The sequence below is a fragment of the Daucus carota genome, chromosome 5, assembly GCF_001625215.2.
Source record: "Daucus carota subsp. sativus chromosome 5, DH1 v3.0, whole genome shotgun sequence".
Taxonomy (NCBI): domain Eukaryota; kingdom Viridiplantae; phylum Streptophyta; class Magnoliopsida; order Apiales; family Apiaceae; genus Daucus; species Daucus carota.
This window is the reverse complement of record NC_030385.2, coordinates 7,857,477-7,997,169: the sequence shown is the minus strand read 5'-3', so window position 1 is coordinate 7,997,169 and position 139,693 is coordinate 7,857,477. Positions and strand designations below refer to the sequence as shown.

The 139,693-nt window shown below is 33.7% G+C and overlaps 9 protein-coding genes and 3 long non-coding RNA genes across 14 annotated transcripts; 7 read left to right on the top strand and 5 right to left on the bottom strand.

Moving 5' to 3' along the window:
• Positions 1-5,019: 5,019 nt before the first annotated feature.
• On the bottom strand, positions 5,020-8,408 carry LOC108220760 (LOB domain-containing protein 4). The gene is made up of 2 exons (XM_017394616.2): positions 7,971-8,408; positions 5,020-5,677 (listed from the first exon to the last, which is right to left on the bottom strand). Exons 1-2 carry the CDS (start codon positions 8,145-8,147, stop codon positions 5,327-5,329), a joined length of 528 nt encoding a protein of 175 aa, XP_017250105.1. The 5' UTR covers positions 8,148-8,408; the 3' UTR covers positions 5,020-5,326.
• Positions 8,409-30,462: 22,054 nt separating this feature from the next.
• On the top strand, positions 30,463-33,663 carry LOC135152962 (uncharacterized). The gene is made up of 3 exons (XR_010292332.1): positions 30,463-31,515; positions 32,341-32,403; positions 33,275-33,663. It is a non-coding gene; the product is annotated as an uncharacterized LOC135152962 (long non-coding RNA).
• A 22,461-nt stretch (positions 33,664-56,124) lies between these two features.
• LOC108222334 (transcription factor JUNGBRUNNEN 1) lies at positions 56,125-58,150 on the top strand. The gene is made up of 3 exons (XM_017396253.2): positions 56,125-56,514; positions 56,999-57,318; positions 57,647-58,150. Exons 1-3 carry the CDS (start codon positions 56,274-56,276, stop codon positions 57,989-57,991), a joined length of 906 nt encoding a protein of 301 aa, XP_017251742.2. The 5' UTR covers positions 56,125-56,273; the 3' UTR covers positions 57,992-58,150.
• A 5,950-nt stretch (positions 58,151-64,100) lies between these two features.
• On the top strand, positions 64,101-68,638 carry LOC108222839 (elongation factor 2). Its single transcript, XM_017396764.2, has 4 exons — positions 64,101-64,303; positions 64,781-64,848; positions 64,966-65,053; positions 65,971-68,638. The coding sequence occupies exons 2-4, from the start codon at positions 64,846-64,848 to the stop codon at positions 68,409-68,411; spliced, it is 2,532 nt and encodes an 843-aa protein (XP_017252253.1). The 5' UTR covers positions 64,101-64,303; positions 64,781-64,845; the 3' UTR covers positions 68,412-68,638.
• A 1,380-nt stretch (positions 68,639-70,018) lies between these two features.
• Positions 70,019-75,136, bottom strand: LOC108220010 (KRR1 small subunit processome component). The gene is made up of 12 exons (XM_017393642.2): positions 74,864-75,136; positions 74,706-74,782; positions 74,387-74,500; positions 74,164-74,232; positions 73,132-73,188; positions 73,022-73,060; positions 72,783-72,887; positions 72,614-72,696; positions 72,448-72,529; positions 70,754-70,897; positions 70,587-70,661; positions 70,019-70,432 (listed from the first exon to the last, which is right to left on the bottom strand). The coding sequence occupies exons 1-12, from the start codon at positions 75,069-75,071 to the stop codon at positions 70,316-70,318; spliced, it is 1,170 nt and encodes a 389-aa protein (XP_017249131.1). The 5' UTR covers positions 75,072-75,136; the 3' UTR covers positions 70,019-70,315.
• An 811-nt stretch (positions 75,137-75,947) lies between these two features.
• On the top strand, positions 75,948-86,689 carry LOC108220329 (uncharacterized). 3 transcript variants are annotated; one of them, XR_010292353.1, is made up of 6 exons: positions 75,948-76,189; positions 82,760-82,977; positions 84,034-84,116; positions 84,974-85,077; positions 85,463-85,674; positions 85,804-86,686. It is a non-coding gene; the product is annotated as an uncharacterized LOC108220329 (long non-coding RNA). The 3 variants fall into 3 exon arrangements; XR_010292354.1 differs by having other exon boundaries at positions 75,951-76,189; positions 85,476-86,689; XR_010292352.1 differs by having other exon boundaries at positions 75,951-76,189; positions 85,463-86,686.
• A 10,863-nt stretch (positions 86,690-97,552) lies between these two features.
• LOC108220644 (probable BOI-related E3 ubiquitin-protein ligase 3) lies at positions 97,553-98,959 on the bottom strand. The gene is made up of 3 exons (XM_017394456.2): positions 98,771-98,959; positions 98,320-98,665; positions 97,553-98,217 (listed from the first exon to the last, which is right to left on the bottom strand). The coding sequence occupies exons 1-3, from the start codon at positions 98,824-98,826 to the stop codon at positions 97,675-97,677; spliced, it is 945 nt and encodes a 314-aa protein (XP_017249945.1). The 5' UTR covers positions 98,827-98,959; the 3' UTR covers positions 97,553-97,674.
• Positions 98,960-107,832: 8,873 nt separating this feature from the next.
• Positions 107,833-114,200, top strand: LOC108219903 (protein Iojap, chloroplastic). The gene is made up of 5 exons (XM_017393487.2): positions 107,833-108,072; positions 109,756-109,882; positions 110,118-110,256; positions 110,359-110,447; positions 113,668-114,200. Exons 1-5 carry the CDS (start codon positions 107,869-107,871, stop codon positions 113,787-113,789), a joined length of 681 nt encoding a protein of 226 aa, XP_017248976.1. The 5' UTR covers positions 107,833-107,868; the 3' UTR covers positions 113,790-114,200.
• A 647-nt stretch (positions 114,201-114,847) lies between these two features.
• Positions 114,848-120,869, bottom strand: LOC108219682 (serine/arginine-rich splicing factor SR45). Its single transcript, XM_064094306.1, has 12 exons — positions 120,560-120,869; positions 119,632-119,712; positions 118,769-118,857; positions 118,089-118,135; positions 117,899-117,979; positions 117,682-117,811; positions 117,393-117,588; positions 117,237-117,296; positions 116,125-116,238; positions 115,830-115,896; positions 115,722-115,759; positions 114,848-115,236 (listed from the first exon to the last, which is right to left on the bottom strand). Exons 1-12 carry the CDS (start codon positions 120,742-120,744, stop codon positions 115,167-115,169), a joined length of 1,158 nt encoding a protein of 385 aa, XP_063950376.1. The 5' UTR covers positions 120,745-120,869; the 3' UTR covers positions 114,848-115,166.
• A 2,146-nt stretch (positions 120,870-123,015) lies between these two features.
• LOC108219678 (pentatricopeptide repeat-containing protein At1g79080, chloroplastic) lies at positions 123,016-125,670 on the top strand. The gene has a single exon (XM_017393174.2). It carries the CDS (start codon positions 123,521-123,523, stop codon positions 125,222-125,224), a length of 1,704 nt encoding a protein of 567 aa, XP_017248663.1. The 5' UTR covers positions 123,016-123,520; the 3' UTR covers positions 125,225-125,670.
• Positions 125,671-126,759: 1,089 nt separating this feature from the next.
• Positions 126,760-128,108, bottom strand: LOC108220790 (uncharacterized). The gene is made up of 2 exons (XR_001806795.2): positions 127,922-128,108; positions 126,760-127,093 (listed from the first exon to the last, which is right to left on the bottom strand). It is a non-coding gene; the product is annotated as an uncharacterized LOC108220790 (long non-coding RNA).
• A 1,952-nt stretch (positions 128,109-130,060) lies between these two features.
• On the top strand, positions 130,061-131,215 carry LOC108222247 (uncharacterized). Its single transcript, XM_017396169.2, has one exon. It carries the CDS (start codon positions 130,061-130,063, stop codon positions 131,213-131,215), a length of 1,155 nt encoding a protein of 384 aa, XP_017251658.2.
• The last annotated feature ends 8,478 nt before the right edge of the window (positions 131,216-139,693 follow it).

Genomic DNA, 139,693 nt, shown 5'->3' with positions numbered 1-139,693 from the left:
ATCCCCGTGAGTGTTAAATGTCATGATTGTCCATCCGTAATATACCCTTTTTTGGTACGAGGCTCGCTATTCGGTGCATATCAAATACTTGAAGGGTTGAATCGGCCAAGTTAAAACATTAAAATTGTATCGATGTACACACTCAAATATTGAGGGCTAAAAGGGAGTTTAACCATTTATTTATATAAAAGTAAATTCTTCTGCTGATATTTATTAGAAGTCGGTCTTTAACACGGTTTTCAATTCTCTAACCGTATTTTAGCCGTTCAATAATTATTTTCCTGTTTAAGCTTTTCTGCCTAGAGGTTTGAAAATTGACGCGATTGCTAAAATCAGCAAAAAGAGATCTCGCATAGCTTCTGTGGTTTGGTTCATGGCGATGTCATCAGCTTCAACAATTAGGATCATGTGTACTAATCATCTGTCACTGTATTGCGGATATGGGATCTGCATTCGGGTCCTAATTTCAATCAATAATTGAATTTTACTAGCAAACAAAGAATTAAAGATAATAGTAGAATACTCATGTCTGGTGCATGTATCGATGAACCTATTTATCTATCTATTTATATAATAATTCCTCAACGATGCCACGTCATAATGTCCATGTAATTCATCGATACCACGTCATAATGTCCATGCAATTCATCCTTGCCAAGTCATTAAAGCCACGTAATTAAAAAAGCCACATCAGCAGCATCATATCATCACATAAATTAAAAAAAAAAAAGCCACATCAGCAGCATCATATCATCACATAAATTATTTATGCCAAGTATTATGCACAATCCCATAAATTAAATAATCATTCCAGCTTTTGTTTTTAATTGTCTTAACAAATATGTACAGCATTGATTGTTTTTCAAAATTAAATCAATTCTTATCATCTATTTTAAAAATTCAAATTCATCAGTATTCCTCTCATCTTTTTTATTTTTTCCTCCTCTCTAAGTATGGTTTCAAGATCTATGTTAATTGAATAATTAGTATAACTTGCACGGGAAGTTTACTATTGTAACATACTTTACTTTACTTATTTCGATTCTTTTAATTGATTTCATATCTATGTGTATATATTCATATATTTACGTATTTATAATTATAATTAATTACTTTCTAAGCACTCTGAAGACTTTATTGTACGATGTTGGATGAAAAATTAAAAATTCAAAAATTGAATTATCTCTTAAATTGCTAATCGCCTTTTCTTAAAATATTTAAAATTAAAATATATTTTAAAAAAAATTCAAACAATAATTTTCTTATATTTATACATTCAATTTATTTCACATCTACGTGTATATTTTTATATATTTACCTATTTTTAATTGTAATCGTGAGCTTCTGATCTCTTTCGAATTAAATTTGTAAAGACTTCCTAAGCACTTAGAAGATTTTTTTAATGATTATCTCTTAAACTGCTAATTGTCTTTTCTTAAAATATTTAAAAATAAAGTATAGTTAAAATATTTTCATAAGATTATATAAAAAAGATTCATTAGTATTAAAATTTATTAGTATGTCAAAATATTATAATTTTTATTATTTTTTGCCAGACAAAATATTATAATTTAGTTAAATAAGTTTTTTAAAAAATATTAAAATTTAGTTATATTTGTCAATAATTTAGCTAAATTACATCTGTTATTAACATAAACTACATATTGAAATATTGTAGTTTCCCTTTAATTGAAATATTGTTTTTGTATATATTGTAAATCTCTATTCTCACCAAAACAACTGCACTTCTACTATCATAACCTACGTCAATTCCAACTATAATATTACATCTGCTATAGTTACAACATATATATGAAATTCTTGCCGCTATGTTGAAGATATTACTTTTTAAGATTTGTATGATTTACATGACTACTTTATACATTTAACCTTCGATTTGTTTCTAACCTTAAATTTTTTTTGTTCAACTTATATCTAACAAATATAATTAGAGTATTGAAAAATATGTAATCACTTTCTTTTGACAATTAAATCAGTGGACCAAAGCCGATGATAAATTTTTGGCTTGGTGATGGGAGGTAAAATGATAAAATAGATATACTATAAAATATTAATTGACAAATATTTTATACTTTAACTTATTACATGCACAATGCATCATACATGCATGATGCATGTATGGGTGTGTAGTGAGCCATTCATTGTTAACTTGAGTGGAGAACTCGCAGAATCTGTGATTCATATTTATCAAGACGATTTGGAAACGCCGGTGATCTTGGTTCTAGCAAGTATGAAGGTTCAAATGTGTGAATACTGGATCATAATTTTCATTTGTCACAATCATATAAACATCTAAATACATTTAATTTTCAAACCTGTTTGGTGACAATTTATACAACTATAGAAAATATCAGCTTGATCAACACATCGACATCGAAAGTCGATCTTAATCCAAGTTTGAGTGCGGTATATTGCATGAGACATAGTTATTTTTTTAATTTGCTCATTCATTCACACATAATCGTATACTTGTATATTTCATATCAAAATAATATGAGAATAATTTATAATGTTTTTATTTTGTTCCAGGCTTGATCATGATAGATATGTATCACTGCTAGATTTCTAATTATAACATCTCCAAAAATGCTGAATAATCGTAGTCCAATATTCAGATTTTTATAATGTAATAAGTATTTGAGATTATGCTCAAATTCTTTATACACTATGAGGTTATTATCCGGACTATGTTTATTTTGGATGACATTTTATTTTATTTAATTTTATTCTTCATTTGGGATTATTTGATAGTTTGATTTTCTATTCTTAATCACAAAAATTATTTTACTACGCCACAAAAAAATAACTATAATATTAGGACACCCGTACGCGGAGCGTGGGCAAAAAAAAAAGCTAGTTTTATTAATTTATCAACATTACAAATAACAATTATTTTGGTTACTGTCAAATTATCAAAAAACTGGATATAAAAGTTCACATGTTTTTGAAGTTTTGTGAACTTGCTAATATTTTCAGCTGGTAAGACTAAAGAGATGTTATTAAAACTAATATTTGTTATCAATCTAGTAGCCATTTACTGATCTATCAATTATGTTCATGGTCATGAAATGATACTTCTCTCATGTGGGACATGAATTTTTGTAATATGTATTGCGCTCTGATTGTCACAATGCAAGATAAATGGTTTCCTTTTAAATAATATGCTTTGCTTTTTGGATTTTCAGCTCGCATGTGATTTCCCAAGTAACATGATTAGCTTGTGAATTATACTATTATGATATCTTGATGAGCTTCCAAGTCTGAGTCTGTAAATGTTTGTAGAACAAATTGATCATCACTAGTCAGTAAGTCCAACATAATGGAAAACGTGTATCAATGCTTAAATGTGTCACTTTTAGGCACCATGAGAATTAACTTCGATGGTGGTAAATGTCAAATCTGCCCCAGAATGAGTCTGAAAATTTAATTATCCCAGAGGAAATTATATCAAGTGCCCGTAATTCTCATAAAAAACTATCAAGTAGTTCAATCTCTGCTATAACTTGATAATTCTTATATTTTGTTGTTACCTTTTTAGGCTGAATAAAACAATAACTTCCCACAAGAATGATTCAAGTATAGGAATGATTCAACTCAAAAATCCGGGACGAACCAAAACTTACTCATGCAATACAAACAATTAAGATTTTATAGCTGTCCTCCTTCAAGGTTTCATATCTTCAGCTTGTCTCTTCCAAATCTTATTGAAAGACTTGAGGTACAACTTAAGGAAGAAAAACAAAAGATAAAGAGTCAGAAAGCCTACAAGCGATATATGGGTTCACAGTGTTGGGCTAATGGCATATTGATTTACTGGGTTCAAGAAATCTTAACACCTCAGCCCTGCTTTCATTCCCGGCCTTCTTAGATCCCTGACTCTTGAGATGAACGGGATGGCAATGAGTCAAATTTGGATCAATATATCCGGGTCTTAAAACTAAATCTAAATCCAAATCCATCAAGATCCCCGTGGCCAAGCCCGCCTAACGACTCTGATATCATACCACTCCTATGGCTGTAGCCAAACCCACACGGATTTTTTTTTGGAATCCTCTCAAAAGACCTTGTACTAATGAAGTTATTTGGCTGCTCATATTGAAGACAAATCTTCTTTACCTAATTAGCAACAAAAAAAAAATCTTCTTTACCTTCATGATGTGGGACTTGGGTGACACCCGCTCAACATTTTTATTAGATAGAACATAAATTTAATGGATCTCCCCTCCATTCGGATTATCTAGTGTTTGGACTTCTGCAAGAGACTCTGTGTCCCCTTATTTATTACTTATCAAATGTGGCTGATGTGCATGATAGGGTGGTTTGAAGATATCCTAGCACTGTCCTAGTCTAATCATATGAAATGTTTCCTTATTCATTCTGTTTCTCAAGGTCTCTGATCAGTAGGCACAAATCTTGTTCAGTGGCTGTGCCACATTAGACTACCGGGAAAATATGAAATGTATTTCACTTTCTACTCTCATTTATCCTTCTCTTCTGCATCTCTCTGGCAAAAACTAAGTTGTGATCCCTATTATACAAAATGATATTACAATTAATGTGTATCTTTGTTTTTAATTAAGCCCGCATTTTTGTGTAGGTGAAAAAACATTGGCCTGCACTAGGTTTGGGGATTGGCTCCGCTACTGATCTTGTTTATTTTTGATGCAGACAACCAGTCATTCACAGGTGGTCGAAAAATGATAATCACCTGATATTTTGGTATTTTATCACCAAGGCCTATGCAGATGCTGGTTTGCGATTCAGAAATTGCAGTTCATAATTTAATATGATTAAAACGAAAGGGATGCATATTTAAAATTACAGGACTCAACTCATAACAAAAAATCAAGTGCAGAACAGAATATCTGCAGCTCAGATGCAAACTCAAAGCTTATGGAAACTGAAAAGACTATAGATAAAGAAATATATGAAGCATTGAAGCAATATTCTTCACCATAGACCATCTCCATCATGGTAAGTAAAACACCACATCAAGCATTACAAGTTTAGTCAACCGCTCATAATACGGATTAACTCATAAAATATATTACTATATGTTTAATTAGGCGTATACAATCTGTTAATGATTATCACCATCATCCCTGAGGCAGAGAGATGTGCTATTAATATAAATAGATATAGTATCTACTTAAGCCAATCAAATAAAGTTCACAAGAAAGGAACAAAAGAGAAAAGGAGGACGACATGAAACGACAGTAAACAAACGACACCATGATCATACGAAAGCAATAAAAGTATAAAATCGCGCGTGGTGGTGGTAACCGATTAATAATTTAGGTATAGGCTAGCAAGACCACAAGGACTCCCCCATATTAGTATGATCAACCACCATGTCCATTGAAAAAAGTGACCTGGTGGATGTCTGAGACGACTGCATCATCATGTGTTTCGACGTGGGCGACACATTTTCAGGTGAGTTGTCGTTGTTAGGATTGGCGACGGATGATGAGTACTGTCGCATTTGCATGTGCACTACCTCAGCCTGTGCCTGGGCTAACTGAGCTTGTAGAGAATCAATCTGTTGTTGTAGTGAAGATATCGCACCCACACATCCGTAAACTGGATCCCTCACACGAGCATTCGCTTCATAAACCATCGAGCTCACTGCATCTCCCCGCTGGTGTTCTGGCAAATCCTGCATTTCAATTTTAAAATTAATAACAAATATCGTATTTCATTTGAAACCTCTAATTTATTTAAGTATTTCTGATCCGCAAGTCAGGAGTCATTCGTTTACTTTTCATTATCACTTTGTGTAAACGAGTCAAGTAATCCGTATAGAGAGAAAATATTGTGTAAACGAGTTAAGTTATCCATGTACAGTAAAGAATGAAGTACATTCAGCTAATGTCATGACCAAAATGTTATTAAATCTGTCCTAATCATTTCTTTACGGTTTATTTTTGAGATGTCCCATTCAATTTTTTACATTTCAAAATTTATCAGGAATTGTCAATGGCTCCTAGAACTTCCTCGCTTTTCTTCCCACTTTTACTTCGTCATCTCTCTTTTATACATTAAAAATCAATGTGTTCTATCATTTCACCCACTTTTGTTTTTTTTTTTCCGCTACTTTATACTATTTCTTAACTTATGAGATCATACGTAAACAAATGGCTGGGATCGGGACTATGTAAGTTTGGTGTCTTGAAATTTATTTAACTTCCCTTGGGTTGGTTGACTAATTAACAGTCTGCACCAAATGGGGGCCCCTGATTAGTTAAAACAAACAGTGATATTGTTAAGTGATGGAAGATTGACAGTGATAAAGAAAATGCCAAGACAAAGTGAAGAAACAAAAACGGACCCACGCACCCAAATAATCACATAAAGATGAGATCAGAACTTCTTCGTTTCAAGTAGTATCGTGCATGCGAGGACCCTTTACTGTATAAGTTCCCCAGTAGTGGTATATATTTCTAGTTGTGTCATGATTACAACACTTTGATATGTATTTGTAACATCAGACACTTTCTCACAGTAGATTCCATCTTTGTCTTGTCTATCTTTCTTTTTATAAAGCAAAAGGTACAGGTGATTTGTTCTGTAATAAGTTATATATGACGCAAATATGACCCTCCATTCATATAAAAATCAAGAGTATGAGGTCGTTTGGTCAAGCTTAAAAAAATGACTTCTGATTTAAAGTAAAAAAGTGAAGTAGAAGTGAGAAGTAAATAAGTTAATAAAGTATTTAGAAAAAAAGCAGAAGCTGTGAGAGAGAAGCTAGCATTCTCAGTTTCCTAAAAGTGCTTCTACTTCTTTACATAAATGGGTCAACAAAAACAAAAACCAGAAGCAGAAATTATTTCTAATTTCCAAACACGCGCTATATCTTACTAGTTTTGTGCTATAGTAACTGTTTCTCATGGACCCGGACCCAGCTCTTCTACATTCACTTGAAAACATTAATCGTTTGACCATAAGGGTTTATTAGGATGCCAAAGTTGAAAAAAGGTAGCATAACCGACAATTAGAACATCCGGGGTCCCAGCTTAGAAGCATTAATACTGTTTTACACGTCCAATTCTAACTAATAGCTTCCTTTTGTTTTAACTTTTGCTAAATGAGTTGTATATATTTTAAAACGTAGCTTCTTATTTTAGTAATATAAACTCAGCCAAACGAGCTCCTATTCTTGTAATATGTCATATCAAATTAAGAATTTTGTGTCAAATTTTGGATGCTAACTGGATGTGAGATTAGCCCCCATGTTTTCATTATGAAAAAGAAGTATATAGTTATATAGTATTCAAGGTCCTACTGTTATATATTATATGGTAGTAGTAATTTTAACTTTCTGAAAAAGGCCGAGAAAATACTTGAAAAAACAGTCGGCATTACTTATTTAATTACAAGATACTCGTGAGTCGTGATAGCACCAAAAGAAGCTGACGAAGCTGCAATGATACATGGTGAACTCGGCAAAATTGCAATTTAGGGGTCATCTGTGTTAACTTCAAAGAAATGACTTCTCACTTAAAAGTAAAAGAAGTGGAGTAAAAGTGAGAAGTAAATTATTAATTTTATGTTATTAAAGTGTTTGGAAAAGAAGTAAAAGTTACAAAAAAACTAGCATTTTTCTCCTCTTTAAAGTATTTCTTACTTTTTTACACAAACGGATCAGGAAAAGCATAAGTAGGGAGCTGCTTCGGTCGCCTAAACAAGGGCTTAAGTGTTGCTTTCTTGATATCTTTTTGGAAATTATAATTCCATTCTTGTCAATTTCATATCTTCAAGTTGAAGAAAAATTATGTACACAGATGTTTAATTTTCCTCAAATGATCTCATACTCAATAATATGCATTAATGCTTACGCAAATTTGATGGGAGTGTTCTACAATCATAATGTTTATAGCACGAAAGCAAAAAAGGTGTGATCAGAAAATGTAAAGGTATTCCACAGGAAAAGAAAGAAAGAAGCTAACCTGTAACATCTTGTTGACATTGCTAGCACCAAACACCTTGTGAACACTGGCAAATTTGTGTGGCTCATCAGCAGGAAAATAGGGAGCAAACACACAATCCTGAGCACACCTTCTCCGAAGAAGCTTACACGCGGCGCAGGGCGATGCCACGCCCTGTTTCCTCCCGCTCTCCCTCATGCTATAATATTGATCCAGAGAGGCTTTGTATGTTACCGGTTAATGCAGTCTGTGGAATTTTAATATGATCACGGCTGCTGGTGTCTGTGCTAGTATGATCAGTCTAGATATTCTTTGTGTTTGCGAAAAGTATGAGCAAGTGATGAGATATGTGTGTGCTTATATAGAGCAACAGAGGAGGGTGATACAGACAGGTGGAGAAGGCGGGGGCTCAGGGATAAAATGGTTGAGTGCATATATAGGAAAAAGGGTGATGCCAGGAGATCTCTAGAGGTCCCCCGGAAGAATAATCTATAGATTTTGCTAGACAAAAACATCTCTGTTTCTTAAGATCTTGTCCCTACCCCACATAATTTATATTATTAATCTGGAATTTGACATCCTTATGTGCAAATTAGTAAAATGTAAATTAAAATATATAAAAGGCAAATAATTTCTATATGACATCATCTATATGAGTATAACATCCCTTATCTTGATATCACTCACTTGGGATCCACACTCATACTCACATCCAACAAACTCAATTCATGCCGAGCTATTTAGAGTCTCATCAAGATTTCGGACAGACCTATGGACAACCTCCTCATTGTCCAAGAACCAAAACTTGGTCCGGACTCTATTAAGTCTAGGCCCCATCTGACTTTGTCACGGAGATTATTCTCAGACACACCTTAAGTTCGAAGAGATGTTAAAAGATAAATAACTACACTCAATTAATATGATAGTATTATTTTAAATTTTATTATTTTTTTAAATGTTAATTAATGGCAAGGAGTGACGCGCACACATACACCCACGAGCGCCTACACACACATTCATACATAGACATGTGCATCCAACGAGTAATGTTTTGTTCTAAGTTTACAATGGTGATAGAAAATGTATAATTAATATAGGTCTGAAAACCTGCACATCACATGCAATAGGTTTCAAATGGATCAATTTCTCTGTGCTCATGCAATTGTTGTTTTACAAAATGTAAATCATGATCCATATAATTAATGTTCACCATATTGCAAAAGGGAGCAATCGTCAATGCTTATTAAGAAACATTTTTCATGTTCCTCCCAAAGACACTTTGGAAATACCTGAAAATATTTAAATAACATTATATCCTTCACAAAGACGAATAAGAGTGGGCAAATCAAAAAAAAATGTTAAATACGAGAATTGCAACCAAGATAGACATAATAGAAGAACTTGTTGAAACCCTTCACACATAATCGTTTGAATTAGTTACTTTATATGATTATATTCATTGTTTTTTCATCAGCAAAGAAAAAATTCTTATTTTATAGTACGGAGAACAGAACTACTAGTTTTATATATTTACGAGGATGTATTCGATTGTGATTTTAATAGATTATTTATAGTCTATGGGTTTTAATGGATTGTATGTGATTTTTATTTTGTGCGGATTCTTGATAAAATGTCGCATAGTTGATAGGATTTAAGCACAATACTTCAAAATCCCATTGATTTTGGTGGGATTTCAAAAAACTTAAAATACACTGAAGAATGCCACAAAATCCATCATTTTATGAAATCCAAAAAAATCCATCAACATTAGAATACCATCATATTTTAATGGATTTTAAACAATCCCAATTGAATACTATCGGATTTTAAAGTATAATTTAAAATCCTAATTGAATACCACCATATTTTGTAGCATAATTTAAAATCCCAATTGAATACCTCAAGATTTTAATGAATTTCAAACAATCCCAATCGAATACCCTTAGATTTAATGAATGAAAAAAATGCTTTAAAATCCCAATCCAATACATCCCTCTTAACTTTAAAAATCATTTCTTGTTTGACTGAGGTTAATATATATAGTGACATTAGTGACTTAATTTCAGTTGTAGGTGTAGTTGATTTTTATTATATTATTATTATTATTATTATTATTATTATTATTATTATTATTATTATTATTATATTTATTACAGTAGCATTAAATGCAACAATATATGCAACTTATCACAACCTAATATGCAACTTTGCGATCAACTTATAAACCTAATATTCATAATTTATACGTTCTTCAGAATATTTCACAACATCTTTGATTTGAATCAGAGCGACGACGAGAATTTCTCGGCAGCGACTAAGTTTTGTAATTACATTTATGTGTATTATATATGTATATATGCAAACTTAGAAATAATATAGAGATAGAGATCAAATTGAGAGGAGAATAATTACACACACATAAGATTCTATTATGGATTCTGTTATCCATTTTAAGTTTCTATAATATTTTATACTAATAATTTGGATGAGTATGGATGTTAGATTTCATATATTAAATTTAATTGGTGTTTAACTAAGTAATTATAATCTTAAAAGCTTATTTTTTATGAAAAAAGAAGTGTTAGAACAGTGGCGCATCTGAAATTCGTGATAGCCCTTCTACCATTAAAATCTTTTAATCCTAGATATAAAGATTTATCATAATATTTAAGAAAACCCCTGGACCGAATGTATAATCTGTTTGTGTTGCCGAGAAAAAAGATGTGGTATTTATCAACACAAATGAATAAGAGATTTGAGTCTTTTATTGATAAAGATACAAACGGATATGAACATGGGAAAAGGATTTGCGCTCTCCATCCTTACTACTGTCATATTGCTCTATGTTCTTCTTTTCTTAAAAAAATATACATGTTGGAGAATATATATAATTCTAATATTAGTGAAATCACATGGATCATTTTACACCCTATGTTGTGTTTGGTTGGGGTAAATGATTCCGGAAGGAATGAAATGAAAAATTAACTATCTCATGGACAATTTTTAAGAAATTTCATTCTTTCCTCCCTTTCATTCCTTACATCATAGGCTAGATATCGCACCTTCAATTTGAGATGGAATGCTCCCTTCTTTCCTATTCTCAATTTCTTCTCCATCTCATCATAGCAATTTTGCACTCCCTCAAAATTTTTTCAAACTTTCTTCCTATCTCTATTAATTCCAAGTATTTTTACTCATTCCATTCCATTCCATTCCCCCAACCAAACACAACATATTACGTATGTCTCAAGCATGTCCACAATCTTGATGAAATGGGTGATGATATTACGGAATGGGTGATATCATCCAAGATACTTTTTCTTAATTTCTATTTATGATTATAAATTATCTGTATATAAATTATAAATTTAGCAAAACACCCAGGTATATATTTCTCCTAATCTAAGCTAAAATACAAATTACGATGAATGCTCCCTTTCGAAATTATTCGAATCACTCCTACGTATGTTGAGGCGATGCATAAATTTGACCTGCTTGTGGTTCCATCATTTGATGCAAAACATTACCAAGAGCGAGAGCTCTAACGCATGGACAAAATAGACGTCTTGATTAAGGGTAATGTTCAAAAAAAACCCTATTAGATACAGAACTTATGGAACTTTTACCTTATTTTTGAGGGTTCTGTCGCAGCAGAACTTCGCATGCAAAAAATATTAATATCCATATATTATATTTCAAATTTATTTTTGTACACAACCAACGATGAAAAAACATGGAAAAAACATGTATTCAGATTTAGATTCTAAAAATCTATTTAAAATTTAAAATTTCGTAGCAGAACTTTATTGGTTCTCTGGTTCTATTATAAGAACTTGTTCTTCCGTGATCGCGACCCATTAATTAATTATTGTATTACTGTATATTGCGTAAACTTAAAAACAAATATACAAACATCAACTTCGAACGATATAACTCTGATTGAACTCCACGTGATGTGTATATTTATTAAATAAAATAATAGAAGGGTACCTCACGTACGTTCGCCTAGTTGCCCATATAAAATAAATTTTTAATTTCTATTTTCATATATTCTCGAAATTTCAAGTTGATAAGCACACGTATTTTGGTTTTTTCTTAAACCAACATGTAGACTCATTATTTTGACTTGATTGGCTGGGCAGATGAACAAATAATTTGTTAAAAAATATACAAGTATATACAAAATTTAAAAGGGTTAAATGGCAATTAGGTCACTCAACTTGATAGTAATTTTCACTTGGGTCATCCAACTCAAAAAGCTATCAGTCAACTCACTTTTCACTTAAAATATTTCAAAAAGGTCACCTGGCGTTAACGCCGTTTGAAAATGGATGGAAACCTGAGGTGGCAGTTTGACGTGGCAAGCATCAGCTGAGCATATTAAAACCCGACCCACTTGTTAATCAGTCCATTCAATCTCTCATCTCGCTTTCCCCCATTTTCATTTCTGAGTTAGGGTTCTTCCCCTCCCCCTTCCATCTTCCATGTCGGATTCTAAGAGTAGTAGTTCATCAGTTAGAAATCCGTTTGGAACAATTAATAACTCCTTCATAACCCATAAACACTTCAATTCTGAATTGGAATATTGCTACAATGGTATCAAATGTAAGTGTGATCTTTTGGCTCCATGTCAAGAAGCTTGGAGAGAAGGGACAATGGACCCGGGAAGGAGGTTTTTTGGTTGCAGTCAATACAAGGTATAATTTGTGTGTATTTTTTTAGTTTAGTATTTGACTGTATTAAGCTAATCTCTACCATTCCGTTTAGGATGCAAGCAAAAAATGTAACTTTTTTGTATGGGCTGATCCCCCGTACACAGAAAGAGCACGAGAGGTGGTTCAACATTTGAAGACAAAATTGAGAGTCAAAGAAGATCAGCTGGAAAAAGCTATGGCGGAGTTGCGTTTTGTCGAAAAAAAGATGGTGGTCTTGAACGAAGAATGTATGTCGCTGCGTAAGAAAAATGATGAATTGACAGCTTCGATCCATATAAAAACATATGGCAGCAAAATGAAGAAGTTGGTATTGCTTATGATCATCACGCCTGGGTTGTTTTTAGGTTCTTCAAGTAGTGTAATCAATGTTTGAATGTGATATTTCAGTTGAGTATCAACGTTATGTAATGAAAGTTTATAAATCTGAAGAATTTTCTATATTGAATGCTGTGTGATTTTTGTGTGATTTGTGTTTCTAGTAACAAACAAAACCAAACATTGCCAAATAATAGAAACAGAGATTGAGCATTAACAATAATATTCAAATGATTCTCATTACAAAGATCAATACTAATAGTCAAAAGATTCTCAAAAGAGTGGAAAGCTGTGAACATGTCACATTGTCTATGACAAAATGTCTCAAAAGATTCTCATTTGCATAATCTTATTCTAAAACTTAAAGTAGCATCACTGCTTTTTTGGTCTTGGAGGTGCAAAAGACTTGACAGACTTCCTTGGTGCCTTTTTCTTGGCTGGTTATGATGCTGGTGTTGGAGGTGTTGACGCTGGTGGTGTGCATCCAGTGCTTGTGAGTTGGATTAGACTTGGAGTTGGCATCTGTTAAACACAATACAATACAATACATAAGTTACTACATATATATGCATGAAAAGTAATGATATAAAATCGGAAAAAAAAATGTCTTACAAATTTCATCCCTTTGCTAGGCCCAGCTTCCTGTGCAACTGAAGTTTCCATCTCTGCCATGGTCTCATTCATTAGGTCATCCTCACCAGTTAGAATTTCTTGTTCTTGTAAGTGCACCTCTGCACTTTCTTCTTCCATAGGATCAGGAGCAGGTTGCTTCTCTTGTGCACCCCCCTTTTTACCCTTTGAATGCTCTGGATACAGGTGTTTATCAGGGCACTTATCTCTCTTGTGTCCTTCCTTCCTGCACAGACCACAGTGCACTCAACTCTATTAGCACTGGCTTTGATTCAGCATTAAGCAAATAAATCTTGAGTTCTGGACTTCTAAAAAAGAGAGAATCAAACTCACCAACAGGACCTTTAAAACAACTCTTCAACTCATCGATACTAAGCTTCTCCAGATCAACATGCTTGTAGACTCTCTTCACACTACTTGTATACGATTCGTAAGGAACATGAACAAAATGCCCACCATAGTATAATTCAACATTGTACAGATTTTTCTTGTTAAATGTAAAGAAATTAAGAACCCTAATTACAAAATGTAAAGGGCGTTTTAACAAATGATCACAAAAGAAACAGCCTTACAGTGTTTCTTCACCATTGTTAGGATTTTCATCTTCACCATCACTTGCATCGACTCCGTCATCTTCACCAGCGTTATCATCTTCGATCACAATCTCGTCTTCATCATTTTGTTTCTGGGTTATACGAACTTCAACACCTGATCGCGTTCGAACCATTTTTTCAACACCTTACAACGAACGAGCGATTGATTCAGCGATTGATTTGGGTGATTTGGGTGTGGGGTTAATTAGGGATTTGGGTTGAACTGATTTATGTATAAAAAGGGTGGGTTATAAAAAGGGTGGGTTATGGGTCGGGTTTTTTAATTTGGGTTGAGTACTGATGTGGCTGATTATGTGGCGGTATACGTGGCCGCTGATGTGGGACAATTGACGGACTTCCGTCTATTGTCAATGCAAGTTAACGATTGTGAAAATTTAATCGAGTTTGATGATTAGTTTGAATATTATTATTTGAGTTGTGACCCAATTGAGAGCTTTTCGAGTTGGATGACCCAAGTGAAAATTACTATCGAGTTGAGTGACCTTATTGCCATTTAACCCAAATTTAAAACAGCACTACTAGTTGAATCCGAATCCCCATTATATGGCGATATCACTGCCTCGTTTCGTTTTGGGTATATTACCCGCTTCATAATAATTCCCAGGTCGACCTATATTAACAGAGGATAACAAGTTTTTTTTTAGTTTTTTTTTTTACGTAGGAACCCGCAGCTGTCGTTGCTCTAGTCCAGAAAAATTTTGCTCCCTTCGAGAGTTGAACCAAGAGGATGCAAGTCCCCTCTTTAACCAGCTGAACCAATTAATCAGTTATCTATCACTAGCACTTGTTGCTGTCTCATAAATAAGGTTTTTATTTCTAAAATAACAAAATTTTCATTTATGACATTTATTAATGATTAATTGATTATTACAACCAGTTATACATTTATGTTGAGCTGTAAAACTATAATAAACAAATATAGGGATAATTTGATGTTTACATATGAGCGTATAAACCCGCGTGAGGCATGAACCCGTTATTTATAAATTATTCATATATTATTTATGCTTATTAATAATTTAATTTGAAATTTGTATAATATATTTATTTTTGTTATCTTTTCAATATAATATATATTTTTAAAAAACTAATAATATCTAAAATAAATGATTCAACGTAACAGGTAAATTTTCATATAACTTGAATTGGCAAGGTATAATTCGCATATGAAAGATTATAATTTTGTAAAATTAACTATTTCATTGAAGTATCTCCAACCATGAAGAACTCCGGGTTAAAAACTGAGTTGGCATATCAAAAATAAAAAAAAAATATAGAGCAGTCAATCTTTTCAAAAACTTACACTCCAACCATACACATCTCTTATCTATAATTTTAGCCAACATCTTATAAATGACTATATTCGTCGAACCTCTACACGTCTGCTTCTCTTCCATTACCCGGCGTAAGTCTAAAAATCTGTATAAAGATTATACATCATTTAGGTACAAATTAAACTGATATATTTTATTTATAATAATCTAAATATTAATAACATATTATTTTTAAATTATAATCATGCAGGCGATACTAATGGAATACAATGTTTTGCAAATTCAACAAATTTTATCAAATATGTTACATGTCTAATTTAGACAAGATCCAATTACAAATGACCTTATATGTGATTGAAATTAAAATTGAACTTTCATTTCCGAATAATCATGGAAATCCAACATTCTTCTTAAAAATGTACCAGTCAAACATCTCATTTGTAAAATCTATAAATCTCTAAATAAGTATTATAAAAGTTAAATATCTAAACAAAACAAAATCAATCGATAAATAATATTTAATTATATTTAAATACATTATCATACTCGTATAAAAAGATATAATGACGTTAACATTAAATTATAAGTAAGAAATTTTGATTTCGAAGCACGGTTCAAAATTAGTATATTATAATTTTTTAACATTGACTATTTCATTATCTGTGACTGAAATTGAAAGCAAATATTTATATTTAAAAACGTAAACATACTAAAACTCATATAAAATGGGATGAAAGAGGTAATAATCCTTGCGGTGTGAAAGAGAGTCAACACAGAATAAATAAAAATATCTTGCAAGTTTTTTTATCACTTTAGTTATCTGTTCATGTTTTTTTTTTTTTTTTGAGTCTTGATATGAATGTCATGTCTTTTCTCTTTTTAAAAAAATTAAATATTAATCGGCTCACTTGTATATATCGTCACTAGCTGATCAGTGTGTTAGATCTTGCCGAAAACTTTAGATACAGGCGGTGACATTAATTATACGTATAATTACCTTTTGATCTCAAATTCTATGATGAAGAATAAATCTTTGCGTTTAGATTGGTTGGAAACTTGAAATTTTAACCAAAGAGATCTTATGTTTAGTGCTCTAATAAATGGAATGATTTGTATCCTGCAAGACCCATCAAATGAAAGTGATTGCTAATCTTTTTTTATGATTTGAGGTTAAGTAAATTATTCAGTCCAATTAGTTAGTATTTGGTACGTGTGTGAATGGAATGAGATAAAATGAGTAAAAATTATTTTAAAGTTAAAAAAAAATAGGAGGAAAGTTTTTTTGCCAATCAACTTGTCATTTTTTTGCCAAAAAATCTTTAAACTTCTGTTTTTATTAACAACCCCGATAAACTTTATTAAAATATATTAAAAAAATACAAAATAAACCATGGTTAAATCTGCCGATCTGACTTGTCAAGTATGTTTCCCTGATTTATATCTTTTTATACACGTGCGTGCCATGTCGTGCCTATTCATTAATGATAATAAGTTATCCTTTATTAATTTATGATATTCTAAGTTCATAAACTCATTGAATATCTGAGGTTTTATTATCTTTATCAAAATTACGCTTATACAAACAAATTTGATTTTATATAATTGCTAAATCCCGGAAATGATTAGAACTTCTCGGTGACTTTGATGTTCGAGATTATAGTCACGAGTAATCTGCAAGGCATTTATGTGATTTTGAAAGAATTATGCACACATACGGGAGATAGTATTCACTGAGAATCAGAGTAGACCTTTGTATTTAATCATATCTTTTAGTGAGAACGTTCTGAAATTAAATTTTAAAGATTGAAAATCAATAGACATAAAAATCTGACATGTTGAACTTACAATGCAAGCCAGCAATATCATAATTTTTCTTAAACTTTGTTATTCCTAAATTCATTTATCCAGTCAAATTTGAAGCGTTCATTGGAGTAGGGCATAATAGTGAAGTTACTATGTGTATTAAGGAACTGCATCATAGTGAATTACCATAGCAATGCTAGCTGTAGCAAGAAGGGGAAAGGTAGCACTGATCCTGATCAACCCATCTTAAAGCTGATTTTAGTGGTGCTCATATATTTTTAGTTATTCTTACTATTTTTTGATTAATCTATTATATATATAATACAACAACCTTGAGTAATTTTATTCAAAGTGACAATACTACCCCTTGCTCAAAATACATATTTTTTTATATAAAGGTCATTATTGACTTTTAACACTAATGTATTTATTAGACATTAATGTCTAACCATTAATATACATTAAATTACTTCATATTTAAAACTCCAATATATATACTCCCTCCGTCCCAACAGGTTCTTTACGTCACTTTTTGGCACGCATTTTAAGGCTTTTATAAAGTATACTTACATCATATATTTATTTTTAAAAAAAATCCTGAAAAAAGGTCTGACGTTTAAACTTTTATTCAAAAAAAAATTAAAAAAAACATTATTGAACTATACTTTATAAGAGTCTCAAAATGCGTGCAAACAGTCCTGGTGGGAGGGAGGGAGTATGTATTATATATTTGTATTTATGTTTTAATAATAATTACTTCATATTTAAAACTCCAATATATATATATGTATTATATATTTATATTTATGTTTTAATAATAATAAATATATAATTTTGTAAATTCTAATATTCGGCCTGATTTTCAACCAATTAATCCAATTTTTGTCCAATTAGCCATCGATTTTAACCGAATTTTGTCAAATTCTATTATATATCTAACAGAACAATAATGAGTAATTTAATTCAAAGAGACTAATCTACCCTTACTCAGTATAAATATTAACATGATCATTATTTGAAAATAATTTAATATTATATATATAATAATATATATATATATAATCATTTTTACATTTTTAAATTTACCCCACAAATTTTGTAAAATTTAATATTCAACCTGATTTTCATCCAATTGAACAAGTTTTGACCAAATAATCATCGATTTAACCGAATTTTATTAAATCGGATTAAAAATCCTTCTGATTATCGATTAATCAGTCAACCAACCGATTTTTAGAATATTTAATTATTATGATTAAAAAAAATATTATATATATATATATATGTATGTATATATAAGAATAAGTATAAATATAATATATAACTATATGACAAGGGCTCTGATTCAGCAAAAATCTCATTTCTTTTATCAAATTTTCAATAATTTTAGGTGGGTGGTAATTTAATTATATAATAAAATTTTAAACAGTGTATATTTTTTGTATTTATATATTAATAAATATCATAGTGAGGATATGTGTACATATGGATATCAGTATAATATGACTTAAAATATAAATAAATATACAATATAAATTATTTTTATAATATAAATAATCTAAATTTAAAAGAACCAAACCAAACCAAACGTGCTCAGTATATCCCGCTTAGAGCAGGGTGTGAAGAGGGTAAAATATACGCAGACCATGGCTCTACCCTTAAAGTAGAGAGGCTGTTTCCGTGAGACCCCCAGCTTAGTGCATAATAAATAAAATTGTGTGTGATACAATATAACTATAATACCTTAGCCCATGATTTTCTTCACATGGGACTTACTTAAATATTTCTCGGTTTAAGTGGTGAAGTCCATTGAACAAAACAAACGGAGAAATCAAGAACCATTACTTACACGGATTGCAAAGTTGAAAGCTTGGGAGAAGAGGTCGGGTGCCAACCAAATTGGAATCCAGAATCTTGAAATCTTACAATGATTTGCACATTAACACCGATGAAGACCTCTCTAAACCCATTTTCACTAATATACCAAGAACAACTCCATGGACTCTCACTACTTTGATCGTGCTGCATTCCACCGGAATGACTTCATTTAAACTTCCTCAGACAACCTTGGCGATTGCGTCGCTTTGACAACCGCTACACCGTAACCATTTGATAGCAGACACACCACAACAATTCTCAAATGACAATGCCGTGAAAGCGCCCTCGAGCGGGAGAGCAAATCAATTAGGAATTGCTTAAACATTCGAAACTCCCTCATAAAACAACATCAATTTGCAAGATTCAAAACAAGTGACTCATTCACCAAGAAAAAAGTGTGCAATGTATATGGCATAGTGAATATGACTAAACTCCACAAATTTCCAAAACATGTGATTACATGTGCCGCACAAAGTCGAAGAAAAGATGAACGAAATCTTGAAGATTGTGAGAGAAGAATAGGAGAGCGGTTATATCAAAAAAATTATTATTTAAAAGAGATGAACCTATATCAAAAAAATAATTTAAAACAGCCCGTGCTTTGCACGGGTTAAGAAGCTAGTTGTAATTAATTTGCCACATAAGATATAATATGATCATGGTTAGTTCACGTCAGCTGTAAGTAACTATAGTTATTTTTTTTCAAAGATTTAGTAAAGTTTATTGGGGTTATTAGTTAAAAGAAGTTTAAAAAAATTTTGGCAAAAAAATGACAAGTTAGTTGGATTTTTTGGTTAATAGCTCGTACAAAATTGTTATGATAAAATTGAAAATAAATTGTGAGTAGGAGAAAATGGAACATGATACTTCAAAACACTCGTGATTCCGAAAAAAATAGTAGAATGTTATTGGCTAGCTAATATCGAAATAACACAATTGTAAAAGATTATAAAGAGCGGAAAGCTATGCCTACGGCCCTACATATGTACACTTAAAACTTGCGATGAAAATGTTTATGAATAATCATGGATTTGACATTCGATGTAATCCTTGTAAGGTCGACGGATTTGTTCATTTTTGAATCGATATCGACACGCACGTACCCGTCGTCTTTCTGATTCATTTCATCTATATTATTCTAATCAATTCCAAGTCGCTTTCTTCTAACTCATTCGCATGTACAATGAATTCCATTGGGTGCGGCCCTACTCAAATAAAAGTTCGTATCTTTAATTGATTTTAGTTCACATGTTCAAATGTAACAAATAATAATTCTCTGTGCATTTCTATAATCCGAATTCAAAAACCACACATAAAGAAAATCGAGCATGTCTATTTTCAAAGTGTACGTTCGTTACAACTTACAACTGTATGTATATTGAATTACTGAAGATGAACATGCAAGACTTAACTTGTGGGCCCCTTGAGAAACATAGGCTAGGAGGTGGACCTACATAGATTTTACGTACCCTAAATGGGCCCGATTTGTCCATGTAATGCCCTGCAATATTTATCTATCTTGTTAAAACAACCTGAAAGCATTAACCAACAAGAACAATGGTGTTTATGATTAACCATGTAAAGTTGTCCATATGATCACTCCTAGTATTATTATGACCAGTGTGAAGAAAATTTAATTTCTTACAAATTACATTATGAGCCTGTTTGACTGGACATAAAGCTTGGGTTTTAAGTTATTTTTAACTTTAAACTGAAAAATATGTGTTTGTATAATATATCATAAGTCGGCTTAAAGTCAGAAATATGTTAGAAACTAACTTAAAATTAAAAGTTAGTTTGAGTTTTTTTTTGTGACTAGATTTCTTTGAATTTTTTCTAATAAAAATTACTCCAAAATCATAAATTACTCATAAATCAATTTTATTTCTATTATTATATTTTTAATAACTCATAAATCATTAATAAATCAAAATTATCCAAACAGACATTTTAAAGCTCTCAGCTTAAGTTATAAGTTATAAGCTCAGCCAAAACTATAGATCTGTAAGAATATTGAAGATGAACATAATTTGATTTGATTCCGTATCTGACCAAAGCTAAATATGTACTGTAACTATTAATTTAGGACGATCATATGGTTAAAATTGTACTGTTAGAGGGTCCAGCGTACATGAAAAAATTATTCTTAAATAATTTTAATTGAGTTTGAAATTTTATAATTGATGAAATTATACATACATCTTATATTAGATGTATTTGATGAAATGAATTTTCATCAGCAAACACTAACAACCACTTTTTAGTTTTATTACAGATTTTTATCAACTGAAATCTTATTAATAATACGGTCCCTGCATGCACGACAACCCCTCCAATCAAAATCTTCAATCTAATCAAAAGGACTTATAAATTGTACTCTATTCTTTTTTTATTTGTCGTTTTAATTTTTGACACATACTTTTAAATGTTATGACCGGATAATTAAAAATTTTATTTTTAATTATTTTCTGAACAAATATATAATCAAAATTTTAATCTACAAAAAGGATCAACAAAAAATAAAAAAAAAATATTATCCTACCAATCCATCTAATTATATGCATCAAAAACTAAAACGTCAAATAAAAAAATGAATAACTAATAGAAACATGATACTGGTATTTGAATGAAATTGAGAGATCTAATTTTATTTTTTTTACTATATAAAATACTAATTTGCGTGCGAGCAGTCGTTGGACTTTTAGAGTTGTAATGAAGCTCCAAAATAATTACAAAACGGAAACTAGAAATGATGGAGCAACCGTCAAGTAATTCACACGATCCTGGAAAAAACATTTAGTAATCTGGAGTCGTTTTTAATCTCTGTAGGACTTACGCTAGCGCTGAAATGATAGGTTCCAGTTGAATATTAAAATCAGTGTTTGACATCAGGTAGATTTCATCAAAGATCTTGCTTGCACCAAGACGCTTGTAACAAAAAGAAAGCGCAGATTAATTGATTAATATCACCACTTTATTATGTACGAACTTGGAGCTTTAACTATAAACCAATTTTTATCAGTGATGATGATCTTGTTAGTATGATTAGATTAGCCACTATGATATACTCTCTCCGTCCACCTCAATTGTTTACATTGGAGGGGGACACGGAGACCAAGACAATGTATGAAAAATGAGTAAAGTTAGATGAAAAGTTGGTAAAGTGGTGGGACCTACCAATATTTAATAGTAGATTTGAGATAGTGGAGGAAAGTAGTGGGTGTAATAGTAATTTTTATTGTTAAATATGAGATAGTAGATGAAGATAGTGGGTGTAATGATTGGAAAAACTTACTATTTATAGTAATGTAAAGAAATGAGAGGGACATCCCAAAATAGTAACTGTAAAGAAATGAGAGGGACAGAAGGAGTATTAACGCAACATATTAAATACATTAATCCAGTCATCCACGATCTACTTCCTGCCGCTTTTTATTAAACTAGATTATAGGTTTGGGAGTGAAAATGTTAGAATATCCATTGGTTTTTTAGTGTATCTCCCTCTTTTATATTAATCTGTCACGGTTTCGGTCATAATTTGTGTTTTTTATTAGGGTCATGTTCCTGACAATTGATTGTTTCGGAACATTTACACAACACACTGTGTCTCAGCCGTTGACAAAAGGAAAACTTTTTAGGTATCTGCTGTAAAACAAAATTAGTTTAATCAGAATAATCATCTAAATCCATAAATTTAAAAAGTAGAGTATAGTTTTATTTTTATGGATAAGGAGAGACCTAAGGTTTTGGCAGTTAATACATATGTCTGGGTTATTTATAGTGGATACCTAAAAAGTTTTCCTTTTGTCCCAGCCGTTGACTGGATCGTCGATCCAACGGCTGAGACACAGTGTGTTGTGTAAATGTTCCCTGACAATCAATTGTCAGGGAACAGGACCCTTTTTATTATATTCAGTATGAAGACATAATAGAATGAAGTTTTAGAAATTTGTAAGAATTTGTCTTAGTGGGTGTTTGGCAGGAGCTTATAAGCCCGGCTTCTGAATTATAAGTTAGAAGCACTTATTTGTTCCGTTTGTGTAAGAAGTCAAGAAGTACTTAAAAAAAGCTACGATTACTAGCTTTTGTCTCACGGTTTCTACTTATTTCCCAAACACTTTTATCACTTATAAGTATTAACTTGCTTCTAACTTCTACTTCACTTTTTTATTTTAAGCAATAAGCACTTATTTTAAGCTCACCCAAACGGCCCCTTAATATGATTATTGATACATGTAAAGAGCGCACTTCATGGCCACCTCCAGCAGGTTTTTTGCATCTTTTTCCTCTTTTCTAGGTGACTCTTAATTGTTTTAACTATCTATTATTATAAAATTTACACAAAAAAGAAAAAATTGAACGATCAATACTCTTTTGATGGTATTTAGTTTAAATTGTTTATGAATCTTGTACTCAAAATTCGGATCCAAAGCACCAAAATTCAAACATGACTAGAAGGTAAGAACATCCAAGCACTCCCTCATAATCTTATACTCCTCCAACTCACTAAATAAGTTAAAGGAGTGGCGACAATGATAGCACCCCGCCTCCGCATGGTCAAACCCGCCTCCGCAGAGTCTTGTACTCGGCTCCGTGATACTTCTTAACGGTTGCAATGTGTAAATTTTACCACACAAACACTGTAACATAGCAGAAAGAGGACGAGTCAAGATGGGCATTCCTTATAAAGGTGATAGTATCACTCTTTCTCACACAGACACTCTTGCTCATTGACATATTCTCTCACTCACATACTCTCTTATGATTTTCTTGATATATGGATTCTTATTCTTACACCGGAGGTGCTTGACGGCCACCACCCCTAGTTGAGAATTTTTCGGTTCTTTCCACCACTTCTCGGCATCAAGATGGTATGGTCGAAGGTTAACGAAAAGAGATGATTTTGGCTTTATCAATTATATATATATATATATATATATATATATATATATATATATATATATATATATATATATATAAAAGTCACTTGCTTCATTTCAATATATCACGTGAATCTGTTAGGAAAAAAAGTTTGATCTCATTTGCATCACTCTTTCAAATTAAATAATATTTTGATGAATTTGTTCTAAAATTATATCAAAATAAACATTTTTATCATTAACTTCTACACAAAGCAATCTGATATTAAATAAAAACTTCAAAAAATTGAGTGAAAGAAAAATACACAATAGAGGTTGAGTTCAATTGGGGTTAAACGGCATTTTGGTCACTCAACTGATCGGAAACTTGCAATTGGGTCATCCTACTCAAAAAGCTGTCGTTCACATCATTATACTTTTAAAAATTTTCATTCAGGTCACTGGTCGTTACACTCCGTTAAAAATTTGACGAAAAGCTGACTAAGCGTCGTGACTTGACATAAATAAATCCACTGTGACATGTATAGTCAGCTGAAGTGGCATTTTGGTCACTCAACTGACTACAAAATTGCAATCGGGTCATCAAACTCAAAAAACTTTCATTTAGGTCACTTATCATAATATCCGTTAAAATTGAAAAAAGAAAAAATTAAAAACTATCATGCAACACCTTTTTTTCTCTCTTAAAAATTTTGAAACTTATTAACAAATGAAACAAATACACACACATAAAATCAATAGTTTCACCCACAAAAACCCAATATTTGTTTATCTCTTATCGTTTTATATATCTTAAGGCCATTTTGGAAAAACTTCATACTTATAAATATATTGTCATTTTAAAATATCTTTTGGTCATTGTGGAAAAGTCCATAAAAAAATTTAATGAGTTTTTCCAAAATAGCCTCAAGATATATACAACGATAAGAGATAAACAAAGATGAAGTTTTTGTGGGTGAAACTATTGATTTTATGTGTGTGTATTTGTTTCATTTGTTAATAAGTTTCGAAATTTTCAAGAGAGGAAAAAAGGTGCTGCAAGCTTTGAATTCTTTCTTTTTCAATTTTTAACTGATATAATGATAAGTGACCTAAATGAAAGTTTTTTGAGTTTGATGACCCGATTGTAAATTTGTAGTCAGTTGAGTGACCAAAATGCCACTACAGCTGATTGTACATGCCACAATGGATTTATTTATGACAAGTCACGACGCTTAGTCAGCTTTTCGTCAAATTTTTCACGGAGTATAACAGCTAGTGACCTGAATAAAAATTTTAAAGTGTATAATGATGTGACTGACAGCTTTTTGAGTTGGATGACCCAATTGCAAGTTTCCGATCAGTTAAGTGACCAAAACAACATTTAACCCAATTCAATTGAAAAGAGAAGACGAGTACATGTTTCGTTTGAAAAAATCGAAGTGGTAAGGAATATGAGATATATTCATTCATAAAAACTTTAGCAGTAATTTTTAAATATTTTTAATTGATATAATATAATATAATTTTAAATTATTGATGCAACCTAGACCAAAAAATTGTCATTAACCCACTTAATATATTTCAAAGAAGAAAATGACCTGATTGATAATTAATGAGATAAACATATAACATTCTAAAAATTTTATGTATTTTTTTTTGTTAGGTACAAAATTTTATACTCCCTCCGTCCCCCTCAATTGTTTACATTGGAGGGGGACACGGAGACCAAGACAATGTATGAAAAATGAGTAAAGTTAGATGAAAAGTGGGTAAAGTGGTGGGACCTATCAATATTTAATAATAGATTTGAGATAGTGGAGGAAAGTAGTGGGTGTAATAGTAGTTTTTATTGTTAAATATGAGATAGTGGGGGAAGATAGTGGGTGTAATGATGAGAAAAACTTACTATTTATGGTAATGTAAAGAAATGAGAGGGACATCCCAAAATAGTAACTGTAAACAAATGAGAGGGACAGAGGGAGTATATTATAAAAGAGAAACGACTTCGAACAATTTTCTTGAGACGGCGAAACAAAGAACTTTTTAATCTCGACCTTGTTTTATTAATGTCAAGAAATAGTGCTTGGTGCCTTTTAGGGTCTACCTGATAAAGTTGAGCAGAATTCAGAGTGAAATGGTCAATATTTGAAATTGTTGTGCTATTAAAACCTGATAGAAGAAAAACAGTTTAGTGGTTGATTCATAAAAGAAAACAGTAAAGTACAGTGGGTGTTTGGGTGGGGCTTAAAGCCCCGTGTCTAGAGTTTTAAGTTACAAGTATTTATTTGTAGCGTTTGTTAGGATTCCTAGTTTTTGTTTCACGATTTCTACTTTTTTCCCAAACACTTTAATCACTTATAACTCTTAACTAACTTCTAACTTCTACTTCACTTTTTTTACTTCAAGCAAGAAGCACTTATTTTAAGCTCACTCAAACGGTCTCATAATTGTAGATTTCCTCTGAGGCATAGTGATTGGTTCAGATGGCTCACAACAAAGCCTGTCGATCAGTTAGGCCTCCACTTGAATATTTTTAGTTAAAAGTGTAGCATGGGTGGTTAGCTTCTCTCAAGCAAGATTATTCTTACAATAAATCATGGTCAAGCAATTAACAGTTGCATACCTGCTCAAACTACTTATATCAGTGTCTGCAACAGACACCAGTTTTATATCATTTGCTCAAGCAGGTAATTAAATCTAAGACTTGATCATTATCATGCGTCATCATCATCTAACCTTTTAAGTGGTTGACAAAAGAATCTTTACTCCATCTGCTAAAGTTAATCTAGGTTGCTTAAAGCTTCACTAATCTGCTTTTGGCTAGCAACTTATTTTGTGATTCGACACTATTGTTAGCGAAGCTTGATCCCAATTAATTACCAGAAGCTTGTGGATAATTGTTCGCGATTCTGACATTCTTATTTCCAAATCTGACACACATTTTCAGTTCAAATTCGATAAATGCAGAGTACCTGTATGTGATTTCTACTTGTTTGTCCAAAGATATATATGCGCAAATTTTCTAATTCTTAGGTTGTATAAACTTGGATGGAATGGAATGAGGGAGAATGGAATGAAAAATTATATAAAAGTTTTATGGTAAAAAAAGAAAGGACGAGATAATAGTGACTAAATATGAATTAGTATAAATTTCTTGTGATAAAGATTGTAAAGAAACATGGTGTAGAAATGGACTGAGCATTCCTTCCGAAACATGTGGGTTATAATTCTAGTTAAAATAATAGCAATAGAATGATTAAGAGAATGAAAATTACAGACATTTTCTCTAACCAACCCCATTTTAGAATATAAAATTCATTTCATTCTCCTTCCATTCTATTCTATTTAAAGTGAACGCAACTTTATAGTCTACTTCAACTCCGATTAAACTATACAAGAGACGGTCAGTTTGAGTTCTTGCTGCATTATTGATTTATGAACTACTGATACTGTCGAATTGTGGTTAATTAAGCAGATATTAATCAATTGAAAACTGCCGCCACTATATTGTTAATTAGGTGAGATAGCTTCATTGTATTCTTTAGTTTAGGTGCTATTATTAGGCAGATTCGGAGAAGATACTGTCTGGTGCTGGGGCTGCTTACAAGGACTGATGTGATTCATATGACACTGAGAGCTTCTCAGTACTAAACTACAACATAGGAATTAATAGAAGCAGTGGCAGAGCCATGTTCTTTGCAATGTAATAAGCTTCTTTAATTTTCTGTGAAAAGCACAAGCAATTATACATGCATTTACTTGTGTAACACACCCGTTTTTCGGCCTAAACACATATACTTGATTAAGTCGCCTTTGTGAATTTAGTGGAATCAATTGATGCCAGGTTCATTATACCTTAACAGATCTTAACTTGAAAACAAAGGCAAGAATATGTAAAGAGACGGAGTACGGACTTTGGTAAAAGAATTTGCAAGTAGGCAGCATCTTCTAATTTTTAAGGTGAGATTGATATGAGTTTGCAGGCAATTAGCATCATTAAGAATGAATGCTTTAGTAACCATACTATCTCAGATCAGCAATGACGACTGTCGAAATTCTGGTGCAGTCAAAAGACACAAAGTTAGCAGACATCTTTCTTGGAGGGGTCGATGTATCGTCTATTAGTAAAGTGTGGTGAATAATCAAGCAGTATGCAAAACGTTTCTCTGATGCTCGTTTCTCTCCATGTCTGATGGAATTAGCGATATGTAAAGAGAAGAAACTTGTGCCGATGGGCACACACTAGAAAAACGGTTAATGCTATAGTAACAAATTGAAACAACTTAAACGATTAGAAATTTATTATTGCATCCATGGATTCCTCATTCATGAAGATCATCTGGATTAGTCTTTTTGTCTATGCTTCTGGACATGGATGCCTCTGTTTCATCCTGTAAATTTTGTTATTATTTGTCAAACAATTAGACTTCCTTTATGTTATCCCTTATACGGTACTAGAAAATAATAACTGCCTCTATCAAATATCTGGTGCAAGTGTGAAAAGGTGAAAAGAAAAGTAACAGGTGGTCGATAAAAGTAAAAATAGAACAAACAAGTGGTCATAACGAAGGAGCTAATTTCATATGCTAAAGAACAACTTTAAGTGCTTATTTTGGTTTACTAACTTCTTCGTGCAACCTCTTCGAGATGTCATTGCAATGTTTGCTGAAATATGTGAAAAAATCAAATTAGATGGACGAAACGCGTGCGTTTATGTGATACAAAAAGAGAAAAATTTGATAAACAATGAAAATAATAAATAAAAATATCCTGACAAAAAAATAATAAATAAATAAAAATATATACTCAACTATATTAAGTGAATATAAGATGATTTGTAGTCGCTTATTTAAATATTTTTGATAATTTCTTAGTTATCCTTTTTTCTACATTATTTTAAAAATAAATCATTAGAAATATATAAATAATAAGAGACATACCAGTATGAGTATTCTATATTATAATGTTTTATACTCCAAGACCAAACGAAAAATTTATCATGTAATAACTGATAGAAAATAAGTAATATCTTTTTTCTTATATAGAAAATAAGTAATATCCTTTCGAAGAAATACAAATATAAAAAAAAAAATAATTTCTTCTTTTTTTACAAGAAATGCACTTGCTCGTATTGAGATCTACCGATATTCCGAGATGTTTTTTCATTCAAAAAACTTATTATCTAATCGAAAGACATAAAAATGTCTCCGGAAGTTTAGACAATAAAACTTAATGTCCAAAATAAAACATCTCAAACTCTAAATCCACGCTACTTCCACCTCACCCCTGAAACATAAAAACAAGAGCGATCTTTTAATTATTGAAAATCACTAATAATTATTAAAATCTCAACATCTATGTAATTTTACAAAATATAAAAAGATGAAACAATAAATAACATAAGACGAAAATAGAAAGAAAAATACCTAACCAAAGGAAAAACCTTTGGTTAGATATTTTTCAGAAATATAGTATTTTTGCAATTAGCTAAAAACAAATAAAAATGAAAACTACCATCTGCAAAATATATTAATAATAAAAAGGGCCTTTTTTATACATAACCTAGTTTGAAAGAATTTTTGCGAAAATACCATCACTTTTTAAAACAAATTGCAAAAATACTATATTCCTGAAAACAAAAATACGGTATTTTCGTAGGTGTGACCACATCTACGACTGCTATCAACCACATGTAACCATAAATGCAATTATGAAAAAGAAACTGAAAATTATATTTGTTTGCATAATAAGTTGCAGCCGGTTGCAAAACAGAAAAATAACTCCTGCGGGCCAAACATTACAACCCAAAAAGTAACTAAAACAACAACCTAGATAACAACTTAAAAGCAACTCAAAATTCAAAATCAATTAAATTAAATCCACACGTTAGACAACATTAGACTTCTGTAGAGTTTCTTCTTATTCCAGAGGTTGATATGCAACATCTCTGTTCCATGGCAAGGTCGAAAGTCGAGTTCCTCAAATATATATCATATAAATCTGAAGAATTCAAAGCAGGAGGCCGGGATTTCGAGGTGGTGGTCGACTGATGGTTTGGTCACCGACGGTTGAATGAAAGAGATGGAAGTGAGGAAGAGGCAATGGGGTGAAGGGGCTGAATGAGGCGGGGGGGTCGTGAAGGCCGTAGGGGAGAGCATGGCCCGGTTCGGCTCGGTTTTGGGATAAAACCGGAACCGCAACCATATATCTTCGGTTTTTAAAATCGAAAACCGCAACCATCGGTTCGGATTCGGTTTCGGTTTAAAAATCTCGGTTCGGTTGTATTCGGCTCGGTTTTGGTTACAAAACCGGCAACTATAATATCGAAAAAGAATATGCAAATGACACAAATTGATGCAAGCAATCCCAAAATAATAATCAAATTATTATCTCGTCCAGGGAAGCACCTGCAAGAGTGTCACACCCTGGTCCCAAACAAATGCTTATATAATACTTTTGAATGTATTAAAATAGTTTTCGGGATTTTTAGATTTAACAAAAATATTTTGTTTTAGGATTTATAAGGAATTTGCGAATAGTAAGGTGACCCTATAAAGGAGAATGGACATGAAGGGGTAAAAATAAAAGTCTCAGAATAATTTGTAGATATTTTATAAATTACCAGAGCGGAGAAATAGTGAACAGAAGTACGGTCAGAATTGTATGATTTTGCACCGAATTGTGATTATAAAATCCAGTTATTAGAAAATAGGTGAAAATAGAAAAGACACAAAATGAGCCAAGAATTTTCATAGAGTATCTAAATAAATTGTGGAACTCATTTATGAATTTTCGGAAATTTTACGAAGCTCAAGGAAGTTAAAATGAAAAGGAATAAAGGAGCCGGATACCCAAGATTTCCGGACTGCAAAATGACCTTTAAACTAAACCAGCGGAATTTCAGAAGGAATACTGAAGAGAAGGTTAGTACGTTTATGATCTTTGGAGTCTCTAGAACATTCCTATATTGAGTTTGAAGAAAAATCTCGAGATTAAGAGTGGACAGGGATCAGTGGAAAAATATCAGACCGATACATCCCTAAGAAAAAGTGAAAAATTTCCGGACTCCAAATGAGCTCATTTTACAGTCAAAAATTCCCAAATAATATATTAGGAATTATTATATCATCAGAATTCGTCAACGAGATCAAGAATAGGGAGATTTAATTTAAGATTTCAAAAAAAAAAAAATTAGCTTAAAGGGATAATGATCAGGAATTCTCTCGAATCATGTTGGCTAATCCAGAAGTTGGCACGTGGCAAATACTTAAGGATAACTTCATTTTAGTTTATGAAACTCAGAACATCATCAGCTTGTCTGAAGTTTTGGCCGAAGCAAGTGAGAAGAAAAGAAAGAAAATAAGAAAGAAACTAAGAAAGAATTCAAGAAAAATTCATAGAAAAATATTTCTAGCTCGGATTTTCGTGTTCTATAGCTTGTTGGAAAGATCCCTTCAAGACCTCTAATTCAAGAGGTATGTTTCTTATTATTGTAATCATTAACGTGTTCATAATAAGATTAATTTCAGCTATGAATTGTGATGTTCTTGGTGGAAGAATTTCTATAAATCCTAAGATAATTACTAGGAGGTTATGGTGTTATAATAAGCATGTTTACATGTTTGGATTATTGTTTAAGCTTGTAAAGTGGTTGTTCTTGATTGGGTTTGAAAGGATGATCTGGTATTAGTAGTACATGGTGATTTGGAGGTTATATAATTGTTTGGGTTGATGATTAACATGAGTTTAATCATGGAAATGTTAAAATTATAGCTGTTACCATGCCGAGTTAAAATAACAGCCGCTGTTACTGTTCATCGGAACAGTTTAGTTTCGAATTTAAGAGGGTTCTTTGTATGGCTGGATAGAGTTTGGTTAGTAGATCGCGTGAGCGCTTGAATCATGCAAAACAGATTTACGGTTTAGTAGTTATGTCCATTTTAGTACAGGACGCGCAGAATACTAGTTCCCGTAAGAAATGAACTTTGAGGTTACAATTTGACGAGTTCAAAGATGATATAAATCATGGAATAAATTGAGTAAATACCAGGGACAAATTGGGAGGTATACGAGTTGGGTTCATAAGAAAAACTCGAATGGTTTGTAAGTGAAAAATGTCGTAACCCAAAGGTATAAATAGTAACAATACGTGAGACGAGAAACAGTTAGTACCAAATCTCTTTTAAATGAAAGGATTAACAAAAAGAGTGATCAGAAGGGACTTTAAGGGTAGGTAACACGTACACACACTATGATATAGAGTTATAAAGGATCTTAATGATTAATTATGTCCCTTATAGGTGCACAGAGAGGTGCAGAAGAACCTTAAGGACAGGAAGCTGTGATTGAGTTGCTGAAGTAAGGTGAGTATACATCAACACTACTTATATCTATGTGATATGTGAATTACGTGCTTTTATATGCTGAAAGTGATATATTAGAATATTGATTTGACTATGTGATTCTATACATGACTGAAGTTCTTTGATGTCAATGTAGTGTGATGATATATCAAAGTACATGTATATATGGAATGTGTATTGACCTGTGATTTCACGAACGATACATTAACATAGAGTCTGCATATAGAACAGGTCATATGCACACCCTACATTCATTTGATAGTGATAAATTAAAAAGTCAAAGTGACAGTCACTTGTGTAATGGCCGCCTTTATATATGGAACCTACGGGTAATTACGGAGCAGACTATATGTCAGCCATAGACGGGGCCGACTTATGTCGGACATAGACGGAGCCGATTTCCATAGTCGGACATAGACGGAGCTGGCCATACACACATGGATCCTTTGAGGACATGTGGAAACACGGGCATTATACAGTGAACTGTTCACAATAGCAAAAGAAAGAGAAACAGAGATGCATGCATGCACAGATACAAGTTCATACTTTCATGGCATATATGATTAACATATGTCAGTGATTTATGATTAAGTAAAACATATATGTGATGATGTTATATCTTGGTGTAATTTGGGATGATGATAATATTATGAATGAAAGATATTAATTGCTCTCATAAATACGAACAGGAAATATATATTAAAATGAATATTTTCTTACAATTGTTTCGAGAACCTTACTTTCTTTTATTTTCTGGAAGATTTTACAAAGACGCTATAAGTTATTTTCAGACAATCTCAGTATCTTTTGCAAACTAAAGTTGATGTATATTCATTGAGTTGCGACTCATGGAAATCGCTCATTTTTCCAGGATATGAATAGTTAGTAGAGTATTTTTGTATGAGTGCTCAGTGGAGATTGTAGATAGTGCCTAAGAGACGGTGGTCCAGCAGGATGCTCCAGACTCCTCCATCAGCCGATGCACATAAATGTAGTTTGAGAGATTGTGTTTATGTACTCTAGGCTTACTGAGTGTGCAAGAAAATCATGAAGATATATTTATGTTTAAATTCTGAGTATGTGTGGTGGATATGGATGATGGAAATGTATTGAAATTTATGTGGCTTGGTAAATGTTGTTGAAGTAGTTGAGATTTTATGTTCTGATAAAGATCAAAATATAGCCAAGCGATAGCTGAAGATGATACTATCCACTTATACAGGAAATTATATTTCATAATATTGTTAAATTAGATGATTTTGCTAGAAGTGCATGAAAATGATTTTATGGTTTAAGGGTGTAACATTTAGTTGGTATCAGAGCAGGGATATGACCTCTAGGGCATAGAAGTACGGTTAGGGTTTTTGAGTGATATAGTATCTAAGATATGTTTATATGTGCAGAAGGCAATGGAAGGAGCATCCAATGAACAGGCTGCACAAAGGAGTCCAGCTGACCATCAACCATCTGGTAGTGGATCCCATACTCCACATGAGTCTAGACACGAGGAGTCTATACCTATTCCACAAGAATCTAGGCATGAGGCCACTGTAGAAGTAGAAAGGCCAGTACCTGAGCAGCAAGCTATGTCACAACCCCAAGTTGTTCGTAGGAATGCACCAGTTAAACGGAATTATAAAGAACTTAGGAAGCTAGGGGCGACTGATTTCTATGGTACTGTAGATCCGACTGAAGCTGAGTCATGGTTAAAAAGGACAAAGAGAGTGTTTAATATGATGCATTGCGGAGACGAAGAGAAGTTTGATTATGCAGTATCCTTACTCCAAGATGACGCTTATGATTGGTGGGAGACTGTTCCTGACTCAGATGCTCAACCACCAAAACTTACTTGGGATGATTTTCAGCGAGAGTTTAAGGATAAGTATATGCCAGAGATCTATAGGGATGAAAAACAAAGAGAGTTTTTGAATTTGAAGCAAGGAAATATGACGGTAGCTGAGTACGAAGTCAAGTTCACCCAATTGTCCCGATATGCCTCGTCAATGGTGGCAACTGAGAGGGATAAATGTAGACGTTTTGAGGAAGGTCTCAAGTACGAGATCAGGAGTAAAATTACTATTGGAGAACTTAGGAGTTATACAGATTTGAGGGCTGCAGCGATTCGAGCTGAACGCTTGATTAAAGAGAAGCCTGCTTTCTTCTCAAAGTCAAAGAGAGAAGGAACAAGATTTGCTGGAGAGGCTGGTGGAAGGCCTAAGAAGCGTCCAAATGTTAGTGCACCCACTAAATCTATTACAAGAGGAGGTTTTTCTGGAGCTCAAGGCGGGAGATTGAATAACCCTCGATCAAATCCAACTGTTAGCCGAGGTTCAAATGTACAGGTGAAGCCTACATGTCAAACTTGTGGAAGGCAACATTTTGGGCAATGTAGAGTTCAAACGGGAGGATGTTATTTGTGTGGGGAACAAGGCCATTTCATTAGAGACTGTCCCAACAAAAGGGAAAATGTACAGGCTGTATCTGAACCAAGTGTTCAGAATGTAGAAGTGAAAGGAGTTGGTACATCTTTTGGAAGAGGTAGAGGCAAGAAGGGTACAGGTAGCACTGGGGGAGGCATTGGAAGATCACAGGTTCAAAGTTCAAATCCACCAACCCAGGCACGAGTTTTTGCATTAACGAGAGGAGAGGCAGAAGTTGCACCTGAGGTTATAACGGGTAAAGTTCTCTTATATCAATTAGATGCGTATGCTCTTATCGACCCTGGTTCAACACATTCATTCATATCATCTAAAATAACATCTCACTTGCATATAAGTCATGAAATACTAGATCTTAAAGTAAATGTTCATACACCACTAGGGGAAGTGGAAGTAGTAGATCAAATATATAGAGACTGTCCTATCGAAATAGGAAATATGGAATTAAAAGCAGACTTGATAGTATTGCCTTTTCAAGAGTTTGATATCATACTAGGCATGGATTGGTTGGCAAGACATCATGCTAAAGTTGATTGTTACGCTAAAGAAGTTATGATCGACTCGCCAGGACAAGGGAAAGTCGTATTTCAAGGAGAACGTAGGATGATACTTAGTTGTTTAATTTCGGCTATGAGTGCTTTTAAGATGATTAGAAAGGGCTGTGAAGCGTATTTAGCACACGTGGTAGACCCGAACACTAGCTCAACTAAACTTGAGACTATTCCGATAGTTCGAGAATTCCCTGATGTGTTTCCAGATGATCTGCCAGGAATGACGCCGGATAGAGACATAGAATTTAGTATTGAGACAGTTCCTGGTAGTACCCCTATTTCTATTCCTCCTTACCAAATGGCACCCGTAGAGTTAAAAGAGTTAAAGAAGCAGTTGATAGAATTATTGGAAAAAGGTTTTATCCGCCCAAGTGTTTCACCATGGGGAGCGCCAGTATTATTTGTCAAAAAGAAGGATGGAACTATGAGGCTATGTATCGATTACCGAAAATTAAATCAAGTCACAATTAAGAACAAATATCCATTACCAAGAATAGATGACTTATTTGATCAATTACAAGGGGCTCAAGTGTTTTCAAAGATTGATTTGAGGTCAGGATATCATCAATTGAAGATTGCCAAGGAAGATATTCCGAAGACTGCTTTCCGAACTAGATATGGTCACTTTGAATTTCTAGTTATGCCGTTTGGGTTAACAAATGCTCCAGCTGTGTTTATGGCACTTATGAACAAAGTGTTTCAACCTTTTCTGGATAAATTTGTTATAGTATTCATCGATGACATATTGGTATATTCAAAGAGTAAATCTGAGCATGAAGAGCATTTAAGAACAGCTTTACAAACCTTAAGAGAAAACCAATTATATGCTAAGCTGAGTAAATGTGAGTTTTGGTTGGACCATGTCTTATTCCTAGGACATGTTATTTCTAGTAAAGGAATTGAAGTGGACCCAAAGAAAATAGAGGCTATATGGAATTGGGAAGTACCCAAGAATGTTACAGAAGTGAGGAGTTTCCTAGGAATGGCTGGTTATTACAGACGTTTTGTTGAAGGATTTTCCAAGATTGCCGGACCAATGACCAAATTACTCAGAAAGAATGTTCCTTTTCAATGGACTGAAGAAGCTCAACAAAGTTTTGATGAATTAAAGCGAAGATTGACATCTGCTCCAGTGCTGACTACACCATCAGGACAAGGTGGTTTTGTAGTATATAGTGATGCGTCACAACAAGGCTTAGGATGTGTCCTTATGCAACATGGAAAAGTTATAGCCTATGCTTCAAGACAGCTCAGACCGCATGAGAAGTCATATCCTGTACATGATCTAGAATTGGCAGCAATTGTTTTTGCATTGAAAATTTGGAGGCATTACTTATATGGGGAGACATTTCAGATTTTTACAGACCATAAGAGTCTAAAGTATTTAATGAGTCAGAAAGAGTTGAATATGAGACAAAGAAGATGGGTGGAACTTTTAAAGGATTATGATTGTACGTTAGAATATCACCCAGGAAAGGCCAATATAGTGGCAGACGCGTTAAGTCGGAAATGTAGTAGCGTAGCAAATCTTCAAGGATCGACGTTCCCATCTTTAGTTGAATTAAGAAAGATGAATATTGGGTTAGAGGTTGACACCTGTGGAGTTTTATTGGCTACACTAAATATCCGACCAGTGTTGAAGGAAAGGATCCAGAAGGCACAAATAAATGATCCTAAATTAAGAGACGCAGTCGAGAGAGTAAGACAAGGTCAAGAAACTCAGTTCACGTTATATGAGGATACTTTAATGTTAGGAAACAGAATTTGCGTTCCTGATGATGAAGACTTACGACGAGAAATACTAGATGAAGCTCATAATGCTCCATATGCAATGCATCCCGGAGCAACAAAAATGTATAACACGATGAAATCTCATTATTGGTGGTCTGGAATGAAAAAAGATGTGGCAGAGTTTACAGCCAAATGTTTAACGTGTCAACAAGTGAAAGTGGAACATCAAGCTCCAGCTGGGAAGTTACATCCTTTGTCGATTCCTGAGTGGAAGTGGGAAAAGATCACTATGGATTTTGTAACAAATTTACCCAAGACAAGGAAGGGAAATGATGCAATATGGATCATTGTTGATCGACTTACCAAATCAGCTCATTTTCTACCAATAAGTTGGGGTTGCACACTAGATCATTTAGCTCAAAGGTATGTGAATGAGATTGTACGATTACATGGAGTACCAATATCCATTGTTTCAGATAGAGATCCAAGATTTACTTCTAGATTTTGGAAAAGTTTACAAGAAGCAATGGGTACAAGATTGAATTTTAGTACAGCCTTTCATCCTCAGACTGATGGGCAATCTGAAAGAACCATTCAAACGTTAGAGGAAATGTTAAGAGCGTGTGTGATTGAGTTTAAAGGTTCATGGGATGAATATATTGCTTTGATGGAATTCGCCTACAACAATCATTTCCATAGCAGTATTGGAATGGCACCTTATGAAGCCTTGTATGGACGGAAGTGCAGAAGTCCCTTGTACTGGGATAAAGAAGGTACTATCATTTTAGAAGGGCCAGAACTTGTCCAGAATGCAGTAGATAAGGTAAACATTGTAAAAGCAAAGCTGAAGGCTACCCAAGATCGACAGAAAAGTTATGTGGACCAAAATAGAAGAGAGATGGAATATCAAGTAGGTGATAAAGTATTTCTGAAAGTATCACCATGGAAAGGGGTGATGAGATTCGGCAATAAAGGGAAGTTGAGTCCTAGGTATATTGGACCATATGAAATAATTGAGAAGATAGGACCACTTGCCTATAGATTAGCATTGCCCCCAGAACTTTCTCAAATCCATGATGTATTTCATGTAAGCATGTTACGAAGATATAGGTCAGATCCTACACACGTTTTGAAGGACCCCGGGATAGAAATCAATGACAATTTGAGTTACATTGAAGAACCTATCAAGATAATAGAGCACAAGACCAAACAACTGAGGAATAGAGAAATACCGCTAGTCAAAGTACTATGGAGAAACCACGCAGTGGAAGAAGCCACATGGGAGACAGAGGAGCATATGAGAAGCAAGTACCCTCACCTATTCGACAATCCAGGTACATTTTTGAATTTTGAGGACAAAATTCTTTAAAGGGGGAAGAGTTGTCACACCCTGGTCCCAAACAAATGCTTATATAATACTTTTGAATGTATTAAAATAGTTTTCGGGATTTTTAGATTTAACAAAAATATTTTGTTTTAGGATTTATAAGGAATTTGCGAATAGTAAGGTGACCCTATAAAGGAGAATGGACATGAAGGGGTAAAAATAAAAGTCTCAGAATAATTTGTAGATATTTTATAAATTACCAGAGCGGAGAAATAGTGAACAGAAGTACGGTCAGAATTGTATGATTTTGCACCGAATTGTGATTATAAAATCCAGTTATTAGAAAATAGGTGAAAATAGAAAAGACACAAAATGAGCCAAGAATTTTCATAGAGTATCTAAATAAATTGTGGAACTCATTTATGAATTTTCGGAAATTTTACGAAGCTCAAGGAAGTTAAAATGAAAAGGAATAAAGGAGCCGGATACCCAAGATTTCCGGACTGCAAAATGACCTTTAAACTAAACCAGCGGAATTTCAGAAGGAATACTGAAGAGAAGGTTAGTACGTTTATGATCTTTGGAGTCTCTAGAACATTCCTATATTGAGTTTGAAGAAAAATCTCGAGATTAAGAGTGGACAGGGATCAGTGGAAAAATATCAGACCGATACATCCCTAAGAAAAAGTGAAAAATTTCCGGACTCCAAATGAGCTCATTTTACAGTCAAAAATTCCCAAATAATATATTAGGAATTATTATATCATCAGAATTCGTCAACGAGATCAAGAATAGGGAGATTTAATTTAAGATTTCAAAAAAAAATAATTAGCTTAAAGGGATAATGATCAGGAATTCTCTCGAATCATGTTGGCTAATCCAGAAGTTGGCACGTGGCAAATACTTAAGGATAACTTCATTTTAGTTTATGAAACTCAGAACATCATCAGCTTGTCTGAAGTTTTGGCCGAAGCAAGTGAGAAGAAAAGAAAGAAAATAAGAAAGAAACTAAGAAAGAATTCAAGAAAAATTCATAGAAAAATATTTCTAGCTCGGATTTTCGTGTTCTATAGCTTGTTGGAAAGATCCCTTCAAGACCTCTAATTCAAGAGGTATGTTTCTTATTATTGTAATCATTAACGTGTTCATAATAAGATTAATTTCAGCTATGAATTGTGATGTTCTTGGTGGAAGAATTTCTATAAATCCTAAGATAATTACTAGGAGGTTATGGTGTTATAATAAGCATGTTTACATGTTTGGATTATTGTTTAAGCTTGTAAAGTGGTTGTTCTTGATTGGGTTTGAAAGGATGATCTGGTATTAGTAGTACATGGTGATTTGGAGGTTATATAATTGTTTGGGTTGATGATTAACATGAGTTTAATCATGGAAATGTTAAAATTATAGCTGTTACCATGCCGAGTTAAAATAACAGCCGCTGTTACTGTTCATCGGAACAGTTTAGTTTCGAATTTAAGAGGGTTCTTTGTATGGCTGGATAGAGTTTGGTTAGTAGATCGCGTGAGCGCTTGAATCATGCAAAACAGATTTACGGTTTAGTAGTTATGTCCATTTTAGTACAGGACGCGCAGAATACTAGTTCCCGTAAGAAATGAACTTTGAGGTTACAATTTGACGAGTTCAAAGATGATATAAATCATGGAATAAATTGAGTAAATACCAGGGACAAATTGGGAGGTATACGAGTTGGGTTCATAAGAAAAACTCGAATGGTTTGTAAGTGAAAAATGTCGTAACCCAAAGGTATAAATAGTAACAATACGTGAGACGAGAAACAGTTAGTACCAAATCTCTTTTAAATGAAAGGATTAACAAAAAGAGTGATCAGAAGGGACTTTAAGGGTAGGTAACACGTACACACACTATGATATAGAGTTATAAAGGATCTTAATGATTAATTATGTCCCTTATAGGTGCACAGAGAGGTGCAGAAGAACCTTAAGGACAGGAAGCTGTGATTGAGTTGCTGAAGTAAGGTGAGTATACATCAACACTACTTATATCTATGTGATATGTGAATTACGTGCTTTTATATGCTGAAAGTGATATATTAGAATATTGATTTGACTATGTGATTCTATACATGACTGAAGTTCTTTGATGTCAATGTAGTGTGATGATATATCAAAGTACATGTATATATGGAATGTGTATTGACCTGTGATTTCACGAACGATACATTAACATAGAGTCTGCATATAGAACAGGTCATATGCACACCCTACATTCATTTGATAGTGATAAATTAAAAAGTCAAAGTGACAGTCACTTGTGTAATGGCCGCCTTTATATATGGAACCTACGGGTAATTACGGAGCAGACTATATGTCAGCCATAGACGGGGCCGACTTATGTCGGACATAGACGGAGCCGATTTCCATAGTCGGACATAGACGGAGCTGGCCATACACACATGGATCCTTTGAGGACATGTGGAAACACGGGCATTATACAGTGAACTGTTCACAATAGCAAAAGAAAGAGAAACAGAGATGCATGCATGCACAGATACAAGTTCATACTTTCATGGCATATATGATTAACATATGTCAGTGATTTATGATTAAGTAAAACATATATGTGATGATGTTATATCTTGGTGTAATTTGGGATGATGATAATATTATGAATGAAAGATATTAATTGCTCTCATAAATACGAACAGGAAATATATATTAAAATGAATATTTTCTTACAATTGTTTCGAGAACCTTACTTTCTTTTATTTTCTGGAAGATTTTACAAAGACGCTATAAGTTATTTTCAGACAATCTCAGTATCTTTTGCAAACTAAAGTTGATGTATATTCATTGAGTTGCGACTCATGGAAATCGCTCATTTTTCCAGGATATGAATAGTTAGTAGAGTATTTTTGTATGAGTGCTCAGTGGAGATTGTAGATAGTGCCTAAGAGACGGTGGTCCAGCAGGATGCTCCAGACTCCTCAATCAGCCGATGCACATAAATGTAGTTTGAGAGATTGTGTTTATGTACTCTAGGCTTACTGAGTGTGCAAGAAAATCATGAAGATATATTTATGTTTAAATTCTGAGTATGTGTGGTGGATATGGATGATGGAAATGTATTGAAATTTATGTGGCTTGGTAAATGTTGTTGAAGTAGTTGAGATTTTATGTTCTGATAAAGATCAAAATATAGCCAAGCGATAGCTGAAGATGATACTATCCACTTATACAGGAAATTATATTTCATAATATTGTTAAATTAGATGATTTTGCTAGAAGTGCATGAAAATGATTTTATGGTTTAAGGGTGTTACAAAGAGCATTAGCTATATATACCTATTCATGGACTAGTTCAAGCTGTAACAGAACAACAAGAGCAAATTCCTGATGTACTTAATTATTTTTGATTATAGGGGTGATGGCCTTGATCACTTAAAGATTCATCAAATTATGCATCAGAAGTCTAAAAACCTTACACTGCAATCTGTTCTATCAATACCTCAAAAGTGAAACTCCTTTCTTATTTCATATATATATATATATACTCTTAATCTTATGGTGATGCTTCTGTATTATGAAATAGTCTCAGAAGTTTACACAATCAAATGCTCTGACCTGAAGAGCAGACTAATCGTCTAGCTTATTAATAAACTGAAAATTACAGACTTATGTGTTGTTACTTGTTAGAAACATTCTAATAGCATTTTTATTTTTAAATATGATATACATTATATATTTATTAACATATTATATATATATAATATTTATTATTTAATTATTATTTTAATAATCGGTTCGGTTCGGTTTTTATCGGTTCGGTTGGAAGGTATAACCGGAACCCAACCATTTAAATCGGTTTGGTTTTAAATTTTTCGGTTTCGGTTTCGGATCGGTTATTTTCGGATCGATTTTTCCCGATTTCGGTTCGGTTTCGGTTTTAAATCGGTTTTCTGCTCAGCCCTAAGTGAAGGGTGTGCAGGCAGCTGTCGCCGGAAGGCAACTGTGATGGTGTGGGAGGAAGACAAAGGCTGGTCAAAGAGATAGCGGAGGAGAAATTGGGGAGTGAGAAGCGGTGGCAATGTCAGGGATGTGATTAGTTGGGTAGTGGTCGCTGGGTGCGTGCGTGAGTTTAGTGTGTGTCCTGGAGAGAGAGGGGGTGAGATGAGAGAGTAGGAGAGATAAGTAATAAAGAATAAAAGGTGAATTAGTGGAGGTAGTAGTTTTGAAAATAAGATTGAAAAGATAGTATATTTGAAAGATTTTAGAGAGGGTGGTATATTTGTATATAAGATTCAAAGAGTAGTATGCATGAAAAATTCCCTAAAAAAATACCTATGATTGTTAGGAATATGTCGTAATAAATCAAAATACTTAGTGTAATTTTCGCTAGATATTTTAATTGTAGCTACTAGCTAATCAATCAATGACATGAAACTTGTAGTATGTGTTGATCAAATAACCGGCGGATGAAATTAGTGTTATAAAATTCTCGATTACTTTGTTCTTCTTCGTCTTCTTCGTCGATTAGTTTCATTTGCTTACGCTTTCGCTTGCTCCAGTGGTGATCGTCGTCGGAGTGCGGCGTCGGAATCGGAGGCTTCGCCGGAGTGTCGTCCCCATCATCGCTCATCGTGACTTGTGCGAATCGCCGAAGATCGTGACTGTTGTTTAGATTATGAGAAAGATAGCATAGCGGCATGGGTGGTGGCCGAAGGTGGCGACCGAGGGTGACGGCGGCGACAACAGTTTCGGGATCATTATGAAATCCGGTTTCAGAAAGGAAGGCGTTTAATTGTGCTTTAATGGAGGCATTAATTGTGCCTTTTAATTAAGGGCGTAAATTGTGTCCTTATTGAGGGAGTTAATTGCCTCTTATTTGAGGCGTTAATTATGTCTTAACTGAAGGCATTAATATTTTATTAATTGTGTTTTAGTTAAGAGTTTAATTGTCTTAATTATGAATTATCATAATTGTGGGAATATTTTTATCAGTTCATGCAATAATAATTTATTATTGGATATATTATTTTTTATTTCTATATTATATAATATATATTTGTTATATATATCTACTTATATTCTTCTTGTTCTCTTTGTTTATTCTCAGGATTCTTGGAAGAAGAAGGGTTTTTTTTTTCGGACATTAAAGTTTTATTGTCTAAATTTCCCCGGTCATCTTGTATGTCCGACGGTTAGATGATAAGTTTTCTTGAATGAAAGGATTATCACGGTGAACTACCCAGATTTTTTTGTTAAGATTCATTCTCATTAAAAAAAAAAAAAAACGGCGGATGATGAGGTGTAACAAAACTGTATTTTTTTGATAGAATTTAGTTGATCAATTAATTAATGATATAATTGTTCTATCAACATATTAACATGATCATTTATAAATATTTTAAGTTATGTAAACTGCACAAGTGAAGTGAAATATATCAACAAATGAGGAATAAACAATGATTAGTTCTACCTATCAACTACTAAAGCAAATAATTAAAATTAAAACTTCACACTTATAAATTAAAAATGATTATAAAAATTTTATAGAGACAAATGGACTAAACAGACCCAAAATCTGGGTTTGAAATCCGGCCCAACACCCCTGACTAACGTGATGATATTTTATTAAAAACGCTAATCAATAGTTCCCGACCTTTCTTAATCACTTATTTGAAGCTTTTGAAAATACTGGGTGCAAATTCTTACTTACTCCCGACATCTGTCAGGGATATTATAAAATAGAAGTGATCTGCGGCTCAGCGTCGAAATTCAAATGTGTACTAATCCAAATATATCATGCAGTCTTGAATCCGCCTTATTTAAAATTGGGGAAAAAATATTTTATTTTATTTTTAATATTTTTATAATATTTTGAAATCCAACAATATAAAAATTATGTTCACAACAATTTTTATAAATCACACTATAATATAATTAATAAAAGAAATTACTGATATTAATAAGTTTTAAAATTTGAAAATATTGACAACTAGATGAATATAATATTTAAGAGTATCTACAGCTAATAAATTTTATAATCAAATATATTATATACCACTAAAATAAAAGAAATTATGAATGGAAGTCCAAACTCAAATATATGAACTCATAAAAACCACGAAATGTTACTTAACCAGGGTCTCAAAAATGTAATTTTTGTCGCGACTCCGGGTGTATGTTGACCCGAGACTTTGAACTAGCGGCAGCCCATAACCATCTATGCCAATTGGGGCGTAATCGAGCCGCGTTGAGTCGAATATCAGCAGGCTCGGTCGAGCCCTCTTAAATAGTTCGGGGTTCGATTTCAAACTCCAATTTGTATTATTTGTGTAAAAAAATCAATAAGTACTTACAAGAAGCTGAGGATACTAACGTTTTTTTTTTATTTTTTCTTTTCTACTTATTTCCCAACATTTAAATCACTTATAAATTTTAACTTGTTTCTAACTTATACCCTATTTATTAAACTCATTCAAACGATCCTTAATCATAATTCATACGTATCTAGGTCACTTTCTCCTTTTAGTTTTAAATTTTTACTTGGAAGTTGAATATTGTTCCTCCGAAATGTATGCCCATGCGAAAAGTCGCGGCACATGATCGGAATTCCCTCCACTTATGTGTCTCTTCCGTGGCGTTTGTGCATAAAAATAAGTAATCGTTTATATTCACTCCGTATTTTTTAGTTGTCACATTTCAGTCAAATTTTGGTCAATTTGACAGCCACAATCCCAAAAGTGACAATTAAAAAAGGACGGAGAGTGTATTTCATATTTTCTTTTTTAGTAATTAATTCTGTGTATATATAGTTTTTTTTTTGACGTGAATGGAAAATTACATTAAAATACTAAAATCCAGCCGGGACAAGACCCCAAACTTTCAACTACAACCTGATTGTGAAACAAAAAACGAGCTAAACAAATAGTCGTTTTGTTTTCAAATTATTTTACACATGGAATATCTAAATTCTTTGATCTAGGAAGTCTTATAACGAAATCTCGAACAATTCAATCAACATCAATCATAAAACTAGCAGTATCACAATTGACCTTCACATAAGTACCATCTGTAGCCCAGTGTTCAGATCCATCAGTTACATCAACTCATATTGGAGTAACAAATACTGCCAAAACAAGAACAAAATTTTGTTGTGAAAGGTGAGCTTTTGTCATATTCACCACCGTCCCAGATTTGATGTGAGCCTTGTAGATCGTCCAAAATATCATACAAATTCTTCTCAGAAAAATTATTGAACCCCACAATAAACCACACGAAAACATCAAAATATAAAAAATTGACATTCCAAAAAAAATGGGCATGAATAACAACCTTGATAACAAAGTACTGAACAAAAATTTATCCAAAAAGGATTGATCTCGGTTTTATTGGAAAACAAATAACTGATAAATAGAAGAGAAGATGGGAGAACGAAGACGATTTGATGGATGAAGGGAATGAAGGTGAAGAATGGAGAAGTGACGACGGCTAGTTCTGTAAATCGACTCTCAAAACTCTAATTTAAGTGCTAAGAATCTTAATCTTTTGATAATATATGGGCTCCAATGTAAAAAGAAATGTCTTGCGACGGCTCATGCCTCCTGCCATTGGTCATACGATCGATTTCTTTGAAAGATTTTTCTTTGAATAATTTGGACGTGGTTGGAATATTTTCTTAAAGTCAGGGGCGGGACGGATATAGGAAGAGTCATTGGGGACACGTTCCCCCCTAAATTTTATTTTTTTATCATTTTAAATTTTGCAAAATTATAAAAGCACAATATTTAAAAATATATAGGTGTTTTTCAAAAATTTGCTTGGTATCCCACTAAAATTTGTGTTCTAGATCCACCCTTGCACGATATTTTTTTTTATCTCTGTACCAGTTGTTTGTATCTCTCGACCAAAGTGATATTTTCAAAGTGAGAGTGACATTTCGTGATGAATTCAATAATGTTTTATTTTGTGACATTATGTGCGATAGCATTATATTTAGTTTTAGATATTGTTATATAATCAGCCTCGATTTATCCTTCCAAACTTTAATATTAAAGAATGAATTGTGAATCTGTGATAGTAGATGGGATCATATACATGCAGGACACTTGTGCGGACTTTGACTCCTTCCAAGGCTATTGCATACCTTCCACATATATCACTTATTTTGATGCTCCTTTCGCTTACTAGTGTGTGCTTTCTTGGTCAGCTTTCTATTCTATTTTTAACGGATGGAAAACATTACACCCTCCAATTCGTACTGGTTGAAAAATATAATTTTGACAAATCAAAATCAAGTTGAAAAGATTTGCATGACAACGAGGCACATCGTTTAGAAAATTAGGGCTGTTTGACTGATTTACAAGAAAAGTACTCCCTTCACAAAAATAACTTTCGTGTTTTTTTTTTTAAAAAAAAAAATAACTTTCGTGTTTAACTTTCTGAAGACGCTACACCTTCCGTTCTTTTTAGTTGTCACTTTTGGGTTTGTGCCGGTCAAATTTATCAAAGTTTAACTGAGATTTAATAATATTTTATCAAGTGAAAAAATAAAAAAATTATGTTACCGGAAATAATTTTCAATCTACTTTAAGCTGTCATTTTCAGTTTTTTAAGATAACGAAAGAGTGACTTATAACATTTACTCAAAAATTAGTCAATTTGACCAACAAAAATAGAAAAATGACAATTAAAAAGGAACGGAGTATATTTCTAAATATTACTTTTTTAAAATGATTTTCAGAATTTAGTATTGATATTTTTATTCACAAAATAAAAATGTAAAAGCATTTTATAAAAATATATAATTTTGACAATTAAAATTATGTGTACAATATCAAAACTGCTAATATTCTAGATAATTTGAGCATGCTAGTTATCAAAGTTTTTATTAATTAATAAGTGGAAAACACATCAGTACATTACTGATTGATGTGTTCTCAACAAGTGTAAACCTGTTTCGCATTTTATTAGAGCCCTTAGTCTCTCAGAATTATATTATTCGGACTCGAAAATTGAATGTCGGACTTCAAAAATTGGGAACAGTGTCTTTTTTTTGGACATGGGTACAGAAACGCACGTCTCCAAATAATCCAGATATTCAAGCGAACGATCTCATGGAGGATAAGCGTGTAGTAGCACACTAGCACCCGAGTCTTCTTGCTCTCTCTCAAAGCTGCTAGAATTTTTTGTGTTTTATCAAATAAAACGTAAATCTTAATTTAGGCTTAATGAGATATTATATATAGAGAGAAAAAAACTCTTAACTCTGAAATGATTTTTTTTGCCAGGAAAAAAAAGAAAAGCACTTTCATTGATCTAAATAAAATACAGTCGGGACAAACTCTCAACTGTCGATACAACCATATTGAAAAACAAATAATATACTGAAAACAATTAGTTGTTTTGTTTCCTAATCATATAACACATAATTTCAAAATTCTTAAAGCTAAAAATGAAATTAAAAATATTCTGAGCGATTCAAATTGCACCAACATCCCACAAAGCAGCAAAATATATCATAATTGACTTATCACATAAAAGTCATTATTAGACCAGTGTTCAGATTCCCTAATTTCATAAGCTGAGATAGGAAGAGCGGCATCCCAACTATCTACATGCCGGATACCAGCTATAGACATGCTGAAAATGTAAACCCTTGATGGATGAACAATCTTTGGTTGTGAATGGTGAGTTCTTACAATAATTACCACAACCAGGACAAATTTGACGCAGTCTTTTCAAATCCCCAAAAATATCACTAAAATCATTCTTAAAAGATCCAACATCCAACAACTCCAAACATAATTAAACAAAAACATAACAAAACATTTCAAAAGGAGAGACAAAACAACCCCTCCAAAAGTAGAGACAAAGAACACCCAAAAAAATGGATTTTATTCAAAGAAAATTAATAAAAACAAAAGAAAACAAAAAGATCGGGGTTTTCTACCGAAAAAAACTAGTAGAAGCCCTCGACTAACTGGGAAAGGACAAAGACAAAGGATGAGAGGCGGCTCTTGAAACCTTAATTTTTTTTCGTTCAGCTACATCAATACTCTGAAATGATTTCGAGTTTTAATATACCCGAAATTCCTATTCATAATAGATTTAGTCTTACTTAATCAATCAACAACTTAATTTCGGTTTGTTAACTAACTCAAATTTATTATTATTAAACTAATCAAGTCACATTTAGTTAATCGATTAATGATTCGAATTATTATAATTTAATTTACAAATTTAAATTAAATATTCCTCTAATCATTCTTTGTGTGACCCATTTAGGTTATTATCACACTGAAAATAATATCTTATTTTAAAGGCATCTAGTAATACGTCATTGCTACCCAAGCAGTAATAATTAAATCAGTGATCGATCAAAACCTTTTATGAATAAAGCATAATATAATATAATATAATTCATTTAACATCCTTAAGGTAGGCTTCAATCCGTATATAGATCGACACAATTTATAGACCATCTTACAAAATCCCAGATCTACAAAACCCTTAAATTGTGTCATATACACATCCCCTCTAGGCTTCCATTTAAAAAAGAGATTTTGACAAAAAATTAACATGTTAGATAAGTCCGTATAGTTAAATATATTAAAATATTAATCAAAAATTGGCTCGAAGAAATATTTTTAACGAGATGTTAAAATAATTTTTAATTGTAAAAAGGAAAAGAATCATTAAATTATGTTATATATTAATGAAGCTTATAAATTAATAAAGTCTGCACGCTCGTATACAAACCAAAATTATAATGGTTCAGTTTTAATAGCAGAATATAGATTTCTTACACATAATTTAAATTTCCAAAATGAGAAACAAAATTTGATTTTAAATCTTATAAATTAAAATCAAATATGCATATTTTATAAGATTTAGGATATTTTAAAATCATGCATGTTTATATTGAATCAACAATTATTAAAATTCAATGTATACATGTATATGATATAAACAACAAAATGATATAACACTTATATTATTAAAATACAATTCTATAACTGATTAGAAATTATATTTTATTTTTTATTAATGAAAAATATATAATATCTTATATGTGAGAATATTTCTGAAAATTTTTTACGCTTACTCTCGACCATTCTTTTAAAAGCTAATATTATAAATAAATAATATTAGCTTTTTTAAAAAGTATAATTCATATATTTGAAAATTTAACTTTTAAATTTGTAACTGAAAACATAGTCCCTAGAATTATTTTAAGAATCTTATTGAGTCAAAATATATTTAATCATAATATTTATATAAATAATTTGAAAATAATCATCTGTAATCAATATTATATCATCTAATGTCATAGTTGATATTTTAAAAAAATTAGAAATTATAAAGATTGATTTAGCAGTAAAGCAACATCATCGCAAATCAAGTAATTTGATATTTTGAAAACCCTATCGGTAGATGTGGTATTTCTATTTTTAGTTTATATATAAAATATTTCAAAAAAATATAAATATTTCACTGGTTGAATAACGCTTTAAAAATTAACCCATGCAATTCTATCTAGATAGTAATCAGACCAAAATATGGTGCATATGTAATCTATCAATCTGTCTTTTTGTTCATTCTTCGTTGACTAAAGAAAAACTATTACATAGTAAAATGGGTGAATGAAATATTTTCTTATATCATGTACAGTAAATGATTAAACTTATCTTATCATTATTTTTTTTGGTTATGGAGGTGAGAATGTGAGGCGTGTCGGGTTTTTTTTCATGTCAACATAATAACCATAGTATGTAAGAAATAAATTTAAATTTTTTTATCAAATCTGTAACATAGTTTTTTGAATTCTCAACTTATGATAATGATATATATAAAATTTATTTCAAATCAAGTAAAACAACATCATCACAAATCAAGTAATTTCATTGTGGGAAGATTCTACTATCGATAGATTTATGGGCTGGTATTGTATCATGACTTTTAATGACAAATTTTGGGAGGACGATTTTAATAGATTTTATGAACTTTTAATGAGTCTTGTTGACTTCTTAAGATTTAAAAAAAAAATCATGACTTCTAAAAACTTTAACCGACTTTTTTTTACAAATTCATGACTTTCAAATACTTTAATAGACTTTTATTTAAATCATAAATAGCCTCTCTGAAGCCCTCTACCCTCTAGACCTTTTGCTATACCCTCTCGATCTTCTCTTATAACCCAAGTTGGGCGTATGTTCTCAAATCTAGCGACCACAAAATCGAGTACGAGGCATTATTGCTGTATATGATATATACTATAATACAGTTAATTGAATCATATTTATAAACATAATGTTAATTGTGACCTTGTATCGGATTTTTGTATTCACTTTAGATACCATAATTTTACGGATTTTAGTGTTCAAGGATTATGTGTTTTTCACTCATCTTATTTAATAATGATGTAGAGCTATAAGAGCTATATCAGTAACCACCAATATTGTTATCATATTATGTTTACATAATCTATCTCTGTTTTGCAGCCCTTCGATTACAATAATATCTTATGTATTTTTTATTTCACTTTGTGTTTTTTATCTAACTTTATTAATTTATATAAAGTTACCCAAAAGTTTAATATATAATATAAATATATATCGGAAAATTAATATATAATATAAATATTATATATATTTATATAAAATACATATATTTATATTACTTTTTTAATATTTATTACTTAAATTTAATAAAAAAATTATTTAATTTATTTGAATCAAAATAATATTTATTTATTATTTAAAAATATATTTATTAATAAATTTTATATTTCGGGTCGGGTTCGGGTTACCCACGGGTAGTGCGGGTCCTGTTCGGAGCGGATATTCTGACCTATTAAAATTTCGGGTCGGGTAAAATTTTTGACTCGCGACTGTCGACCCGACCCGAAACCCGAAATTGTCAGCCCTAGGTGTAACGGATCAACTGTACTGGGTGTTATGCTATGAAGCAGCTACTTATCTTCAATGCCTGCTTTCACCGGATATCCAAACATGAGTTCAAGATTTTCGTTTTCTTATATGCAACGGCCCGAAGAATGTTATCAAAGCAACTCAATTACACAACTGTTTTCACAAAAGATGAACCCTAGTTTGGAGCGACTGGTTAATTGAGGGAAGATAAAGTCATTTCAAATCTTGACAATAATGGCCTGACAATTTTCTGAAAAAATATATACAATTTTCCATAGAAAGTCATCAAAAGTCTATCAATTATATATTTCCACCCAAGTCATTGATATATTGAATAACAACTTACTTTTAATAACTCTTTAAAAGTTGTAATTCAATACCTCAAACTTTGAAAGACTTTTTAAAAATCCTGATACAATACCTCTTTACTTTTAAAGAGTATTTAAAAATTTAATTGAATACACCCAGATTTTAAAAGTCAATAAAAGTCATTACAAATCATGATACAATACCACCCCCTTAGTCTCATCTCATTTTTAGTTTACATATAAATTATTTCACAAAAATATAAATATTTCACTGATTGACTAACGCTTTAAAAATTGACCCATACAATTATGTCTACATAAAATAGGAATCATGCTAAAATATGATGCATATGTAACCTCTCAATCTTTTTTTTTGTTTATCCTTCTGTTGATTTAAAAAAAACTCTTACATAGTAAAAAAGTTGAATGAAATATTTCGCGATACCGTGTAAATGATCCAACTTATCTCACCGTTATTTTTTTGATTATGGCGGTGAGAATGTAAGGTGCGTCAGTTTTTTGTTTCATGTCAACATAATAACCATGTTTGTACTCCCTCCGTCCCAATGAGTTATATACATTGGGATTGGACACGGAGACAAAAAAAAATGTAAAAAATGAGTAAAGTTAGATGAAAAATGGGTAAAGTGGTGGGACCCACGTATTTTTTAATAATAGATTTGAGGTAGTGGAGAAAAATAGTGGGTGTAATAGTGTTTTTATTATTATAAAATGGAGATAGTGGGAGAATATAGTGGGTGGAGTAGTGTTTTATATTATAAAAAGTTGTTATTTTGGGAATGTATAGAAATGATGAGACATCCCAAAAAGGAAACTGTATAGAATTGATTGGGACGGAGGGAGTAATAAATATGAGTTTCGAATTCTCAACTCATGATAATGATTATGTGCTTGAATACAGAACACACACAAAATATATTTTAGATTATTTTATATGCCAAAAATTAGATTTTGTTTTATCTCTGTTTCTTGGGTCTTTTTTTAGTTGTTTTGCATCATGGAATGTGTTGATAGAGGAATTTGGTAATCAACAAAGATGAGGTTCATGGCCGGAATCAAGATCCGTGACGGTGGTTTTGGTCGTCGGAGAGTGGTGGTTGTTTGTTTTAGGGGGTGGCTGAGATTAGGGTTTTGAGTTGGTCTCACGTGCTCTCAACTCATGATCCCCCTATGTGCCTACGTACCCCTATATTTATAGGAGATCAAGCCATACGTAATTCTATTAAACCAAAACTCCTAGTTTGATCAGGACTAGGCCTCTTGGGGATAAGACCAACCCCGGGGTGGTGACTTATCTCTTAGACGTCCAACGCCTTCAGAGTCCTACTCCAGTTAGAATTAGTTTTAAGGCTGACTACCTCAGATTCCTAATCCAAGTAGATCACGGATTCGACAATATCTCCACTACGAGAGATAGCATCTACCATGACCCTTATGGAGAAGTCATCTGGGAGAGCTGTGACCGCTTCCTGAGGTGTAGGGACGCGTCCTCACCTCCCGGTGAGGTCTTCATCGTCAAGTAAGGTACACAAGGAGCCAAATTACACGATCGTCTCAATCCCCCGATGAGGGCTAACTCACCAGAATATAGGATTCAGGCATATGATCGGCCTTCATGTTACCCCGGAGGGCCTTCAAGAGTCATGATCACCTCAAGCCCCCACACGAGGGTTAACTCGGCAGATAGCAGGATTGAGGATTGTAGATCATGCCCGGATGAGTCCAGGAACTATCAGATGAGCCTGATAACTACCAAATGAGCTTGGTAACTACCAAATGAGCTTGGTAACTAGTCTTCATATCCCTCGGAAGGGTCGTCGTATCCCCCGGAGGGGTCGTCATATCCCCCGGAGGGGTAGAGGTCTTCCTATCCTCAGAGGGGCGGTCTTCGTCTCCCTCGGAAGGGTCGTCACTGAGACTCACTTATCCTCTCACTCAATATATTTACATGTGGGAGCGACCCCTGAGGGCGCGCCCTTGCCTTCGCCGTCTCGTCCCATCGACCACTCCAACAACACATCAGACAGGTCCTTCTTTAACATGAGGTCGCGCCCCCGGGGAGGCGAGGACACCCCGTAAAAGGCACGCCCTTGGTCCTCATCTCATGGTCAACTTCTTACGAGGGACGCGCCCCTCGGTCACCTCCGAAGAGGGCGCGCCCTCCTCCACAAATTACACGACGTGGGTGGACGGAGGTCGGTCGCGTCTCTCCATCAACACTCTCAAGTAAGGCGTCCCTCCTTGTGACTTGGAGGACGCGTCCTCTTCACGCAACACCAAGGGTCGGTCGCATCCTCCCTTTATAAGCAGGAGGACGCGTCCTCTTCATGCAACATCAAGGGTCGGTCGCATCCTCCCTTTATAAGCAGGAGGACGCGTCCTCTTCATGCAACATCAAGGGTCGGTCGCATCCTCCCTTTCAGCATCCTTCAGGGTCGCGTCCCTCCTTGTGACCCGGAGGACGCGACCTCTTCATAGGACACGTGTGACCTGGAGGACACATCCCTCCTTCCGACGCGGAGGACACGTCCTTTCAACCTAGCTAAGCATGTGCTTAGCCCAAAAATGATGTAGCCAAAGACCTCTGCCAAGGGCCGTGCCTTTCCGGACAGACCCGGAAGAGGCGCGCCTTCTGTCTTAAGGCAACGACCAGATTTGGTCATAACAGAACGAAAATTAATAAAAAACACAACAAAGATGAATATGATTTTGATAAAGCGTGTTAATGTTTGAGTTGGCATCTCAATTTTTGCATATAAAATGGGTACATTTATAGGTTTACATGTTCTGTTTTAATATTTTATGCAAGGACACTCTTACATGATTTGTTTTCATATCAAAGAGTTCACACACTCTTATAATATTGTTGAGATTGTTAATTTTTTCGAGGATTATATCTTTTTTTAAGGATAGTATATCTCTTAAAACGGAATAAGTAGTGGTTGAGTAGGGGATGCCTCAAGAGTGATCGAGATTTTTTTTTTAATCAAGCAAATCAAATAAGGATTGAAAATAAGATGAAAGTCGAGTTTTTGTATCTCTTTAAGTATGATATGTAGTTGATCTAACTAGAGTTAGGTTGCAATGACATTGTTGTTGTGTCATAGAAGATTCGAGATTTCAATGATAGATCATTTTTAGACCTATATATGCAGTGAAAAATGATATACGGTTAATTGACCTCCGAAAGAAAGGCGCATATGAGGAAGCGTATTTGATCACAATTACAGTTATGAAATATGTAGTTTTATCATTTTTTTCACTATATATTATCATAATTGTGTTCTCTTTTTTTTCTTTGAATGATTAAAGACGTTTAGTTGATTACTATTACAATATTTGTAATAGTAGATCGTTTGTAGACCTAGGCAAAAGAATATTATATTGTGTATTAACCTACCAAGTTCAAGTCCGTCAAACGGTTAATTAAGAGAATTGAACATAATATATATTTTATATTGAAAAAAATTCAAATATATTTTAGTTATAATTGAAAGACTCATGAAAACATGTTTATACTAAGAAAGTCCGCAGACCCCAGTACCGACGAACCAAATTTTTATAGATCATTTTTAATAATACCGTAAAAAAAAATTTAAAATGTTAGATAAGTCCGTATAGTTAAATATATTAAAAGATTAATCAAGAGTTGACCTAAAGAAATATTTTTTAACAAGAATAGTGAAATAAATTTTAATTATAAAAAGGAAAAGAATTATTAAATTATGTTATAAATTAAAGAGGCTTATGAATTAAGAAGATTTGCACGCCCAAATACGAACCAAAAATTATAATGTTTAAGTTTTAATAGTATAGTATAGATTTTTTATTTATAATTTGAATTTTCCAAATGACAAACAACATTCGATTTTAAAATTTTTAAATTAAAATCAAATATGTGTATTTATAAGATTTAGCATATTTTTAACTCGTACATGTTTATATTAAACCAAATATTGTTAAAATTCAATTATACATGTATATAATATAAACAACAATATAATATAACAATTATATTATTTTATTTTTTTTGAAGAGAATAACAATTATATTATTAAAATTCTATTCTATAACTGATTAGAAATTATATCCATTAAATTAATAAAAAGTTTAAAAATAGAAGAGGTCACGTGTAGCGTCCGCAAAATATCCTAGTTATGAAAATAGCATCATACTGCGCGTAGCACAGTTTCTCGCTTGCTAGTTTAGTGAATGTATGTTTTGATTTCACTAATCAGATGGATAAAGATAATTCTTACAAGCCTATATATTAATGACCGAAGACTTTTCTTGGTTAATAATAGTATCTTATAAGACTTGAAAATAAGACAGTCAACATTTGTGACTTGACCAAGCTAGCCTGTATGTTAATTAGTTTATATGGCAAACAATTAGTATAACTCTAATTCAAATAAGCCCTGCACAACCCTTACAAATATATGTTTATATATACAATATGAAAAGGCACAAGATTCCTTCTACTCCACAAGTGCTTAACTGAACTGCACAAATATAGCTAGCTACAGAGAGAAACATATAGTGTGTGCATGTGTGTGTACTCTAAGGTTATCTAGCTAGATGGATAAGGATGATCAGATGGTGGGTGGTGTAAGCTTAGAAAATACTTGTAACTGGGAGCTGCAGGATACTGCTGGAGAACAAGATGAAGATGATACTCGACTTCCAGGGTTTCGATTTCATCCGACTGATGAAGAGCTGGTAGGTTTTTATCTTCGTCGGAAGGTTGAGAAAAGGCCTATCAGGATTGAGCTCATCAAACATATTGATATTTACAAATATGAACCATGGGATCTTCCAAGTACGTTTACTATGTCACTTGTATCATTTAGTTCTCAGAACACCATACCATGCATGTAGGTACTATGTGCCTGTTTGGTAACCAATGCTTATGGCTTTTTTTGCCAAGAAGCCGACATCTATTTTTCTTGATCAGTTTGTGTAAAAAGTCGGAAGCACTTTAAAAAATCTGAGAATGCTAGCTTTTGTTTCAGGATTTCTACTTCTTTACCAAATAGTTTAATCACTTATAAGTCTTAATTTACTTCTCACTTCCAGTCCACTTCCTTATTTTAAGTAAGAAACACTTTTTTAAGTAAGCCATACACTGTAGTTACCTTAATACATGCACGCGATATCTGGTTTCAGACTTTCGGTTCTGTTTAATTATTCAGATTATTTAAGAAGTGGCATTCAGTTATTCTGTTTATCTCAGAATTCAGATGCCTAATGAAGTTTGGTGTGAAGTAATTTGAATTTTTATGATTGCATAATGAAAATTGCAGAAGGCAGTGATGTTGGAGACAAAGAGTGGTACTTCTTTTGTAGAAGAGGCAGAAAGTACAGGAATAGCACCAGACCCAACAGGGTCACAAGCTCTGGATTTTGGAAAGCCACTGGCATTGACAAACCAATATACTCAGAAGCCCGTCGAGATCTGTGTGTTGGATTGAAGAAATCATTAGTTTACTATCGCGGAAGTGCTGGCAAAGGCACCAAGACTGATTGGATGATGCACGAGTTTCGCCTCCCTCCTCCTGATTATCAAACCACCAAGACTCCCTCCAAAGTTATCGAGCTTAATGATGCAATATTTCAAGAAGCTGTAAGAAATTAAAACTATACACACTTAATTATCATGACATAATTGTTTTTCTTTTCTACATTTAAGTATATATGTAGCCAGATAGGTAAAAAAATTGTGACTAATTATATACTACTCCCTCCATCCCATTCATTCATATACAGTTTCTTGTTTGAGATGTCCGACCATTTCTATACCTTACAAAAATAGTAACTTTTAATAATATAAAACACTATTATTATTACACTCCCTGATTTTCTTCTACTATCTCTATTTTATAATAAATGGATTAATGTATATAATTGGGAGGGACGGAGGGAGTCATACTAATTTGTCATGAACATTTCAGGAAGTTTGGACGCTTTGTCGAATTTTAAAAAGAAATGCGTCTCCAAAGAAAGATCAGAAAAATGCTAGTAAAAGAAATACATGCACTGGTGGATCTGACAATATCCATGGGTTGGATATCAATACTTTCCAGCAGAGTCCAGTATCTACTAATCAGCAGATTAATGAGTACCAGCCAGCAGTTTTTCCAAATAACCAGATTGTTACAGATTTAAACCATTTGGTTATGGGGCCAGTCACAAGCTCCAACTTTTCGAGCCCAGAAATGAACGAGTTTGTGCAATATGCAGATTGGGAAGAACTCAGAAGTTTTGCAGAGTTCGCTGGTAATCAGTGCATACTATAAGAAAGTATACTAGTTCACTCATTCTCTCTTGTTTACATAATTTCTATCTAAATTTTCTAGAACAAGAGAAGGCTTCTCAGTCTTCATACTATATGGGATGTTATACACGGCATGTATACATTTACTTTTTAGTCTATAATAACTCTAAAGACTAGTATATGCTGCGTGATCACGTGTTTTTCTCTTTTTTATAATTTAGGTATTGATAATGTGCCTGTCGGGGAAGCAGAGATAGGTAAATCTTAACAAGCTCGCTTCTACTCTTCTTGACCCGTTTGTGTAAAAAAGTGGAAGAACTTATTACAAGTTACAAAATGCTAGCTTGTTTATGAGAGTTTATATTTCTTTACGAAACACTTTAATCAGTCATAAGTTTTAACTTGATTCTAACTTCTACTTCACTTTTTTACTTAAATCAAGAAGCACTTATTTTAAGTTCAGGTAAACGGCACCAATATATATATATATATATATATATATATATATATATATATATATATGGTCTTACTCCAGTACAAACTACTTACGTTACAAACGTACAAACCAGTGATTATGACAATAATATTTAGTGATTAACAGATTTTAATTTAACAAATACATACATACATACATCACCCCGCCATCACAATCACCTCCATTCACCACGACCACCCAACCCACCACCACTGTCCAGCGCCACTCTCTCTCTCCACCAACCACCACGACCAGCACCACTGCCCAGCGCCTCTCTCTCTGGTTATTCGCTCACCGACCTGTGTTACACACACACACACATTCACCACTGCTTTTCTTATCTCCCTCAATCATGTTTCTAGCATTGCCCTTGCGCCGGCGTCGCGGCTGCCGCCGGCCGCGCTTCACCGCCACTCGGCTATGCCGCCCTGTAAGTGCTCCCCTCCCCTTATCTCTCCATCAGACCCCTGGTAGATTTAGTGATTCTGTTCAATCATTTACTGATTGTTTGTACGTTTGTACACTAAGGAGTTTATATTTGAGCGCATGCCTATATATATGCGTGTGCGCGCGCGCGCGCTATTGTTCAAATACAAACCACTAAAATAAAAACTAAATACAAATCAAGAGAAACTATACCTAAACGACATCACCCACCCCCTATATGTCATCACCCAGGGCCCATCCTCGACCCACTCAATCCACCCGGCCCACTAGAGCCTCGCCAAGGCTCCGCACAGGCCCTGGATGGGCTCCAGAAAGCCTTAAGAGCCACAACTTGACCCCACTAGGCCCCACCCCAACCCTACTAGGCCCAACTTAGACCCGTCTAGGCCCGTCTAGGGGTCCATCTTTCATCCCAAAAACCTTACCATTCTACTTGATCGCATTGGTTTGTATTGGAAAGGATTCTGGGGTTCTCTCTGACTACATAATTTATTCGATAATCGGTCATGCTCAGTTAAAATGGTTAAATATAACCAATTATACTAGTGTCCAAGAACGAGAATATAATTCAAATTTCTTATTTATAATTTAATTTAATGTGATTATAATCTTTTCTATATAAAATTGCTATGATAATGTATTAAAATTTGATTAAATATTATTAATCGATTGATTATGTTTTGATGTAGAGATTTAGCTTTTTAAATAATTTTTAAATATATTATAAATGGATAGTTGAATTAATATATATTTTTAACATCTATCTGTAACCATTTTTAATATTACTATATGTTATTTGATGGTGGTTTTATTTTTTAATTATTTTTTTAACTAATTATAATTGATATTTCTCATATTTTTTATTTATTCATTTATAATAAAAAGGAATTTATTTATTTTTTATAAATTGCATGATCACTTTCGATGTGTTTTGCTGTAGAAGACACTGGAGTTAAAAAGACTCCTGATAGTCTGTGTCTCATTATTTATATAGTTTTTTCTATTGATTTTTAAAATAATACAGAGAAAGAGTTTTCAAGAATGATCAATAATATGTAAACAGACTACATATTATTGTTATGGTCGCTTGTTATACTTTAGTATGGATGATTAATTATTTGATAAATTTTGATATATTGAGAATATAAAGGATCAATTATTCTTGAAAATGTCATCATTGAAAATGTAGCATTAGTTGAAAGATTGAAGGACACATTGTTGAGTATCATTCAACTAAGTGATAAAAATTATCATGAACTTTTGATAATGAAAAATGCACTGTCATCAATGTCAACGACGATGAAGTTACTCTAACTACAAAAAGACATGATAACATTTATGAAGCAAGTTTGGATTATTCTATAAAGGAAAAGGTGATATATTTTTTCAATAAAGCATCTAATGAAGAAAGCTGAAATGGCACAAAAAGCTCTCAAATTTCAAATTCAAGAAGATGAACTACTTAGTAAAGTACAATCTTGTGAGAAGACTGCCACATGCTGAACTTTGTCAAGTAAGTACCGTGTGATTTGTCATCTTGGAAAGCATATAAGAACATCATTCAAAAGCAAGACATAAAATTTTTATTACCAATCCATTCAAAATGTTGCATCTCAATTTGTTTGGTCCTGTAATCATCTTGTATACCAATCAAAAGAACTATGCTCTTATGATTGTGGATGACTATACAAGATGCACATGCACTTTCTTTTTACATAATAAAGATGAAGCTTTCCAACACATCACTGTGTTAGGTATCAGCCCATTACAATGGTGGCATGGACTTTGGTGATCCAAAATATATAAGGATAATAATTGTATGTTTAGACAATTATTATAAAAGGTATGTCTTGATCACAAAGTTAGAAGAAGATTGTTGGGTATTAACCCGGTTGGAATTGGATTCTGATTTGAGTTGAAGATTTCAGAATTGGATTGCAATTGGAGTTAGGTATTTCAGAGTTAGAGTTAGATTCTGATTTGTCTAAGTTTGAGATGGCTATATATACATACTTACATAGTCATATTGTGTTTGATAGGTGTGCTCAAGATGTAGACTTAGGTATCGCTCGAGGGCGAATACTTGGGTAGTAGGCTTGAGTATCCAAGTTGGGTTGATTGTATTATTGATAAACGTTTTGATTAATAATACAAGTTGGGACGTGGGTTTTCCGCGTCATATATATTGTTGTGTGTGTACTTTGCTATATAAGGTGAATCTCGTTTTTTTATCCGTAACAAGTGGTATCAAGAGCCGAGGTTAGGATTGTGATTGATGAGGTTGGAGGAAAATTCGGGATTCAATTGAGAATGCAGAGTACGGTGAATGTTTGTTAGCAGAAAGAGACAAAGTTACGTGTGGTATGACGGTTGACTTGCACCGTGGATCGATCATGATGGACTCAAGATGGGAGAAGATTGGATCGTTCTTCTAGAGGCCAGAAGATTGTGAAAGCAAGGATCGGGTGACATGGAAGGGCACTCGTGGTTGATGCACGTGATTTTTTAGATGGATAAAGTTTGTACGAACGAGATATGAAGATTCTTGTTCAAGGGAAGGTATTGGCGGATGGACGATTGTGTCTTGGTCGTGACTGTTGATTCGGTTATGGAATTGTATTGGGCTGAAGGGGAGGATTGTTAGGTATCAGCCCATTACAATGGTGGCATGGACTTTGGTGATCCAAAATATATAAGGATAATAATTGTATGTTTAGACAATTATTATAAAAGGTATGTCTTGGTCACAAAGTTAGAAGAAGATTGATGGGTATTAACCCAGTTGGAATTGGAATCTGATTTGAGTTGAAGATTTCAGAATTGGATTCCAATTGTAGTTAGGTATTTCAGAGTTAGAGTTAGATTCTGATTTGTCTAAGTTTGAGATGGCTATATATACATACTTACATAGTCATATTGTGTTTGATAGGTGTGCTCAAGATGTAGACTTAGGTATCGCTCGAGGGCGAATACTTGGGTAGTAGGCTTGAGTATCCAAGTTTGGTTGATTGTATTATTGATAAACATTTTGATTAATAATACAAGTTGGGACGTCGGTTTTCTGCGTCATATATATTGTTGTGTGTGTACTTTGCTATAGAAGGTAAATCTCGTTTTTTTATCGTTAACACACTGAACTTGTGAAGCTAATAGACAACAACTCCGAGTTCTCTATTAAAGTACTCAAAAATGACAAGAAGACGAAGTTCAAGAATTTTTCTATGAAAGAATATTATGCAGCTCAAGGTATCATACAACAATTTTCTACACCTCGAACATCTTAGCAAAATGGTGTTGTTGAAAGGAAGAATAGAAAATTCATAGAGATAACAAGGACCATGCTAGCAGAGGCTAAGCTTCCTTCCAACTTTGGGGTTGAAACTTTAGACAATACTTGTTTTACTAAGGCACAATTGTGAACAGGTATGGCAAGACTCCTTATGAGATTATCAAAGGAAAGAAGCCAAGTGTGAAGCACATTCATGTCTTTGGATGCAAGTATTATGTGCTCAGAGTTCATCATGGGCAGCTAGGGAAGTTTGAAGCAAAATCTGATGAAGCAATCTTCCTAGAATATACACCCGATAAGGCATTCAAGATATACAACCTAAAGAATCATGTTGTTATGAGCTCAATTCATGTTGTATTTGATGACAAGAAGATTGATGGCATATATGTAAAATATGGAGAGCCATGACATACTTGACTTATAAAAATACAAGAGTATGTGGTTGATACAAGTGATAATGGGGAAGCTGCAACACCCTATATTCTCCAGGATAATATGACAATTGAGGGAAAGCCTCATGAGCTACTTTGTCAGAGTCGTCGACATTAAGAGAGTCTAGTCTAACGAAGACAGACTCTACAGAGTCTGTCAATCACGGGGAGTCCACACATTTAGGGGGAACAAATTATGGAACTGGATTTTTAAATGAGGAAGGCACCAACACGAGGGAAAGTCTTGTCGAAGCAATTTGCCTTCAACTAGAAGATGAACTAGATATCATCCAAAAAAGTTGATATTAGTGATCCAATTAAACTAGTAGTGTCCAAACCAGGAGAAAGGCTACTTCAAATGATTGTATAATTGTTTTCCATGAAAACAAGAACCCTAAAAAGGTTGGAGAAGCTCTTCAGGTTCAAACTAGATTATTGTAATGTAAGAGGAGTAACATCAAGAACAAATGAATACATAAATAATTGGTGCAGAGTGGGTCTTCAGAAACAAGGATACTCTTCCGAAGAAAGAATAGATTTTGATGAAACATGTGAACCAGTTACAAGACTAGAAGTAATTTAAATGTTCATTGCATTTGCTCATTTAAAGTTCAAAGTGTATTAGATGGACGTAAAGAGTGCCTTCTTAAATGAAAAAATTGAAGAAGTTTATGTGGAGCAACCACAAGGATTTGTTGATCCAAAATTTCTGAATTATGTCTAGAGCAGATATACTTAAGATTTCTAAAACTATACTTTATATACACCTTAAAATGTGTGTCGAACAATGGAGAAAAAATTGTAAAGAAAGAGCTGAAGGGCATAACAATTAGAAGTTTCTCTGTACTAATTTGCACGAACATTTAAAATAAGAGGAAAGTACATTTTGTTTACATATATTTTGTATCTCTAATTAGAATTCGGGTTAAATATGATTCAAAATGATTTCAGATTTTCATATCACATATAGAACGATGTAAGAAAAAAGTTAAAAATCTAAATTCAAATATTTAAATTTAGTAAAATTTATCAGATCGTTATCTTATGGATTTAAAATCGATCTGAAAAGAAAAAAAGTTATGAAACAAAATATCAATCAGATATGTACAAACAAATTGTCAAGATAGTATTCAAAGATTTTAACACATGAAAAGAGTGTCTGATTAACTAGATTTTCATACATAAATATTATTTAAATTATAAAATTAAAATCGAATTTATTGAAAAAAATAAAAATCGTCCAAATTTTATGTAGAAAGACATAAAATAAAATTTTAATTGGACTGAGTTCTCATGATTCACAGCAGCGCCGTAATTTTCACAAAATTAAGAAGCCATTTTCACTATTCTAAACTCACACCAACTCTATGCTAAGAGCCTAAGCTAAATTAGGAAAATATCTAAAAATCCAGAAAGCATCATTTAAAGCATATTATGAGTAGCATATTTGAAGAGAATATAAAAGCATCTCAATCCAAACCCACATGATGCGAATCAGGTGCATCACATCAGTACAATGGACTATCTACAGGCAACCAAAACTCCGGAAAGTCCAACGTTTGCAAGCCTTCTTACCAGTGTACCCCAAAATTAGGGTTTGGACAACCCATTTAAAGCCTCACTCTTCTTATCATTTCCCTTCTTTCTCATACCTTGGCTAAAACCTAGCCGCCTCCCTCTCTTTCTCTCTCGGTAAGTCCTCTACCTATACACACAACTTTATGTATGTATACATCTCTCTCCTTATTACACATGCTTATGCTCTTGTCTCTCTTAGTTACTGTCTTGTTTTAGCTGAATTTGTAAGCTGTTTCATGTTTGTTTGGTCATAATTTGGTTTTACAAGTGTTTGATTTGCATATGTATTGTTTTCTATGTTTATAGATCTGGATTATGTGTGTTCAGTTTTACAAGTGTTAAGTTTGTTTAAGTTTTTATGAACTGTTTATGTGGAGATGTGAAGTTAGATTTGCTCAAGGAGATGTTTGATTTTAGTTGGTTGAGGAGATATTTTGGTGTGTGTTGGATTGTAAATGATTTTGTAGTTGATTATGATGGGTATTGAATTTGAAATCTTGTGTATGTTGATTGTAACTGATTTTGTGGTTGATTATGATGGATTTTGAATCGGATATCGTGTAATTTTAGTTTTCCTTTGGTGCTGTGCAGGAAGATCTGAATTGGAAGGTTTTTTTAGTACTATTTTAGTTGGTGAAATTTAAGCGGCTGACAAGATGGTAAGTGATTTTTTTCTGGTTTGATGATTATCTTTGTTTGAATCTATTTGTATTGCTGTATCGGGTGAGGCATGAGTTTGATGTATTGTGGCTAATGTTTACATGGTTATCTTTCAGGTGAAGTTTACAGCAGAGGAGCTCCGAAGGATTATGGACCTGAAACAGAACATTCGTAATATGTCTGTTATTGCTCATGTTGACCATGGTATGACTTGTATTTGGAGTATCTCTTTTACTAATAATAAATTATTACTGAATTGTGGTGGGTGGTTTTTTCTAGCTAATTCAAATATTCTATTCAACTGGTTATGGTAACATGTAGAGTACCGGCAGTAGTATTCTTTTGTAACTGTTTTGAAGCAAATGTAAATTTCTCTCTCTTTTTTTTTATTAGTTAAAACACACTCTGGCACCCGTGTCTTTGACAAGGTTCATACTCTCGGCATCCCGTAAAGGGAGCGAGTGGAGATACCATTGCACTGGGAGGCGAGCCCTGGCGAAGACATTCATTTTAATTTTTTCATTTTCGCTTTATAGAAGCTGACGGTTACTAAAATAGGCAGCTTGTCAATTCTGGCATACTGAATTGCATTACAGAGTTTTCAAATTTTCATAATATGCGTAACTGAGTTTTTTTGCATGTCCCAGTTAGTTGTGAATGATTGTCTTCGTTGTTGACCAGTTGAGCCATTACTTCCTTATCTTGACCTCAATTATATTTCTGCTAGTGTAGACTTAACTGAAAGCATTTTAAAGATCTCTATCTGGGTATGGTTTTAGCTTTATTGCTATGTTATCCTCAGGATAATAGCATTGTGATCAATCAATTTGCCACCTCACTTCTGAGCTCCAACTCTTTTACTTCATTTCAATTTTCACAGGACTCAGTTTGTTATCCCTGAACTGTTGCCTTTCACCTTCAATTCTGATTTTTTCCTAGCATTATCAGTTACATTATTTAGAGGCTATTTAGTACAAATTTATTGCTAAGCAATTATGGGGTCAAAACTTGTATGTTTGAATAAACATGTTATTTAATAGGTTAACGTGTTTATGCAAGTAGATTCTGTTGTATAGTTTTTTTGTGGATATAAAGCATAACATTGCTTTTACTTCTGCCAGGAAAGTCAACACTTACCGATTCTCTCGTGGCTGCTGCTGGTATCATTGCACAAGAAACTGCTGGTGATGTCCGTATGACTGATACTCGTGCTGATGAAGCTGAGCGTGGTATTACCATCAAGTCTACTGGGATCTCTCTATACTATGAGATGTCAGATGAATCTCTGGCGAGCTTTAAGGGAGAACGAAAGGGGAATGAGTATCTCATCAATCTTATTGATTCTCCTGGACACGTTGACTTCTCATCAGAGGTCACTGCAGCTCTTCGTATCACAGATGGTGCGCTTGTTGTGGTTGATTGCATTGAAGGTGTTTGTGTCCAAACAGAAACTGTCCTTAGACAAGCTCTTGGTGAAAGGATTCGACCTGTTTTGACTGTCAACAAGATGGACAGGTGTTTCCTTGAGCTTCAGGTTGATGGTGAGGATGCTTACCAAACATATCAAAGAGTTATTGAGAATGCAAATGTTATTATGGCAACCTATGAAGATCCCCTCCTTGGTGACGTTCAGGTTTACCCTGAGAAAGGTACTGTTGCTTTCTCAGCTGGGTTGCACGGTTGGGCTTTCACCCTAACCAACTTCGCAAAGATGTATGCCTCCAAGTTTGGTGTTGACGAGGCTAAGATGATGGAAAGGCTCTGGGGTGAAAATTTCTTTGATCCTGCTACCAAAAAGTGGACCACCAAGAATACTGGAACTGCTACTTGCAAGCGTGGGTTTGTCCAGTTCTGTTATGAACCCATCAAGCAAATAATCAGTACCTGCATGAATGATCAGAAAGATAAGCTATGGCCTATGTTGAAGAAGCTTGGTGTTTCCATGAAGTCTGATGAGAAGGATCTGATGGGAAAGCCCTTGATGAAACGTGTCATGCAAACTTGGCTTCCTGCAAGTACTGCCCTATTGGAAATGATGATACACCATCTGCCTTCTCCGGCAACTGCTCAAAGATACCGTGTTGAAAATTTGTATGAGGGACCACTTGATGATATATATGCTAATGCTATTAGGAACTGTGATCCTGAGGGACCACTCATGCTTTATGTGTCCAAGATGATTCCAGCTTCTGACAAAGGAAGGTTTTTTGCATTTGGTCGTGTCTTTGCTGGCAAGGTATCCACTGGGTTGAAGGTCAGGATCATGGGTCCGAACTTTGTTCCTGGGGAGAAGAAAGATTTATATGTGAAGAGTGTTCAAAGAACTGTTATTTGGATGGGAAAGAAGCAGGAAACTGTGGAAGATGTGCCGTGCGGAAACACAGTTGCTCTGGTTGGTTTGGATCAGTTTATCACCAAAAATGCTACTTTGACAAATGAGAAAGAAGTTGATGCCCATCCTATCAAAGCAATGAAGTTTTCTGTCTCACCTGTTGTGCGTGTGGCTGTTCAGTGCAAGGTTGCCTCTGACCTTCCCAAACTTGTGGAAGGGCTGAAGCGATTGTCCAAATCTGATCCTATGGTTGTTTGTACTATTGAAGAGTCTGGAGAGCATATTATTGCTGGTGCTGGGGAGCTTCACCTTGAGATCTGCTTGAAGGATTTGCAGGATGACTTTATGGGTGGTGCTGAAATTATTCAGTCAGATCCAGTTGTTTCCTTCCGTGAAACTGTGCTTGAGAAGTCTGTCCGTACTGTGATGAGCAAGTCCCCCAACAAGCATAATCGTTTGTACATGGAAGCTAGACCACTAGAAGAAGGACTTGCTGAGGCTATTGATGATGGTCGCATTGGTCCCAGGGATGATCCTAAGATCCGATCCAAAATTTTGTCTGAAGAGTTTGGCTGGGACAAAGATCTTGCAAAGAAAATCTGGTGTTTTGGTCCCGAGACTACTGGTCCAAATATGGTGGTTGATATGTGTAAGGGAGTACAGTACCTTAATGAAATTAAGGATTCTGTTGTTGCCGGTTTCCAGTGGGCATCAAAGGAAGGTGCTTTATGTGAGGAAAACATGCGAGGAATTTGCTTTGAGGTTTGTGATGTTGTTCTCCATGCTGATGCTATTCACAGAGGTGGTGGCCAGGTTATCCCAACTGCAAGGAGGGTTATATATGCTTCTCAGCTAACTGCCAAACCACGTCTCCTGGAACCTGTTTACCTGGTGGAAATTCAAGCGCCAGAAGGTGCCCTTGGTGGAATTTATAGTGTTCTCAATCAGAAGCGTGGGCATGTGTTCGAAGAAATGCAGAGGCCTGGTACCCCTCTGTACAACATTAAGGCATACCTTCCTGTTGTTGAGTCTTTTGGATTCTCAGCCCAATTACGAGCTGCTACCTCAGGGCAAGCTTTCCCACAAAGTGTCTTTGATCATTGGGACATGATGAGTTCTGATCCTTTGGAGGCTGGATCCCAGGCATCAACTCTTGTAACTGATATTCGCAAGCGCAAGGGTTTGAAGCAACAGATGACACCTCTATCCGATTTCGAGGACAAGCTGTAAGTCGTTGGTGGCTGCTGGATATGGTTTGGAGACTGGCAGTAAGAGTCTCTTTTGCTTGTTTTCATTTTTGCGCTATCTTCTAAACATGTTATGTAACTCAACAAAGACTATTGTTTCTGTTAAATTTCTCTTCGTCCAAAATGTTGTGTAGCTGGTACATCGGTATTTCACTGAATGTTCCCCAGTTCCACGTGGTTAAAATGACTATTGTTCCTGTTAAATTTTCATATGGCTTTGCCTACTAGATTGGTTATTTTACTCCTGTTGTGTAGTATTGTTAATGCGTTGGATTATCTTATCATGTGTTGGCATTTGTGAGAGGATATTCCTTCTTCCCTTCCTTCCATGTCCTGACAATCAATGGGGGTAGGAAACTATCAGCGGTAGTTTATAGCGGAAAGACATGTAATAGGTTTTTATATGTGTCTGCAGTTTCCATGAGTATTCACGGTTTAGACACTCGCGTATAGATTACTAATCGCTTGTTAGAGACCATTTCTCTTTCCATATTACAGGGTCCCTCCAAATGTATAGAACATGTCCCTTTCCATGCTAAGGGTCACTCTAAACATTTACAATAATGTAGTAGAACTATTAAATAGCCAAGACTGCTCTTAAATCCTTAGTAGAAAAATAAGCTAATGGACTAATATGTTACTCCCTCTCATTTTTTATCAAATGGGTTAGGTATGGAGGTTAAGAAATATGTATGAATTAGTGGGAAAAAAAAAAAAGGAAAAGTGGGTGAAGTAGTGTGACGTGGGACTCATCGACTATTTTTGGTAAGTTAATGTAAAGAAACGGTTGGGATGGAGCGAGTACAAGCTTTTGTAAAATATATAACCTTTGGGTGCTGATTTATGCATACCGAAAGTTATTAAATAGGCAGTGACATGAATCGGAGTGTATACAGTTTATGTAATAAAACAGACAAGCCACTAACATGAACCTGAGTGTATAAGTGTGTGCGTGTGTATTACGGTTTGCAGTTGTGTTATAGTTTTTTCAATTTTTGAAACAAAATTGTCAGCCAACCCGTAAATATGTAGTTTGCACAAAAATCAAAAAAGTATATAAAAAACGAAAGCAACGGACGATGAAGACCATCATGCTTGTAAAGCCACTTACTAAGTTTGAAAAAATTATACCCGATAATAGGTTAGGATTTATAAATTATTAAAGTATTTAAGTAACATACTTGTAATTTATTTAAGTATCTAGATAATTTAATTTAAAACAATTGATAATTTATTAATATAGACTACTGGAAAAGAAAATAGAAACAAAATAGAAATATAGAAAAAGTAACTTTTACAACTTCCTGACTTCTCCCTCCAAAAAGCTTCTCAACTTCTCTCTCCAGGAAGCTGTGCTTCTAACCACAAATCCACAATGTTTTGAACTTTTCTTATAGCTGAAAAATAAGATAAAAAGCCATAAACCACGGGCAAGCAAGACGCCCGGAATTTATATAAACAAATTAAATACTATATATTTCATTTATTTATATTTTATTTATTAAAAATCCCAGATAAATTACTCCAACCTATTGCCTATGAATCAAACCCATATCTAACTCTGGCTTTCTACTGTTAAAAACAAAAACAAAACAAAAAACAGTTTTCATGATACAAATGTTATATTTGGTCTTTTTCCTAAAAACAGGTCCCAAAAAACAAATAACTAAGAAAACACAAAAATGTCATTTTCTACAGACAGAACAATACCAAAGCATGAATCAAGATTGAGAACAAATCAATTGAATACATCAATTGAGAACAAAGCACTAATAATAAGTAAACACAGAGTAACATTATCCGTGTTTTCTCTTTTTCCTCATTTAGTTGATACATGCACTCCCCCATAAGTAAATGCCTTGAAGGCTGATCCTCGACAATAGCATCTCATTTCTTAGACTTCTTGGATTTCTTCTGTGACGATGGTTCTCCAGGAGCAGCAATATATGTTTTGGGATCGATCTTCTCAAAGGATTTTCGCTTACCAAGCTCCTTGGCCTTTTCCTGCAATGCAAAAAAAAAAATGTGGTATCAACTATCACGTTAGAAAGTAATCAGAAACCAGTATCTCAAGTAATTTTCTTGAGGCATGAAAAAGAATTGCGCACAAAAAATGCAAGTAGAAATTCTAGCAGTCAATAGAAATGATATCAAGTACCTTCAAAGACTTGGCCATTGCAGTTACATTATTATCCTCATCATTAGACACGCTAGTATTCTGCATTCCTGTTTCCTATAACAACAAAATAAGACAAGAGGCAAGAGGAGAAATTAATAACAAACAATAAGCTGACAGTAACAAATCTGATGTCTAAACAACAATACCTTGGGAGGAACAAATGCTTCTTCTCTTCGCCTTTTGCTTTCAGCCGTTTTTTCAGCCTGTTTTGCTTGTCCCTCTTGCCACCTCCTTGCCGACTTCTTCTTGTCACTAAGGAAGTATTCACCAGTTTCCAGTTGAATGTCGACCTGGAGAAATTAATCCAATGAATCATCAACGATAAAGACTAGAAACAGTTCAATTTACTAGAAGTGAGAAAGTTGCATTCTCTTCAAGCTAGCTGCTTTAAGAAGATACTGGTGAAGAAGTGAAAGCTAATGTTGTGTTTGGTTGGGGTGAATGATTCCGGAAGGAATGGAATGAAAAATAAACTATCTTATGGATGATTTTTAAGAAATTTCATTCCTTTCTCCATTCCATTCCCTACCTCATATGCTAGATATCACCCTTTCCATTTGAGATGGAATGCTCCATTCTCTTCCATCCTCAATTTCTTCTCATATCTCATCATAGCAATTTTGCACTCTTCAAATTTTTTCAAAACTTTCTTCCTATCTCTATTAGTTTCAAGTATTTTGTACTCATTTCATTCAATTCCATTCCATTCTCCCCAACCAAACACAACATAAGATATAAGCAAATAGAAATCGCTTTCTAGGAGTTAAAACAGTCTATCGATCAAGAACGCGGGCATCAGAAGACAACTGTTCTCTTAACTGTCATGCAATATAAAAAAGAACAAGAACATATTTTTATTATTTAGCACAAAGAAGATATTTTTATTATTGCAGCATGAAAATGTTAGAAAGTTCTAATAGAACGTAATCCCTTTCTACTTTCTAGGGATAAAACAGTCTATAGATCAAGAATGTGGGCATCAGAAGACAACTGTTCTCTCAACTGTCATTCAATATAACTAGAGCTTGAAGGAAAGATATTTTTATCCTAAGTTACCCGGACTCGGTTATGGATGTTGGACACGGGTGCAGATCCAAGTGTCAGACCCTTAATTTCTTAGAAATTAGGATCCATGGATATGGATCCGAAATTGAACACGGGTACGAGGATTCGGCATATAAACTTTATGTATGTGATATGATATTCATACCTACAGTTATTAGAAATTTGTAAATAGGGTCTCTACTAATATGAAGACATATACTAATTGTTTATTTTAAACTTATAGCACTAATCAAAAGAATAGCATGGAAATAGTAATTTATAGGCATCCCTCGCTAAAAACAAGTTGTTGTTAGGCTTTGTAAATCATTTTGAACTATATTGTTGAAAATCGAAGTGTCCAGTTTTCAATTGAAGGATCCGACCCAGATCCCATACCCACACCCATGTCATGTCCGATCGACACGGGTATGAGGGCAAAATTGAAGAGTCCGAGTAACATAGTTTTTATCATTGCTGCATGAAAATGTTAGTAAGTTCTAATAACATGTAATACTAATAAGTTCTAATAGAAGGTAATGTTATGTTCTAATAGAACATAATGTGAAGCAGGTAACTGAATGAAAAATTCAAGAAATTGATACCAACTGCACTTCAGGAAGTAGGTAGTGTGGCATACATCTTAAAATGAGGTGCAAAGTCAAGAACTATTCAATACTTAAGCAGATGGTTGCAGAAACAGTGTGTTTAGTCTGATATCTGGACTAGTAATTCTAACCATGTAGGCAGGTACTAAATAGAAAGCTTCGGTAGCCAACTCAAACTAAACTCAACTTACCTTGCTAGGAGGTTGCTCCGGAGGGAACGGTGTATATGGCTTCTTCTCTTTGCTCTTGACTTTCTTTTGTTTAACATTTTTCCTGAGTAAGTAAGAATATTAACAACATAGACCAGCTTGCACAATAAAGACTTCAAACTAATTGCCTTGGGTATAGATGTCATACTTCTTAAACTTAGGAAGAAACCTGTCCCAGTTCTCATTTGCAAGTTCTGGATTTTCTGAAAGCTCTTTCTTCAACATCAGAATCTATAGGGTAAAAAAACATAAAGAAGAAATCAAATGTACAACCTTGAATGAAATACCAATTAGGGTCCAATGTAAAATCAACTAACCTTAACATGATAAACTGGATAGAGTTTATTAGTCATGCAGTCTTCCACAATCCTCCTGACTTGCTTTAGACCTTTAAAGGAACCCATTGCTGAAACAGTGTTTCCCTATTCATTTTCACATCGAAACAGTTGTTTGTGTTATATTTGTCCACATATAGTGTAGAATCACATAATCAGAATCAATCACAGTGTAGTTTACACCTTTCACACGTCAAAAGAAACAGGAAACTATCACATACCTGAATAAGGATATAGCAGCCAGTTAAAATTTCCAAAGCCTGCAATGAATATTGTCAGCATGTAGCAATATACTTACATGTAAACACAGTGACAACTTAAGTTCACAAACCTTGAGAGTTGAATTGTTGGGGCCCACAAGACGTTGCCTTCTTTTAACAAAGCGCTCCTGGAAACCATGACAAAGTTTAAGATTAGTTTGCAAATCTATACTTTTTTTTTTTGCTAAATTAGTTTGCAAATCTATACTTTGTCATTCACATAGTTTTTCTAATAGCTACAGACAAGATTATGATCAAGGACACAATCTAAAGTCTTTCAAAGTCAAAAAGCTACATATTTTATCAAATTCCATATTAAACTGAAAGGACCTACGACAATGTAGTTCTCTCCAGTATTGTTAAAGGCACGCTTAATTGCACAATTAATGGCGCTTTTCACTTAAACGCGAGATGTGGGATTCAAATATTAGCAATTTGATATGATTCTGAAATCAGTAAAAAAGCGCTCCTGGCACTAAAGAAGCGTTCCTGCAAAGTTTTTGTCAAAAAACAAAAATCCACTCGAGGGGAGGATAAAAGAAACCCTATCTCCAATCTTCCCCAACTCTTCTTCTTTGACTTTATTAGATGAAGATGATGAAGAGGAAGAACGAGTATGCGAAAGGCTGGAAGTTGAGATAAATGACTCTGAAGCTTTTGAATTATTGAACACCATATGCTTTAATTATTGATAATCTTGTTATAATAGACATGCTCTGCTATGTTTGAAAGTTAAGAATCAAATAAGTAATATATTCTTGTTAAAATCTGTGATTAACTTCTTCTTCTTCTTCTTCTTCTTTTTTGACAAAAAAACGAAAGATAAATGGCACTTCACGAGTCGCACTTCAAAATTAGGTCCTGCACTGTTTATAAATTTGTGCCTTAAACAACAATGGTCCTCTCAACAGAGACATTTACAGAAACGTCATTACAAGTCCTGGTAAGATGATCATTACATTGTTCAAAACATATATAGAATCTACAAATTGTTTATGACAACTTGCTAGAAATTTCACTGGTCATAACATATTTCATCTTCATTATTTAAAATTATCCATCTAATTGAAAATCCAAGTTTAATAGATAAATGCAGTATGGACCTTGTTTCGGACTAAACCACCAATCTTGATAATGTCACACTGCATCTCATCATTCAGAATCTTGATTGCCTACACCATTATAATAAAAGTGAGCAAAATACAAGAAATGCAGTAAACCAATGACCACATCCACGCCAGCATATCAATATCATCAATAACATAAATTCAAACGAAAACCAACATATAAGTGTAAACTCGCAGTATAGTACTACAAAGAGTTTACCTGAGGTGCAGGGACACTTCTCGACAAAAGCTTAATAAGATCCCTTGCTTTTATTATAATGTAGGGATCCCTCACTTTCCTCCTATTTGTTGTCACTGTCATCGATCCTTCAACCTAATCGTCAACAAAGAACCCAATATAAACCAAAATAAGCAACACCTATCTCAATATCGTAACCTCATTTCATCAATTTATTTATAAATTAACAACAAACCCCGCTAAAAAAAACCCAAATACTTCAAATTTTATCATCACCCCAGGAAATAAATAATTATAATCCGAAAATTGACAATTCGCAGTGTCCAATAATAAAACTGACCAAATTGAGCTCGCAATTAATCCCATGTTCTTTCAAAGCACCCCTGACAATAGGCCAAGCCTCTTGCAAATACTTCTCTGCAAATTGAATAAAGCCCTAACCTTTAAACATAAACTTGTTCGAATACCAAAAATTAATACTTTGAAATGAGAAAGAACCTCTGTATTGAGGAAAGAGAGTAGAGAAAGAGGTGTCTTCAGTCAAGCTATTGCCATCTTCATTCCAAGAGGGGTCAAACTTCTGAACAGTCCAGCGGTCAATGTTGGGGTCATCATCCCAGGGCTTGGGCTTGTCGTGCTTGCCCTTGTGCTTCGGCGGCCTTTTGGGCTCCTCGGCGACGTCGATTTCTTCCTCCATTCTCGCCATTTTTTCCGGTGGCTTGGATTCTATAGAAACCCTAATTGAAAACACACTGATTGTAGTGTTGGTGGATGACTAGACTGTGATAAATAGGTTGGGCTTCAACTTAGTTTGTGACAGTGGGTTGGCTGTCTATTTAGGCTAAGCCCAATACCAGTCCAATAAATTATGTGGGTTGGCTGTCTATTTAGGCTAAGCCCAATACCAGTCCAATAAATAATGTTGGTTGTTGGGCAGGAGTCGGAAAATTTGAGCTTGTTCGGCAACCGCTCCAAAAAAAAAACTTACCAGGTTTATTGGATTACAATTTTAAATCATTATTTTTCAATTTATAAAATCGATTATATTCAATTGGGATCGTTTGAAATACATTAAAATTTTGGAGTGTTCAATTGGAATTTTAAATTATACAACAAAATCTGGTAGTATTGATTAGGATTTTAGATTATGCTTTAAAATCCTATGATATTCAATTGAGATTGTTTAAAATCTATTAAAATCTGATTATATTTAAATGCTGATGAAATTTTTTGGATTTCATAAAATGAGTGATTTTGTGGCAATTCTTTGGTGTATTTTAAGTTTATTGAAATCCCACCAAAATCCATGAGAATTGGAAGGATTGTACTTAAATCCTGTCAACTCTGCGATATTTTATCAAGAATCCACACAAAATCAAAATCACATACAATTCATTAAAATTCATACACTAAAAACAACCATTGAAATCCCAATCGAATATGCCCCCTCTTAAGTCCTTAATTTTAAAAAAATAATGTATTTTATTATAATTTTTTATAAAAAAACAAGGATTCACTTTTAGTAGAAAAAAGAAATTGAAAAATAAAATTACCCGAACATCTCTTTTATATTGGTCTTCAGGCAGAGGCAGTTAAAAAGAGATGGGCTTGAGACTTGGAGTTGGAAGTAATAACAGTTGACAGCAGCAACCGGAAGATGCCAAAACGAAAGAGCACGCACGGACAGCGTTGGAACATGAGCAGTGCATGCCCACCAAGTGTTCGAAGCTATTGTTGTACAAGTTCCTCTTTTTTGTGTGTGATTAAAGTAAAATGGAAAAGCTTATTATCAGTTTCCAAAGATACTGCTCAAGAGGAATGAAGGTACTCTCTAGCTCCTTGATCTTTTCTCTGCTTTCCTGCTACTTGTTTCACCCAATCCCACTTACTTTATACAAGATCAGAGGTGCCAGAAAATGGATTGTTCTTTAATATCAAGTTACTCATTTTAATGTTTCTACTTCCTTTAGCAGCTCACTTCGACTTTGGATCAAAGGTTCAAATTCTGCTTAATTTCATGCATTACTTTTTGATTATCAGTTACATGCTACAATAGGTATTACTTTGCTTATTTCTCTGAATTATGATTACTTTCATGTTACAAATAAAGGTGAAATACAATATAACTCATTAACAACCTTATGCTTGTAAACCCAAAATTTGTATCCTGCTTTGTTTCTCACATTTCTACCAAGGTGGCTTCTAGATTGGATTTGTAATTGGGTATTTTCTTCAAAAACTATAACAAATATGGTGTCAAGTATTTGTCATTTTTGCTTATATTGGACTGTGTTTTAGATTATTTCTATTGGGCTCATCGATATTCAAATCCCCCTCAATTTGCCTACCTACCCATGTAGGGTTCGTCTAGAAATTTTCTTAATGGCTGGCTGGTGGAACCATTGTTTATGTCGATCTATAGCTAATTGATTACCAGGTAATCCCAACAGAGTTTGATCTCGTCGGCCTATGTCTTAACATTAATCAACCCATTGGAACTTTTGGCAGCTTCAATTCATTGATATTTGGATCGGATTCACGTAGCTCTCCCCTCTAATTAGTTGAACAGAAAGATAGTTGTATGTATCATTTACCATAAGTATTTCTTTTTCTTCTTTAACCTAGTATTGCCCACATATATATAATTGCAGTATTGCACACACGAATGCTCACTCAACCTTCTAGGATTGGGTTTCTTCTAAGAATTATTTTAGCTAGTGCTTTAATCATTATGATAGTGAGATAATTGCCGCACAATCAGATTAGAATCATCTACTTTATGTACCATTTAGTGGTGATGTTCCGGTTTAGGTTCCGGATGACCCTAATTGGGCCGTTATATTAGGTCTTTTATTTTTCAAGATTTTGAAGATACTCTTCGTCAGGATTCTCCGAAATGGCGGAATCATTGTCTTACCGGCACAACTCATCTACTAATATAATTTAACTATTATTTGTTGTACCTCTTTTTTACTCTTTATGCTTTATATTTACGTAAATCTATTATAATCAGTTATCTTTTTTTAACTTAATATTTGGTCGGTCGGTACTTGGGCCTAATTATGGGCCTTTTATATAATTAGTTACTTTTTAACTAAAATTATTATCTTCTTTATATTTTACAACTAAAAAAGTTCAATTTCTAAAAATAACATTGGACAATATAGGAATTACCAAATACCTTTTTTAACTAAAACATTATCTTTTTCAAATTCCTAACTAAAAACCGATTTTCTAAAAATAGCACATGCAACATACATATAACAAACATAATATTATTATATATAATTATCAATATACAATCGATGATGTCCGTCGAGTTTTATCAATTGGTCGATATTATTCTACGGGTCTCCTTAATATATAACGTGTTCTAATAAACCTTTTTATTATCAATTAAATCAAATATTTTTTAAATTTTGGTCAATATGATCTATTTATATTTCAATTAAATTAAAATACAGAAAATAAAATTACAAATATTATAAATCGCCCGTGCGTGGCACGGGTTATAAGCTAGTTAATTTTAACAATCAAAACATCAAAATGTGGACATGCCTGCTTTTTCGGCCCATCCCTTAAAAAACTCCAACAATATAAGCCTTTCTCATATAATGAACAGGGCTGAGTTTACATACTGAATCCTATTAATGGTAAAAAAATTTGTTTCAAAAATCCGCGCTGGGCTTTAGCCCAGCAGTAGATCCGCCCCTGCTTTGGACAAAGCTTCTTAATGAGTTGGATCATGAAAATAGTCCCCCTATCTTTGCATTACTTTTAACAGGGGGTTAAATTAGTTTTTTTCTGCTGATGGTATTTAATCACGCCTACAATTCCCCATTCTTTAATGTCGGCGGGAAGTCATGGTAAGATTTTTGTTCAGTTGTGAATGTATTGAAGTGCGGTCAATATTAACTCTTATATTTTGATCAGCTCTCCGTCAAACTTACCTTTCTTCCCCATCTTCTTTTTTAGTTTCTGTCTATTAATCTAGTGTAATACTGGAGATCCCAAATTGGGTATCTAAAATTCTATCCAAATGATGTGATGTTGATAACGTGTCCGTTTGAAATGTATTTATTAGTATGATTATTGTGTATGTGGTAGGTCCATTATCTATAATAAAATTATAGCCAATTAAATCATGGCGTGTGACATCTGGGATTTATTCTGGGAATGAATTTGGGTGCTATAGCATTTTCCATTATTCTATCTCTCATGCTTCCGTGTTGCTTTCCTTGGTATACTTCATTTTCCCGAGATTATAGTTCGGAATCTTTTCAACCCTCAATTTAAGGTTCTCATATAGATGACTTGGATGAACAAACTTTCGGGTGTTTAATAATATGGAATGAAAGAGTTTAAATATTGCTAATTATTTTTATAATTTCCAGCTTTATGTTGTACCAACCACTTTTGAGTTGTATAGAACCAATTTTATTGAAACTAATGAAGAAGCACTTCTCATGTCAAACTTGTACCCAAAAATAAGCATATGACAGTTTATCTCCTGTAAGGTAGGAGAATTCGAGCATTAAGCTTCCTTAGTGGAGGCATGTGTATCTGTAATTAGAGGTGGCAGCATGGTTGCAAAACCATTAAACCAATCCAAACCAAACCAAAATTGTGAATTTGGATCCATATGAAATCACATTTAGGAAAATGGATTTGGTTTGGTTTCTAATCTCACATTTCTCACAAAATATGGATCTAACTACATTCGTTTCTCACTTTAAAGATTTTTTATAACTCTTCACACACACACACACTATATTATGTTCTTTTTTCTTTCTTTCTTTCTTTTTGCTAGTTACAACACATGCACATCCCGTGATTCGAACTCATGACAACTACATTTGTTTCTCACTTTTAATATTTTTTATAACTCTTCACACACACTATTATGTTCTTTTTTTTTCCTTTCTTTCTTTTTGCTAGTTACAACACATGCACATCCCGTGATTCGAACTCATGACAACTACATTTGTTTCTCACTTTTAAGATTTCTTATAACTCTTCACACACACTATTATGTTCTTTTCTTTCTTTCTTTCTTTTTGCGAGTTACAACACATGCACATCCCGTGATTCGAACTCATGACCTTTCTTGGAGAAGCCAAGAGCTTGAATCACTACATCAACTCACACACCCACGCACACTATTATTATATTTACTATTCATTATATTGTCACTTGAGTGTATGAATTTTTGTTCATTATATAATACTTATTTTTACTTATTAAACTAGTTTACCCATAATTCAAACTAAAACCATAACCACATTTATTAATTTATGGTTTGGAAATGGTTTTGGTTCATTTATCCAAACTAAATCCACTTTATAAGAACCAAAACCAAACCAAAACCACATTTTGCCACCTCTATCTGTAATCAACCATAACAAAAAAAATGTAGATATGTACGAGATTATAATTCAATAATTTCCATTTTGTGATAAAATAATTACTTCTTATTCATCCTTTTATTTATGGGAAAATAGATTTTTTTGCCACCCAACTTATTATTTGTTTAGAAACCTACCACTGAACTATAAATGTTTTCTTTTTTGTCACTAATGTTAGGTTCGGACCTTTTTTTGTCACTAACGTTAGGTTCGAATTTGATTATTAACACTATGTTATTTTTTTAGTATTATTAAAATATAGTGTTAGTCTGCAATATAATGGCGATCTGATATGTGTCTATATCTTTATGTAGTGTTCTAGGTAGTTTACCTTGGAGGACGAGAGTTGAACACGTATTTTGAGACTTCAAAAAATTTCAAAAATTATTTTATTTTATTTTTTCTGAATAAAATTTAATGTTGGTTTTTTTTTCCTTAAAAAAACGTTGGATTTTTTTGGTCACTAACGTTATGTTTTGATTTGATTATTAACAATATGTTATTTTTTGGTTTCAAAAAAAAAACAATATGTTATTTTTTAGCATTATAAAAATATAATGGTAGTCTGCAATATTATAGTGATATGATATGTGTCTATAACATTATATACAATCATCTATATGTCCCTTAGCTAGTTTACCTTGAAGTACGAGAGTTTAACAGGCATTTTAAGAACCTAAAAAATTTAGTTTTATGAATTATTTTAAGACTCCACAAAAATATAGTATGACTTGACTTTATAGTTCTTTACTACTACTTGTCACGTATTTTAAGGTTCCCACTTTTTATAAATATAGTTCCATAAATTAATTTTGAGATTTACTTTCTGAGTAAAAAAAATCCATACTCTCGTCCTCTAAGATAAACCACCTAGGACACGTATGGAGTACTACATATAAAGATATAGACACAGATCACTATTATATTGCAGACTACCGAAAAATAGATTTCCGAAAAATATCGTTCAGATGGTCGGAAAATTTAAATAAAGGTCTGATTTTAATTAAATATAATAAAATTTCCCAAAATGCCCCTTCAAAAATTAACGGTAACGGCAGAAGATAATGGAAAGGGTGTAAAGTGTCTACGGGCTAAAAGTAAGGGGCTGTATAGTGTTTATTCCAAAATTATTAGGTGCAATGTGTAACATGCTGAAATCAAAGGGATGCCAAATGCAATTAACTTTAAAAAGAATAACATAGTGTTAATAATCAAATCCGAACCTAACGTTAGTGACAAAAAAAAAATCCGAACCTAACATTAGTGGCAAAAAAGAAAAAAATTATAGTTCAGTGGTAGGTTTCTAAACAAATAATAAGTTGGGTGGCAAAAAAATCTATTTTCCCTTTATTTATCTATGATTTATACAAATTTTACTCAACTTTTTTTTCCGCTTCAGTTGTGCTAAGAATTTGATATGCAACAAGTTTAAACATTTAATTAACACTTTATTTAAGGTTAAATTGAGTTATTACATGACGGATTGCATTTAATTGTCAGTTGTCCACTTTTGGCAGTTAGAAGTAAATTTGTAGAACTTTTGTTTTTTTGCTAAATACTTGAGTTTTGATTTTAAAGTAGCTAGTACAGTTAGGCGAGGTTCATAATACACTCCCCCGAGTGGGTTGATATTTTCCCTTTAAGTAGCAAATTGAGACTGTCAATTTAAGAATATGAATCTCCTAGTATACATGATTGCTATCAGTACTGTGATAGAGAACAAACATAGATATGTTGAAGACTCCTCATGGAGGCTAACAATTCCAGAAAGGGAGCTGACACAGTTAAATAATTCTCTTAAGAAGTCTCAATTGGTGGATAGGAGCAGGGGAACAGCCAGAGCGCCGAGGACTACATTCAGGCAAGGCTTCATTTTGACCTGTCTTGACTCTTGAGGCACGACTTGGGTCCATTAAATAGAAGGGCAGGGGCTCTTTTCTTGTACTTCCTCCGTCCCATTCAATTGTTACTTTTTGGCATGCTTTTTAAGACTCTTTTAAAATATAGCTCCCTAATATATTTTTAAATTATTTTTTTTCTGAATAAAAGTTTGATGTTTAAACTTTTATTCAGAAAAAGAAAATTTCAAAAATAAACTAATGGAACTATACTTTATAAGAGCCTCGAAATACGTGCAAATAGTGAACGTATACAATTCACCGGGACGGAGGGAGTAACAGACAAAGGACTACTTCTACTCAGCACGAGTTGCTGATCTAACAGGGGTGGACTTCTGCAGCTGCCCCACGATGCGAGCTATAGAATTAGATTCTCTGACCTCTGCGTTAGGGGCTTAATAATATAATCATGATACCTACCAAGAACAATTAGGTACAAGAAACTTCAACACCAATTTCAAAAGGCTCACATTTTCCAGAGTTGTTTTTTAAGGGACAAAGACATGTGCGCTAGGAAGCCGCCGTCACATGTTTCTATATGAAAATGTTGCTTGAATATATCATGATATCATAATTTTCTATTCGAGTACGTCTGATTACATTTTTCTGACTTGTCAGAACAATTGATGATTGTGGAAAGGGTAGTATTTTAGGCTTGAGGTGTTCCTGCCTGTTGAATTACAGTTTCTGGGATGAGAGGTTTCTATTGTATTTTGTCCAAGACTCACACAATGCACATTTAAGCTCTAGAAATCAAAGCTTTAGAACCCAGTGTTGCTTGTTCCTGCCATTTTAGCATTAAGCGAGTCGGCAAGTGATGCAACTAATTTTAATTACAACTCTCTCCCCAAAAGAAAAATAATTAATATAGGTCATGGTTTAAAGTGGTTTGGACACTTTTCATGTCGATAGCATGCTTAACATAGCTGTGTTCCCAGGCAAAAAGAGATTTTTAAGCACATTCTATGCAAATCCGGCCAATCAATATAACGCAGATCCATGTGATTTTTTCACCTTAACCTAAATTCATGATTCTTTCTCTAACAATTGTTCCATATCAGTATACAACTGACTCAGAGTATTGCCTGTAGTCATTGTAGTAGCTTGGCAGTCCTCCAAGTCGAGTGAGCTGGTGATGGTTCGTATTGTATTAGCTTGGCAGTCCTCCAAGTCGAGTGAGCTGGTGATGGTTCGTGATTCAGGATACATGATATTGCTGATCTTTTTTACCTCATGTTGTCCTGTTTGTAATCCACTGCAAGCTTGTGTTCCAGTATCATCTTTCTTACAATCAATTTTGTGGAGCAATGTGTGTCCTTTTACTTAGTTATGAACTCTTCTTATATACTTCATGTTACTGCTGTTTTATTTTTTGTTTAATAGTGTCTTTATTCATGAATGAACTAGAAGATGCAGAAATTGGCATTATCCACAAATTGTAGATTGATCTTTTCCAATTTATGATGCTTGTAAAGTAAGCGGGTAATAAGTTTTACCCATATAGAAAGTCCTTATTAAATTTGCTCATATTTGTGTAAATCTTACAATGACGAGTTACTAGATTCTTCGTTACTTCCCAGAATTTTAAGGTTTCTATATTAATCAACATCATGTATTTGCCTATCAATTTATCTTCGCAAAAGAAACGACCGCCATCTTTTATCTTTCTTTGAGAGTTTAACCAGCTTGGTTGAAGTGAATGTGTTGGTGCTGTTTGTACAATTGTTTTCGCAGTAATTTTGAATAAACTTAGACAAAACGTAAACATTCACCCTGTATATCTTATGTCAACATTTTCTCTCGTATTTTTTCTCTTAAAGTTGTTTCTCAGGCGGCCAAAATCAATTAATGGGGAAAAGCCCAGGCTTGTGTCTTGTGCATTCCCATCTACACTTAATATTAATTTCATAATTTTAAGATGGTGAACTTCGATTGGAGTGCTTATTTCAATGTGTACTTTTAAGAATATGTATATTATCATATACTGGTTTGAATATTAATTATATTGTTTATTCTTTAATTGTTATCTTTAGTTCGAGCTTGAAATGAAATGTTTTCAGTTGTGGTAAATTGTATATTTCCAACCCAAGGTTTGTGTGTGTGAAGATTGCAATGCAAACTATATTCTGAGAGTCCATTCGTCAATTTTACCACATTATGTTATAAGATCTTGCAAGTAATTCCACAACACTTTAGAGTCACTGCATCCCTTCAATTAATTGACTAATGTAAAACTGTAATTTGATTAAGTGATGATAATTTTCACATGATGTGACTTTTTGCAATATGGTTGCCATTATGCAAATATTTGCAAAAGTGCTCTGTATATTCTTAATACCTGTGATATATTCTATTGAAATTTCAGCTAAGCCACTCGATTGCATAAAGAATTTAACCTTTACTGGTGGACCGCAATAAGTTAAAGAAAAGGGAAGCCCTTCTAACAAGGTAACTACTTTTACTTTATATCTCCGGTGCATCTTTTCCTTGAGCATCGTCAAAATAGCATTTCTTCAAAAGTGGACTATCTTCTATTGTTATACTTGTTTCATGTATGCAATCAACTAGATCTTTGTATAGTAGTATCAGACTTTTAGTTTTATCTTGAGGTCCAACTTGAATACTCTTGGCATATTTAACATATATTGCTACATTGATGCTGGTATTTAGCTTTATTATGTAACTGACGCTTTTGTTTTGAATCAAGTCTTAATTATATAATTTGGTATTTAAAGTCTGACAAATGGTGAGCCACACACATAGCATAAGCAGACTATACAACTTCTTTTGTTAGATCTGAATGCCTTAAAATACCATACAAGGAATAATTAAAACATGGTTGCTCACTTCTAGATCATTTTCCTTGGGAAGAAACAAAGGAATTGTAATGTATGGGTATGTTTTCAAGTGTTTATATGACCAAAACATTTTAGTGCATTGCTTGCTCCATGAATTATGCATCTTGTTCTCTAAATGCCCCAAAAGTGACAGACTATAATAAAACATTTTCCTTATTTCTGTTGCACTAGTGTGCTTGAGCATTCATAATTGTTAATGTATGTATCTACTCATTTACACATAGTTGTCAGGTCCTGTTACTTATAGGACAGTGCATACATAGGGCACATGCATGCAATCAGTGTCACTAATAAAGACCCAAAATATCAGATTTGGTTAAGCACATTCAATGGCTCTTTAGCAGGTGAAACCAAAATCACAGTTCATGATTGATCCCACTATCTGACCCATTCTGCATTAAATTATTTTTGTTTTCTTGTATCATCTGGCCCCTTTTGTTCTGACAGGTCCATGTTTGATATAACAACCTGGAAATTTTCTGCTGGTATAGCACAATCAACAATGTAAATCACAGAACTTGGAGCTTTTAACAATTGTAGTGACATGTATGGTATGTTTATTTTATCTCCCATAGTACAAACTGTGTCAGATATAAGTTTAGGGGACTTTAAGCACTTTGCTTTGTCTACCTTCTATGTACTTTTATAATTGTCCTATAGTAGGTAAAAAATATATGGTACTTTGGCACCAGATTTCCAATTAAACTAGAACAGTTGAACTTTATATGACCAAATCGCATCTTCTGTACTTCCTTTGCTAAGCAGCACATGCTATTACCAATTTTTTGTAACGACGAATGATAATTTGATAATCAGGATCTGGAGTTTTGGCCATTTGAGAATTGAACCCTTGCTTTATGATCCGTATAAGAATTGGTCTCTTGATTTTGACAGTCTATTGCTTCTAGATCAATTACCTGAAATTTTTCTCTAAAGTTTATGTTCTCAGACGTCTCAAACACGATAATTCTATATGGAAACCAGCCTAGCAAGACTGAGACGGATGAAAAATAGACGTAAGTTTTGGTTTTAAATACCTCTTTAAAAGGGTACAGAGAAGGGACCATTTCATGATCATGACGATGACCATAAAACTCTGGGATCAATTTTGGATGGGAAAACCATATGGTCCATTACTGGTGGACCAGGTAATTTCTGCATTAAGGGGCTGAGCTAATGACAACACAAAATAATGCATATTTCCATATTGATTATCATACCAAATGTGTCTCTCATTTACTTCATTTGTAGTGATGGCTGATTCTTTGTTATGTCAGTCTCAACTCAAGTCCAAGTCCTTGTCTGCTACACTGTTTGAATGTGCTGCTTTCAAAAAAGGAGGATAGGGAAAAAAAGTAAAGAAGATTGGCAATACAGTACATCCATCTATTATAGTCTTGACTAGTGATTATTACATGAGAATAGTTTAACTCTCCAGGCCTGTGAAATCTGACCACATTATCTCATCTATCCAGTGGAAATAAAATAACCCCCCATCTCCTGTAAGATACCATTTCATGTGTGCCCACTACTAGTACTTTGTCTTGATGTTATGCAATTGTTCCTTGGTGTCTACATTAAGCACCAATACTAAAGTTAACCACTAGAATTATTCATGTCTTTTTGTTTAGTGGGGGCACACACACACACACAAAAACAAGGGTAAAAACATAATGATGGTATCAGAGATGGGGAGAGTTGGGTTTGGTTTGCAGCCACAATGTGCACCAAAGTCTCTCATGGAGGAGAGTCTTGATCATCTTAACACATGGATATTAATATGCTAGTGGGGGAAGCTGATGTTTACACTTTAACACCACCAGTCTGTATCTCAAGGCTGTGAGAGAAGTGTTGGAACAGTTTCCCAACTTTACTGATTTTTTTTTTTATCAACAGATTATAGAATTCATCCATAGTGGGGTGGGTAGGGTTCTTGATTCAAAATGCAATAAGAAGCTGTGATCTGCTTTTGTTCATCTTTAGGCTTACTCCACCACCTATCACAACTAATTTCATGGTTTTAAAGTAGACTACTCATTGCAATTTCATTGAAATTCTCTGATAAAGGTACCTTAGATATGATATGATATCTAGCTAGGTAAATAATATAGTCCCCCCACTATACTTTTAGAAAACCCAAACTTTACCAGCATCTCACTCCTTTTTAACCTTTAAACGGGTGGTCATATCACAATTTAAAACATTAATGTTCCAAATATCACAATCTGAAAAAATGTTCTCCAATATCACTTATTAACGATATATCATGTAAAGTTGTTGTTATTAATTGAAAATGGTACCTCGGTGTAGTTTTTGTTGGGGTTAAAAGAGCAGAAAGCTACTTCGTATAGCGTTTACACGATCTAGCGTTTTCTTCCAAAAATGGAAAGAGTAGATTATCCGACGTTAATAAATGATATTTAGAGTCGTTTTTTTCCAACTCTGTTATTTTGGACATTACTTGTGTGTTTTGTGATATCCGGGGCCTTTTCACCCTTTAAACATGAATTCAGGATATTAAATTCACTAAGGTGCTGTAAAGCCTGTAATGGTAGTTGAAAGACGTGGAATTAAATTTCACAAGTATAGTAAAGTTGAGTCTTAATTATAAGGTTCAATGAGGCGCTTGGTGTGACAGCACCGACGACAAGGACGAAATTGCTGGTACATTTGATTAAAGCCTATCAATAATTATCATCTTGTAAGCCATTGCAGGAAAGATAGGTTTCAGGACTTGCACATTTTGTGTAACATGATATGAGTGATGAAAATGCGTTTCGTAGTGTTGAAAATTAGGAATAAACTTTAAGTACTGAATAAAGCTATATAAATTTAGTTGTATTCAAAGATGATGGACTAGCTGTGTCCATCACAAACAAAAGTTTTATATTGGAATTGAGATTTATGTGAACCATCAACGGTTGCGTGATATATTATAAATTTTGTGAATATTCTTAATTACACTTATGTTGCTTTCACAAGAACATGACCATGATTTCTAAAAACATAGATGAATATTTTTCAGAGAATCGTATTCATATGTCTGAGAATTTGAATTTTAGGAAAATTTTACTATTTGAGCTACTCTCAACCAGTGTTCTAAAAATCGCCGAGTCGGCCGAGTACTCATTCCGAGTACTCGTTTTTAACCCCTCGTCCGATCCGAGTTCCGAGTAATCGGGTTCAAAACCGATTTATTAAAAAATCGGTCAAACTTTGGTTTGACTCCGAGTACTCGAGGTCATATCCGAGTTTGACTTATCAATTTTTTATTGTTTTTATTTGAAAATTATTTCAAAAAAGACTAAACATAAATTTATGTATGTTTTGATCTTTTTTTGGTAAAGTATTGACATTAATTAGAAAATATATGTGTTTTATGATTAAAACTTGTGAATGATTATTATGTCAAAAACTATCAAACAATTAACTTATATTTGAACTTCATTATTTCAAGTGTTTTATTAAAATATTAATATTATTAGATAGTTTTATTATTAATCAGTATATAACTATATATGAGAGAAAAAAATTAATTAAAAAAAATACCCGATTAGTTATCCGATTACTCATTCCGAGTACTCACCTGAGTTCCGAGTACTCATTTTTTCGGAACCAAACCGAGTTGGACCGAGTTCCGATTTTTTCAACCTTGCTCTCAACCCATATTTTGGTCCTTCAGTTAGTTACTTGTGGACTTCCTAAATTCATTACTCCTTCTGTCCCCTTGAATTGTATATGTGGGAGAGCAGCACGTACTTTTAACTAATAAAAACATCTTTAAAAATAAGTTAAAATCATATTTTATAAAAGCTGCGTGTCAAATAGTAAACGTATATAATTATATGAGATAAATTGATTATATTTATATAAACAAATTGGTATCAATTGGTCATCAATGTTCCAGTCGTCGACTAGCACGAGAAAATACACCGAAACTAATTATTCAAAGTCTTGCCTGTCGAATTTATTCGGGTCTCAGTTGTCTGATTCTTTGTTTGAGAATGGAACATATCAAATCTTAATTTTAAAACCTACGTGTCTAATTAGTGGCCTCAAATCATTGTTTAATTTGATTATTATGTTGATAATTTATTGGTTACTGTGGTTACAACTCACAAGTGAACTACTCTCCGTCCCAATTTAGATGAGCTTTTTACTCATTTCACACATATTAAAGAGTATTAAATGAATGTTTCTTTTTCCATTTTTATCCATATTTATTGTGTCGACTTCTTATTGTATATTAGCTTGTTGTACATTATAATAATAAATAAAAGAGGGTAAAGATGGAAGATGGTTGATAAATATGCATTAAAAAAGAGAAAAGCTCAACTATTTTGAGATAAATTTTTTTCTCAAAAAACTCATCTAATTTGGATGGAGGGAGTATATTGCTTTTTCCGCCTTTCACTCAATTTTGATTACCCAATAACATCAAATTAGAATACCTCTTACTAGTGCTATATTTGTGGGTCTTGTCTGATTGGATACTCCAACTAATGTTTTTAAGGTTGGTCCTAGTATGGGCCCACAAGTTGACACTGGTACTCCATTAATCAATTCTATGAATTAAATTCTCAACAAAAGTTTGTTAGATTTTGGCGCCAAATCTAACAATTATGCTTTTTTTTTAATATGGAAAATCGAACCATTATGTTAGTTGCTCATGAATATTTTCGGATTTTTATGGGGAACCCTGTAACGATAATTTAAATTTTTATGTGAGTGTGAAAGGAGAAAGACAGCAATAATACGTAATCGAGAATCAGACACATTGAAAAATATATCCAAGGAGCTAGAACCAATTGAAATTGAAATTACAACAAATCCGAAGATTTAGTGGGTGAGTTAATTTAAAGAAAATAATTTAATTATGAGTAAAATACATTTCTCAAATATTTTAGTTTGTAAATTTGTTATTATTAAAAAGCCATACAAGTAACATGATTCTAACTCGTCATGGAAGAAGGGTTTGTGTAAGTTCATCCGTGTTTAATTTATGCCTGAGTACATCATTTCATTTTAGAAACTATTATATTATTTTTTTAATTATTATAAATAATATATATTATTTAATGGGAAATAAATCCAGCTGTCCATAAAGTTAGACAAATATAACAAACATAACGGGGTTGTCTTAGTTTTTGGACAAATGTAATGCTAAATCTTTATATGTCTGTATGATTTTTGTTTGTAATATTCTTTTTAATATATAGCTCAGAATTTTAGTGAATTGGAAATATGTTATAATATTATGTTCATATTAACCTGATAGAAATGTGAAACTTCGACAAATATAATTAAATATTAAGTATTTAGGGGAGGACTAATATCATGTTTTGTGGCTAACATTTTACATAGTTTATTAGTTTCAATTATTTCATGAATTTTTAGCTAAGTCATACGATATGGTTAAATATGTCACACACGTTTTTATATATATTTAATCTTTTACCAACATATATATTTGTCATGAAATATACTCCTTCATAATCATGAAAATATAAAATATATTATCGTCCATTAACATCATGTGACAACGACTCTGATAAATCCAACAGATTGTGAACAAATTTTGAGCATTTCTAGACGAATAAACGACCACAATGTCAGCACAAAATCATGGCGAAGAATACACATTTTTTAGCTTAAATAATCGAATTTGAAATATGTGATATATACATTGAATGTGTCGCCTTAAGCCCTTAACATATTGCCGATATTTCCCTTGACCAAAAGTAAAAAAATAACAGGACGACACTAAATACAAAACAAGTTTTGGATTACATGATGTGATGTAGACCTAACAAGCTTTTAATCGAGATTAACGTTGAAACTTAATTTGATGTTAACTCGTGCTAATTGACTAGACAGAATCTTGTGCTTTCACATTTTCGTTTCTTTGTATTTTTCCGAATTTTCTAGAGATAGGCGGCCTCTAGTAGGAAACATTTTCAGATTTGAAAATCAATATCGACATTGACGGATTTCTTATGGTGTGACACCTTTTATTGTATAGAAAATATGTGTATGGTATTAGATTTGGCCTAGGTGTCCACAAGCAGGCCGCTATAAATTTATTAACATTTTGATGTAGAGAGATTGAGATGCGTATTAATAAAAAAGATTATAATATGACAATTGGCATTTACAAATAAAAACAAGTATTGATAATTAAACAGAGGAGACGAACCATTTTTTATAACGCTTATTAGCTGCTTTCCATTTTATTTATTTTGCTAATTACTAGTCAACTCTTAAAATTAGGTCGTAAAATACTCTTTTCGTCCCTCTGAATAGTTTAGTACACTGTTTGCACGTTTTTTGAGATACCTATAAAGTATTGTTTCATAATTTTTTTTAATTTTTTTTTCTTTGAATAAAAATTTAAACATCAAATTTTTATTCAGAAAAAAATAAAAAATATATTGTATAACTATACTTAAAATGAGTGTGGGAAAACGTGACAAAAAGTAAGGCAAAAAAATGAAGGGAGTGGGGGAGTAACAAACTAAGAACTAATTCCTCAGTAGATTTTGGAGCCCTTGGATTTTCATAAAAACTTTATATTACTTGCAAGTAAGAATTTGTAGATAAATTTGTAGAGAAGAAATCGGAACAGAAATGATAAATAAAATACGATAAAGTGAGTGAAAGAGGAAGTGAATGGGAGTGGAAAGTAGAATCAGATTCACGTGTTACGGAGACTATGCTCTCGAATGCCGCTCCTAAAGCGACAGGCGACTGTCTTCGTGATATGGTGGGTTCCACTTACACACTTGGCCCCACAGGTTTCTTTAATCTTTATTCTCTGTATCCTTTGTGGCAAGTGGTAACGAATAAAACCGTGGCACAAAGACAAGCGGTACAATAAAAGATCGACCAGATCACTAATTCTTGTTCAAAATTTATTTCTAGAAACTTCTTTTAGATAAAAATTTGGAATGTAATTTTATTTAGAAAAATAAAAAGAAACTGCGGATAAATTATTGTCTTTAAAATTATTAATACGTTATCAACGGAATTCTAACATTAAAATTTTAGTAACATATCAGTAAGATACAACAAAAATATAAATATTTTCACCAATTATATTTAAGTGATCCAACTATTATATCAGGACCACAAACTAACGACAAAAATAAAACTTTTCTGATAATATAGTTGAAATTGGATAGATAATATACCGAAAATGATCAATAAGAGACATAAGTTTAAGAAATTATTGATTAATGTATTGAAACAAGAGAGGTCAATTATTTCCTTAAGGAAAAAAGAGGTTCAATTAATTTGAGGTGATTTTTTGTTTCGAAATAGTCATCAAAATTAGGTTGGACAAATTAGTCGGCAAATATTAATTCATATTAAATATTTATAGAAAAATGTCAAGCCAAAGTACATAAATGAGTGGCAGGGCCGCAGGGTGATGATGCAAGAGCAGTTCTGAGAAGACGCAGATCCAAGTTCCGTGCTTCCACAGAAAATGAATTTGACGATGGCCTTATCTTTTCAAGGTAAGAGCTTATTATATAGATATATGTCAATATATAATTTTTTTTAGGTATAAATGTCAAGACAAAAAAAAAGTATAAATGTCAAGAAGGTGTTATATATTCGTTATTGAATAAAAAAATAAAAATTTATTTCAAAAAATAATATATATTTGATATAATTTTTTCTACAAACATATACTAATTTCTGAAAGAAAAAAAAAACAATGGATGAAGTACATTTCTTTTATTCAAACATGAATGGAGTACTAAAATAAAAGTGAATTATTGGGGAAAGGATGAGTGAAATAATATGCGAATGCATGTGATTAGGAATGAATAATAGAGTCAAGATCTTTTGTACTAGTCCCAGCAACAATCAATTTTGACAGGCCACTCATCTTGAAGGTCGTATCATACAGACAGTGATAATTAAATGTCACGAAAAAACAGTCCTTTTTAAAATTATTTAGATTAAATTATAAATTCTGACAATATTTATTGAAAGTCTCAATTTTGTTTACAGTATAAAATTTTCTAGGCAATTTACTGAAAATGTCAAGAAGCATGAGGTGGACTGGTGGAGTCCGTATGCTCCACTACCATCATTACTTTCAGGCTGCAGCAGAGAAGGAATTTGTTCCATATTCGTACAAGTTTATTACTCATCTGATATCTCTGGATTCTGCCGTAAAACTTCACTGTTGAAAAAACTAGAAACCGCAGTTTGGTGAGTTTAAAATAAGTACTTGCTGTTTAAAGTAAAAAAATGAAGTAGAAGTTAGAAATTACTTAAGACTTATAAGAGCATCTTCAAGAGCCACCTCGTCGACTCCTAAATATAATATAAAAAATGTGGTTCTTACCAATTTAGGACAAAGTTAAATACTCTCTTACATCTTTTCTATATTTCATATTTTATTCATATATTGGGCTCCACCATAACAAAAGAGAGGGAAAGATGGAAGTGAATTGGAGGGAATGATTTTTTTATTGTGAAAAAATAAGTTAAGAGCAATGTGGTGGCTCTTAACTCTGAGGAGAGAGGAGAGAGAAACAAGAGGCTCTTAGTGATTTAAAGAGCCAATAAGAGTCTTTTGGAGCAACATTTTTCATCTCTCTCCTCAAATCTCAAGTTAGGAGCCCAAATGAAGAACACCTTGAAGATGCTCTAAGAGCAACTCCAAGGGGCTCTTTAAACAAACTCCCAAGTCTAAATTTTAGGAGCAAATCAAAATCTAGTGCTCCAATGGGTTCCTAGATGCTTTTTAAAAATTTAGGAGCCTACTCTCTCTCCTTTCTTTTAAATAGCATCTAGTAGCTCTTAACTCAATATAATATTATTTTCTTTCCAATCTTCTCTCTCTTTTAGCTAAGTTTTTCCTTCCATTTATATAAAATAAATATAAAATGTGAATTAGGAGCTAACTATAAAGAGTAGCATTGGAGTTCTCACGTTTTCCGATGTATTAACTTACTAAGAGCTTCATATTATATTATTTTTTAAGGAATGATTTAGGAGTACCGTTGGAGATGCTCTAAGTGGTTAAAGTGTTTGGGTAAAAAGTAAAAATCATGAAACAAAAGTTAGAAATCCTAATTTTTTATAAGTGTTCCTCGACTTTATACACAAACCGCATGAATTAGTGTTTCTGATTTAAAACTCCATAAGTGGGGTTTAAAAACCCCATCCAAACACCCACTAAAACAAGCTCAAGGAACATCTCTCTCATTCTCTTTTATGCAATGTTCCCACATTTTCATTCTGATTTTACATTAATTAACATGTAAATATTAAAATTTTAAATTTTAAATTATATATATTATAATTTTTTTTGGAAACTTTATTATATTTAAATATTAAACTTTATTAAAATTTAAAAAAAAAATTACGATATTACATTTTATAAGAGTTCTAACAATCTGAGGATTCTTTGTTTTCAAATCGCTTAACACGGGAATATTTAAATTCTTAAATTTAAAAGGTATTACAATCAAATTTGGAGCAATCCAACTATATCACTTGTGAACATGATAGCACCGCGATTGACCTTCACATAAGTAGCATCTAGAACTCATTGTTCAGAATTATCAGTTACATCAACTAATATTAGATCAACAAAAAATCCCAAAAAGGTGAGCTCTAACGATATTTTTCACCGTGCCATATTTGATACAAACCTTACTGATTAACCAAAATATCATGGAAGTCCTTCTTGGAAACATTGTAGAAATTCATAACAAAACAGACAAAAATATCAAAGCAAACACAAATATTCCAAAAAGATGGGTACGACTAACAACCTTGATGACAAGGTACCGAATATGAGCTCATCCAAAAAGGATTATTTATCAATTTTATTAATAAAATTGATAAACAGAAGATAAAATGGAAGAGCGAAGATAATTAATCAGTAAAGAAGATAAACGTGGAAGAGCGGAGAAGTGGCATGCTAGAACCTAGTTTTGAAAGTCGACTCTAAAAACTCCAAACCCTTAACATTAGGAATTAGTTATACATGATGCATTTAGCTTCGAGTAAATGTCATGTACACTGAATTGCATCCAAATTTTTTTCTAAATGCCGTGGCATGCAGATAATTGATTTAAATGATATGTTTATGTGTATATAAAGAGTCTCATTATTATTATGAGTGGAATTGATTATACATCAATAATTAGATTTATAAAAAAAAAATTAGAATACCACATTTTTCACTAGCTTTATTCATTTACAATACTACTTCCAACATAGTGCTAATAAAATATTTAATAAATATTTAAGGCCAACTGCTGACATTATTAGATTAACATCTTTGTTTTGAAAAGAGAAATACGTAATAAAATATTAAACAAATGTTTGTACAGCCTCCGACTATAATATGGCTATTAAAATGCTACAACCCCAGTCGCCAGTGCTCTGTCGATTTGTTCAATGCAACAACACTCTGTATAGTACAACCCTACACCCTGTTCATCTTTAGCTCACTTATTACAAATAACTATACCCTTCGCCCTTCCCCTATTCCACCTTACAGTTCATGTTTAAAACATTAAAACAACTGCCTTCCTTTGTCCCGCCAAGTTTGTACAATGTAGCAGCAATTAGGTTTTTCAGATCATGAGCGTTTAAACATTTCATGTTTAAAACATTAAAACATCTTCTCATTTGAAAGTTCATTTTTCAGATTTTTCAATCGAGAGTTGATTATGAGCGTTTAATTTTATAAAAATATCGAGAGCCACAGCCTCACAAGAAGTCAAATCTGAATATATGATGAGCCTGATTATATAATATTCTAAAGTCGAACCCGAGTCTCATGTGAGTCTTAGATCTGATGTCATGTTAAACGATCAACTCTCACAAAATTTCAAAGTGTTCGAAGAAGAGTTTATAAGGATCATATTGTATTTTAACAATCCAAACAAAAGTAACACCTACAACTAAAGATGGTTAAACTGGTGAGCCGGTTCGCCGGCGGGCCAGTTTGGCCATTGCCCTGTAAGCAAGGATATCAAAAATTCATATTTTCAAAGGTTTGAAATATAAATTTTAAAATGTACTTTTCTAGAGGAAACATCAGTCAATTTGAAATGAAGAAAACCATGATTTTAAAATACCCGGAACAAACGATGCTAAAGGCTGTGTATGACTCTAAACCCCCCCGGTCGCTTTCACCAAGTATTAAACCAAACACTACACTCCAATCCTTTGCATCCTTGGTAATAGTAGCAGTACTGTTTTGTCCTCACTCTTTCATTGCCCTTGCTAACAACTATGCAAAATCCAAACAGTATTGGGCCCTAACATACACGCCAATCTCTGTCTTTTACCAGCTTTCCCTGTCTCTTTACTTCTTTACGTTTCAACCTTCTGTAGTTTCACTGCTTAAGAAATTTCCCGATTTCACACGGTAAACCAATAGTAGTCCATTAAAGTCACTAAATGAAAATGAAATGTGATAGTATAATTTATGCGGGCCCACAAGAATGGCGGAATAATATTTGATTTTATATCGTAGTTTTTTATTTTTATCATTTTTATTCAAAAAATAAAAATATCGCCGCAATTTAGCACAATAGAACTGATATGGCTGGTCGCATTTTTATCCACACAACATTTAAAATATGATCTTTCTGATGTGTGCACATGAACACAATCTAACATCAATTTTTAATTTAGGTGGAGGATTTTGATTAATATGAATTTTTATACATGCAAGAGTCAATTATTATTATTAGGATCGAAACCAATAGAAATGCAACACTTACATAAAATGTTGTTAGGTACTGTTTGGGTTGCTATTGCAGACAGCAACAACAGTTTTTTGCTGAAAAGCATGTGAAAATCTGTTTAATAAATCCAAAAGCAGCTTTTCAGGACAGCAACTTTTAGCTGAAAAGATGCTTTTAGAAAAAGCAGGTTCTTCCATACTTTTGAAAAAACCGTTTTCATCATTTGTAGGAATCTGTTACAAATTTCACTATCAAAACTCACCAAAAAAAATTATTATTATTTTATTATAACTCAAAATAAACAAATATTAAAAAAATTACCAAACAGTTATTTGATTTCTACAACGGCACTTTTTCTACCAGCGTTTTTTCTGACCGCGCACAATTTTTAACAGCACCTCCAAACAGACCCTTAGTGTGCGCACACGAACACACACAGGAAAGTCCGTTTAAAATATTACCGCTCTTCGTTGAAAAATAGAGTGAGAATATAATACGGTAACTATAATGTGCGAAGAATCCGACGAATTGAACTGATAAACGGGGTTGGCGTGATCGCACAACCACTTGTATAAATCTGGGCGAGGGAATGGTCCCAATGGGCAATAATCTTTAAAGCCGTGCGCCCCGGTTCACAGTACTAGGCAGGCAGAACACGAGGTTAGCTATAGAGCATAATGTGGGTCCGCCCATTCCTGTAATTGAACAGCGACATATGCGCGCGTCCTACGTGACTTTTCCACTGTTTTTGAGTTGACTATGTACTGCGTATCATTTCCTATGTACCCGAAAAGCTTGCGCTTGCCCCACTCTCATTTACTTGCTCCGTTGAGCCAGATTTGATCAATTTCGCCGATCCTTGCGTTTTAATTTCATTAATATTACTGCATGGCAGTTGATGTTTGAACTCATTGCTTGCTTTATCAATTTCATTTGTATAACAGAAGATTATTTTCGAACATTTGCTTTGAAGTACCACAACTGTAACAATTTCGTTTCACTTCAATTGATCGAGAATCAATAATCCTATTTGACCAAATAATTTTAAATTATTCAATCAACTCAATAAAAAATATAATTTTTTATTTTTTAAAATGATAGTTAAATATAGATGAATTTGACATGTAAAAGTCAAAATTTTAATTTGGACGGAAATAATATGAAAGAGGCAATAAACTTATCCGATTTGGGGGCGGAAGTAATATGAAAGAAACGATAAACTTGTCCAATTTCCTATGTCCAGCGGAAATAATCAATCAAGAAGCAGTAAATTTGTCTGATTTTGTTCCGGCAAGCATAAAAAAGTATTCACTATCATTGTAATGCAGATCATCAAACACACAGAACGAATCAAGTAACAAAATGAATATAACGATGAGAAACTAAACTACCAAATCCTATTCTCTAAACTCGAAAGTCTCACGAGGAAGACATGTTAACATGAACACTCGCATTTTTGGTGCACTTACAAACCGGACAAGTATGAAGAGACGATCCACACACTGTACACAAGCATAAATGCCTGCACGGCAACAGCAACACACTCGACTCCATTCTCCCGCAGTTTCTGCACAGCCGATCACTCATCTCCGCCGCTCCACCACCGTAATCAACCCTCTCTTCCTCCTCGTAATTACTACCGCAACACGACTCAGCATCCAGGGCCTCATTATCGCCCCCGCGCTGAACCTGATCGTCCTGAACAGTTGAGAGAATTTGTTCGAGATTGCTTCGAAGCGCATTCGCCGTGGCCTCGTTTGATTGCGCCAAGTCTCTCCAGATTTGATTTTCCATGTAGAGAGACTTCACCTTATCCTCTAATGCGCAATTTAGTTTCGCCATCCGCTCAATCTCTTCGTCTTTCGATCTCAATCTCTTCACAATCGCGGCCTCCACTGCTTGTATAATTCTCCTCGAGTTTCCTTTTCGTCGTTCTTCCAACTCTAATCTCACTTTCTCAGTCTGTAATAAAATCAAACAAAATCGATTAATTTAATTTATCAAATCAACAGAGCATAAAACAGAGTATATGAATAATTATTTGATTTGGATTGAGTTTCTTACGTGTTGCGCGATGAGCTGATCGATCTCTGACTGCTGATATTGAATCTGAAGCGACAAATCTTCACCAAAAAAAGTGCAGGGGCTCAATTGATTCATATTTTGATTGTTTGGCAACGAAAGCAGAGGAGGATTGATAGCACCATCTCTCGTCCGTTTTCGTGAAACAGGAAGATTGTAATTGTATGTAACTCCACTCTCTGCCTTGACTGGACAATAATTCTTCGCCGGAAACGAATCCATGATGCCGGAACCGTACACCGGCACCAAACTCTCCGTCGTGACTCCTCCGTATCCGGTCGGAGTACCATACACGTTTGCATTCCCATCGTAACCGTTCATACCTTGCCTGTACATTCAAAAATTTCGTTAGAAAAACAGCGGATACCACTCTTCTCTCGATACAGGTAATTAAATACGGAAAAAGTAACGAAGAAATCTTGGAAACACGTACTTGATGCCAATGAGTTGCTGCGGCAACAAACTAAGACGCCGAGTTTCAATCGCCATATATTTATTTGTGATTCGAGGAGAAAAATGAATGAAGATGGGAGATTATTATAGTTTTCACGGAGAGGAGAGAAAGTAGAATGAAAAAGATGTTTGTTATATAGGCAGAAGAAGAGAGGATATATAACGTCTGTTTAGAGGGAAAACGGGTGGTTTGTTTGTTTGGGAAATATGCAATTTCAAGATTCGAGAAATTCTCCAAAATTAAATAAAGGCAAAGAGAGTGAAACTGAAAAGGATAAATAATAAAATTGAATTGATGCGAAATAAAAGGGTGATATAAATCTGAGAAAAGAAAGAGTCTGTGTTAATTATGGTAACTGACAATAATATCAGAGGATCCGCCACGTTACTTTTGCCGACTGTTACTGCATGCACGTAAGCATCTATTTAAACAGTTCTAGTACGTGGGGCCGAAGGATGCATGTGGGCCCGTTTCAAATGTTTGGTGAGATAAGGCTGGCCAGTCAGTTTTGTTTGGGGAGGCATCTACATTTGTTGACAAATTTAATACGCGTCATATACGCTTATCGAGGTCCTGCCTTTTCTGCCACGTGCTTCGTTTTATAATTTTCTCCCTCTTAATTTTTTTTTTTTGGGATAAATTCTCCCTCTTATTTTAGTCTTCTACAGATTTATCAAGTCACACACAACTTATCCAGATATAAATTATTTTTGAAATATATTTGTGGGTTATGATATTTCCTTTATATCCAAATTTGATAAAAGAATAATAGATCACAGCTTCTTGGGTAGTTTGATTTTGATTAAAAAAGTATAATTTAGGTAGAATTTGCAGCAGCTAAAAACTAAATAATTTTGACATTAAGAAATTTTTACTTCTTGCAGCGGTTAGTGCATGTTTAATTGGCGGAATCAAATAATACAGCTTTCAGTTGGCAAAATTAAACATGAATAAAACACGGAAAAAGTAAATGTAGTAAATTTGTGGGATTTGGAACTCAATTGATCCTTTTCTTATACAGTAAGAATTTAACTGAAATTTGAGAATAGTATTTAGGGTTGAGACTACGAGGTTGAAACGAGAAATGGAGTTAAATTGGTATGAATTTGAGATATCACATCTGATATCATGTGTAGTTGGTGCTGTAATTAATATATACAAACTAGTTGAGAATCCGCGCGTTGCGGCGGCCTATAAAAATTATATTAATGATTCAGTATTAATATTTGTAGAATAAAATAATTTTGTGGCTGTTTATAAAATGTATATTAATGTTCCAAAATTAATATTTGTAGGACAAAATAAATCTATATTATAAAAATCTTGATGTGATACCAATACTAATATATAAAATTGCGAAATTGGACTATAATTCATGGTGAAAAATGAAATAAATTTATACACGTAATTAAACATTTAAAACACGACGAATCTTAATTTTATTTGTGTTTTTTTTAAAAAAATAATCATGTTCCTACATTGTTCTTTTCCTCCAATTTTTTTGGATTGATTGTGCACAAAAACATGTAACTTAAATCGGTGATAGTGGTCTATAACTACCCTTGTTTGTAAGGACCTTTATTTTTTAATACTGTATAAACAACTTTCACTTAAAAGTTGCTTAAACGGAGCGAACAGATTATGCATGAGCAATTTTTTCCTGTATATAAAATAAATCATATAAAAATTAACAACAAACACGTACGATGAACAAAACAAATATTATAAAAGAATAACCAATAAACATACATCAATAATAGTTAATTCATTGATATCATTAACAAACTTACATCACTAATAGTTAATTTATTGATATCATCCATCAATATCATGTGAAGACTATATTCTTTTTCCGTGTTTGGATTTGTCGACTCCCACAGTCTATAACTACCTTTGCTTGTAACAATCATTATTTTTTTAATATTGTATAAATAGCCTTCACTTATCGTTATAGAAGAACGACACAACCGAGTTAGAAATCGAGCAAGATAACTATTACCAGAGAAATATAGGGTTATGGTTAGGGGTGAGCATTTAGTTCGGTTAACCGAAAACCGTACCGAATAACCGAATTTTTTTCGGTTCGATTAACCAAATTATATAATTCGGTTCGGTTTTCGGTAGTGAAATTTTTGAAATTCGGTTTTTCGGTTATTAACCACGGTTAACCGTAAAACCGATCCGTTAACCAAATTTTCAATATTTATTATATTATTAGTATTAATATTACATACATATCAGTTATTTTACTTTTTATAGTTGTTATATGAAGTGTCAATCCTATAGCTTCAGTAAGCTTCATCTGCAATTCACTCTTCGCCAGTTTCATTTGTCATTCACTCTGCTTAGATTTACCAATGGACAAAGCAAAGCATGAGAAACTTAGCTTCTGGCTCTGGCCGACGTCCGTGAGTTTGCATAAAAGCATAAGAGATCACTTAATATTTGCTTAGTTTTGGACAAATGAATTAGTTTAATAAATCTGGATGTAACATGAATTCATATCAAAGCTGCAGTAGATATTAGCAGGGAAATAGTTTAAAATTCGGTTTTCGGTAATAACCGAATAATAATTTCGGTTTCGGTTACAAACCGAAAGAATTTCGGTTCGGTTTTCGGTAGTTAATTTCTGCTTATTTCGGTTTCGGTTAACCGAATACTCACCCCTAGTTGTGGTATTGAAAGAGAGAAGGTTGTGTTTAGATGATCGAAAACCCTACAATCTATAGGGGTATTTATAGGTGTAGAGAGACTTGTGTGCTACTCTTTCCCATAATTAAATAATCTGAAACAAAATCAGATTAAAACTTTTAAGGTACTATATTCCATATATAATCTGAAAATATACCCGAAACTAAGAAAGGTAGTTCTAATTTTTGATATTTTTCATCCAAAAATTCCAGAAAATTAGAAAAATAGAACGGAGCGATGTGAGAGGCGCCACCTACACGCCCCTGCTTCTCCTTTATATAAGTATATTGATTTTATAAGAAATAAGTTATTAATTCATATTAATTATAAATATTAATAAAATTATTATTCTTATATTTTTGCATCATTAATTTAATTTTGTATCAAACATTAATATTTCATTACTTGAATGGAGACAAAAAAATAAAATAAAAAATAATGCATCTTATACCTCCATCTCAACCCATATACCCGCTTAGGTTTCAAAAACCCATACAATAAGGTTTAAGGTATGAGTTTTTGAGATTTTTTTTTTCCAAACAAACATCAGATACACGTTTCGAATAAACCAATCTCGTACCTAATTCCAAATATCTATGAACCAAATGACCCTTTATCGGCGGTTTCCTCTCGTTAAAATAGCAAAACCGGAGATTCAGAGTAATATTTTAAAAACCCCTGTGTTTTTCAAATATAAATACTTTTTATTAGTAACTTATATATATATATATATATATATATATATATATATATATATATATATGTGTGTGTGTGTGTGTGTGTGTGGGCGCGCGCGCGTGTTTTCTTTAATTATTGTTAATATTATTTGAAAAAAAAATATGATATTATAAATAATATTCATACTACGTTCTCGTCAGTATTGTAAAAAGCGGGAATCAGACTTAATTGATGAAGTCACGGAACAAGGATTAATCGGAGATTGATTGAATTGATAGGAGATTAATCGGGTTGATCAGTGATTAATCGAATATTTAATCAGTTCGGTGAGTTACGGACAGGGATTAATCGGTGATTGATCGTGATTAATCACCGACTTTTAGAACAGAGGTTCTCGTACATAATTTTCGCTGGATTTTAAAAATTGAGGTCAATTTTCGTTGGATTTAAAAACCTGGGGTTCCAAGTATGAGTAGTACAAGTCTACAACAAAAAGTGTTCACTTAACTAGGTTATTAAACGCATTATTCGGATACATATATGTTTATATCTGAATTGAATCCAAAATTCTAACGGTTGGATAGCCTAGTGGTTAAGGGCTTATCTTCGAGAATATCTTAGAACAGATACTCATTTGTAAGGCGCCATATTTGTCAAAAAAAAAAAATCTTTTTAAAATTATATTCTGAATGAATATCAGAGTTTTCGAATTTTTTTGACAACCCGATCCTATCCTCCTGATATTAACTAATTTTATTAAAAATCTCCGATACATATATTTTTATCCAATATACTATATAATTTCCCCCAAATTCCTTTGTCAAAATCGAACAGAAACAAATAATGCGAAATCGTGGCCAAAGAATAAAAAAGCAGGGTAGCAGGGTGAAAGTGAAAGAAGAGAATAGCATAGAGAGAAATACAAGTAAGAATAAAGTAAGCAGTTGGTTTGCACTTAGGTGGAGTCTCTTGGCATGTTAAATGAAGTGGGCTCGCTCATTCACGCCATTGCTGCAGGTGGGCTGTCAGGACTCCTTTTGCAAGTTAAAAGTGTGTATTTTGAGACCAAAAATCCTCAACATCACCACGCCACTCAACTTGTATGTTCGCAGTAGTTTAGAAGTTGCGAATCAACATGTCCAAATATTAATGTACGAGTCGTTTGTTGTTGGTTGACACAGCGGTGCTGCTGGTCTGCTTTTCTTTTGTTTTCAGCTACCAACATGTTTCTTGCTTTCAAATACAATGAACTTGTGCGTTACGGATGGCTCTTTTTTTTAGTGCGATTTATCTAAAGCTTGAAACCAACGTTCGGGTTTCACATGGGGGGTTTGCCAGTGTAATAAAAGCTCTTGTTGTGCAGATATGGTACGGATGCTCCATTATACTCTACAAATTTGCTGTCTGTGGAATTATTGATTCAGTCAAATTAATTGCTTCTGATTGCATTTTTTCTCAGGCTTACGGTTGTCTGTGCTTCACCCCTAACATGTACGTATATTGTTTTAAATCGGACTTTTATCGATAAAGTTATGGAACGAGAATTAATCGGAGATTGATTGGATTATAGGGGATTAATTGATCAATTAATTAAATAATAAGATTTTTAATCGGATATATCGACCAAAACTTAAAACAGATTTTATAAAAGTTGTCTAAAAAGTAACTGAAACAAATAAATCATTAATTTATTTCAAAAATTTCTACATGTCAAACCAAATAATTCTAGTTAAGAATTTTATATATTAGTAAAATTTAGTTTAAGAATTTTTGGAGCTTATATTTTTAGGATCCTTGTTTGTACATTTATTTCGTAAATTTCTTTACACAAATTTATCAAAAAATTAACTAGCCAGGCCTGCATAATTTAGTGACTAGATAGGGGACTACAAACTCGATAAGAAAATTCAAAGCCCGATAATAAAGCCCAAAAATAGTGACCAGTTAAAGACAACGTTGACATCAGTACCAATTATTATCCAGTAGGAGAATACTACTATCGGAGGTAGTGGTATAAGATTGCAAATTGCCGATAGGCCCGATACCCAAAGACCAAAGTCGATAGAAACATTTAAACGTCTGTTTGTTGGGGAGAAAGATAAACTGCTTCGATCTTTTAACTTCTCTTAACCTGTTTGTGTAAATAATTAGAAATATTTTTAAAAAAATGTGAATCCTAGCTTTTCTCTCGAATCTTTTATTTCTTTTCCAAACACTTTATTGACCTATTTATTTCTTACTTTTAATTCACTTCTTTATTTTAAATAAGAAGATATTTTTTTTTTAAAATTTACCCAAAAAACCTCTAAAACTACTATCCCGAATATCATACCTCAGTCGAAAACCCATGCAACTTTCATATACAACTTTCAATAGTATAGAAGGCTCCAAGACTATGGTGCTGAACTCTTGAATTCAAATCCTACATGTACTATAAAAAAATAGCTGTTGAAAGGTCGGATGCTATTAATATATGCACTTCAATTCTAAGAGAATCCATGTATGTTTTGGTGCCTTGAAATTGAGATTTAAAGAAGGATGTAATTAGATAATAAGTCTAAACATATGCTTTTGAAGAGCTATGCTAAAGGAGAGCTGTTGGCTATAATAGGAAGGGATGTAAATAATGAGATGTTTCTAATAGTTTGGATTGTCGTAGATGTTGAGTTTACTGATACTTGGAAATGGTTCATTAACATGTTGAAGAATAACTTAAAGCTTGATGATGGTCATAGGTACACCCTAATGATTAATCAACAAAACGTATACCCTACCACTTCTTTTAAGTTTTTTTTTTAATGTTGGTACATTTAAGTTTGTTTTTGATACATATTCATGCGTATCTTACTTTAACAATTTTGTTTTTTATTGGGATTCAAGCGTGTAATTGATCAGTTACTAGCAAGAGGAGAGTATAAGTGTTGTGTAAGGGCATATATATGTTAATTGAAGAAAAAATCATTTATGAACAGTTCTTGGAAACCTCTTTTGGATAGCTCCCAAATCAACAACAATGAAAGAATTCAACATGCATATGAATCAAATTAAAGATATCTCCCCCCATCCACATTCAACTTATTAAAAAAAGAAACAAAATTCTGACTTATAGCCTTTTTAATACATTAACTAAATCTGAACTGGTTGACAACGATTTATCAGAGTGTTTTAATAGCTAGATTCTTAAGACATAATACAAGCCCATTCTTGAATTGTTAGATGATATTAGGTTACAGGTAATGGAGATGCTTTATAAGAAAATAGATTGGATGTTTGGTATTGAATATGTGATATGTCAAAAATATTTAAGAAAATAAATTATAACATCGGAGAGACTAGATTTTGCAAATCTCCTTGGACTAGAGGTAACGAGTGCGAAGTCAAGAACATTGATGGGGGATAGTGGGTGGTTAACATTGTAGGTAAGACATGTACTTGTGGGAGATAGGAATTGACAAGCATTTCATGTACACATGGATGAATAAAAGAATTGAAGAGAAAATCGATCCTTGTTTCCTCTGTCAATACACATTCTCACCTCCTTAGATTTATGAAGGGGCCATTTTATTGGCCTAAAATACCATATATACTTTTGCTAAAAGCAAGAAGGTTGCCAGGCAGGTATAAGAAAAATAGGAGGAAGGAGCTAGGTGAACATGGAGCTGGCCAAATGTTAAGTTAAGAAAAATGTGCTGATGAGGTATAGCCGTGCTTAAAAGCTGGTCATAATAAAACAAATTACAAAGATATTGCAGAGAAAATAGTTGAGATACAGAGGTCTACAATTGATGCGAAGAAAGTTCAAATTGAAGCTGTAAGGGTAGAAGCAGCACTAAATGTAAATATGCACTTTATTACTTGGTCACCTATTTTAACTAATGATACATGCTATTTTTGCAGAGGAGAAAAAAATGCAATAACTCAAAAAAAAAGAAAAAAAAGCTGAACCACAACTTACAACTCTAGGAAACCACAGATTAAGAGGAAGAGAAATAGACCAACAAATACTAAAAACATCGAAGTTTGCCTCCACCACTTCCACAACCTCCTCTTGGTGTTGGTGTCTATGTTTGTTAGGGTGAAGAAACTCACTTGACAACAGTTGGCTCCCAGTTAAAATTTTAAGTTCACATCTAAATGTCTAGAACTCAAGAATGAAGTTCAATAAACATAATGCAAGTCAATTTTTATATAAAGTCACAACCAAGTTGTTTAAGTACTTTTGAATGTATTGGAAAATGTTTTTTCTGGAAATTTATCTATGTAATTTTGAATTTTTAGTTTCTTTTGAGATCAAGTCTTTTGGCATGTTGTGACAAAAAAAAAAGTCTTTTGGCATGTATTTTGATTGAAAATATAGTTTGATGTTTTCAAATTTTAAGTCTTTTGGATCATTAACAATCAATCAAAGTTTATACAGTTCTATAATAATTTTATTACAAGCATATACCGTTTTCATTATGATTTTATTATAATTTTCATATTGACGGTATAAACTATTTAAATGCCTGCATTTGATTAGTCAGTTACAAGTATAAGTTAACTACAAAGGTATGGACAATTACAAAGATTTTTTTTTTTTTTTGAAATCTTAACCTAAACTTAAGATCTTCAATTTGCTTCTCTTTTTTCTTCAATCATTTTTTAATAATTTCCAATTCACCCATTTTTACTTCCAAAAGACAACTTTCATGGACCAAATTTCTATTTCACAGTCAGAGATTTTGCTAGCATTTTCACCTTTGTCATATCGTCGGAAGAAACCACAATACTTCTCTTTAACCTTTTATAATGGACATCCTACATATTTCTTTCCACAATGTATGTTTTGTAAGAGGTCCAAATTAAACATTCGAAATCACATTTATAAAAGACTCTTCAAATGAACCCTTGAATTCATTATATTAATACTTTCACTCTATTTCATCAAAAAATAGTGTATTTTCACAAAAGCCCAATTATAACTCCTAAGAAATTATATAAATACATGATCGTTTATGTAACATAACGGCTATATATTGAAATAGATGATACAAAACTGAAGTGAGTGTCTTATAATCTTTTTTGTCCATATAATTTATTTTGTTTATAATTTTCATACACACAGGCCACCCACATCAGCGAGTTCACTAAAACAGAAGGACTCTAATAAGAATTTTAAAAACGTATTGACTCAGATATTAAAATCTTTAGGACTCAGGTAAAAAACACAAAAATTTCAGAGATCTTTTTCTATTTTTTCTCCTTTGAATAAAAAGATCCCAACTAAATTGTTCACACAAAATTATGTAAATATATTAAAATATCACAAAAATTGTTTAACGAAAGGGAAAATAAGCTATTTTTTATATTTTGATAACGTGAAAAATTATGACAACTACTATTTTCAAAATTTTAAATTATGTTAGCGGAAAACTTAATATAAATTCTACATAATTCTACCACCATTATCGAAAATATACTCGGATTATTAATAGTAAAAAATGGAACACTTGAATGCGTTTCACATAATAATTTAAACTTTTACAATGAATCTTTTTTTGCCAAATTTTACAATGAATCTTAATCAAAAGGCAAAAAAAAAAACATTTCTCTTTAAGTGGACGTATTTACTTGAGTACAATTTCTTTTCATTTCTCCCCCTCTTTATTTAGCAATAAATATATCTTGTAATTGTGTATTTCTAAAATTTGTAATCAGAAAAGAATAACATGGAAGTTATGTGCACGGCATCTTATCCAGTAGCCAACTTGGCCGGAAATGCAATTCCGGCTGAACCGTATCGTGTAAAAGCTACAATCTTTAGGAGACCCAATGGGCTTTCCTTCTCTGGCCCATCAAATATGTTTGAAAAATCTGTTTCCTTGAGCTCTTTCAGAAGCTTTTCCACTTTTTCCCCCATGGCTATTGGCTCGGTATGTTTCAACTCACCAAGACTTGTGTAGTAGTATCTTTCTTATATATGTGTATCTAATTGTATGTATATGCTACCTCATCTTGTTTGTGTATTGTGATTTATAAGAGTGCACCAAATTTAATTGGCTTGTAGAATTTATTTCGATAAGATAAGCTGTGTGATATAGCTAGTTTTCCAAGAGTTGTGCTTTGATTAATATCTACAATTGCGTTTTTTGCAGCGAATTCGTGTTTGATTTGTGGTGAAGTTTTTTTTTTTTTTTTTTGTCCGGGAGGAGTGGGGAAGTAGTGTAAGTAAATAAATTCGATGATGCTGTATTTGCCAACACTTAGAGCATCTCCAACGGCGTTGGCTATAATCGTTGGCTAAATGGGACCTGTAAGATATTATGTAAAATTTGCTGAACCTGTAAGGCATTTTGCTTCAATGGTATTGGCTATATTGGTTGGCTATAATTTAAAAATAGTATGTTATTAATATTTTAGATTGTTAAAATAGAATATATCAGTTCAATATGGTAATAAATGATGTGCAATCTTCCTACAGATTTTTTACAGACCTGTAGAGGTTCGACAAATTTAGCCATCCATAAGAGGTCGGCTAAAATTATAGACAACAGCTCGATATGGTTGGAGTATGAGTTTTCGAGCTGTTGGCTAAATTTTTTTATTTATAGTATGCCACGTCACGTTTTAGCTAAGGGTTTTCAATGGTTGGAGATGCTCTTATAAAAATTGTTTATAGGGTTAATTTATATTGAATGCCCATTCGAGTTATGAGGAAGAAAACTGAATACATGCTTCCTATGCGTTGTTATAAGAATTCAAGCGAATGAAGAATTATGATAACAGTATCTTTTGTATAGATAACTGGACTCATCCTAGGTAGAAAAAGGTATAATTGCAAATTATTGGGAGAAATCGACGTAGGCCACTAACTCATGTGGGATCTCCTACAGTTTCTAATACAACAAACACCAATACATCTGCATTGGTTTACAAAAAACAGTACGTAGATTCGTATACAAGAAACACATGTATTATATCACGAAGAATATAATTACCTAAATCAGTAGAACCAAACAATTTAAATTAAAACTTGCATAGTCTTCATTGAGTATATGCGTCAAAGAGATGGTGGATGAGCACTAAAACGTAAAAAGGTAACCTTTACTGCATCAAAGCATTTTAACAAGGTGTATTTGTTGAGAAGTCGGAGAAGATCGAAGCATTAGGTAATATAGTCGATGCCTTGGCCTTCGTGTCAAGAAGTTTTTTAGGTCTAGTGGGGAGGTGTTCCTAGTCTGAATTTGGAGATGATGCTTTACTAGCTCATCCCTAGAAGCTAACTTACAGAATTTGATTATAATCTACAATATAGTAGATGTAATCGTATTAAACAGGATTTAGGAAAAAATGGACCCTATAATTATGAAAATGCTGTCTACTGATCTATAAGAAACTATGCCTACTTCTTATTCTCCATCACCATGCACTCATGCAAGATGTTGTCTCTATCTCAAAAAGTTGCAACTGACAAATTGATTACATAACTAGATAATAACATTTTTTACTCTGTACCTGGCATGCATCTGATTATTAACCTAATATGCAGTATCTGAGTTTATTCTCTTCTTTTGGGCTCTTTGAGTTTTTGTCAGCATAAGTGTTCTGTTTTGCAGAATACAAGTGAAGATACAGATGATATGTATGACGACTTATTTAAAAAATATGGGAAAGTTGTCTATACGAGAAATGATCAGAAATCTCCTATAGCAGAAGTTGATGATGATGCTGAAAGCTTGGCGTGTAAGAACATCTACCCATAAAATGACTAAACTGTTAAAACTTCTTGCGTCTTTATATGTTCATTGCCCCCATTGACTTTGAAATGATACATGCTGTCTACTGTGGTGCTACCACTATATACTCTTCAAGCATGATACTGTTTTACCTAAACTTCCATCTTTGATATAGTCAGAGGAAGAAAGAATAATGTTACTGGTAGTTGACAAGGTTATTACCTAAAATTTGCTATATGCAGTTGCTGTAGCAGCAGCCAAGGTTGCAAGTGATGCGAAGGCTGGGGATATTAGGGTTCTCTTCGTGAAGCCTCTGGTGTACTGGACTCGGTTTTTTATAATTACCACCGCATTTTCTCGCCCTCAAATTGAGGCTATTCGGTAATGATCTATTTCATGTTAATGATGGAAGCCTAAGTGCATATACCTGCGTGAATCTCAATCCCAGAAAAAAAACACTATATAGTTCATGTTTAAATGCAGTCATAAAATAAAAGACCTGGCCGAGAATGACTACCGGAGGGAGGTAACTGGTGATGCGAAGCCCAACTCATGGACATTACTGGACTTTGGTTAGTGTTCCTCCTCAGTAATTCAGCAATTATATATTTATGTGGAGTGAAATTAAATGTGAATGTGGTACGACATTCACCAGCCTTTTGTAATATTTTCACAGTTTCTCATATAAATACATAAATCACCATCTTCCGAAACTTTTACTCAATGACACTGTCTTCAAGGAATCGACCTCTCTGCTCCGGGTAGTGGTAGAATTGTGTATATCTCACCAACCCGAACAGTAGCTTTGATCAAGAATTTGGTCTGCCTCCTAAATTTTACACCAATTAGGTTTGTGTTTATCAAACTGGCCAAACTGCAGCACCATATGCGGTTTTAAACTTCTCGGTGTGGTTGCACATTAAATATTTTTCGAAGTGTACAATGCAGGTTGTAGTTTAAAATTTTGATAATGCAGTTCATACTTCATTGCAGGTTGTGGTTTAAAATTTTATTAATTCAGTTCATACTTCGTGCCACACCACACCACTTTTTTTATAAATAAAATACAAGTTACTATAATCCGTGTGATGCACAGGTCTTTTTTTATAGTTGATAATTTTTTTATATATGTTTAGATTAATAATTTGTTTTGATATATTGTTGAGTGGATCAAAATTTATACCTTAAAGCATCTTAAAAATTGAAAAATTGAACATTATTTAATATTGAATCTAACGATTCTGATCTAATTGATAGAGGAGATCTCACGACTGCAAGTGACTGTACCAAACTACAAACCAACCAATCAAACTTTCGTATGTTTAGCTTTAATAATATAGTACTCCTTCCGTCCCAACAGGTTCTCTACGTTACTTTTGGGCACGCTTTTTGAGGCTCCTATAAAGTATAGTTCCATAATAATTTTTCTTCCCCCCCCCCCCCCCCCTCCTGAATAAGAGGTTGACGTTTAAACTTTTATTCAAGAAAAAAAGTAAATCAAAAAAACGTTATGGAACTATACTTTATAGGAGTCTCAAAATGCATGCAAACAGTGAACGTAAACAACCAGGTGGGACGAAGGGTGTGTGTGTGTGTATAGTATACTTACCCCCTTTCTATATATTATCTCAGCCCAATATCAACATCACAAAATAGTTACATACACAATCAGAGGTACTTCAGTAGTTTTTGTGTTTGCACTGCCTTTCACTAATTTGGCCATGCATTTCAGCTTTGGGATCTGTAAGTGGGTCTCACAAATAGTATGTAAAATTATGCACCCACCTGCCTTTAATAATGTGGATGTACACTGAAGTTTTTAATATGGAATCATTAGGTTTGGTTTTAGGTCAGTAGAGTCCATTTGCACTTATGCTCTATGGGTAGATATAATCAAATCAGTTATTAGGATAATTGAATGTGTATCATCAAAATTTTTATTTTCTATTAATAGTATTTGTGTTTTTACTATTATATACTCCCTCCGTCCCACTCATTTCTTTACAGTTTCTTTTTTCACTGTTTGCCACGTATATAAAGGTATATATAAAGTATAGTTTCATAACTTATTTTTAATTTATTTTTTTTTGAATAAAGTTTAAACATTATACTTTTATTCAAAAGGAAAAAAATTAAAATAGTTTGTGAAACAATACTCTATAGGAGCCTTAAAATGTTTGTCGAATCCTCTGTCCTAAATGCAAACAATCAAATGGGACTGAGGGAGTAGTTAATAAGAATTGTCACTCATTAATCATTTAGGCGTAAAGCACCCGCACGGCCACACCACACTATACCTCATTTTGTAGTGTGATTTACTGATTTCTGTGGTTTGAGAAGTTGATAAAACTGCATATGGTGGTTGGTTTGTGGCTTTAGCCAAATACCTCACCACCTACCGGCACCATGAACACCCTAAGTTTTATAAATAGCTATTTCTTAGGAATGAAGACCAACGATTCTTCTGAGCATCATTTTTAGTTCTAATGGAATTCATAGGTATAGGAAGTACCGGGGCTCTCGATCCAAGATTCAAGAAGTCACTCTCTTCTGCAAAACTAATTAATTGGATGAGAATAAAGATATACTCTACTCGAGTTAGCTCACTTCCTTTTCATTTCTTTTCTTGAGCTATAGAGCAGCAGGGAGTTGATGGTCAGTTCAAGCGAAGTTCCTTTTGGCAATTTCATTCCTTATTTTCTCTGTACTTCAGCGTTACCTTTCAACTATCAAGAAAGTCGCTGGATCATTAGGATTAATATATTCTTTTATATTTTATTTCCTGAAATTATGTGGATAGAACGAAATATCGCAACTCGTTCTACACATCTAAGAACACCTATACTGATCATGGCCATGGCTAGATACCCGAAGACCAGTTTCTCTTATCAAATCATCTGTTCCTACGTATCAACCATAAGTTGGTTTATTAACCTATGTGTCAATGACTTGTTCAGTTTTCTCTCTTTTTTTATTATGTGCTTATTAATGATTAAATACTCGTAGCTACTTGAAGTTAAAAATTCAGCTTATAGATTGAAACTGACAGGGGGTACTTTTTTGAGCAACTTATTTAAGTTTTGTAGTTTTATTTGATAAAAAGGTAATATTGTCACTCGCATGTTCAACCAACTTATGGTTCTATAATTTTATTGCTAGAAAAGCATAAGTTAAACATCAACAACAAAATGATCCAAACAAATGATAAATTAAAGTTTGAATTTTGACTTGTTTTAGGCAATATTAAGTCACAAGAACTACTTCAAATGTACTTGCATGGGGTTTAAAATGATCTAGATGGTTTCACTTGATTTTGGGTATACTCTAAGTTCGATGCCTGTCAGCTTGTCTAAAATACCTTTTAATGCATTAACGAACTCTCTGTGAAATTAATCCAACATTATTTGTTCTTATAGTTATGTTTCCTAAACTTCCACCTGCGTTAATGTAATTATCAACAGTAGAGGCACCATTAATGGTTTTTTCATCTACAAGCAGTTTTTTTAATGAGGACATATCAATTACTCCCCCTGAAGAGTTAAGAAAACAATAGGACTTGTGTAACAAAAAAATCACGAATGGCAAGCTTTGATCTATTTATAAAATGCCTTAAATTTATAATGTTCTTTTTGTCACTAATTATAGCCATCTAGAATGATATGTCTATTTTGTAGTTACCTGCTCCTGAACACTAATGTTTTAAGGCCTTCTTATGGGTAGATAATATGTAGGATGACTTCCATTGTAATGCCTTGACTCGAAGTTGATATAAATTGAATTTGCTGGTTTTAGGTGATGTAGTTGTCCACATATTTCTTCCAGAACAGCGAGCTTACTACAACCTGGAAGAGTTCTATGCCAATGCTACTCAAATTGAGCTTCCATCTGAAAACAGACGACCATCTAATACTTGAAATCAGAAATTGGAACTCGCTGTTATGGTTTTGGGGTGGTGTTCCCTACTGAGTGGTGGCAGTATCGTCTATATCTGGTACGTAATCTGAGATCAGAGTCATCCATAACAGTTGTGCAGTGCAGACTATGGCTTGTCATCAATTTCCTAGCCAGCCATGCTAGCCAATATGATAAATAGAGGATTGGAATTGAAATTTGTTTGTAAGATCTTTTGTGGCCTTTGCATCTGATCTGTAATTAGATTCTTAGGAAGATTATCGCAAGGCTCTCCCAAACCATAGAATAGTCAAGACTACTGTGATAGGGTATTAGGTGTATTTTGATCTACTTATATTTATTGGAACATGAACTTTCTTTACCATTACTTTCAATGTTATTCACAGACTAGTGAGCACTGTTAAAATTTTTCATACTTGTGTCAGATATAATTTGGAAGCCGGCTATGCCTATTTCGGTAGTTTTACGTGGAAGGGACTCGCTCAAGCAAAGCATTGAAAATAACAAACAGAATGGCACAGCAAATTGGCTTGTAAATTAAATATTGAAAATATGGGTTATGTAACATGTAACTCACTCATTTTTTTTCTAATGTATAATCGGGATAGCGGATAGCCAACGAAATCTCGATCTCATATGATTCATTTTACACAAATTTAGTTACACAATTCATTAAATATATAAAAAATTAGTTCAAAACAAAATTTTGCAGAGTATCTAATGAAAACAGATAATATGATAATATAAGTTAACTGAATTTTTATATCCTTTTATATGTACATCAAGATTTGTCTGAGAGTATTGTTAAAAACTGTGTTATATTTTACATGAATTTTTTTACATAATTTATTAAAAATATAAAAAGTTAGTTTAAATAAATATTTGTACATAGGATTTAATCGGAACAAGATTATATGATAAAATAAAAGATATTGACAAATAATTCTTGATATTCTTTCATATGTTCAAGTCTGGCAAATAAACAGGCGTGAATTCATTTTTTTTTAGTTTTGTTGACACTTGAAATAATGTTATGACAAATATAATAGAGGACAAAATATAACATATAACAAGCATTTATACGCTATGGTGACAACTGAAAAATATTGTTGCAGACCCACATTATGTAGAATCCAATTCTTGGCATTTCCAAATCACTAGTCAAACTCAGACAAATATACCCAGCCAAAATTAGAAAAAGGAAAGGAAAATGGTAGAGAGAGAAAAAGAGAGCAGAGTCTCGTATCGTCAAAGATCACAATACATTATGAACCAGGTTGCTAATGTGTCCTGCTCCTACATGCTCATAGAAAGGCTACATTACATCAAGCTCAGACACATGTCAGCTCAATAGCAAAATCACATGCTTTGCAAAGCTTCTATGGTTGTGGCTTCCGAGGTGGAGGTGGTGAACTGCTGCTACTGCTGTTGCTACTACTTCTCCCTCTCCTAACAAGAAAGATCATATGTCAACATCATAATTATAATGCAATCTTGGTATCCATGGCCTAGCACTATGCTGAATCTTAGACTTGTCAGTCTAGGACACGCACAGCCTCGGATTATATTATAGCAAAATAAGGGAATTGCAGAAGTATAACCAGAGTAACCAGTTCAGTTGAAACCATAATACATGTATAAATTGCAGACATCACTTAATAAAATACTATGGCTTCTAATAAAGTTTACGTACTTTATCCTATTATCTAATGGAAAAAGGAAATTCAGATGTTTATTCCTATATAATCATGCAAAACTCTCTATTACACAAAGTTGCCATTAGTAAATGTCTCATGTTACCACTTATCTGCAGAAACAATTTAAAAGAAATAATGTTCAAGACAAAAGAAAATCAAGGAAAAACAATTCACTTAAAAAAAAGAGGAGAGACAGGGAAATGAAGATATAAAAGTCTTATATGCCAAAAGAAATACCTCCTGGGACTACGACTCCTTGATATCTTCCGCACAACCTGTAATAAGGAGAAGCTGCCATCAAATACTGAAAGGGAAATCCATAACTTTAGTTTAACTGAAACAAACCTTGCGTGGGCCAGGAGATCCGGAGGAGGATGATGACCTTCCCCGCCTGCCAGGCGGAGCTCTACCTCTGTTAACAAATGGTCAAGCACACAAATAGGGAAGGCAAGTCATAAATGATTATGTATCTAATATAATTAAGCCTACAGTTCAATGGAAGTCAAAAGCATAGAAAAATATATTCTTGTCAATTTTCGAACAGGAAAAGGGTAAATCAAATGATGGAAAAAATAATAAGATGACAGGATCTAAAAAATGCAAAGCAAAATATGATGCTCCTGTTTCACAATTAAGTTACCTCCGTGGGGAGATTGATCTAGAACGCGAACGAAGAGGCCTACGGATAGGTGAACGGGTCCGTCTACGAGGAATTGGAGATCTTCTGGGTGGGCTGCGAGCACGTCTAGGGGATCTGCATAGAAGAATTAAGTTTAAAAGAGGAAAGGGAGAAAATTTAACAATACAACCAACCAGCAAACTATGATCCCATAGGACCCAAACGCCAATCATGATTAAAATTTCTAAACTGTTAGTACTGGAGGTACCAAATTTGTTCATTCTAATTTTCTACCCATATGCGCGGGGGAAGGGATTCATTTAGATAGAAACAACATAAAAACTTGCCACCTAAACATTCGCGTACCAATCCGGGATTGTGTTTCAGAGCTCTAACCTTTTTCTTCTCACATTTTTTGACACAACTATTACACTTTCAGCAAATAGTACGAACATGTTAAACATCAAACAGCAAAAGTGATCAATTAAGGCAATTTTGACAACTACTACAACACCCATATATAGTGTTGTAGAGCCGAGAAGCTCACAAACGCTTTGAGGTTTGGTCAAATAAAAAGCTTGATTCATACAAGCCAGCCTTGAACACGATTTATAAGCAAGCCAAACTTGATGAAGAATTCAGCTCGATAGTCTGAGAACAGGTGATAAGGAGGTTCATGAACAATTTCGGGGATTAAGCTCGAGAAAAGTTTGATACCTAGTACATGGTTTATATCCATGAAAATGCTCTCAACTAAAGTACCACTCATTGATAATTTGGGTATATTTAATTGTTTATACAAATTACCATAACTATTAAATTTGTAAAAATACTTATTTAAGTCTCCCAAAAGTAAGCTGCGAACTTGCACCCAGATTGAAGAACTTTCAGAACAAATTTATCTTGTACTTCCATACACCCATTTGAAGACAAAAAATTTTAAAATGGGATAACATGCAGCCACATTATACCAAGTGACACCATCCAAGCACTGGCCTCTACTTTGCATGTAATAGTAAGTAAAATAATTTGCCAAAAAATGATACTTATCAAGGCCTAGTGTGAAAATACTGTACTACTTATCTAGCTATATGGTAACATCAAATATACCACCAATTATTGATGGCTCTTACCGTCGCCTTGGAGGGGGAGAACGTCTTCGAACAGGACCGCGAATTCTTGAAGGAGAGGGCCTGTGAAGAAATCAATTTTAAATATTTTGTCACTGGTGATGTCGATAAAGAGAGGTTGATAACATTTTAAGCAGCATTGAAGGTGATCCATTATACCTCCTTGGTGGAGATGGTGAGCAACCTCTAAATGGAGATGCTGGTCTTCTCCTAGGTGGTGGTGAATCGCCACGCCGATAGGGGGAGTTCATCCGACGACGAATAGGTGAACCACGTCGCCGTGGAGATGAATCCATATCTCTTCTAGGTGATCTTCTCCGCGCCACAGGTGACCTCCTTCGGGGAGGTGAAAGTGCTGTAAGTATGGTAACAACACTTGTAATAAAATAAAATAAAATAAAATTGTCCATTTACTTTGATAATCAAATATTATCCAAGATCAACTTACGCTCTCTCTGCCTCTTTGGTCCATCTTTTTCAGCATCAGCATCCCGTCTTGCAGCAACAGGTGCCTTTGGAGGTGTTGTCCGTGCAGGTATTGTGAACTTAGCTTGAACATAATTACCATCAATTTGAGCCTGGGACAAGTCAATAGTAAACATCAATATAGGAGATGTGTTGCACCACTAAAACGATTGTTCACCATTAATCTTATATAAACCTACCCCGTCCATGTATGCCTGGGCTTTTTCAGCATCAGCTCTTGTCTTGAATTCCACATAACCAAGTCCTTTTGAAAGGTTTGCCTGATGTGAGCAGAAACACTCAATTCATAACATAAAAAGTATATAGTAATAGGTTTTTAAAGCTTAGAATATATTTTAAGGAGATGGACATATACAAATGTAAACATACTCTGTGATCTATTTCCAATCTAACACTCACAACTTCACCAAAGTTACCTGCAAAGTTGAAACGCATGCAAAAATCATACACTAATTCAGAAGTATAAACTGTACATAGATATCAGCTTACTAACCATCAAATGTAAAGATAATGAAAACTTTGAGATTTATATTTAGACTGAGATATTAAAACACAGCATGTACTCATTAGTCATTAGTGGTCTAGTCATGGCAATTCACAAGTCTAAAATAAGTTTGTTAATTCTTAATAATGAGATACTTACCTTTAAATTTAATTAGACAAGTAAATGGCTTTGAAGAATATTACTTATAACTTTATAAATTTTAACAAGATAGGTACTAACTTTATTCCGCCTTCATGGTAAGCTTTTATTGAGGAGAAATTAATATCGTGCGATAGAGTATCTAACATTGAATACGCTGAAAATGGCCTAACATGTGATGCAATCTACAATTATAACATTACAAGCTAGGTATATACACTGTGTATAAAATTAAAGTCTCTCAAAATTAAAATGTAGATACTAGGTGCAGTAGCGATCTGCCATCTCCTATCGATGTTTCTTTCATTCTTTCTTCCCTTCTCAGCGAAAAAGAAAGCAATCTATTTTCATATCTATATGTAGGTGCCATGATTTCATGGATGAGGCACAACCGATAAAAACATACCAAATATTTCTCTTAAATGATTTTCATTCACGTTCCTGGTGAGCTGGCGAATGCAAAGCTTAAGTGACTCAGGAACAGGAGAAGCTTTCCTACATTAGGACATAAACCAGAAATAAAGTTGTGACAAGATATGAAAAGCTGCTAAAAACTTATACAAATAATGTTGTTATTCAAATTGAACAGCGCGGACAAAGAAGTTAAAGCTTCGACAAACACTATTAATCTAAAATATAATTAATTTAAGGAACTAAGGGATCACACAAGGACTATTTCGTACAATGACGCCCAATACAAAATCCATTGAACCAGAAACCTACACCAAAAGTCTAAACCAGTATACTTTGCTGTCAATTATGTTCAACAATAAAGGTTTCTGTAGATGCACACAAAAATCCAAGTCCAACACCTTTTAAGGCAATCTGCATTGTGGCACTCTGAAATTTCAGTCCCTCTTCCTCAAACCAGCACCAGCAAACAGACTTCTTAAATTCCAAGAAACTCATTTAGGATACAACTCTCTCAAATAACATTCATTTATTGAAAATTATCTTAGCACCTATCACAGATTTTAGATCTCAAGAAGATTCAGTAAAAAAAGTTCATTTCCTTTTCAACAAAAGCTTGTTCACTTGTAAAATATAATCCAGCTGATTCTGTATATCATTCAAGAACCACTTGAAAAGTTTGTTTATCTATTTAATTGTCTTCGTATCGCACAATAAATATTCATCCTGAGCAAAGACATGCCCACAATGTACTGGAATAAAAAATCAAAATAATAATACGTAAAGAAATATTAATTTGATAAAAATAAGAGCTTCAATACAAGACTTCAAATTATAAAGTTGGCAGTAAGAGAATACCTCGGAGGAGGAGGTGGAAGTGCAGTTTCGTTCTTCGATTGAGGTGGTGGTGAACGGCCTCTTTTAGCACCTTCAACAGGACTGTCAAAAAAAAGGATTCAAAAGCAAATACAAGGTTAACATACACAATTCTTGTGATTAGTGACACATTATAATTTACATCAAAATTTAATGTGTAAACGAGGCCAGTTCACCTCTGAAAATTAATAATTCATATTCAATCACTAAGAAAAAGATGCACCAATTTTGGGTTAAATTGAGTACTAAACAAACAGTAAAGTTAAAAAACGATTACAGCCAGACCCACAAAATCGATCAATATGAGCTTAAAGATTTAACTAAAACTAAACAGATCAATCCGCAATAAATGAGAGCTATACAACACCAAACCCTGCTACTGAAACACTATGACGCAGTTCCAAAAATTGCAGCCACTTGTATCATTTTTAACTAATGAAATCAGATGAGTAGAAAATGGAAAATTAATGAAGTAGAACAGGGTATTATTAACATTCATGTGTTACATTGTGTAGAATTTTCAGTGCTAAATAGTGTAACCTTGATTTCAGTAACTAACTTACTTCAAAACAAAACAAACAATAAGTTATATTTATTCATACACAGATCAATTATGTACATCAATATAACTTTTATGTTTCTACTAAGCAGCAAAATGCGAGTTGAATTTAGTTATATTGTAGAGTAGCTATACTCGCCCAAATGTTTATACAAACCAACATAAATTAAACAGCAACATAAAATATGCAATGCGAGTGTCCCCTAGCAACTCATTCATCGAATTACAATTCCCGCTCAAGTCCGCTTAACTTATCATCAAGGAAAATGACTAAACACTTTCTCCTCCCTCCGAAAATAAAATATTGAAGAAAACATGAGAGTGTGTAGAGTGAGAGGTGAATTAAGAAACCTTTTGCGGGGAGTAGGACTGCGGGAGCTGAGACTGCGAGAGCGACTGGAAGAGGAAGAGAAAGATCGAGAGCGAGAACGAGACCGAGAGCGCGAGCTAGAGCGAGAGTCCGAGCCTGAGAACGAACGTGACCGAGACGACGAGGCTGAACCAGAAGGTGATCGAGCTCGTCCTGCTTTCGCCATTGCGATTAGCCCCAATTTGTTTTTGGACTGCCCCAAAACAAACCCTAACTGAAGAGGACGGTCTGATTATTATTGTTATCTAGTCGATTTTCGATTTCGACAAAATGAGAAGAGTTGTAAAATTAGATGCGGGCTGCGATTGGTTGGGCTGACTAATATAATTCGTAGGGCTAATGTTTTTCCTCTGGCGGCCCATTAGATTAAAGACATTGGCCTTTGATTTGAATATATTTCGTGTTTTGATCTTTTCTTATATACAGATTACAGGTTATATACGCGTTATAGGTTACAAGAGCTTCTCCAACTGCGTTGGCTATAATCGTTGGCTAAATTAGATTTGTAATACATAATGTAAAATTTGCTGAATCTTTATGCTTCAATGATATTGGCTATATTGGTTGGCTATAATTTAAAAATAGTATATTATTAATATTTAGATTGTTATAAATAGAATATATCAGTTTAATATGGTGATAATTTATATGTAATCAGCGGAAATGAAGAAAATAAATTGCGAAAAATGACGTGGAATTCACTACAGATCTGTAGTGGTTCGACAAATATAGTCATCCATAGGGGTGGCTATAATCATAGACAAGGGCTTGCTATGGTTGGAGTGGTGTTTCTCGTGGGAATTGGCTAAAATTTATAATTTTGGAATGCCACACTTTTAGCTAATGACTTCTTATGGTTGGGGATGCTCTAAAGCCGGGACGTATCTAGGATTTTGTGCTTATGGGGGCAGAATACCTGGGATTTCAAACTCATGGGGAAAATTAGAGGTTACAAAAAAAAAAATTCTTAATGATTTGTGGTTCTTTTGCTTGAAGGGGGAAGTGTTTATATAAAAATGCAAAATACAACAATCGAACCATGATTATTTCCATAACAAAATCCAACCTCAACCAAGGGGGCAAGGATGTTAGCTTTGAAAAATATTATACTGAAACATTGTAAACACTAAACAAGACACTGGGGCAAGTACTCCCAGCATGAATCCGTCCCTACTCTAAAGTGATTTATAATATTTGTAATTTTTTTATTTGTAATTTTAAATTTAATTGAAATATAAATAAAAAATACTGACTTAATTTCTAAATATTTTATCTTAGTTGGCACTCATAAAAAGATTTATTAGATAACATTATATATTAAAAAGATCCATAAATAATATCAACCAGCTAATAAAATTTGATTGATCAATAAAATTATTAATATTTTAGTTTAATATAATAATATTATTAATAATAATAATATATAGTATAAGTATATTAAAATAGATAGTATAGATCTATGATAATACTGGTAAAATAATAACATGGTAATTAAAAATAACATCTGACGGTGTTTAGAAATGTGAATTTAATTTTAAACGGTGGATTTCAATGATAAGATTTGAGTTATTATTTTAAATTTTCAAATTCATACTAATATTTTAATGCCTGGATCTCAAATGAATTAATGAACTAATATATTTTGGTTGAAACATATCTATATATACTATACTATAATAAGCCAACATGGGTATAATTTGTAGTCCAAGGTTTTAGTTATATTTTTTGGTTTGGTACTCTTCTTTTGGTACTACAAGTCTACAAATATGGACTCTATTAGTATTATAAACAATTTCAAATACTAAAAACACTCATAACAATACATTATAATATAATATTTCATTAAAAAAATTATGATGATGTTATAAATAAAATTATAAATATACAATTTCGAATATTCTTTTTCAACAAGAACTTTCATATAACTCTTTTTAACTTTAACGTGTTCTATTTCAATATAACCATTACATAACTGAATCTTTCAAACGTATTACACGATCGACTATGTTTGGAAAAGATTAGAATTTTTTGATTTTTTTATTTTTAAATCTATGTGTACTAAATTCGGATTAAATGTACTAATATATATATATATATATATATATATATATATATTAGGGTTTGTCCATTTTTAAGTAATCGGAAGAAAATATATTCAGTTGAATAATATAATTTAATTAAAATTCAATCCATCAATACTAAAATACTAATAAAATGATGTTAAAATTTAAATTATTATAATAATAAATTACGAACTATATACCCGCCCGTGCTTGGCACGGGTTAAAGGCTAGTATTAATAATTATATACAAGAGTCATTTGGATTAGTTTAAAAAAATTTAAATCTGTCTACTTTTTTTTTCCGGGAACTTCTTTATGCTTGTTTAGACGAACTTGTATCCGCAAGGCAACTTCTAAATATTGGGTTCCTTTGCCGAAAATATAGCACATACGCGCCAACAATGCGTGTAAAATCGACTTTTGGATAACAGAGTTGCGGCCAGGAGGCCCCAACAATCCCCCGAGTAAAAATCAAGATTCCCGATCATCAAAATTAATTTATACACTTGACTGAATTGCTCTTGAATCACAAAGCTCCCATCCTTAAAGAAGAATCAAGAATCTCATCATTTCATTTCTGACCATTGTACATATGCATGTATGTATATCATCTTTCTCCTCTTCTCAGTTGTCATGCTTATCATATCCAGTTGAACTCACAAATTATCTGTTTGAGCTTTAACTTAATTCAAGTTGAAAAGTTTTTTATGCGCATTTATTTACATTGTCCACACTTGCATCTACTGCAATATAACACTGTTAGTGGTATCGATTTTGGGTTTTCTTGATTTCTTGATTTTTGCTAATGGGAAGTAGTCGAAATTTTTGAATTTAGTCTTGCGTATTCAGCATTTTTCTGTAAAGATTATAGCTTGAATTTATGTCTGCATTGATGAATCTAGTGGCACCTATAATGAGCCCTTCTGCAGAGCAGACAAGAATGTGTAGTGGGTTTTCTTTGCAGATTCCACATGTCCATTCTTTTTCTCCTGCCAAGGGCTTTTCTAGAGTTTTAGCGTCTACCCATATGGCTGTTCCTTCGAAAGATTCTGTTTTTACGATACCCAATTGGAGACATGGTAAGAATGATGCTAGAACTAAAGATTATAGGATGAATGATGCTTTTTTGTACTTGGAATACATGGTTGGGAAAGGGCATATGCCGGATGTTGGTCAAGCAACTCAGTTGTTGTATGATTTGGTCAAGTCGAATAAATTTAGGAAAGCAACTAGAGTAATGGAGATGATGGTTGCTTCGGGCGCTGTTCCGGATGCTGCTTCGTATGCTTTTTTAGTGAACCAATTGTGCAAAAGGGGAAACGTTGGGCACGCAATGCAGTTGGTTGAAAGAATGGAGGAGTATGGATATCCGACCAATACTATGACTTATAATTCTCTTGTTCGAGGTCTTTGTATGCGTGGTGACTTGGAACAGAGCTTGCAGTTTGTGGACAGATTGATGCAGAAAGGGTTAGTGCCAAATGCTTTTACCTATGCAATCTTGCTAGAAGCTGCTTATAAAGAAAAGGGGGTCAATGAAGCAATTAGGCTCTTGGATGATATGATCGACAAGGGTGGGAATCCTAATCTGGTCAGTTATAATGTGTTGCTAACTGGGTTGTGCAAGGAAGGTCGAATAGATGATGCAATTACATTCTTTAGAAATATGCCATCACATGGTTTTAATCCAAATGTTGTGAGCTATAATATATTGTTGCGGAGCTTGTGCCATGAAGGAAGATGGGACGAGGCGAACGAACTTCTGTCAGAAATGGTAGGCGAGGAGCGATCACCGTCTATAGTCACCTACAATATATTGATTGGTTCACTCGCTTATCACGGCAGAGTTGATCATGCCCTTGATGTGTTAGATGAAATGTATATGGGACCTTTCAGGCCCACTGCAGCCAGCTACAACCCAGTTATCTCGCGGCTCTGCAAAGAGAAGAAGGTGGATGATGTAATTAAATGTCTGGACCAAATGATATATCACCACTGTGTTCCAAATGAAGGAACATTTAACGCTATTTCTGTGCTTTGTAAGGAGGGTATGGTACAAGAGGCTTTCGCCATATTCAAGTATTTGAGTAGTAAACAAAATTCCTCTACTTACGATTACTACAAAAATGTGATTTCTGCATTATGTCGGAAAGGGAATACATATCCAGCACTTCAGCTTATGTATGAAATGACAAAGTATGGTTTTACTCCCGGCTGCTATACGTATTCATCTTTGATTAGAGGGTTGTGCATGGAGGGAATGATAAATGAGGCAGTGCAAATATTCTTCATCATGGAGGAAAGTGGCTACAGGCCTGATGTTGACAATTTTAATGCTCTTATACTTGGGCTCTGCAAAGCCCAGAGAACAGATTTGTCCTTGGAGATTTTTGAGATAATGATTCAGAAAAATTTTAAACCCAGTGAGACAACTTACACCATTTTGGTGGAAGGGATTGTTCATGAAGGAGAAAAGGAGTTGGCAGTTATGGTTCTGAAGGAATTGAATATCAGGCAGGTCATAAGTCGTAGTACAGTGGAAAGGCTAGTTATGCAATATGACCTTGTGAAGTTACTAGTATGAAAAGCTATCAACAAAGATAAACGATTACAGCCCAGTTACTGCGAAAATAACAGGATGAAGATTCCTACATTTAAGTTCAGGCGCTGAATGAAGATTGACGAGGGGACTTCAATCCTGGATGCAAACCCAGTTGAAAAGTTTAGGAGATCAATTCTTTCTGATGCACTACTGTCCGAGTTCAATCTTTTCCTGCTGACTAATTTCATGAGGTTTTATCTATGTGTTCAAGCATGATCGATTTAAAAAAATTAAAATCATGTCTAAGGTTCTCTGATTCATTTATATAGGGTGAAGAGCTTTGTAATTAACATTTTATTTACCATCGTGACTATTCTTCTCAAAAAATCAAGATTGAGAAACTAAGCTGGTCTATGTCGTTCATCTTCTACTCAGACTTTCTGATTGTTGTCTAACTTCTGTAAGTATCAGCTAAAATTTTACATTGAGCTCTTTTTTTGTTCAAAATTTAGAAATAAAATAGGCATCACCGTTCTTTGTGCTCAGTGTTCCTTTCAGGCTCCAAGAGATAGCACAGTAAGATCAAGGGAACTCACCACCTCAAATGAGCTTTCTGTGTATCTCTCAGTGGAACACAGGCTCTAGGGGATAGCACAGTAAGATCAAGGGAACTCACCACCTCAAATGAGCTTTCTGTGTATCTCTGCTGCTCTGCCAGCATTATCAGTTTGTGTGTTACTTTATCTGTGCGCTACGTCTTCATTTATGTTCATCCTAGTCGGATTACTTTCAGGAAATTACAATGCTTTCACCTAGTAACAAACCCTCTCAGCTCTCACTAGAAGAGAAGTGAATACGCTTCAACATTATGAATATAGTGTCTGAAATTGACATATCACTATCAGACGCTAAGGATTTCATAGGATTGGTTGGTCTTCCATCTTGTTTCCTATCTTTTATTTTTGACCAATCTTGTTTCCTATCTTAGTTAACAAAAAAATTGCAATAAGTTGAAAAGAAAATAAAAGCATCTTTCAGTTAAAAGAAACTGCTGTTCTCTTACAAACTTGCAGAAGATGATAAATATTGCATAATGGAACTGAAATTGATAAATTTGGGATTTTGGTAACTACTTGAATGTTTGTAGCCAAGCCAGTAATACAAATATACAATACAAAACATCAAGAGCACTCCAGGAGGGCAAGTAAAAACAACAGACTTGGACTTGGAGTGTGAATGAAATTAGCCAGTGTGTTCCACACACTTAGTTTTCATAGAAAAGAAAACAAGTGCACAGATTTGACTTCAACTTCTTCTTAAATGATTTCTTCAGAAGACAAGGATATCTAAAGAATTGGTTGGGGAGAAATTTCCCTCATGTTTGTCTCAAAAAAAGTTCCCATTCTGAAAAGATTTGGAAAGAAAGGAAAAAACCTCATTTTCTATTATTTTCCATGATTCAGAAACACTTAAATTCTAAAACTAACAGATAACAATTTTCCCAGACAATGCACCACTTCAAAGCAGTATCAACAGACAACAGGACAAAACTTTTTAGATTAAACTACTCCAGCAAAGACACAATTAAAAATAAATTGCAATGTTATATCATTCATAAAACCCGATTATGCAAAATAAAAAAGATCATTTCTGACAACAAAGTTTTTTGAAGGTCTTCATAAAATAACCAAACTAACAGCATTCCCCAAACATAAATCCTAAAGCTGACTTAGTTGCTAGCAGTACAAGAAAACTCTGCTTTCAGTGCCCTTGAATCATTCAGCATTGTGGTGATGAAGATGTAGACTCACAAGCAGAAGTGATCTCATTGACCCAGCAAACAGTCTACTTGGATCTCTGTCTCATCTTTCGGCGCTTCCTCTTCAGTCTCCTCATCCGCTTCTTCTTCCACTGCAATGCAGAAAAATTACTCACCACGTCCATATATAAAAAAAATCAGATTTGCAGGCAAAAAAAATGTCTCTCTTGTTCAGTTCCAAGGAACGTTCACTCCCACCTTAACAATTTGGCGTGAAGCCCCATTTTACTTAAAAACTAAATTATCTTTAACCTCTATACAAGATTCTGATATGAGTATTCTTCTTTAATTTTCAAATATGCATACTCATCATCTTTATTGCTTTTCTTATTATTATTGAATACGACCTAACAAATAAACACATAATTGCGTGTATTGCCCAACAGTTAACTGATGCTTGGGAAAAACAATTGTGCATATTAATAATCGTCACCGTTCTTTCAAATTTTTAACAAGACCTAAACACCTTTTAAAAAATTGTCCATTTTTTCTACGATACGTATATTCTGCTTCTGTATCTAATTTATACCGTTATAATCCATTTCCCCATATTCTTCCCATTTCGTTGATTTGCCGATGCCACCACAAAACATAACCCACCCCCAACCCCTATATACAAAATTACAAACACACATCCTAACAAACATCATTCTCATACCCTCACGGGCCTCAACCTTTGAAATTGCTGCATTCTTATTTCTTCTTTTCAACAATTTAAAGTTGGGTATTTAAAATATCAACTAATTCATCCATTTTCAATTGCACAATGTGACTACTAATAATCAGGCACATATATTATATTAACAGCATAACATAAGGAACACTAGTAACATCATAGCAATTAAATTAAACAAAAACAACACGAAATTTAAGGGAAATTAAAACACAGTATGACTAAAAGAGTGGTAAGTAAAACTAACCTTAGCTCGCATCTTGGATTAACTTGGGTAGAGAACTAGAGATCAGCCGATTTTAGCAGCAAACAAGACGACTCGTTACTCTTCTCTACCAATTTATATCCAGAGACATCGGAAGTCGGAACCCTACACCTTATGGGCTTTTAATTCTCTCTTGGGCCTATCCGTATGTTAATACAATGGGTTTGGTTGGTTTGAAGTAATAAACTTCTTTTAGGCGCTTTATTTACCCACATATTTCTTCTTTTTTTGCTAAATGAAAAAGATAAATTCTTGGAAGCAGGCCCAACAATTTCTTTATTCGATCTTCAATATAATATAAAAAATTATATATTTTTAATTTAAAACATTCACAGTAGTTTATTATAAAATATAAAATAGAGTAAGAACATATATATGTCTCGAAAATAAAGGTCGAAGAGGTTGTCCAATAATATAAGGCATCAATAAAATATTGTCTGATCAACATTAAAGGAACGATTTTTCTAGTATGTGTGCATGAGCGCATGCTAAATACTAAATTTTATAAAGTCAAGGTTATTTTAATTAATTACATCATCCTAATAATGATGGATCCCTGCATATATAAAAATTGCACAAATTAAAAAAAGCTGAATACATAGAATTTAATTATTAGCATGTGTTCATGACATGTACTAGACGAACAGCTTAATCAATGATCTAAATTATAACTAAATATATCTTCTTTCAAAAAAAAAAACTAAGAATATCCATTTCTTGGACTTGCTCCTAGGTGGAGTGCTGAAATATCATAATCAAACGAGTCCCAGGGGATTCACCTTTGTAGACCGTACATGCATTGCAATTCACCCTCCCAAAATGTCACTTATACGAGTTTAGTGAGACATGTTTGATTTGGTTTTAAAAAGAACACGTCTGCATACAAATTACTTGTGTTTCGTCTGCACAATCTCATGGTCCTTTTGTAAAGTTTTACACAGGATTTGTATTGTGGAGATGAAACAAAGGGGATGCATTATGGATACAAGAGAAATAATCACATGAAGCTAATGTTTCGTGATCTTCATTTGATTCTTTGTAGGCATGTCCCGTGACAAAATCAAAACGAGAAAACAGAGAGATAGGGTTAATTACATTATAGAATCAAGATTTTCTTAAGTTTTATACCATAAATCTTCTGCTATGCAAAAGGGCAAGTTTAGCAATGTGTCGCAGTACCTCCCATAGGGTTGTCAATAGATTAAACTGGACCGTAAGATATTATATAAAATTATTGAACACGTTAACATATTTTTTTATGATAATATTGATTATATTGATCGGTTATATTTTAAATATATCATGTCATAATAGAATCTAAATTGAAAATTTAAAAAATAATTCAAATAATATTATTTAAAATGAAGTAAATATTCTTAAACATAAACTTTTTTTTTTTGACAATAAACTTAACTTTTTTTTAATTAAACATATCCTCCCTCCGTCCCAATGAATTATATACATTGGGATTAGACACGGAGACCAAGAAAAAGTGTAAGAAATAAGTAAAGTTAGATGGAAAGTGGGTAAAGTGGTGGGACCCACATATTTTTTAATAATAGATTTGAGGTAGTGGAAGAAAGTAGTGGGTGTAATAATGTTTTTATTATTATAGAATGGAGATAGCGGGAGAATGTAGTGGGTGGAGTAGTGTTTTATATTATAAAAAATTGTTATTTTGAGAATGTATAGAAATGACGGGACATCCAAAAAAAACTGTATAAAATTGATTGGGACGGAGGAAGTACTCAAGTATCGTGGAGGAAGGTGAGAAGCACACTGATCGGACCAATACAAACCGTTAAATAAAATTGGAAACGTGTTTTGTTTATTCGAAAAGTTCCAAGCTTTTTTCAGTCTCGAGGTACGGAGGACCACATGACCCTACACGCCACATCAGCACTAGCCTTTGACTCTATGACAGCTGTCAACATATAATTAGCGCCAGAGGACCCACCTAACACTGTTCGATAATATATATTCATGCTGCGCCATATATGACGGAGCATTCAAGTACATACATACATCTCAGTAAATACCTCTCAGGAAATCACTTTATTAATACATTCACTGTAGACTGTATTGCATAATTTGCATTGCATGATCTTTACATTTTTACAAATGGCTTCAGCTTGTATTAATAATCTTGCATTGTCGCCGGACCGGTTTCTGGACCGGCCAACGAGTTTTTCGTCGTTCGGTTGGTTCAGTCCTCGAATGTCCCGTGGCCGTGACCAAGAAGAAGCTTCTAGATCTTCCTCTGTTAAACCTGCACCAGTTTCTCCATCAAAAACGGTAGCCACTACTGAAATCATTGAATTAGACTATGAAGTTTTCGAGAAGGATTTCGAGTTTCAGGTTGAAGATCCGGTTAAAATACTCCCGGCTGATGAGTTATTCTCCGACGGCAAGTTAATACCGCTTCAACTTTCCGCATTCCAGCCACCGGAAAATTCGTCGGAGAGCAGGTTGCTGGATACTGCTAAAGCTCACGAGAGCTGTTCGATTGTTGAATTGGATCCCTACTTGTTTTCACCGAGGGCGCCGAGGTGCGCTACTCGGTGGAAGGAGCTTCTCGGATTGAAGAGACTGTCGCAGAACAATGCGAAACAGGATAATCAGAAACCGATGGCTTCTGGAATCATCAATAACAAATCTCTCAAGCATTTGCTTCATAGAAGCTCGAAATTACCTCCAATTGACTCGTCTCTTAGCTTTCCTCTGCTAAGAGACAGAGATGAGGTAATTTCAGTGCCGTCTCGTTTGTCCTTATCATCATCGTCCTCTGGTTATGATCGCGCTGAGATGCCAAGGCTATCTCTTGATGCAGAGAGGCGTATTAATTCCAACAAGAATTCGAGTAGGATTAGATTAGTGAAGCATAGAGAAGGTAAAATCAGCAGAAGTCCTGTGCCGAGACAGGTAGATAACAATTCAGTAACCGTGTTAGGCCGTGGAGTTTCTCTGGATAGTCCGCGTATGAATTCATCAGGAAAAATCGTGTTTCATAGCTTAGAGAGGAGTTCAAGTAGTCCTGGTAGTTTCAATGGGGGTCCTCGATGCCAAAACCGTGGAGTGGAGAGGTCATATTCAGCAAATGTTAGAGTGACTCCGGTGCTCAATGTTCCTGTTTGTTCAAAGTCTGGTAATGTATTTGGTTTTCCCCTCTTTTCTGCTCCCTCGCATAAGAGAGATTGTGGCGCTGCCTGTGGTAATTCAAGCCGGAGCCATCATCACCAGCAAATTAGCAGCAAGAACAAAACGGATCGATCCTGATGATTTGCATATTACCTGATATTAGTGCCATACAGGTAGACACTTATCTATGAGATGTTTGGTTTAGAGTCTGTGGGAGTTAACCGTAACTATTTAAAATTGTTTTCGTAACAAATTTACAAACGAGATAGACCGGAGATGTTTGGTTTAGAGTCTGTATTGGTAGTTAACCATAACTATTAGACATTGTTTTCGAGGCTCTGAGACATGTACATACTGCGAGATCGGACATTGCCGAACTGTAATTTAATTGTTGCCTGAAATCTCAGTTTTTTTCCTCATTCACAAAGTGTGTTACCGTTAAGCTGCAGCAGCAGCAGCATTGTAATGTGACATGTGAGTGGCACGTTAGGTTCTGGCAGTATATTTCTACTTTAATGCATATCTTTATTCTATTTTCTTTCTATTGGTTGAGCTCCTGGAAGTGAAGCCAAAGTTTTCAGAAATTGCCAGCTCTGGCGATTTTATATACATACATTGCAAGTTTTGCATCTCATTTTGATTCCCAGCTTTGTTTCTTTTAACTTGCCCTTAATTTTTTATTAGTAGCAAATTAATTTGTTTATTCTGTATCTTACGAAGTTCTGTCTCCTTGATGCTTAGCTGAAGCTTCGCGGATGTTTCCCTGTTAAATTTTCATTGGTTTTGTAGGCAGATGAATATTATAACTATGCAGGTACTGATATCCCTGCTTAAAAATTTAACCTGAGCAGATTGTAATTTATTTCGAGATTTACATTCTGAAATGTTGATAGTGCGGTTTTGCCTTGGTTACTGGGATTATCGTGCTTCAAATCTCATTTAAGATATGATTAGTCTGATAAGGAATCATAATGCTTTTCACGTCATAATGATTTTATTACACTAATTTTGCTAGTATTTGTCTTTAAGAGCAAATTTAGGCGTCCATGACAGACTTTTGTGAATAAACTTATTTATGTTGAGTGTTTGATTTTCTTCACTTATTCTGTGCTTGGATAAGAATGACATTCAGAATTGCCTCAGTCTGAACAATTTCTCCTTTTCTATGAGCGCCTTGTTTGTACCAAGAAACTAGACAGGCATTTGATTCATGGTTAATAAGCCCAGTTTACTGGAATCGGAACCTCAAACCTATGTGTTGGTATTTGGTTAACAATTTTGTGACATGGAATGGGAGCCCCAATCTTACTTGGAGGGTAAATCATTCCTTACACTCCTCTTGAGATACTCATTCTCATACCCTTCATTCCCATTCCCGATTCTTATTCTCACTTGCGATCCAAACACCCTCCTCAAACACACCATGTAAATACTTGAAAAACGTCAATATGAATCAAGTACGATGCTTGAGGTTGTGGATGAGGGATGTGATCAATATTTTTCTCGAACATCAGGAAATGTATACATCTTACAGTGGTAATCTGAACACACCAACTCGCACCACTAGACGAATAAAACGAGGAATAAAGTATTAGGTTTAGCAACTAAGTGGAGAGTTGGCCTTTGATGCAGACTTGCAGTCAAGATACCCCAGAAGCAGCAATAACAGAGCATCAGCTTTTCATTTTCCAGGTTTCTGCGAGATACCAGATAGCCACTGTGACTGATGATGATAAGAGACGGATGGTCCATTTGAAACTAATTATAGCAAGTAGCAAGCTCCCCTCCAGGGAAATAAGATTTTACTTGAATTACATTTCAGCTGAAACACTAGTGTCCCCTTATTTAATGTTTCTTATTATGTTGGGGAGCCTGTACTCTACTGTCCTCCCAATTATTTCTGACAGTGCCATGTTATTGTAATATACTGCTCAAATTTTCAACTTTTCAGTCTCAAACTATTAGTAGCTACCTATCAACATTCGATTTTTTGGATCAAAGTAAGATAATGATCTAAAAGGTCTCGATCTCAAGAATATGTGAATGAGGAGATGTTTCATTATATGTACAAGTATAAGATATACTTAATTAACGTTAAACACGCTGTTAGCATAGAGCGGAGTGGACGAATATAAGAGCAGGGGTGGCAATCTTAGACACGACCCGAAACCTGACACGAACCCGACCCAACCTGAAACCCGATTTACTGAGACAGAAATCCGAAAGTGACCCGAAAATCACCCGAATGACCCGAAATGACCCGAAATTAGAATTTCATTTCTAATAATTTCAATTTTCAGTTTTATTCAACTTTAAGTGATTTGAGCTTAACCTGAAATCGACCCGATTGCTGATACGAACACGACCCGTTACCCGAAATTGCCATAAAAGTAATAGAGCTGCCACTAGGGTGGAGAAAAATAGGATCAGACTGTCAGAAATCAGCAAAACAACGTGCTTTCTCTCTCTCTCCCCCCAGTCTCTCCCTGTCTCTCCTCTCTCTCTCTCTCTCCCCCCCTGTCTCTCCTTTTTTCTCCTCCCTCCCCCGCTCTCCGCTCTGGAATTTGCCACTCTCCATGCAAAGTTATATTTTTAAGAAATTATTTACATTTTAATTCAGAAAGTATTTGTAAAGCCAACAATTTAAAGTCACCAACCGTCAAACGATAACGATTCTGTAAGATCTCGTAGTGCATTGTTTTTTTTTTAATTTAAGAGATGTCTGATCGATTTTGTCCAGTAACTTGCTTGGTCGTCATCAAGCATCATTAATCCGCAGAGATGTGTGATCAATTTTGTCTAGTAACTTGCTTAGTCGTCATCAAGCATCATTAATCCGCACAGATGCGTCATCGACTTTGTCTAATAACTTGCCTAGTCGTCGTCAATTATCATCAATCCGCATTGTAAATTTTTTGTATATGAGAACTTAGGCATCCAGAATTGAATGTGAAAGTCGGTCCTAGAGTTTAGGTTAGTTTTCTATAGTTATTGTTTATACTTCGTAGCACTAGGCTACTGGAATTGAAAATAATGATATCCAGATTATAATACTTAGGATGGCCGACGCCTCTTCACAGTTCACAGGGCCTACGCAATTTGGCGCGGCCTTGACAGAATTGGAGCAGCCAACAGGTTTTCTTTGTCTGTTTTTTTATTGCCCTAAAAAGAACAACTCATTCTAGCTCCTCTATATATAATTTTGTCCTGGAGCTGCTACTAAATATATTCTCCTTGTGATTTTGATTTTCCATGTGATCATATCTCTGGTGGCCTGTGAGCCTGTCCCCAAATCCAGCCCTTCATTTTCCCGCCATTCTTGTATTTGAAATAGTCGATTCACATTTCTTCTGTTCCGTAATGAATGGAGACTTTCCATTGATCTTTAATTCATTGCCTGTAGTTTCCTCTGCTTTGATCTTGTTAGTCAGCTCCCAAATTGCTATAACTGGTGGCAACCAAGAACACATTCCGGTTACTAAAGGTTGTGTTATTTTTTTTTCTGAAAATAAAAAATACTAGTAACTGGATTGGTAAGTTTTATTTAATATTTACTCATCATTTCCGAAGAGCAAAATTGCTTTGAGAATTCTCATTAAAATCGAAATCACGGGGTCCCTACTTGCTACTAGTGTCCCCTAGTAAAGCCAAAGTAAGAGATTTATATGGAATCTTGGTGGTGTGCCACCTTACACCAATCACTTTGTCCTCAAGTTGAAAGTGAGGAAACAACACTAAAGACATGAATTGAAATGGATGATAATAAGTACAAAGGTCGCTTGATAATCAGGACAGAGGTCTACTATACTACTATTTCTCCTTGTATTTTTCTCCTCTCTAAATCAGTGGCCGGAGGCGGAGGCGGAGGCAGTACCAGCGCATGGTATGTCTGGGTAGCATATTTCATAGTGACAGGTGAAAACAAACGTAAGAATGATAAGAAAAGTGCTAGTTATTTATAATTGATTCACTAAAACAACAATGCTATTTCAGTATTTCCTGCTTATTTGCACGTTAGATTTGTTTGGCCAGCTAAGCGAGCCTAACTCCACAAAAATACGATATTGTCCGCTTTGGGCCTAACCCGCACGGTTTTGTTTTTGGGCACCACCCAAAAGGCCTCGTACTAATTGGAGTTGTTCTTGCTGCTTATATTCTAGCTTTATGTCCCTCCCACAACCGATGTAGGACAACTCCTAACAAGATTTTCACTAAAAAAAATTACAGTATAAGTTTGCCCTCCCTCAAGTTTAACTCTGGTTCCACCACTTCTCTAAACTCATATCTGGGAAGGTCCCTGTTTCATTAATTACAGTGAATTAGCGAGCAGTTTTTAAAGTGCAGAAACTAAAAAACCTGAACCAATCAAGAGCACACGTCTGCCTTCTGGCTCATCGAAAATGCTTCTATCATCCAAGCTGGTCTGGTAGTCTTTGATGAGTTTTAGCACTTCAGATAAAAAATCTAAACCCTTAATACTATGGTGTATATATACGGAATCATATCATGTACTTTCTGGTAAACTTATAACACTCAGTTTACTGGTTTTACTTAATTTGTTTAGTTTAAAGAGAGTTGTTCATCTTACAATGTAGTAATTCATATGTGTAACTTATTGTAGTAACAGAAATCTTGAGTCTTAACCTTTACTATGCTCACAATTTACTAATACCTGACCATTATGTTGTTTCTTCTTGTGGCTTTTAGTAGGTCTGTTAGAGGATTAGTATATACCCGGCCAAAATTTGCACACACCAAAGACACTGGAGCATTGGTTTTGGGATTTCCTGCAGTTTAAACTTTCAAATTTGATTGGTTTTGCTATTTGTAGAAAATCAGACCACAGACACTATCATGGAAGTCATATATATCTTTTTTAATTTACTTGTACTTAAAAAAAACTGAAATCTTAATTTAATAGTTTCGACCATATATATATTTCAATAAATATATGGACTTGCTCGCAGATATGTTTGAAGATCGAGATTATATGTTGATTATGTCAATCCCTATCCAACAAGGCGAGTCTGACTCCTGGTACTGGAAAAAGGATAAGATGGGACAGTATTCTGTTAAGAGCGCATATGCAATGATAGAGGAGAAGAAGTATAATGCTCATTCGAGTGATAGTTCAGGTTTCTGGAAGCGAATATGGAATCTAAAAATCCCACCCAATATTAAAAACTTGGTGTGGAGGGCTGCATCAGAATGTTTACCGACAAAAGATCATTTGCAGATGAAAAGAGTTCATGTAAACATCGTGTGCCCCATCTGCAATTCTGAGGCTGAGACCACAAGGCATATAATGGTGGACTGCTCATTTGCACGTGCATGCTGGCAAAGCATAGGAGTAGCACTAGAGATAAACGACATCGCAATGTTCAAAGATTGGTTAGCAAAGGTGCTTGATAGTTGTAATAAGGCTGATGGTGCAATGGTGCTAATGTTGTGTTGAAGTTTATGGAAGGCGAGAAACGAAGTGGTGTGGAACTAACACAGTATGGATGTAACTGAGGTTGTAGTGATGGCCAAATCGACTCTTAATCACTGGATTAACGCTCAAGACAAGTTTTTTGACTCATCCTTGGGGTACATGACTCAAGATGATGGCGTTGAGCGATGGAGGACTCCTAACGTAGACACAATTAAGATCAATACGGATGCTGCAATCTTTGAAACATCTTGCTGTTATAGTTTTGCATTGGTTGCTCATGATCATACTGGTGCTTTGGTCGAGGCTTCATCTCGGTGTTTGCTGAGTAATGCCTCTCCTGAAATGGCAGAGATTATGGGTATAAGGGAAGCATTAAGCTGGGTTAAACGGAGGCCTGGGATCAAGGTAGAAATTGAAACTGATAGCTTGATTGCAGTTCAAGCTATTCGAAGCTCAGCAGTTAAGCTCTCGTATCTTGGCAGGTTAGTACAGGAATGCAGAGAGTTATTGGTTGAGACAAAAGATCGCATAGTATCTTTAAAGTTTGTTAGACGATCCGCGAACAACGTAGCTCACTATTTGGCGAGATATAGTTGTTTTCCAGCTGATCGTGTTTGGCGAGGGGATAATGCCCACTCTGCTCTCGTTGATGTAATGTAATCTTGAAGGATCTACTTTGATGAATGAAACTACTTTAAGGGGTCGTTTGGTTCGTGGGTTTGTGGAATCAGGTATGGGGTTTGTCCATTCCAAACCCATACCTGGTGTTTGGTTGAGAAAAACAAAATTTGAAACCCATACCTTAAACCCCCGAGGTATAGGTTTTTGATACCCAAGTAGGGAGGTGGGTATGAGATGGAGGTATGATCTATATTCATTTTTTATTTTTTTTGTCTCTCTTTGAGTAATGAAATATTACTGTTTGATACAAAATTAAATCAATGAAGCAAAAATATATGACAATAATATTTTATTAATATTTTTAATTAATATATATTAATAACTTATTTTTTTATAAAAATTGTATATATTGATTCCAGCACTCAACCAAACACATGATATTAAATATGATACCTCAAACCCATACCAGCTTAACCCGATTCCTCATTCCAAACCGATACCACTTCTCGAACCAAACGACCCCTACTGGCAAAAAAAAAAATTCCTGCACTTACACAATTAAATAATTTTTTTTAAAAATTAACACTATCTCGTATTTAATTATCCCTACAATTCTATTAATTTATATTTTGAACCGATAAACATTAGAAAATACGTCCGAGTCCATTCACAGCTACATGATACACTCACAAACCCTATTCTCTTCTTGCTGCCGCCTACCAGGTATACCATCATATCACAATATATACACCTCGTCTCCCTTTTGTTTTCTCCTCATCTTTGAGATCGTAGAAAAATATATTCAAGTTTAGGCTTTTATGGGGAAAAAAGAGAGAGCAAACAAATCAATTCTGGATGAATTTTCTGTTGATTTAATGATCAATATTTTCATCAGGTTACCTGTGAAAACACTTTTGAAATTCAGACGTGTTTCGAAATATTGGTGCAACATTATTGATGATCCGCTTTTCACCCACATGCACCATGATTTCGGTGAGGTCCAGCAAAAAACACTGCTGTTGGGAGCCTTAGACTGGCCAGCTACCACTGCATTACGCGACAGTGACACTGAAGAAGCTATGGTGATCGATGCTGCAAAAGTTCCTATGGCGATGTTTGAGCCTGGCTGTGCATTTGGTTCTTGCAATGGCTTGATGTACTTCACACGAAACTTCTCTGACAACATTGTGGTGTCGAATCCTCTTAGAAGTCAGTTCACGATTCTGCCTCCGTTGCCCACAGAGACGTGCTATTGTAAGGATTCAGACTCTGCAATAGGATTAGGCTTTGATAGTGCAACGAAGACCTTCAAGATGGTCACTTCATACAAAACGCGGTTATCTGCTTATTGTACACTAGTGCATACTCTGGGGACAACGTCATGGAGAGAGGTATCTGGTGTTCCAGCTGCGTATTGTTGTGACTCTGATGAGAAATCTGTGTTTGTGCATGGATTTTTGCACTGGATGACTAAACCGTTGAGGATACAGGATTGTGAAGGACGGATATTAGCGTTTGATGTGAGTAAGGAGACATTCAAGGTGATTCCTTCCCCCGAAATCAATTATGAGAAACACTCTGAAATTGAAAGACTACTCAGAATACTAGATATCAATGGAAATCTGGCTATGCTTGATCTTTCGGTCTGGAACACAATTGATATAAGGGTTATGGATTACGAGACACAACTCTGGTGCAAAGAATATACTATTGATATCACTATTGTTGGAAGTATTTATAATGTGAGTACTCAAGTTGTAGGTCATTGTAATCACAATGAAATATTGTTCTCCTTTGTTAATAAAAATTATAGCGGAAGTATTGTGAGTTACTGGAGTTACAGTATGAAGACTGGGGACTTGAATAAGTGGGGTGATGTCTGGGGTTCGCATCCAAGAGTTTATAGCCTTAAAGGGACCCTGATTTCGATCCCTGGTGCTGTTGAAGTTTCGTAGTTGGAATGTCCAGGTAGAAAATATTTTACAGTTTTCCTCTATATATAATGTGTAAAGTCTGCAATTATCAGTAACACTTTCTTTTGAATGTGCCAGATGCACCGGCCTTTGGAGTGCATGTGCTTGTTATGAAGGTCGGATAATAGATGTTGTCATGTTTAACAACCTCAGATATACGTTTCACTCTCATTGTGCGGACATCTCAACAACTAAACCAATACTTGTATAGATGTTTTGGTGTGCAACTTTCTGTTTAGAAGGCTAAGGTTTCGTTAACTCGGATAGAATGAAATGAGTTGAGAATGGAATGAAGATTTATAAAGAAGTTTTATGGGGAGAAAAGAAAATATGAGACAACACTGATTAAACACTAATTACATATGAGTAATTCTAAACTTTTATGATGAAAATTGTATTGGAACATGCCGAAGAAGTGAAATGAGTATTTCTTCTAAAATATGTGGATTAGATTTCTAGTTCAAATAGTTTAGAATGAGAATATTAAAATAATGAAATTTATAGACACATTCTCCGATCACTCCCGATTGTCTCAGTTGAGTACAAATTTCATATCATTCTCCCTTCATTCTATTCCATCCAAAATGA

Bases quoted from the DNA above. Each gene is read 5' to 3' on its own strand.
- LOC108219903 (XM_017393487.2), top strand. From the start codon at position 107,869: ATGGAAGTTATGTGCACGGCATCTTATCCAGTAGCCAACTTGGCCGGA. The intron at 110,257-110,358 runs GTAATGATCTAT...GTTTAAATGCAG, and splicing joins CCTCAAATTGAGGCTATTCG to TCATAAAATAAAAGACCTGG. The intron at 110,448-113,667 runs GTTAGTGTTCCT...TGCTGGTTTTAG, and splicing joins ATGGACATTACTGGACTTTG to GTGATGTAGTTGTCCACATA.
- LOC108222334 (XM_017396253.2), top strand. From the start codon at position 56,274: ATGGATAAGGATGATCAGATGGTGGGTGGTGTAAGCTTAGAAAATACT. The intron at 56,515-56,998 runs GTACGTTTACTA...TGAAAATTGCAG, and splicing joins TGAACCATGGGATCTTCCAA to AAGGCAGTGATGTTGGAGAC. The intron at 57,319-57,646 runs GTAAGAAATTAA...TGAACATTTCAG, and splicing joins ATGCAATATTTCAAGAAGCT to GAAGTTTGGACGCTTTGTCG.
- LOC108222247 (XM_017396169.2), top strand. From the start codon at position 130,061: ATGGCTTCAGCTTGTATTAATAATCTTGCATTGTCGCCGGACCGGTTT.
- LOC108220760 (XM_017394616.2), bottom strand. From the start codon at position 8,147: ATGAGGGAGAGCGGGAGGAAACAGGGCGTGGCATCGCCCTGCGCCGCG. The intron at 5,678-7,970 runs GTTAGCTTCTTT...ATTGAAATGCAG, and splicing joins ATGTCAACAAGATGTTACAG to GATTTGCCAGAACACCAGCG.
- LOC108220644 (XM_017394456.2), bottom strand. From the start codon at position 98,826: ATGGCGATTGAAACTCGGCGTCTTAGTTTGTTGCCGCAGCAACTCATT. The intron at 98,666-98,770 runs GTACGTGTTTCC...TTGAATGTACAG, and splicing joins CAGCAACTCATTGGCATCAA to GCAAGGTATGAACGGTTACG. The intron at 98,218-98,319 runs GTAAGAAACTCA...ATTTTATTACAG, and splicing joins ATCAGCTCATCGCGCAACAC to ACTGAGAAAGTGAGATTAGA.
- LOC108219682 (XM_064094306.1), bottom strand. From the start codon at position 120,744: ATGGCGAAAGCAGGACGAGCTCGATCACCTTCTGGTTCAGCCTCGTCG. The intron at 117,589-117,681 runs GTAAGTTGATCT...CCATACTTACAG, and splicing joins ACCAAAGAGGCAGAGAGAGC to CACTTTCACCTCCCCGAAGG. The intron at 115,237-115,721 runs GTATTTCTTTTG...CTTTCTTGTTAG, and splicing joins AGGAGTCGTAGTCCCAGGAG to GAGAGGGAGAAGTAGTAGCA.
- LOC108220010 (XM_017393642.2), bottom strand. From the start codon at position 75,071: ATGGCGAGAATGGAGGAAGAAATCGACGTCGCCGAGGAGCCCAAAAGG. The intron at 74,501-74,705 runs GTCAGTTTTATT...GTTGACGATTAG, and splicing joins TTAATTGCGAGCTCAATTTG to GTTGAAGGATCGATGACAGT. The intron at 73,061-73,131 runs GTTTGTGAACTT...TATTCATTGCAG, and splicing joins CCAACAATTCAACTCTCAAG to GCTTTGGAAATTTTAACTGG.
- LOC108219678 (XM_017393174.2), top strand. From the start codon at position 123,521: ATGTCTGCATTGATGAATCTAGTGGCACCTATAATGAGCCCTTCTGCA.
- LOC108222839 (XM_017396764.2), top strand. The intron at 65,054-65,970 runs GTATGACTTGTA...TACTTCTGCCAG, and splicing joins TATTGCTCATGTTGACCATG to GAAAGTCAACACTTACCGAT.